This window comes from Glycine max, chromosome 17, assembly GCF_000004515.6.
Source record: "Glycine max cultivar Williams 82 chromosome 17, Glycine_max_v4.0, whole genome shotgun sequence".
NCBI lineage: Eukaryota > Viridiplantae > Streptophyta > Magnoliopsida > Fabales > Fabaceae > Glycine > Glycine max.
In genome coordinates, this window is record NC_038253.2 from 1,010,680 (window position 1) to 1,121,704 (window position 111,025).

At 31.9% G+C, this 111,025-nt stretch overlaps 16 protein-coding genes and 1 pseudogene across 17 annotated transcripts; 8 read left to right on the forward strand and 9 right to left on the reverse strand.

Annotated features, from left to right (window-relative positions):
• Positions 1-3,153: 3,153 nt before the first annotated feature.
• Positions 3,154-5,663, reverse strand: LOC100810697 (uncharacterized). The gene is made up of 2 exons (XM_003550440.5): positions 4,673-5,663; positions 3,154-4,361 (listed from the first exon to the last, which is right to left on the reverse strand). The coding sequence occupies exon 2, from the start codon at positions 4,325-4,327 to the stop codon at positions 3,770-3,772; it is 558 nt and encodes a 185-aa protein (XP_003550488.1). The 5' UTR covers positions 4,328-4,361; positions 4,673-5,663; the 3' UTR covers positions 3,154-3,769.
• Positions 5,664-10,885: 5,222 nt separating this feature from the next.
• Positions 10,886-14,183, reverse strand: LOC100811239 (uncharacterized). Its single transcript, XM_006600247.4, has 3 exons — positions 13,760-14,183; positions 11,422-13,643; positions 10,886-11,293 (listed from the first exon to the last, which is right to left on the reverse strand). Exons 1-3 carry the CDS (start codon positions 13,917-13,919, stop codon positions 11,216-11,218), a joined length of 2,460 nt encoding a protein of 819 aa, XP_006600310.1. The 5' UTR covers positions 13,920-14,183; the 3' UTR covers positions 10,886-11,215.
• A 1,781-nt stretch (positions 14,184-15,964) lies between these two features.
• Positions 15,965-20,987, forward strand: LOC100811761 (tRNA wybutosine-synthesizing protein 2/3/4-like; annotated as a pseudogene).
• A 3,000-nt stretch (positions 20,988-23,987) lies between these two features.
• Positions 23,988-26,226, forward strand: PRX2 (cationic peroxidase 2). The gene is given in 4 exon segments (NM_001250672.2): positions 23,988-24,233; positions 24,331-24,519; positions 24,776-24,941; positions 25,347-26,226. Coding segments are annotated over 4 exon segments (996 nt in total). The 5' UTR covers positions 23,988-24,011; the 3' UTR covers positions 25,766-26,226.
• Positions 26,227-28,637: 2,411 nt separating this feature from the next.
• Positions 28,638-33,269, reverse strand: LOC102665389 (uncharacterized). Its single transcript, XM_006600248.4, has 6 exons — positions 32,389-33,269; positions 30,987-31,766; positions 30,476-30,666; positions 30,102-30,308; positions 29,877-29,937; positions 28,638-29,559 (listed from the first exon to the last, which is right to left on the reverse strand). Exons 1-6 carry the CDS (start codon positions 32,587-32,589, stop codon positions 28,993-28,995), a joined length of 2,007 nt encoding a protein of 668 aa, XP_006600311.2. The 5' UTR covers positions 32,590-33,269; the 3' UTR covers positions 28,638-28,992.
• A 3,631-nt stretch (positions 33,270-36,900) lies between these two features.
• Positions 36,901-41,110, reverse strand: LOC100812843 (calcium-dependent protein kinase 2). Its single transcript, XM_006600249.4, has 8 exons — positions 40,123-41,110; positions 39,418-39,561; positions 39,142-39,294; positions 38,615-38,730; positions 38,084-38,251; positions 37,843-37,970; positions 37,329-37,428; positions 36,901-37,256 (listed from the first exon to the last, which is right to left on the reverse strand). Exons 1-8 carry the CDS (start codon positions 40,853-40,855, stop codon positions 37,182-37,184), a joined length of 1,617 nt encoding a protein of 538 aa, XP_006600312.1. The 5' UTR covers positions 40,856-41,110; the 3' UTR covers positions 36,901-37,181.
• A 7,391-nt stretch (positions 41,111-48,501) lies between these two features.
• On the reverse strand, positions 48,502-49,621 carry LOC100813375 (uncharacterized). Its single transcript, XM_003550443.5, has one exon. The coding sequence runs from the start codon at positions 49,531-49,533 to the stop codon at positions 48,892-48,894; it is 642 nt and encodes a 213-aa protein (XP_003550491.2). The 5' UTR covers positions 49,534-49,621; the 3' UTR covers positions 48,502-48,891.
• Positions 49,622-61,983: 12,362 nt separating this feature from the next.
• LOC100813913 (uncharacterized) lies at positions 61,984-63,545 on the reverse strand. Its single transcript, XM_003550444.5, has 2 exons — positions 63,267-63,545; positions 61,984-63,157 (listed from the first exon to the last, which is right to left on the reverse strand). The coding sequence occupies exons 1-2, from the start codon at positions 63,411-63,413 to the stop codon at positions 62,030-62,032; spliced, it is 1,275 nt and encodes a 424-aa protein (XP_003550492.1). The 5' UTR covers positions 63,414-63,545; the 3' UTR covers positions 61,984-62,029.
• Positions 63,546-67,990: 4,445 nt separating this feature from the next.
• LOC100791751 (uncharacterized) lies at positions 67,991-68,719 on the forward strand. The gene has a single exon (NM_001254405.3). The coding sequence runs from the start codon at positions 68,117-68,119 to the stop codon at positions 68,501-68,503; it is 387 nt and encodes a 128-aa protein (NP_001241334.1). The 5' UTR covers positions 67,991-68,116; the 3' UTR covers positions 68,504-68,719.
• A 2,528-nt stretch (positions 68,720-71,247) lies between these two features.
• Positions 71,248-72,451, forward strand: LOC100814446 (uncharacterized). The gene has a single exon (XM_003550445.3). It carries the CDS (start codon positions 71,338-71,340, stop codon positions 71,719-71,721), a length of 384 nt encoding a protein of 127 aa, XP_003550493.1. The 5' UTR covers positions 71,248-71,337; the 3' UTR covers positions 71,722-72,451.
• Positions 72,452-72,832: 381 nt separating this feature from the next.
• LOC100814979 (agamous-like MADS-box protein AGL62) lies at positions 72,833-73,752 on the reverse strand. Its single transcript, XM_003550446.2, has one exon. The coding sequence runs from the start codon at positions 73,750-73,752 to the stop codon at positions 73,210-73,212; it is 543 nt and encodes a 180-aa protein (XP_003550494.1). The 3' UTR covers positions 72,833-73,209.
• A 3,068-nt stretch (positions 73,753-76,820) lies between these two features.
• On the forward strand, positions 76,821-77,701 carry LOC100815511 (uncharacterized). Its single transcript, XM_003550447.4, has one exon. The coding sequence runs from the start codon at positions 76,938-76,940 to the stop codon at positions 77,307-77,309; it is 372 nt and encodes a 123-aa protein (XP_003550495.1). The 5' UTR covers positions 76,821-76,937; the 3' UTR covers positions 77,310-77,701.
• A 3,756-nt stretch (positions 77,702-81,457) lies between these two features.
• LOC100816043 (uncharacterized) lies at positions 81,458-82,272 on the forward strand. The gene has a single exon (XM_003550448.5). The coding sequence runs from the start codon at positions 81,631-81,633 to the stop codon at positions 82,015-82,017; it is 387 nt and encodes a 128-aa protein (XP_003550496.1). The 5' UTR covers positions 81,458-81,630; the 3' UTR covers positions 82,018-82,272.
• A 2,938-nt stretch (positions 82,273-85,210) lies between these two features.
• On the forward strand, positions 85,211-85,987 carry LOC100816568 (uncharacterized). The gene has a single exon (XM_003550449.4). The coding sequence runs from the start codon at positions 85,357-85,359 to the stop codon at positions 85,753-85,755; it is 399 nt and encodes a 132-aa protein (XP_003550497.1). The 5' UTR covers positions 85,211-85,356; the 3' UTR covers positions 85,756-85,987.
• A 3,971-nt stretch (positions 85,988-89,958) lies between these two features.
• On the forward strand, positions 89,959-91,714 carry LOC100817103 (uncharacterized). Its single transcript, XM_003550450.5, has one exon. The coding sequence runs from the start codon at positions 90,094-90,096 to the stop codon at positions 91,405-91,407; it is 1,314 nt and encodes a 437-aa protein (XP_003550498.2). The 5' UTR covers positions 89,959-90,093; the 3' UTR covers positions 91,408-91,714.
• Positions 91,715-93,437: 1,723 nt separating this feature from the next.
• On the reverse strand, positions 93,438-97,507 carry LOC100796848 (polyadenylate-binding protein RBP45). The gene is made up of 6 exons (XM_003549849.5): positions 97,036-97,507; positions 96,153-96,624; positions 94,359-94,414; positions 94,157-94,287; positions 93,959-94,055; positions 93,438-93,866 (listed from the first exon to the last, which is right to left on the reverse strand). The coding sequence occupies exons 1-6, from the start codon at positions 97,303-97,305 to the stop codon at positions 93,684-93,686; spliced, it is 1,209 nt and encodes a 402-aa protein (XP_003549897.1). The 5' UTR covers positions 97,306-97,507; the 3' UTR covers positions 93,438-93,683.
• Positions 97,508-99,249: 1,742 nt separating this feature from the next.
• LOC100817636 (abnormal spindle-like microcephaly-associated protein homolog) lies at positions 99,250-109,774 on the reverse strand. Of its 2 annotated transcripts, none has more exons than XM_014769959.3 (22): positions 108,975-109,774; positions 108,403-108,871; positions 108,207-108,292; positions 107,888-108,001; positions 107,589-107,777; positions 107,451-107,516; positions 107,063-107,119; positions 106,388-106,510; positions 106,192-106,308; positions 105,134-105,241; positions 104,906-105,041; positions 104,313-104,444; positions 103,678-103,854; positions 102,756-103,591; positions 102,258-102,435; positions 101,919-102,151; positions 101,357-101,420; positions 100,999-101,141; positions 100,504-100,693; positions 99,909-100,134; positions 99,665-99,820; positions 99,250-99,553 (listed from the first exon to the last, which is right to left on the reverse strand). In XM_014769959.3, exons 1-22 carry the CDS (start codon positions 109,620-109,622, stop codon positions 99,463-99,465), a joined length of 4,539 nt encoding a protein of 1,512 aa, XP_014625445.1. In that variant the 5' UTR covers positions 109,623-109,774; the 3' UTR covers positions 99,250-99,462. The 2 variants fall into 2 exon arrangements, with proteins under 2 accessions (XP_014625445.1, XP_014625444.1); XM_014769958.3 differs by having other exon boundaries at positions 100,999-101,237.
• Between the last annotated feature and the right edge of the window lie 1,251 nt (positions 109,775-111,025).

A 111,025-nucleotide genomic window follows, 5' to 3' on the forward strand; every position in this document is an offset into this window, starting at 1 on the left:
AAACTCAATAATTTATTTTATTCAAGTAATACTGAAATACATATTTTAATGTTATAAAGTTTTTTTTTTATTTTTTTTACTGCATAAAGCTTTTGTTGTGATTAACTTAAGTGTATCTTTAGGATTTGGCCAGCTTTATACAAATAGAAAACTTAAGGGCCCATTTAATTTGTTTTTTTTTAAAAAAAAGGAATTGTACAACACAAAATGATTTACTTCTATAAGTCATTTTTAAAATGATTACGAGACATAATAAAAGAAATCATGGAAGATACAATAAAGTTATTAGAACTTATATATCATTAAACTAAGGAATACATTACTAAAAAAAGTATCCTTACAAAAAAAATTTAAACGTCACCAAAAATAAACTAGATAACTTTTTGTTTTGAATAATAATCTTGAAAAGTCAAAATTGTCCATTTTATGCTTCTGACTCTCTTACTTAAAAAAAAATGTTCTCAGAGGCACTTACTCGTACATTTGAGAGGGTACGGTGGAGGTAGGTTTAGAGTCGCTCCATGTAAAAAATTGAATTTCAACGGTTGTCGAAGGGTTTTTGTTGTCGCGTGTGGTTGTTTTGGGTGAAATACGTGTACGCAAGAATGATTACAATAAAAATATAAAAAATCAGAGACATTTTATAGTAGAAAAAGCTGTATAGGAACAACATTATTGTTTTAAAGAATATATTAAATTGGACATATGATCAAATTCCAATTCCTAATTTAACCATTGGTTGAAAATTTGTTAACCTGGAGACTCATTAATTATTTTCAATTGGAGAGGATCAAACTGCAACCCCAACATTGGAATCGTACAAAAATTGCCACAATTTGTATTTTTTTTTCTTTTACAATTTGTGATGCTTCTTTTATAATTTTTAATGGTTTTTAGCCTTCAAAAATTCTTGTGTAGGTTTGGATAAGCTTTGGGTCAAATTTTGATATATTTCAATTTTATAAGTATGGAAACATACTTTTGCAAAGATAAAATTCGAACATTTCAAATTTTATGAGAAAAAAACATATTTTAGACAATAATTAATAATTTTTAATTAGGATAAAAAAAATGTCTTTTAACTTAAATATTTCTCTTATATTGTTATTTTTCTGTTTTGCCTTAATGTGTATAAAGACCCTGTAAATGCATATTTTAATCACATTTACATAACAACATATACCAAAACAAGATGAAAGCAAAATAAAAGTTTTATAAGGGTCAAAATATAAAATTTTCTCATTTCATAAAGACTAAAAATATGTTTTAGTTTTTTATTAAATTAAAATATTCACTTTTAAACTAGATTAAATTCTTAGTCTACTCAGTTAAAAAATGACATGTGATTGATAACTTGGTTCTTTTGCATTTTATATTTCAAGTATATCTTTCAAAATTGAGACTATTAGATTTTACAGTGCTAATGAATGCTTTCACATCAACTTTGATTAACCAAGTTTCTTTATTATATCAGAAGTGATACTTGTAAAGATACTTGGATGAAATAAAAGTTATATATCAATTTCCTTAATTGTGGAAGAGACTTTTTATGTATCAAGATAAAGTTTTACTAAAAATCTATTAATTTCATTTTGATTCTTTTAACTTTTAAATTTGAGCCGTTTGGGCTCTTCAACTTTCAAATTTGAATTATTTTCATCATTTAACTTATTGATGGTTTAAAACCATCATAAAATATAAAATACTAACAATAACAATGTTACTTTCAAGATGATGAAAAGATTGAATTGAACCAAAATTAAAATATAAATGATAAGATTAACTTTTTAAAAAGACTAACAATAACAATGTTACTTTCAAGATGATGAAAAGATTAAATTGAACCAAATTTAAAATATAAATAATAAGATTAGCTTTTTAAAAAGATAAAGGATGAATTTGAATTTAAAAAAAGACTAAAAAGTATAATTTTACCTTAAATAATAATCACAAAAATGAAACAAATGCTTAAAAATCTTCATGTGGTGTTTAGTAACAAACTTCCAAAGGCCTACAGTAATTGTAAGAGAAATCCAATGTCTTGAAGATGGATTTTGAAATATAAAAAAATTGAATTTGTATTAGAGTTTCATTTGTCGGAGAAATAAGATTGTCAGTTCGAAAAGAGAAATGATAATTTTTATAGTGTTATTTTTTAATAACCTTCTACCACTTCATTTATAAAAACACCAATAGTGTTGGGATGCATTTTTTTAACCTTGTTCGGTAACTTTTATTTTGTCAACTCAAGTATATATGTTTTTGGTTTTTACGGATGAAAAATATGTAAAGTCGAAGCCGTGAAGGTATCATGATAAAAAAAAAATGTAAATATTTTGTTGTCGAACGAAAATATGGATTGTTGGATTTTTTTTCTGAATATATATTTTATATATAATAGTTAAAATGATTTTTTTATTTTATTCTTTTAACAAAACTTCCGACTTGTTTGTTTTGCGCTTTTTAGCATTCTTTTTCTCTGAAGGATATTCTAAAAATTTATCGATAATAAGATATTTAAGAGAAACAATTAAAGACAGTTTTCAATTTTTTTACAAAATGGAAAGGATTATAAAGTCACTTTTAAAGTTTAACCAAATCCACTTGATATTTCTATCAGAAAATTTACAAAGAACAAGAAGAATGCAACTTTATTTTATATTGGCGTATACTCTTTGCAACAATCATTTTATAGTAAAAAAACAGGTATCCTTTGGAACAATTCCGTTAGAATCCGAGTAGAATTAATGCATGTTTGGATTGTAGTTTATAAAAGTATTTTAATAATTATTTCTTTCAAACTAAATTTTCAGGCTAAATTTTAACCATAAATATATTTTTGGGGAGAAATCAAACATAATGTAAAACTCATTTTCTTCTCCAAACTAAATTCCGACAAACTAAACATAATCCAGACGCTTGTTAGTTTTTATTCAAAAAAAGAAATTATGATTTTCATTTATTATAACTTGTACCATATAATATATTACTGTTGTTTTTATTTATTTATTTTTTATATGAAGATATAATACATTACTGGTGGTCCCTGCTTCTAATACAAAGGATATCATATTCTTCAATAAAAAAAGTAAAGAAAAACTATTAAGGCTTTATGTGACACAAAAAAAGAAGTTGTGGTCTTGCTTTTCTAGTATCTATACATTGAATTGAGGGCTTAAATTAGGTTCCAAAGTAATCATAACTTAAATATGCAAAACAGCGGCTTGACAATAAGTACCGGAATAAAGGGATTGTGCCTGAATCAGAATGATAATGAGACAGTATAAACAGGTAATGTAATAGAGATCATGCAAGAATGAAAAAAGAAGGAATACTGAAGCTTAATAATAGTTAAGGAATGATCAACCAGCCAGAAGTGAAAACTTGAAGACTATTAAACTCAGTAACAACAGAGGGTGCACTCCATTCGCCTAAGTCTAATACAAATCCAGACAAAGCTTCAGAGGTTGCCACTCCTCCTTTTCCATTTCCCTAAAACTCCATTTTCCCAGAAAATTTAGAACAAAAAAACAAAAAGAACGACAAAACAAAAAGGGCACCTCTGGCTTTCACGTACATGCTCTATAATGAGTTCCTCAGCAGCAGGACCTCACATTCCAATTCCATATGAATGCCAATAATCAAATAAAAAATATTGCATGGGATCCTAATGTGACAATGATGATGACTTCATTGTGGTGATGCCAAACATGAAACTAATAAGGACATGACCATGAGTCATAGTGGTGAATTAATCCACCAACACCAATTACTCTATAAAACCTGTTTTGGTCAAAATGGCATTTCTCACTTTACTAAGATCTCTCCCTTTCAGTGTCCTCCCGATCCCTTCACACACAGAGAAAGATGAAATCTGGCTCCTTGCAAGTTTCCTAGCAATCCATTCATGAGGAGGAATCATATCATCCTCATCCTCATCGTCATCATCACCATAATGATCTCCAAAACCACAATCAGGCTTCTTGTTGTTTACACCCTCCTCAACACCCTTTTTCCCATATATTTTAGACCAACCAGGAATGCTCGTAGGTGCTGAGGACCTTTGAACCACATTTGAATCAGAATCAGATTCCAAGGAGTGTAGTGTGACACTATTAGTCCTTGTAATCTTTCTTGGAGAGGTTGATACGAGCCATGCAGAGGAAGAACCATAGGACTCCTTAGATACCCTCATTTTTGGACTTAAAAAGTCTCTCTCCCTCTCCATGGTCAAACCCCACACATTTTCTTCATCAAAATCTTCGTTCCTCATTGACCCCCCACCAAAACCACTGTTTTGGTCCAGAAAACCACCCCAATCTGCCATTGGTATCTATTAGTTCTGCAATCTTATCTGCTGCCTGCAAATACAGATAAAGGGGGTGCTTGTGAGAAAACAAACCAAGGGAAGTGGATTGAGGTAAGAGAGGGAGTGATACTGTGATAGATAACACAGGTGCTTATTTCAGTATATATATAGACATAGATGACTTGAAACATTTTTTTCACCTGAATGCATCATGGTTACTAACTAATGAGATAATATATATATATATATATATATATATATATATATATATATATATATATATATATATATATATTGTTCCCCTTCATTGGGAATTAAAAAGCAGAAAGGTGTAAGAGAAGAGAATACTATCAGGAAATCTACCTTGCCCTTGTTTCAATACCCTCCAAAAAGGAAAGGCTTTTGAATTATTTTTTTCTCAGATGGGAACCCTGATAAACCCTTTTAAAACCCAAACATGAAAAAGGGAACAAAGGCTTGAAAATTCTTCCCCGGATCTTAATAGCTCCAAGGGAAATCACAGGTTTCAAGAGGGCAGGCTCACTCACAGAATGGTACCTGAAGAAAGACAAAGGGGGCAGAAAAAGACAAGAAAGCAGCAAATGCAAATGTGTACACACACATAAGAAAAAAGGATTGTGTTATTATAGTTTTGGCCCATAAGTAAAAAACCTCATATGGATATAAAGAAGGCGGAAAGAAAATGATGGGTCTTGGAGTGAGTCTGAGTTGATATCTGTCTCCATTGGTTAATTGCAAAAGTCCAAAAGACCACAGATGAAGGACATGGGCATAGCGGCATCGATCAAAACCCAAAGAGATCAAAAGTCCCATCATATCAATAGCAGCAGAAAGAAGAGGGAAGAAATTAACGCACGGCCTGCCTAATTTATCACTCAGTTGCAGATATGCAGTGTGTATGTATATATGCGTATGCTATATACGCAGAAAAGAAAACTGGAATGGTTTTTGTTTTTTCAATACTATCCTTGAAAAGTTCTGAAAGGCTGCATTCTGATCGGGAGGGGCGGTGATCTGATGCACGATTGGCTTGAAGGTACCTTAACGATCTGCAACCTTATCCTTAACTTAACTAATGTTACGTAGTAATAGTAACTCATTCGGCGAAAACAAAAGAAAATGGTCTTTAATTGGTCGAGCTCTTCTAACTCTCTGAAACTTGAAAGTGTGAACCAACGCACCCTTTATTAATTGCCTTGGAGAGGGTGCTTCCTGCTACCAAGTATAGTAGCAGTAATTGTAAGTAAAAGCCATTTGGTTGGGTATTACTATAACAATGAGTTATGTAGCTAGTTTTTGCTGACAAATAACAATGCCATTCAACTATGACTCGCCTTATATTTATCTTCCACCTTTAACTCAATGCTTCCTCGCTTGTGGGATCATTAATGCACCGTGATATCGACAATTAGTTTAACAAGCTTAAATTATAATTACAGGAGATAATATTTAAATCATGATTCCAATTGTATATGGAGGGAATGAATATACTAATATCGTAAGGATAACATAGCCTATTTGTTGTTTTCTTAGTTCATGCGTGAAGGTGAAGCTCTTTTATTGTGCTATGGTGTGCTTCTATTATCGAGTAAACCATTATTTTTTGGTTTCTGAGAGTGTATAATTATCACCTTATCACGAACCTAATTAACAAGAAGTATTTTAATATTTCGTATCAATTATTTTAATTTTTTAAGAACTTGTATTAATTATTTTTTACGTGTCCTGGATAATATATATATATATATATATATATATATGCTTAGTTTAATGTAGACATTTTTTAGTGACAAAGCATTATTTGTTTTTCTTGTGCTCCACTAAGTAATGTTCTTATCCCCCCATTACTACTTTTTAGTGGATGTAATTAATATTCTACTTTCTAGTAATCCGTGGCCTAACCTATTCATTCATTTTCAAAATAAGTATTATTTTAGATTGTTTTACATAAATATAAAAAATAAAAATAATAATAATTTAATAAAATTAACCTTATAATTAATACTTCTTCCTTCTAAAATAAAATATTGCAAGGAAAAAAATCTCAAAATAAGTATTTAACTTGTAAATTTATTACTAATTACTTTTTTCAACTAATATACTCCTAATAATTATAATTTTAGTTTTTCAATATAATATTAATAGTAAAATTAGTTTTATAAAATCACCATTTTCTTTTCTATATATTAGATTTTCTTAGTCTGTGTTACATTAAAAAAATTAAAATGACACTTGTTACATTAAAAAATTAGAATGACACTTATTGTAAGTATTAGTAAAAAAAATCATTAAAATTAACATAATATTTATTATAGGGTAATTATTTTTTAAATAACACATTTATTAAGATATTTATTTTTTTAAATGCGGAACTGAGATATAGCAATTATGCACGTATATCAATTTGCATTTATTACTTAGGATTCTTAACAAGCTGTTTTGGAAACATTGACGGCTATCTTGGCACAAAAACTATAATCGATTTATCTCGCTGTAGGCTATTCTGGCGCAATTTTTTTTTTTTTTTGAGGAAAGCCATTTTATTATTACTTGCATATTAATATTGGAATACTTGATTATATTATACACGATTTATTTTTTCTGAATATTATACACGACTTCTAAAAAGATATATTTTTTTAATAGGTACTAATTAAAAATTAAATCCATTATCACATACTTAAAAAATAATATTATTTATCAACTATATCACGTCAAACTAATTTTAAATTTTTATGTTAATTACTAACATTTCTTTATCCGCGTTAATGACAATTCTAATTTATAATATAAGTTCTGTCGTGTTTCTTCGCTGATTTTAGTTCTAGTTAATTTTTTTTTAAAATCTTAAAGAGCATTGAATTATATTACTCGTACTATGCTATCATAACTATAACTCAACCAATAATATTTGTGTACAGGTCAGGATTCTAGTCATTATAATTTCATTCTTTGTTTTCAATATGATATATAAGCTTGATGTTTATTTTTTTTTGTGTATTGCAAAATTATTTAACAAAATTGACAATTTATATATGTATTGATATATATAAAAAAATGTGGTTAAGTGTCAAGTGCATTAATTTGAAATGTCTAGGATATTATATATTTGATAGGAAAAAAATTTATTACAACGGTAAATAAGTAAACAAAAATTATATTTATGGTCAACTCAATAGACTAACCCCACATATTTTTATTCCCGTTTGTTTCTTTTGACGGTTAATAAGGCAAGTCAAAATAAGCTGGTTTGTGGAAAACTTCAATCTACCCACACAAAAAATAATTAAAAGTAGTATAAAAAAAATTACATTTATTTAATCAATTAAATTAGACATCTTAAAAAAAACGATAAATGTATTAAAACATTTTGCTACCACTATCATATTTCATGACAACTACCAAATATTAATTTTAAATTTGTTTTACACATTATATCATACTAGTAATAGTTAGTTTTGGCACATTATGAATGCAAAGATTTCACATTATTACTTAATTAAAAATATAAGTTTGACTTTTAACTAATTATTATAAGTTAATGATTTTTAATGATGTGACAATCTCTAATTGAATAATAGTGAAAAAAAACTTTTACACTATTACAATTCAATTTATATCATGATTATGCTGTATCTTGCAATTTTTAAAAATGATCATATTTACTGAAAAATTATCATACTTTTATAGTTTTAATTTATCTGTGTTATATTCCATTGTATTTACATTTCTTACGTTGGAATTTGTTTATTTTAACCCCTCTTTTAGAAATTTTTGAAAACCGCTCTTAGCTTTCCATATTTATCTTTTGGTACATAAAATGATGGAAGCAGCGTAATATTTTGCTATTTAATTGAATATTCCTAAAAAGAATCCGAAGCAGTATTGTAGATTAAAAAAACTCCCACTGGTTGTGAATTGTAGCCTCCCCACTTCTTCAATTTAAGAATTCCCGTCTATAATCCGACTCCAAACAAAAGCATCTTCCATAATACATTTTCAATTCCATGCGAATGTGACGCACGGCATCATATGATTTTGGTATGGGCATTTAAATCGCATTATTTTTAAAACTTTTGTAAAAGGAAATGCTAAAAACATTATTCTATTTTGTATATAAGAAGAGCAAGGAGTTATGTAATCTGAAAACGTTAAGGATTTATATCATACGAAAATAGGGTGTGACATCAAAAGAATTCGTATAGAATATGATGAGATAATCAAAATGAAAGAATACCTCCACAAGAGGGAATGTATACTGACCAGCCACAAAACTCCATAATTGTGTTGTAAAATACAATTAAGTGAAATCACTAAGTGGGCCAGTTAACCTCCACTAACGAATTCGCATGGTAGATGACATGAAAAGGTTAAATTCTTACCATCCATACCTATTTTTCACGATTCCAAATATTTGACAATCCAGTACAACTACGACAATTCGATATTCTTTCTCATTTTAACTCAATCAATACTCTTAAACAGAGAAAACTGGTGTCTCAAAAGTAGAAAGCAATAATAAGTAATTGAAAATCCTCCATTGAATTTGCTCTTATACTTTGTCATTTTTTCACGAGTGTTTTGTTGCTTTAACACCCTTCATGAAGAAACCATTGTGATGACAAGTGGTAAGAAAAAGCTAGGTGGGAGTGAGGATTTTCTCAAGCTACCATCTTAATTGCCAGCTTGCCACCTACTATGTGACTAGGGATTTAGGTCATTGACGTGTTTAAAGTAATATGATTCCACATAAAGATGTCACCATCATATTCACGTACTGAACCACTTGCCTCCACCTTTTAGCCTCATATTCTATTCAATGGGGGGAAATTAGAAGTAAAATAAAATAAAAATAAAAAGATCTTTTATAAGTAACATGTAATTGAGAGTTTTTTGAGAAATTAAGAAGAGGAAGAAAAAATTAAATATACTTTACAGAGAAAATAAAAAAGAAAAAAGAAAATTATTTTTTTTTATTTTTATTTAATAAAATATATTATTATGTGCAATGGTGGATCCAAGATCCTTGAGTAGGGGGACAAATTATAAAAAATAAAATTAGTAAGTTCAATTATATAAATATAGATAAAATAAAATATAAAAATATAAAATTTTATTTATAAATTTAGTAAATTTTAGAAAATAAAGGGATGCAAGTGCATCCCTGAAGCCAACGTAGATCTACCACATGTATATTTAAAATGTATTCTTCTTATTTAAGAATATGTTTGGATTGATGGTAAATAATAGAATGTACAAGAATGAAATGGAAGATTATTTCATTTCATTGTTTAACTTTAATTTTCTTTCTCCCAAATTTTTAGTGTACGATGGAACAAAGTTTTTAGATTATAAAATAATTATTTTATCTTTTTAAATACTATCTTAATCATCAATTTCTTTACAATATATTTAAATAAGTTATAACCCTTTTGTTTTATCCTTTTTACAAATGGAATGAATTTTTTTTCCATTTTGTTATGTATGATACATAAAGGACAGAAACACAAAAACGTAATCGACAGAGCTGATGACTCATATTTACTTCGGCCAATAGACTCATTTTTGTTTGGTCCTTTTACAAATGAAATGGAATTTTTGTTTCACTCTATTATAAAATATCTTTTTTTGAAGGGTTCTCTATTATAAAATATCTAAACAATGCAACAACATTTTTATTCCATTTCATTTTAATCCATTATTTCAGTTCATTCCATTCTCTACCATCAATCTATAAACTCCTTAAAATATTATTATTATTATTATTACCCTTCATAATATTATTCAGTTCAGAATAAATACTTGTATAATAAGTTCATATAAAACTACTTCAAATAATTATATCTAAACAATGGAACAACATTTTTATTGCATTTCATTTTAATCCATTATTTCAGTTCATTCCATTCTCTACCATCATCAATCTATAAACTCCTTAAAATATTATTATTATTATTACCCTTCATAATATAATTCAGTTCAGAATAAATACTTGTAATAATAAGTTCATATAAAACATTTTTATTCCATTTCATTTTAATCCATTATTTCAGTTCATTCCATTCTCTACCATCAATCTACAAACTCCTTAAAATATTATCATTTAATACCCTTCATAATATTATTCAGTTCAGAATAAATTACCCTTCATAATATTATTCAGTTCAGAATAAATACTTGTATAATAAGTTCATATAAAACTCCTTCAAATAATTATATGGTGGTGTGTATATGGCTTCAAGCTAAAACACGGGTAAAAAACTATTCATATATGAAGACAAAATTAATTATGAAAATAGAGTAAATCCATCATCTACCAGCTACTAGCAAAAAATTTCACCGAGATAAGAGCAAATTTTTTACAAAAACACGACAGATGTCCAATTTACTTTTGGATCAACAAAGTTAGGAAAAACAGCAACTAGCAAGAAATAAGTCCGAAAATATGTGTCATTTGACAACACTTACAGCATTTGGAACCATGTACTCAAGTTATACAAAAACAACTTATGGTGAGGTTAATAACTTTGAAGGAATGTGAGTGGAATATGCAAATTAATAATAATTATGGTGAGGCCATTGGATTAATACAAATTAATAACCAATCAGATTGACTCAACAATAAATTTCTTCTGCTACAGAAGAATCAAGATTCAGAAGATAGGACACTTCTGCTTACAGTAACCAGTTATGCTGGTCATATTACAACGGATAAATGTAGCCGGCTAGGTTTCTAATCCTACTTGAACACCAAGGTATGAGTTTGATTCCATTCAGAAGATTCAGACAGTTATTCAGTTCAATGAAACTACACCCCATGGATTGGGTTGAAGTTTGAACATGCTTTGGAACACGAATTAAAAACCAAACACAAACAAAACCAGGTTATGAAGGAGAAGTGGCTTGGTTTCTAATTCTACTTGAACGCCTAACAGGAGTGATGATCTCGTCCTCCCAATGTCCCTGAGAAAAACAATAAAATGAAGCACATGAGAAACAGTTCACAAGTGATGCTCTCTCAAGACAAGAATAATAAATGTTTTTCACACAATAATACATTAATACATGTATCTTAAGAAACGAATACTCACCTGCTTGATTGGAATTTTCTCATACAAAGTTAAGCTTCCATAGGATGGGGAACCCATGGAATAGTCTGATGCAGAAGAAGCCAAAGATTCTCTCCTGTAGTTATTCTTGCGCTTCTTCTCAGGGCCTAGTCTGTGACCTTCATTCACTTCTTTTTCACAGTAGAATGAGCTTTGCTGAATGCTGCTCGCTTCTGAAGGGCATGATGAATCTTCAAGCACGTCCATTTCTACGGGCCCAGATGATTTCTCTGGAGAAATCTGTTTGTTCTTAGATGGAAAGGAGTCATTATGTAACTCCAGGGGTTTCTCCACGGAGCTTATGCTTTTGCTACCCTTCTTCCTTGACCAATTGAAAGCTGCACCTGCAATTAAAACAGTACCTGCACCGAGCAGCAAACATAGCACCACATGTGGAGGAATGTCAATTGCTCCTAATCGCCCTTCATTCCCTTTAATCGCAGCATCTATGCTTTCTGATTTTTCCTCTGCTACATCATCTTTCGCTGCAGCAACATCTGAATCTAAACTTATGTCACTTTGTTCGTTGACATTGAGTTCAGCATCATTTTCGTGTGCCTGCTTTGTATCTGATTCATACGCTTCAATAGAGATTTCAGCAACCTCCAAATTCAAACTTGGCTGATTTTCAACATTTAAGTTAGCCTCAGCTTCTTGTGCAACCGTTGCTTCTAAGTTTCCTGCTTCAGCCAGTTGCTCTGATTGTACTTCCTCGGATTCTGGAGCATCCAAAACATTTTCAGCTCCAGTAATTGTTGCAACATCTTGCTGAACTTGCTCTTCATATATTTCATAATGCTCCTCCGAAATATCCCCCTCAATATCCTCATCACCGTCAATATCTGAGGCAGCATCACTCTCATCAGCGTCCCATACTGGTACGTGAGTCTCACCTATTTCATTTTCTCCATGACCAAATATAGGGTACTGATCCACCATGGAGTAATCGTGCTGAATAGTCAAGTTATAATATTGCAACTTGGCCAAATTGTGTCCTCCTCTAACATCTGAAATGAACTCTGAAGTTGAAGACAGCAACTTGGTAAACCAAATTTGCAAATTTCGAGCTATCTCATTGAAATTTGTTTTTGCAAACTGGGTGAATAGATCAAAATTAGCCCTTGCAAACTCAGGAAATTCAGATGATACATAAACCTTGTAGAAACCTTCAAACACAGTTCGATCAATCACAGGTGAATCTGTGACTGAGATTGATACAAAAGCAACTGCAAGAAGCAAGATAAGAGCAACAGCCTTTGCTCTCACTGTGAAGCGTGGTTTTGGAACTTGTTTTGCTTCAACAGATTCCCCTGGCATGAGAGTCCTCCTAGCAGGACTTAGTTCAGAAATTTCACCCTCTTCTTCCTTAACAGTTTCATCTGAAGAAACATCCTCCGATTCCTTCTGTGAGACTTCAGACTGGGAATCCTCAGTGACTTCTGTATCTGAAAAGCTTCCAGATATGAAGCTGTCATCCAATTCCCTTTCCCTGCAGAGTTCCATTCGAGATTTCGGTTTGTAGTGAAGAAACTGTGGTCTAGGGGAGAGGTAGTTGGTTTTAGGGTCATAAGGGGGCATCAAGGGATCCGCATCCAGAGGAGCCACGACGGTAGCTTTCAATGAAATCGGAGGAGTGGCAGTGGGGCTAAGCTTAAAAGTAGGGTCAAGGTTAACACAATCAGGCTCAGTTTCAAATGATGGTTCAGTGTAAATGTCATTTTCTAGAACCAAAGGAACATTCACATTCACATCATTGACAGATTCAAAGCACAAATCTGTATCATTCTTTGAAATCAAGGGAACATCCATATAATGAGTTTCACTAGTTTCACTCTCACCACTCAAATCTTCACTACTCAGGGAAGATCTGAGACCTTCCTCAAAATTGGGGATGATCCCATCAATCATTTTCTCCTCCAAGGGCTCGGCAAAAGTTACCTTGCGAACGTGGCTTTTCTTGTCTGCGGGACTCGGAACTGCCTCATTCTTCTCAATCAGGACTTTCTTTCTGGGAGACTCATTGATCTTGCAGGAAGCAGAAATGGTCGGAGACATGAAATTCTTTGAGCCCTTTGAAGAAACAGCTGGTGATCGAACCTTTGTCGGTTTCAAAATCTGATCTTTCCCGTTTTCTTTGTCATCAAAGGAGTCCCTCAACGACCCTCCGCTTTCCCGAATCCCAACAGAGCCTCTTCTCGAAAAATCTGCAGAACACACCAAACCCTAAACCCATTAAACATCTATTTTCTATTTAATTTTCTCACACTTTCTCAAAATCCAAACAATAATGTATGTAGAAAAAGAGAAAAGAGAGAGATACCTGCAGAAGAGCTGTTGGCGGGAGTTTTTACTCCATGGTTTGGGACAATTGAGGGTTTGGAGAAGGGGTTTCCAGTGAAACTCCTTCTCATAGGGTTACCGACTTCGGAACTTCTTGGATTAGGGTTTGACGGCATTGAAGATTGTTTGTTAGAAGGCATGGAAGTCGTGAAGTTGAATTGAATTGATAAGGGAAAGAAGTGAATAGAAAGAAGGAGAACGATGACGATACGATTTCAGAGTTTTAAAAGATTGGGAACAGAGGAGTGAATATTGTGATAACGGCTATATTTCTAAACAAGAATTCAAACGGTCAACGGATCACAGCCGTTGGATTATTTTCATCGCGAGACTAGCCGTTGGACGGAACGGGTCTGCATTTTGTTACGATTATTACGAATTGTGCATTTCTGTTTTCGGTATTTAATTTCATAATCGTAAATTAACGACGTTTTATTTTCCTATTCCCTGTTCTGAAGTCAAGTTTTTGAAACTCAGATGTCGGATGCTATGCAAATTATTATTGGATGTCTGGATGTAAGTGGAGTTTTTATTTATTTATTTATGGTAACTAACTTGAGTTTGAGTTTAACTTTCATATTTTTTTTTCTAAATTATACGTTTTTGAATTTTTGTAACACTTATATAAAAGATAGGAATTATTTTAAATTTTTTTATTAAGTTAGGGACTAACATACAATAAGGATACAAAGGAACTAAATTATCTATTTATTTATTTTGTTATCATCAGATAACGTGATATCTTTTAAGAGAGACATCTAACACTAAAATTGATGTTATTAGTCGCATTACTTTAAAATTTAATGGAAGGATTATTTCATAATTAAAGATAGAGGCTATTTTGAATTTAACATTAACTTAGAGACTAATATGCAAGATGGGTAAGACTAAATTGTTGATTCACTCTATTTTTTTTTTCTCTAAATTATAAGCTTTATGGTACTAGGAAAATTGCAAAACCCACAAGGAAAGCACCATAGGCACAACCTGAAGCGCATAGATTTGCCGAGGAGGCTCCATCACACTTGACCTTTATCCAACCAGAAGGAGTTAAGTGAATATGTTAGGGTTTAGGGTTCAATTAATCAAAATAAAAAAAAAAAAATAACATGCAAAATTGTCCAATAAAAAGGCGTTCATTAATGTCTATACATTTCCTTAAAAAAAGTTCTACTCTTAATTTTCAATTCTCAAACACGAGCTTGCTTATCTTTTCTGCAATATCACAATTCACATGCTCTTCAATTTTAAAACCCAAATCTCTTAACATAAAATTGTCATAAAATAGCCTACACTATTGCTTGCTGAAAAATTGAACTATTTGAAGCTCGTCTTTTTATGGCTTTTCACCTCTTAGTTGTGTTATCTTTTTGTAGGATTCACCAGATGCAATCTAGTGTGTTCAAACCAAAAGCTTAATACAAAAATGTGTACAGAGAAAGGGGATGAAACTTAATTCATGTCTATTTAAATCTCATGCTGACTCACGTGCAGCATGGTAAAGCTCTAGATACTCAAGTGCAGGCCGATTCCAAGACCAGTCCTGCTCCATCACTGTCTTGCATAAAGTGTTAAACCAATGACGATTTTCATACCATGCTAATATTGCCCTGAAAAAGAGCATTTAAAATTAATATTGCAATCACAAATTTTAGGACTTTGGAAACGCTGATTTCTATGCAAAGTTATTAGGCAAAGTGAACTCTTAGTAAATATAAAAATCTTATACGTCCAACAGTTTAAGGTCACTGTAATGGGGCATGGCATAATTGTGAAATTACTTACTAGCTTAATCCATAAGAGACTTAATCCAACATGGATCTCGATAAAAAATGGTTTTACTTCTAAATTTTTTTTGCCAACTGTTGATTAATTTTGGAGTTCTAATATTGGAACATTTGGTTTTCTTACGTTTAAAAACAAATTTCAGGTCATTGCACAACATATAACTCACCTATTGAGGACATAATCAACACCTAGAGCAGCAGCTCCATCAAAACTGAACCCATTTGGTTCAAGACCTTGAGCTTGTGCTCTATCCCTATCATGCTCAACGTCAAATACAGTATCCCTATACAATTACAACTTAATAAACTGTGTATTGCAACTCTACCATAAGGTGTACTGTAGTGACATTACTTGCTGTTTATTGATTTAGTAATTTTATTTTTGCACTGTAAGTCTAATGTATAGTGTTATTTTCATGTTGGATAGGCATCGTCATGCTGCAGCTGTCATGGGTTCAAACATTTATGTATTTGGGGGGCTTGATAATGATATTATCTTTTCTTCCTTTCGTGTTTTTGACACAAACAATTTACACTGGAAAGAAATACCAGTTTCTGGGGACTGGCCATGTGCACGCCACTCACATGCTATGGTGGCATCTGGTTGTCAGATTTTCATGTTTGGTGGATACAATGGTGGGAAAGCACTTGGGAATTTGTATAGCTTTGATGTTCAGAAAGGTCAATGGATGAAGGAAAGGACAGATGGATGGAATCCACATGCAAGGTTCTCCCACTCAATTTTTGTCTATAAGAATTATCTTGGAGTTCTTGGTGGTTGTCCTGTTAGACAACATTGCCAAGAGCTGGCTTTACTTGATTTGAAGCTTCATTTATGGAAGCATGTTACCCTCAATTCAGTAGGTAAAGATTCGTTTGTGTGCAGTACAGCCAATGTCATGGGTGATGATGTTGTTGTAGTTGGTAGTGGTGCATCATGCTATGCATTTGGAACCAAGTTCAGTGAGCCAGCAAAACTCAGCTTGCTCCATTTAATGCATTCACATGATGAGCCAGTAAAAAATCAAAGAAAGCATATAATTAACCAAAATGAAGGGACAAACAGGAATAACATTGAAAATTCTTTTGGACCCCAACTTGAACATGCACCAAATCTATCTGAAGATGAAAGTTCACATTTTAATGGTAACATACCTTGCTTGAATGATCAAAGCCAGATGATTGTATTGCATTATGTTTTGCAACTAGAAAAGAAATATGCAAAATTGGGAAAAGATATATTGAAAAAATTTGGATGGTTAGACTTGGGGATGAAAGCATACTCTGACAAGGGTGGAATACATATCTGTTTTCCTGTCCATCAAGAATTTTTTGCTGTGTTTCATGAAAGGAATCATCATATGGGAGATGCATTTGATGGGAAAAATGAAGGCCCCTTTTCAAAACCAATTAAACGAGACGAATTCTTATTAAATGAGCTATCCTGTTCTGAAGTATTGATACTTCTCCATGAATATGGTGCCATTGTGCTGGGAGACAAGGTTGTTGAAGAAAGAAAAGCAGCCAAATCTCCTCTGAAAGTGATGACTGAAGCAATAACGTCTTTGATTGAGCATAAGGGCCTACCAGTACAGCTTCTAGAGGAACTGCCAAGAAGGTTGTTTCATTAAAAATGCTTTTATGGCACCTGCTTACCAACTTCTTGCTTATTTTCCATTTACTTGGATTCTCCCCCTTGTATGCAATCCCTTTAGTGTTGTGTTCTTTGTACTAATTCTTTATTCTTCCAGATGGGATCTGCTTGGAGATATTGTTTTACTTCCAAGTACTTCTTTTAAAGATTCCATGTGGGACTCCATTGCAGAAGAGCTTTGGTCCATTGTTGCCAAATCACTCAAGGCTCACCGTCTAGCTCGCCAAGTAATCACATATGCATTAGTAATACATTAATTTGTGTGCTTGCTTGTCCTTCATGGCTTGATCATTCCAATTCATTTTTTTCCTTATATATGATATATTTAAAATTTTCTTATTGGATATACAGCACATATTAAATGTATGTGAAAGATAAGGGAATGCCTGATGTTGACACTTGACAAGTATGTGAAATTACGGAAATTCAATAACAAATGATTTGTAAAGGTTAAAAGATACTATTCTTTGATAATAATATACAATTATACATATAGAAATTCAGTTTAGGATGGAATCCAGTTTTAGCATCTTTTTCCTAGATAGAAGGAATCGGTGTCTAGACAAATTTATGAAGATTAAACTTATAAGAGGATTGAATTGGCAGTTCTTATTAAGATGCAAACCATGAGTGCTTTGCAGTTGTTGATCTTTTGAAGGAAAAATCTTGGCATTACTAGTAATACTTTATCACTGAGACAATTCTTTTATAGCTTTAGTTTATTAATCATAGTGCTGTTTTCAATTCTTCCTGCAATAGCTTTGCAATGAATTCATTTATTTCTGACTTAAGTTGGGGTATTATAGGGCCCAGTTGCTGCAACTGGTACAAGAGATAGCACATTGCAGATTCTTGTTGGAAATAATGGCTGGTTCAATCATCAAGAAAATGGAATACTCTATTCTTTTGATGCTACAAAATGCATGTTCTCATGGGGTAATCTTTCTGAGAAGCTCCGGATGGCCAGGCTAGATTGTAAAAATGAGGTTGTAGTAGACTTGTTTGCGGGCATTGGCTACTTTGTGCTGTCTTTCCTTGTCAGGTATTGTCTGTTTGTACTGGCAGAGCTGTGTATTAAACTTAATCTCTAATTATATTGTAATCTCTTAATGTTTTGGTATTGTGACAAAATTACCCTTTAGCCTCTATTGTGTTATAATTGGAGGAAAGCTAAGTGACAAGATTGTGGTTTGACTTGTCCTTGTAGTACTGTATGGAAGATATTGGTCCACTTGTCCTTGTACACTGTCAACAAAATTTGATAATTTATTATTTGCAAACTTCAAATATATTCTGGATCTGAATATGAACATTTGATAGAATGGGACGTGGCATGCCTTCTGTACTTTAAACCGAATTGAGGTTTTGAAAAAAAAAATTATTGTTGAGATCCCACATTAACTTGAGATATGACGACTGTAGTCCTTACAAAGCTTGGGCAGTCCCTCATTTTATAAGTCAGTTTTGTGAGGTTGAGTTAAGCCCTATGCCCAAAGTCTAAGATTTGTTAATATTTAATGATATTAATCTATATGTGTTCATATTGTTTTGCATGTTCTGGAGCAGTGCCCAGGCAAAGCTTGTATATGCTTGTGAGTGAAATCCCCATGCTGTAGAAGCACTCCAACATAATCTACAAACAAATTTTGTGGCTGATCGTTGTATCATACTTGAAGTAGATAATCGAATTACAGCTCCCAAGGTATAGTGTGTGTATTTAACTATTTATTCACCCAGCAAGGAGGAATTTGATTTACCAAATCAGCCGGCCATCTCCATGTTGAACTCCTACCAGAGAAAGAGTTTAATTCACCGCCTGAGAAGTGAGAATCAGTCTCAGGCATAATCCATCTAAAGACCATGTTTTATGCCATAGATAAACCTTCCCATACTTCGCATTAACTCTAGCAAGTATGCATAAATAATTAAGATGAAATGAGGAATTAAGTGAAGGGGAAGAAATTTTACAGAGGAATCTGAGTTAGGATTGTAATATTTTTCTTCCCTTGTTTGGATGAAAACTGAAAAGAAGATAAAGAGAAAATGGAAGTTTTTTATCCCCTTGTTTGGTAAAAGATAAATAAAATGAAGGAAACATGTGATCGATGAACTATTTACTCTGTTGTTCACTTTTTTGAACGAGTCACTGAACACTGACTATAAAAGTGTGATGTCTTAGGAAAATGGGTCTATCAATTCTTAACACTATTTGATGTATGTAGAATAAAATAATTTAACAGAATCTGTTGATTTTTTCATTTACAGAGCGTGGCTGATAGAGTCTGTCTTGGTCTCATTCCATCTAGTGAGCTTAGCTGGGTCACAGCTGTAAGGGCTTTAAGGTAATTGGAATACCAATGTGTATCATTGCTTTCAACATATTTATCTGTTGTCAGCGTTAAGTCATCTTAGGAATCTATAAAATACCATCGGTAGTTGCATTTTGTTTCCAGACTCATTAAGTTGCCTGCTTATAAATGCCAATGATATTATTTTTTACTGCATTTCTCTTTTAAAAAATTCCTCGTGTTCTCCATAGCTGACTGACTATCTATGATGATTGACATTGAAAGAATTGTGGCACTGAGTTCTTGAACTTATTTTCCTGAAGTTAGTAATGTTTATCTCTAAAAATATAGCCAATGTGAATAAAATTAGAGAGGAACGGTCATATTAGGTGATATAACAGCAGTTTCAATATTTTAGCTGGAAATTAATTGTGAATTTGTGATGCATTATTTTAGTAGAAATCATCTGCAGTTTTGTCTTCACATCCTGGTTCCTGGGTGATTTTCAAATTAGCTTGTTTGACCTATTTGCAAATTCTACCAATTTTAATCAAGATGATCCCGAAGCTATGGCTCAAATTTCATGCATTTTAATTGCCTGGTTGAAACCCCTGCATCTGGAAACGGTATCAGTAACTAGATGCTAAATTTGTTACTCTTTTATTTCTGTTGATGACGAAGAAATCTTACGAAATTGGAATTGATATATGAACCATACATCTTAGGACTATGGAGTAAATTGTGTGGATATGACAATTCTGTTCAGATTCACTTCTAGGCCTCTACTTTCATTACCAATTTCATTCTCATTGAATCAACATTGCAGGAGAGGGTGGAATATTACATGTTCATGGGAATACAAAAGACTCAGACGAGAGTCAGTGGACTGATCATGTATCAAAATCAATACATGACATTGCTAGATCTGAAGGTAGCATCATTTTCTTTTATATTTTTTAATTATTGAACTTCGGCATTGTCCCACTGCAATTCTGAAGATGTAATTTCGGGAATTACCATTGATTAACCCACACTAATATGATACCCACAGGTTATTGTTGGGAGGTTTCTATAGAACATGTTGAGAGGGTAAAATGGTATGCTCCACATATTCGCCACGTTGGTAGCAGATGTAAGATGCAGACAGATCCCAAGATAGTGAACGGTTTGGTATTTGAGATTGAAAACTGGTTAATGCATACAATCAATGTCAGTATCATTAAGAATATTAATATGCCATAATTCGAAATGATTTACTTTTTGTGCCAGTAGCAAATGTAAATGCTGATTCTGGATTTCAGAAGTTCAGAAAATCTTGTTCAACCATTGGTCGGACGGGCAAATATTGTCAATTGGTCAAAGATGATTATTGAATTTGGTAATGATACTTGCGTCTTACTATTTGATGTATAATGTTTGGAACTGATAATTTTAAATAGTGCAAGGAAGGAGAATAAGGGGGGGCTTCAATTTTTATTACATGAAGATATCTAATCATATAGATCATATAGATGGTTGGTATATAAGCAAATTTATGATACAGGTGTTAGTTTGGGCTACATTGAAGCCCAAGTCGACGGTCGTTTGTTTGGATTCTATACAGGTTTTTTGTGTTTTGATTTCTAAGCTTATACTTTTTTTTTATTGTTGTACTATAAGTGATCTAAGCCACATGCATGGTTTCTAGCCCAAAATGTTGTAATCACAATTCTCCTTAATGGAATACAGTTTGAAAGTGGTCCTAAAACGTAGTTAAAGGCTGAACATCAATCAATATCACAAGTTAGGGAAATTTCATTTTGCTCGACAAGCATGTTTTAGTATTGCCCTGCCGTTATGACGTTCTTGAAAACCCATTTAAACGATGATTCCATTTCCATTGCTCACTTATTTGCTTATTGTCTTCAGTGCAACGAATGAGTTATGTCGATTATCTATTTTTCTTCTTGTTGAATAAAAACCTTTCACCGGTGTGATCTGGTGCTAATTCTTTTCCTTAGCGGAAGGAAGCTAATAAATTCAGTCAATAAAGAGCAAAGTTGTAATGATACGAATTTGCTTTTCAAGCATAGGTCTATGTCCTTTGGGAAAGAAGAAATTGATTACATGAAAACGTTATTACTTATTTGCATGAAGGCACTGCCAAAGTGTATGGCATGGATTAATTATAAATTTAAAGTAATTCTTTTGCATGAGAGCATAAAAAAATCATATATATTAAATTTGTAATAATGTTCCTATTCTTTTTTTTTCTTTTCTAAATGCTGCTTTAAATGTTTAGTTAATTGTGACTATAAATAGAAAATAAATGCTAGCAAATTTAAACAAGCAAGTACTTGAAACGGCTTTGCCTGGAGTATTATATATTTATATGTGGATGATGTGTCATGGGATGGGGTTTCCACCTTGGCGTTTATGGAATCCATCCATTACTGATTGTGAGTGTCGGTGGTCACTAAACACAGAGGCTTGCATGGATCCACACGGAGCCAGTTCAGGCTCAGCCATCAAGTTTTCTTCAAGGTGATACTGGCATGAAAAAAAAAAGTAAAATATTTTCGTATCATCTATCACTTTTTTTATTTTAAAACATTTAACATTTTGATAAAAATAAAAACATTTATTATTTTTAAAAAATATTAATTATTTTACTAATATGCTCAACTAATAATATATTATCTAAATATTTAACTAATTCACAACTATATTTAACTATTTTAATAAAAATAATCTTTAACCCACTTTTTATTATTAACTAAAATTTAGCCTTTCAAAAAATTATTAATTAAAATATATTAAAAACTATAAAATTATATAATTCTCACTCCAACGGTCCTACTTAATAAACTCTCTTTATAATTTTTAATAAATATTAACTAATAAAAACATATTGTGTTAAATAATGTTTCACTAACACTCCTCTGCATCGTGTTGCTTCCAACTTTAATACTTTAATTAATTATACAAAACAATTCAAAGGAAAGACGCGACATTGACCATTGAATAGAGTGATGGACGTACACTTTTTTGTTTTATAGCATAGCATTTTTAAATGGTTGATGCCCATACTTTTTTCCATTGGGATTAAAGTTTGGGAGGTGGCGGTAAATTCTTTCCATCTGCACGTCGAAAGCATTTGGGATTGTGCTCATATTGTTTTTAACAAGTGGGGTTGTCCTCATATTATAACTTCTTTTTTTTTAACTATATTTTAAGCGGAAGAAAAAAATATTGTGGGGAGAGCTACCCCAAAACTTCTAATGTAGATCCGTTTCTAAATGTATAATATTGGTTTATGTGACAATATTTTTCTTTTTTTGTGTGTGGTAAGCATGGTGTTGTACTATATCATAATTACACAAATATACTTTAATATTAATTTTTTGTTATATTTCAAAAAGGATAAACGTATAATCTATCTCAAATTATACAAGTAATCATTCAATTATTAAAAATCACACTACATAGTTTCCTAAGAATTTTCAAATTAGTTCGTGACCATTAGTAAAATATATTAATGTGAAAATTAAATCAATAAATATTTAATATTTTAGAGACTATTTATATAATTTTATTACTTTAAAGGTTATTTAGAGAGAGAGTAATACTCTAAAATGGATGATTTTATAGAAGAAGGATTTGGATTATTTTTACAAACTCAAATTAAGTTTACGCATTTTAGTCCAAACGTGTACACCTCTGGTGGGAACTGGGAACTGGGAACTGAGGAAATGAAGGAAGGTTGAAAATGACTTTCACAAGCCGCACTGTGCCAAGCCCCTTGAAATAGCTGACTTTCTCAGCTGGTGTTGCTCGTTTGCTTTGCCAAGTGCAAACAATTTTTGCCATTTCTCAATAAAAAAACATGGAATCTATCCGAAATCCTGAAATCTTTGTGCAAGTTCCGTTACTTACTACTCTTTTTTCTCTTAACATTATACTTACTATTACTTATTTATATTTTTTTAATATGTCAAATAATATGAAGTATTTGTACATTTTTATCCTATTATGTTTATGTTTATAAATAAAATAAAATTTTATTATTAAAAAATATATTAAGAAATTAATAAAATATAATTAATTTAAAATGAATTAACTGGTTGACGCATGAAATTAGTTGGGCGACGTCAGAAACACTTCATATTTTCCGTGGCTTCTACGCACCAGAGTCCAAAATTTAAAGTTTTGTAGCTGAAAATAGGAAAAGAAAAGTTGCAACGAATCCCGTAGCCTAGGCACATCACATGGTCAGTAATTAGTTTAATAAATGCTAGCTCGTAGTGAGTGCTGGATCATGATGAAAGCATCAACATCACCCTTTAACCTAAAGTATTAAAATGTTGGTTTATTATTATTACTCATAGCTCAAAACCCAATTTTACCCTACCAATTAAGGTCTCTCATACAGTAGTATTTTATTTGCACTACGTACTGGCTACTTTATTTATTTAAGCAGAAGCAGGTGAGTGAGTGAGTGAGCAAGAGTGAAGAGCGAAGAGAATGGCTCCCAAGGGTTTAATCTTTTTGGCTGTGTTATGCTTCTCAGCACTGTCACTGAGTCGTTGTCTTGCGGAGGATAATGGACTTGTTATGAACTTCTACAAGGAATCATGCCCTCAGGCTGAAGACATCATCAAAGAACAAGTCAAGCTTCTCTACAAGCGCCACAAGAACACTGCTTTCTCCTGGCTCAGAAACATCTTCCATGACTGTGCTGTTCAGGTAACTAAAACTTTGCTTTTTTGTCAGTTAATTTTTTATATATGAAAGTATTTGTTCTTTACTCTTTTTTTTTGTGTGTGTGTGTGTGTGAGGGTAGAGTTGTGATGCTTCACTGTTGCTGGACTCCACAAGAAGGAGCTTGTCTGAGAAGGAAACAGATAGAAGCTTTGGGTTGAGAAATTTCAGGTACATTGAGACCATCAAAGAAGCTTTGGAAAGGGAATGCCCAGGAGTTGTTTCCTGTGCTGATATCCTCGTTCTCTCTGCCAGAGATGGCATTGTTTCGGTAATTTACTCCTTCTCTTCTGTTTCCCACTTTGCTCAACCTCACTCACTAGATCTGTCATTTGCTAGCACTTCTTTTTCGTATGTTCATCACCAAGTTCACTCTTGAAAGCTAAAGTTTATATACATATACCCTATCCATAATTCTAGCAAGATCGGTCTATTTTTAGTATAAGGAGATTTGTTTTGGCAACTGCTTTAATTCATTATTAAAGTGAGAATTTATTCTTGTAATTAATTTGATGTGTTGAATGCAGCTAGGAGGTCCCCATATCCCTCTTAAAACAGGAAGAAGGGATGGTAGAAGGAGCAGAGCCGATGTGGTAGAGCAGTTCCTCCCAGACCACAATGAATCCATTTCTGCAGTTCTTGACAAGTTTGGTGCCATGGGAATTGACACCCCCGGCGTAGTTGCATTGCTTGGTACTATACACTCTCCCCTAACCCATCCATCATCCATGTACATACATTCGTGAAATGACATCCTCTCATACACCACAAATTATTATATGATATGATCAATCATCTCAGCTGATCTCCACATAACATATAATTAAGTTACAGCATACGTAATAATAATTTGTCTACATATATGTATTCATAAAGCATACATAAACTTTATGCATCACAATTCTTTTAATAAATATATGTGGGCCCCGCATGATTAATCAGAGAGATAAAGCCAGATGCAACTAGACAACATATATGAAAGATGCAACACCCTTATGTATGCATGGGTACATGACATGCTAAAAGAAAGTACACGTGGCATTGTTGCTTGTGATTTTATTTAAGTTTGAATAATGATTGAGATATTTTGTTGAACAGGAGCACACAGTGTTGGTCGAACCCATTGTGTGAAGTTGGTGCACCGTTTGTACCCAGAGATTGATCCAGCTCTGAACCCTGACCACGTCCCTCACATTCTGAAGAAGTGCCCTGATGCCATTCCAGACCCTAAGGCCGTGCAGTACGTGAGAAACGACCGTGGCACCCCCATGATTCTAGACAACAATTACTACAGAAATATATTGGACAACAAGGGCTTGTTGATAGTGGATCACCAACTAGCCAATGACAAGAGGACCAAGCCTTATGTGAAGAAAATGGCCAAGAGCCAGGACTATTTCTTCAAGGAGTTTTCTAGAGCCATTACTTTGCTCTCTGAGAACAACCCTCTCACTGGCACAAAGGGTGAGATCAGAAAGCAGTGCAATGCTGCCAACAAGCACCATGAGGAGCCTTAATTGCTTCCCGCTTAATTTGGGCCTTGAATTTTCTTCCCCTTCTCTATGTGGAAGAAATCTGTAAGATATTATGCAAAAAATAATTAAGGTGTTTTTCTTTAAATGGGTTGGTTGATTGGTTCAATGAACCGATCAAGACCACAGCAGGTTCATGGGGATGCGAGGATTAAGACGCTTTGTTTTTTAATCTTCCGATGTCACTCTTGTTTGTTAGTTTGTTTTTTTATTTTTTATTTCAATAAGTACTGTGCAAGTAGGTTAGAGTTGGGTAGAAGGGCATGTTCATGGTGTTAATTACTATGTTATGTATGCATGTGAGTGCTGCTATCGATGGCAAGATGTCAATGTATGCGTGTAGTGCTGTTATCGATGAGAGTGAAAATGTTTATGATATCCACACTAATAAAGCTAGCTTGTTCTTGCTACATAATAAATAAATCATGGCCCACGGTCATTATACACTGTTAACACTCGTATTCACTTTTGCTGATAAAGAAAAAACACTCGTATTCACAAAAGAGGTCATTTGATGTGGGCCAAACCAATAGGTAAGAGAACTTTTGTAGACGCGGAACTTTACACTGGATTAGGTGCAGTGCAGGACTAACTGTTTTCATCGAAAATGACCATTAGCAATAACCTGCAAATGCCAAAATGAAATCACGTTCGATCAGCTGGTGCTGGCCTAGCTACTATTCCTATGTTTCTGCACGGAAAACTACACTTTGCATCCGATCCGAATGAGCAATGAGAAATGACAAAGACCCATCTCTAGATTCTTTTCTTGTTGGTGATTCTAGCTTGGTAAGTTTTTTTTGTAAATAGCGCTGCAAGAGTATGAAGCCTAGCTAAATAGGATCATATATATTGTCAATATTATGTTTCTCAAATAGTATTGATGGCTATTCATTTTGTTCAAATCACAATTTTGGGTTGCCAGTCAAAATCTAAACACGTTATTAAAATTATTATTCATTTATAAATTGTAAAACTGTATATTAAAGTAATGAGTACACTATTATTAATTATTTATGCGTGTTCAGTTGTTCACCCTCATAGTAGTTTATAAGTTTTTAATATTATTAATCCGTGTCAATTACACTTCAAAAAAAATTATGGACTAATGTTATTAGATAATAATTTGAAAAATATATGCATAGCGGAATATATATATATATATATATATATATATATATATATATATATATATTTGGCATATAGCAGTGTTAAATAAATTTTAAAATTATTTACTTTTACCAATAATATATAAAAAGATAAGGTCTTGTTTCAGAAAAGTGTTGTCTGGGATTGAGAAGCAGAGGACCCACGGGTACATGTGTAGGATACAAATATAACACAACATTAATATTTGAAAAAGGTAAATCTTAAAAATGAAAGCAAACAATATGACTATATGAGCAATATATAACTGTGTTAATTCTTTTTTCCCGATATCCCACAAGAAATTAAGACAGTAGTAAGCAACCCCATAATATGGTCCTTGAGGGGCATTTAGCAAAGTCATCAGCATAGAAGCCTTTAACGAAGGACCCATCAATATAATCCCCGCATAAAGGGCCACCACAGGTTGCACTTCCCGTAACAGATCTATCAACATTCAATTTAGCATATCCACTATCTAGGGGAGAGGGAAATTACGAAACACCATAGCGATGCACACAAGCACCTAAGAAGATCATTTGAGATGAGATAGATCATAATAGTTGTAACTTGTAAATATGATTACAAGGATAAAGTTTTGAAGAAACAAGCAACTAATAAAATTTTAAATTAACCTTATTTCATTTGATTTGAAGATTGGCAAAAAAAATTAAGTAATCAATTTGTAGAATTGCGGACAAAATTAATTAGATAGATAGGTAGTCGACTAGTCTTAGTCCAGAAAAATGCGATTAAGTATACAAAAGTGATCCATTGAACAAGATTCAAGAATAAGAGTATGTGGCCAAACCAATTTCATAATAATTTCTCCTTGGGTAGGCCCAGTGGTACTGTTTTAAGGGCGAAATGACTATTAGCAATAACGTTGTACAGAAATGCCAAAAATGAAATCATCTTCATTCAGATTGCCTATTCATATGTTTCTGTACAGAAAACACAATTGTATGCGAATAAGCAATGAGAAATGACAAAATATAATACTGGATTGAATTAACCGGTAGAATATCAACAAGAAAAAGTCCAGATTTCTTGTTGGTAATTCTTGGTAAGTTATTTGGTAAATCGCACTGTAAGAATGAGATTGGCTAGTCAAATATTTTGCTTCCCAGAGAGAGGCTAAAATTGAAATTGGCTGAGCCGACAAAACAATAAAATTGATGAAAATGGGCCTTTCCCTACAAAAGGAGAAGACATTTAGATAAGGCAACCTTTACACGTAAAGGGTATGTGAACCAAAAAAGAAAAACTAGTGAAGAGTATATGTTTTCGTTTTGAATTTAAGTATGCATTATGAGTCGTGGAATCTTTTAATATCTTTACTGAATCATAAATTGTCAAGCAAGAAAAGTATGACACTTACAATCTTAATATTAATTTGAATTTTGTGCAATTTTTTCTTTAATTTTTTGTTGAGTTGATTAAGTCCCTTTATTCTTAAAACTAAACAAATTTGACCCTTTTGTTGATTTTATCCTAACAAGTACGACATCACTTAGAAACAAGGTACTTGATTTCATCACGTACAGCTAGCCACGCCCATCAATGCTCTTGCAGACGCTATAGGAAGAAATGGAGCGCAATTATTTTTCTGTGTGCCATTGCTCTATACAGTGTCAATTATGTCATTATGTTCACATTTGAGGGTGCTTTGCTTCGGTTACATTTTTTCCCAACCCCCACCAAACAAAAAAAGACGCTAATCACCTAGTCATTCTACAACAATAACTATCTACAGTGGCCTTTCTTAGCATATTCGTTGCTAAATGAAAAATCGAACATCGATGTTTGATTTGTCAGGAGTTCAATAGAATTTTCTTTTACAATCCATAACAAATTGGAACAAGTCTTGGACTGTATGTCCACGAAGAAATAATTCATCAATTATATATCAATCAAAGATTCAGAATCATATTAAGACACATTAAGTTTGGGTTACAAGCTGCACAGAAAAGCTATGCATCGTGCCACTTGAAGCATCTAAAAAATGATTACATTCCAAGTGCATCATTTGTTTATGGCGTGTCATTGTAGCGATGAGGAGCCCATTATTTGTGGAACGCAGGTCTCTGCTTGTGCTCACTACAGCCAGAACTGCTGCTATCAGTGTCACTTTCAGTTTCATCGGAGGCTAAATCTTTCTTTCCACTGCCTTCTAGCAACTTTGGGTTATTGTAATAAGGTTGTGTTTGGAATGACATGTAATTTGCAGCAGAAGGAAAAGAATGGTATCCATATGTGGAAGGATAGGGTCCGGGAAGAAATGCATTTGGTGGAGGCCAATACATCACTGGCACAAATGTACTTGCTGGCTGTGGTGGTGGCGGCAGCATACGATGATTTGCGTTGGAAGGGGAAAAAGCAGGATTTGGCATGTGAGGAGTGTCTTGGGAGGAAATCTGAGATGGCATTGAATGAAATGCTGCCATTGCATATGTGTAAGCTGAGGAATAGCCACTTAAACCAAATTGAGTAGCTGCTGAACTTGTTGGTGTTGCATGTTGAGATGGTGTCTTTTGTGAATTATGTGACTTGATGACGGCATTTGTGTGCTTTCTTCCCTTGGATTTTGCAGGAGGTGTCTTTTTAGTTAAATTGTGGGGCTCATGAGTACCCTGCTAGAACAACCCAAGCTTAAAAGAGCAATCTAATACGTGACACCAAAAAAGAAGAGCTATTTTGAGGCAGCTAAAATCAATAGTGTGATAAAACTGCAGCTATTATATGAATATGTTACATGCATTGTATGAGAACTATTTGATTGCCACTATTAGCTGAGTTTACTCTCGAATCTTGATTAGTCAAATTAATTTTGGAATACCCTTATGGCAGTACAAGCTTGAGAAATTATTGCAGCAGAGTTTGAAAGCAAAAGAACATGCAGGTGGATGATACAAGGGACTCACGCATTATATGGGATTTATAATCTTACATTGTCACATGAGATTGGATGCGGAAGAAACAACTCCTCCCCTTCAGCATCCTCATCAGTTCTGTAACGGGAAAATTATGTGTTAGATGAAGAAAACAAGTGTATTAGGAATCTCTCTTGCAACAAAATAGTGAAAATATTCAAATTTTATTTATATTGAAGTAGAGCTTCATATATTGGTGGTATATATATATATATATATATATATTCCTAGGAATATTCTACCTGTAATATTTCTGAAGCAAGTCTAAGTTGCGGTATTTGGTTTCTTTCTGAACTTGATCACCAGGAAATCCTGCCATAAACAGGAGGGTGATACCCAATGCCTTGAAGAAAAAGCTTCCACTGCGATTATGAACCAACGTTGCCATTCGGCACATAAGTGGCCCAAAAGACTTCAGTTTGTTTCTTCCCATCGGCTGCCTCACATATCTGCATTATGTTATTCAATCCAAAAATTAATTACTCTATATTAGACTGAATGTAAATATTTTCAAGTGCAATATTCGTTAGACCCATCACCATTTATAATGAAGAAAACTACTGTTAAAAAAAGAAGCAGAAATGGAACATAAGAACATTATCATTCCAAAACTTACTCATTTTGAGGAAGATTTCTTGTCCTTCCACCATATTTGATGCACAAGAATAAGCATGATGGACAACTAGCATCAGATGGACGCATGGCTCTTTCTTCTTCTAGCATCTGAACAGGACATAATACTGGGTTTTGTCGATTTGGATAAAATATTTTCCTCCGAACACCAGGATTCTCATATAAAACATGCTCCTACATGGATTGAAAAATCAATCATTGCATTTTTTGAATAGACATATTTGAGCCAAAAAAAGTTATTGGTCTAAATTCAAGTTTGAATGCAAACTAGTGACTTGGTTCCAGATAGATTAAAAACTAATGGTTGTATTCTCCTTTTTGGCACGCAACTAGTGATTACATTAAAAACATGATGATCCCAATTCTTCACACAGAGACTATAAATTTTAAGCAAAATATTTAATTGCTGAAATTGTAAAGAGATTAATTAATTTATTTACATCTTTTAGCAGTCACTTAATATTCTTATAGTAAGGAGTAGCCCTAAGTCTTACCCCAGGGTTCCTTGGAGACACATATGGTTCTCCTTTCTTCAAAATGCTAAAATGATTGAATTCCAGCTCGTACATATCCTCACATCCGTGCCTTATGCCAAGTGATGCAAAAACTATGATTTTTCTTATAGTGTGGGACTGAGCATTTTTTTGCAAAAGGGCTTCAGACTCAATTATCCTTTGAACTTCTTTTGGGCAGAAAGCTACCTTCAGAGGCTTTCTATTCTGTGATATACGTACAGATCCTGAGGAAGGGACATTAAGTGGTGCTGTAAATGCTGCAGTCTCCTTAATTTCTTTCCCTTGGTCTTGGTGTGTTTTCACTTCACTGTTTTCGGATAGTGGAGCAATTAATATGCAACTTGTCTTTTGATTTCCCATGCATGTTGTATTTGATTCCTCATCAATATGATCAGCATGGTAACCTTTTTGTGCACTAACCGTTTCATTTGTGTCATCAATTTCCTCATGTCTTTGATTATTATCCATATCATCATCAAAATTATCATCACAAGCATCATCACTATCTGTTTCATTGAAATCTGCAACAGAGTTGCAGTTTTTAAATTTTTCAGCATACAAATTTTGGCCATCGTCCATGCTCATCCAATTAACTAAGCGCTTTGCTGGATCAATCTCCTTAGGCACAATGCCTTCAGTATCAGGCTTGTACTCGGGGGCCGTTTCACTTTTCACAGTATTTTTCTCATCATCTACCATTTGTATCTTCTGTCTTTTGAAATTCTTCATGCTTCCCACAACTGCATGTTGATGATTTTCCTGATATCAAGGGAGACACTTTTACCTTGTTAATAAGCAGATGAAAACTTCAACAATCAGGGAACACAAATTATAATTAAATGGACCTCTTGGTGATAAAGTTTAAAGTTTCATTAAATTTTGGTCATCATCTTATACAGACACAGTTGATTTTAGTCTCAACTCTTAAATGTTCAAAGGATACGCATAATATTGATATCATTCCTCCACACTCCGACCATGAGATAATTGATCATAGTGTCTGAATCCATATTAATTATAATATTAACTTGAAGACTTTAATTTTTGTTAATAAACAAGGGAAATTAGAAGTTACAAGTATCGAGCAATAAAATTCAGCATAATAAATTATCCTATTCTTTATGTAGCTAGCAAGATACTCCCTCTTCATAAAAACCATGAAGGGAGTTGAGCCAATTATAGTTAGATTTCATCATGCAGTGTGCAGAGATGTGTAAGCGTATATGCTGGATGATATAATATAAGAATGCTTTGCAGCTGGTTCATCAAGTTAGGGAATGAATTATCATACATAACACTAAATTAATTTAAACAAGAAAGCATTTATTTAAGCTAAGTACAATTACAAACAAGAAAAACTAAATTAATCAACTAACCGTACTTGAGATTCCTTGTTTCTTTCTCTTGACTGAGCTTCAAGCATTGATATTCTCTCCATGAGCTCCACATTCTTCTTCCTTTCCCTTTCTAACTCGGCTGAAATCTCAGCAACAACATTGACACTATCTCCCCTCACTTCTTGTTCTATAGCACACAATGCCGAGGCATTGACCAAGGAAGCACACGATTGAAGTTGTACCATTCTGAATTATGTTAAATGGCTACGTAAAGTGACAGATACCCTCTAACCTCCTAATTAATAATAAAAAAACTTGAAAAAAAACAATTCAACAGCCAACAATCTTCTGAAAAGAAAAATGCACTTTCAGAGCAGAGCTAATTAATAACACCAATGAAACGTAAAACAATACGTGGTTGCTTATGGTTGGAAAAGCATAACGTTAAGGTCTTACGCCGAAGCATGTATAATCCTAACAGTTCACTGTTGGCATGAAAAATGGATTCTGAAATGGACCATTTGAGTGGTAAACGTGTATTGGAAGACACAAAAGTGCATATATAGAGTGTAAGCCGAAGGCAAAAGGGATATTGAGAAGAAGTTTCAGTAGTCTCAGTGGAGGCCAAGAAGAGAAGTTAAATACATTAGCCAATGTTAATGGACTGAGGCAAATGACAGTGATCTCAATGCAAGTTTTGTTTCGGGCCGCTTTTGATGAATATCATTCTCAGTTTCTTAAAAGAAAAAGAAAAAAGAGAACAGCGAGAGAGGTAAGACATGCATTAGCATTATCACGTGCGCTTCACTCTCTATATATCATTGTATTCCGAGCCACACTTTTGCTATTAACTTCAGATTGTAGAAAAGCGAAATCTTTAACGGGTTTGTCTCACGAATATAATCGACTATCCCAGAAGCTTAAGTCACACACCAGCCTCGCTCTTAGGCTCAAAGGGTGTATATATCTTAAATTAAAGTGAAATATTTTTTATTAGAACAATGGTTTTATATTTCTTATATGTGATGTTTCTGTTTTACCAACTCTTCCAAAAAATTTAATCGTATTTTTCATTTTAAGGTTTTATTTGTTAATCCAAGCGCACTAGCTACACGTTCTACTATATATTAAAATAAATGCAAGTGAGAAGCATTTAAGAGAATGTGCACCTTTGGTAAGGTTTAATTAAGCAACAGCCATGGCTTGCTCTGGCTTCAATTTTCTTTTGGCAAAGTATTAATCTGCTCTGCCACTGGTAATGACAACTCACCGTCATGTTTTAATTACTGTTGCATTGTCTTGTTATGAAAGCAGGGCTGTTACCATGTTAACAGCATCGTTGGAGCATCCGAGGCACCATTCACATATATTATTCTATATATAACACAACTCTGTCCACTTCGTTGCTGTTTGAAGCTTAGAATGTCAAATGTTACATTTCCACTTCACACTTAGGTCATAAAAAGGTGCACAACCCTTTAAAAAGCTCTATGCATTTAGAGATGAATTTAACTATTAAGAGGCCTTTTTCTCTTAATTCATATTTCTCTCTTTGATGTAAAATAGATTGTATAAACTTTATTATATAATTTCTCTTTCCCAGACATATATAGATATAAAGAAAGGGCGTGCACACGTGCATATAATATTATACTTAGTGGGATGCATAATACCTAGTATAGGAAAACAACCTCACGTGGATGAGTAACTTAAATGGTTGCCTCTTAATACAATTTTTGTCAGGGGAATATGAAGCTAAAACCTTGGATACCCTCTTATTAATATTAAACTAACTTGATTAGCGTCAGGCATTTCTCCTTTTACAACAATTGGAGCGCCCTTTGATTATTCTTAGGAACTGTAGCTGTAGCCAGTTTACTTTGAGGTTACCCCAAGAAATAAAATATATGAAACTTCGGACCCACGATTCTCCTGACTTCTCTGGGTTATTTAAAAAAAAAAAAAGGAAACAAACAAACAAAAAATGTTATGATCACTGCATTTCTAGTTTATTTTGCCTTATTCGGTCTATAATTTACTAACAATGCTTTTGCTCAACCACGTATCATAAAATGCAGCTGTTCTGTGTAGGCTAGTGCATTTTATTGTCATCAAGTGTTCTATCTGAAATATGAGCTAATTTGATAGTTAATTTTGGTTAATAAATGAGTATAATTTTTTATTTTATTATTATTTTTAATAAAATAATGAAGAAATTAACAACTTTGTTATTTTTTATGAGCAAAAGTAAGAAAAATTCAAGTGCTTTGAAGGAAAATTAGGTAAAAAATGAAAAAAAAAGCCTTGAAAAAAAAATTAAAAAAGTGGACAGCTCGCTTAGTGCGTACCCGCGCTTAGCACAGCTCAGGCTTAGCACGTAGAAAAGCCCACAACGAAGCTCAAAGGCGCGCTTAACTCGAAAGCTCGCACCGTGCTAAGCAACGCAAAGTTAGCGTGAAAATTAAACTACCTAGTGCCTATATAAGAAGAAGAAGTAGAAGGGAAAAATATACCCGTCTTAGAACTATCAAAAGTCCGGGTCTATCCCTTAGGGGAAACCCTCCTTCTTAGTCATTTCCTCTTTTTTTATTAATAGTCATCAAGCCATTTCTTTTATTAGCCTCTGAAGTGTAAAATCTCTGATGATTATGAGAGGCTAAACTCCCTACCTAGTAGCCAAAGTTCCTTGTAATGTAACTGTTTTTCTTATCTATTAATGTAATTTCAATTTCTATTGTTCTTTTATGTTTTTTATTGTTATTGTGTGCTTTGGTCATCCATGCATATATTTTTATGGATTATTCATTGAAAAATAGTAATGTCTAAAGAACTGGGAAAAGACATCTCAACATTACATTGTTAGGGATAGGGTGACTTTGTTATGCCTATCTTTATACTTAATGTTGTTTATGATTTCATCTTTGCAAAAAAATTTAGAAAAGAGAATACATAAACTAAACTTTTCATCTTGAGGAATAAGGATTGAGCATAAAGGAATCACAGTTAACAATAACACACCATAAACAAGGTAAATTTTAAAAATTACAAGAAATTGACATGACTATAAGATGATATATGAAATTTAGTATAAAATCTAGATCTTAAACTAAAAGAAAAAAATTAAAGTTTTAAAAATGAATATGAATCATAATAAACATAATAAAATACTCATTTAATTGTTGTAGCATTAATATTCCTATTTATATTTGTACACAAAGGCTCTGTAGTCAAATTGTTGGTTTATAGTGAATAAGCTTTTTTGACTTAAGCAGAGGTGTTTGGTAATGAATTTTATCTCATTAGTGGATAGCATTTTTTTTCATTGACTTATGGTCTTTTTTATACACTACTTAAAGTAATGTTTGAGTTATGAAGGAAAATCTATTATTATTTTTTTATTTAACATGAGTAAAATTGTCTTCCCTAAAAAATATATTTATGATCCATAACAAAAAGTATTATACATGTTTTATATTCAAAATTAAAAGTTGGCACTAATAAATCTTTTTTTTTTACCAAAACACTAATAAATCTTGTGACAGGCCCCAATTACTTATTATATCGATAGAAGATAAGGACTCAGTGGAGTACCAATACGTATAGAGGACCACTTGTAAAGAAAACTTGGATACACATGGCATAAGAATACAAGCAAGTGAAGGAATACATTTATCCAAAAAAATAATTCAAGGACACATCATTTCAATTTTATGATCTCATTTTATTTAATAGAAACATTTAAATAAAAATAATAATTTTATAATTTTTTTAATGAAATTAAAGTTTATAAATTAAAGATTACTTTAAAAAAATAATATATATAAAAATAAATATAACATATCCTTTTACATAATTTCATATTTATTAATTAATTTAACTGTCAATTTTATCGAATACCAAATCCTTAAAATGTAATCATCGAGTTATTAGTTAAAATTTCATCTATCCATTCGAAAAAAGTCTAACTCAATTGATCAAATATAGTGAATTATAATTTATAAAATTCTTAATATTTATCTTCGATTCTTATGAATAAAAAAAAAAATCTATGCATATTGCTATTAGGTATAGGCTATCTGCTGTAAGCTATCTAATCCACTATTTATTAATTTTTGTCAAACAACCAAATGTTAAAAATAAAATTGAAAAGTACACGGTAAAATACAATCAAGATTATTCAGACCATTTAAGTAATTGACATAAACTCCCTCAAAAAAAAAAAAGTAATTGACAGAAACATGTCCAATACGTACAGGAGTTGTGAAGTTCGAGCATCAAATTCTTTAGTGGTTCGTTTCGGGGCATGCCGTAAGATAAGCCATAGCAACTAGCACGTCGAAGCAAGGGCATGATTTACCTCCGAAGATAGCCCAAGTCCAACCAATAGGAAGATGAAGAAAAGGAAAAAAGAAAATATCGCATTTGCACAAAAGATTAGATTATCAAAACATTATGTGAACTAGGCACTCAAGCTTGCATTTCCATATACAGCTTAAGGAAACTAGTTCCCTTCCCTGATTACTCATTACTCAGGCATAATAAAAATGACAACTCTATACGATATCAAAGTACCTTAATATAAAATTCAGGCTTCGAAAAGACACTAGCAAAATGTGACAGCCGAAAACTAAAAGTATACAAAAGTACAGAACAAGAAATCCACTTTTAGCACAACAGGCACAACAGCGACCTTGTACGAAAATTGGGAGGATTGCAAAGAAATCACCAATGCATGAAGTGGCCTGTCACCCATTCCTGGAGATAGATAATGCTTTTTATAAGTCACTACTCAACCGATCGGCTTTCATTATGAATTATTAAAGATAATTCAGTGAACTTAAAGAAGCTGTCCCTGGTGTGGCATTCCACTTCTCATCATTGCACAGAATTCCTCATAGTTTATTCTCCCATCCTGTTAGTTTAAGAATTATTAGTACAGCATAAACATTTTGTACCCTGATTAAACAAACTAGAACCAACTTACATTATCTGCATCCACCTCAGAGATTATTTCCTTTATTGTTGCTTCATCACCCATTCCATTTTGAGTCATAGCAATCTCCAATTCATCTCTTGTAATATACCTGTCCATCAATTTAAAGACACTGTTATTCTCCATTCAGTTTTATCTCTTGTAATTCAATATTCAAATCAATCAATCATAGGTGCTCCTCAAGTCAGGTCATCAGGTTATTGATGTAGCCTTAAAGTAAACTAATGCAGTTTAACATAAAAATGTTAGTATTTTACAGATAAAAGCTCCATGCCAGTACCAAATGTGCTATCGAACATCAGGTTATCAGGCCAAAAACAAATTCAAAGGACAACTTCTGATTGCAAATTTGTCATTAAAATTGAAGAACTCAACTACGAAGCAGAGAATAAAACAGTTCAAAACTATAAAGATGAGTGTGTGACTTTAAACAGAAAACATTATCTCGTTGTCCAAACACAAATGATTAGAAAAAACACTAAAATACCAGTCTTGTAAAACTCACCCACTGTTATCCTTATCAAAATACTGGAATGCTTTGTAAAGATGTTCATCACGTTCAAGTCTGTGCCTATGCATTGTAGCCGAAATGAATTCAAGATAGTCAATCGACCCATTTCCGTCAACATCAGCCTGAGAAAAAATATACGTGAGAACAACAATCCTGCTGAGTTTAAGATGCAATGAATGCACATATGTTCAACTAGTTATGCTCTTGTAGGGATCCGTGACTTCTAACTACTTACCGCATCCATGAGTTGCTTCACTTCAGCCTCAGACAGTTTTGATCCGATTCGAGCCAAGCCAGTCTTTAATTCTTCATAGGTGATAGTGCCACTATTGTCAGTGTCCATGTTGGCAAACATTGCTTTGAGACCTTTAATCTCCTCTTCTGATAGATTTTCAGCGATAACCTAGAGAAATATTTTGAGACCTTTTAAATATGCCAGTTTTACAACATAAGTCCCTCATTTGTGGTAACATTGTTGTAATATTAAGTATGATGAAAAAGAAATTGCAAAGGGTCAGTTGAAAAGACATTATTATCTTGTTTCAAGTGAAAGCAACAGAGGCATATATACCAGACAGAACCCACAAAAGTACTTTCATAATATTATATCCATGGTCATCTTCCAGAATTGGTGAGTGTATATACATATGTGTAAAGTTTAAAAACTTCAATTAAAAGAGAAATCAACCTTCCTCAACAATATCAAGGACCTGCCAGAAAAAGGACATTGACTTTAGTTGCTTTTAATCTAAGTTTGATGCCATACCTTCAATGCTAGCTTCTTGAGCTTATTCATTGCCCTGAATTGTTTCATTCTGGATAGAACTGCACTATCGATTGGTTTATCAGATGCATCTCCACCTTCTCTCATCCATGGGTGTTCTTACCAAACAAATCATCAATCTTAGTCAGGTTAAGTTTGACAAAGAAATAGACAAAACAGTGCCAATGCAAATGATTGATGAGAATTTACTTAGTTGATGAGATTCTGATAGCAACTTATTGTTGGTATGCTATTAACATTTCCCTGGACAGGATTTTGTTTGTTGTTTCTTATTTTTACGGTTTAACACTCAAGTCAAATATTAACATCTCATATATGTTACACAACATGGAAAGCAGAAGCAGCAAATACAAGTAGTCGCAAAATTTGTATAAAAAACTGAAAGGAGGACAATTAAACTTCTGAAGTGGTACTAACAAAAAAAATAACACTTTTTAATTTAATTAGATTAAATAAATACTGTGTTGATAAAAGTTACTTTAGTCAAAACAGAAAGAGTAATCTAGTACCAAGGACTTGAGAAGAAGTAATCCGCTTGTTTGGATCCTGTGTCAGCATCTTCCTGACTAGGTCTTTAGCACTGTCTGATATGGATGGCCATGGTTCACTTACAAAATCAATTTCACCTTCCAATATGGCATTAAATATTCCCTTTTCAGTTTCTGCAAAAGATATTAACAACATATTCTTACCCCAGTTGCACATTGAAGAGTTAATTTTTTTAAAAAGAAACTCAACCATAAACTGTAAATATGCAAAATTTTCAAACTATGATTTGATCTTACCAGCCCAAAAAGGTGGTACACCACTCAGAAGAATATACAATATGATGCCTGCACTCCAAATATCTATTTCCTTTCCATAACTACGACGCAATACCTCAGGAGCAACATAGTAAGCACTGCCAACCATATCATGGTAAACCTTCCCTGAAATAATAAAGGTCAGAAAATACAATGAATTATCAACTGTGAAAGTAATGGTCACATCACTACATCGGGTAACAATATGCAAGCCCTTTAGAAATACCATAGCAGTCAAATGCAATTAGAATTCAGTACAAGCTGTAGCAAAAATGAACAAAAGCATTTGGATACACTGAAAAGGAATTAGAAACCAATGTAGTATCTGATCCAAAATTTGCTTAAAAGCAAACAAAACGTCACCTTCATTAGAAAATCAAATATAACATTTCACATGGAACTAATCAGATACCTAGATAAAAAAAAAAAACTCAATCTCATAGCATTAAGTTACAATTACTGAATTGTTTGTTCGGGCAGCTATCAAGGTAATATGATAGCGAGTGGAGTGCATTGGCATTTGAAGTTCTGAAGTCTCACAGGCAATGTTATGTTAGACATAAACTTGGGCTATCAGTGTACTTATGAGTTTATGACTCAAGATGAATGGAAATAAAGAAGAAGCAAATATACAATAGATAGAATCCTAAGAAAGAAATCAAGATCCAAAGTAAAAGCAATGTGAACCTTGTTCAATGAAGACAGAGAGACCAAAATCAGTGGCCTTGAGAGTGGCGTGGTCGTCCTTGCTAGAGAGCAAGAAATTTTCAGGCTTGAGATCGCGGTGCATGACACCCATGAAGTGGCAAATGTGGACAACATTGACAATGGAGCGGCAGAGAGAGGAAGCGGCTCTCTCGGAGTAATGACCCTGGGCGATGATACGATCGAAGAGCTCCCCGCCGGCGCAGAGTTCCATGACAAGGTGGACGGAAAACCTGTCCTCGTAGGCGCCCTTAAACTCGACAATGTTGGGTTGCCCCGACAAATGCTGCATGATCTGAATCTCCCTCTTCATGTCCTCCCTGTCCGCCTTCGACACCAGCTTCCTCTTCAGTATCGACTTGCACGCGTACGTCCCACCGCTCGCATTATCCGTGCACAGATACGTTATCCCGAATTGCCCCCTTCCCAATTCCTTCCCTAAACTGTAGTATTTTTTTATGTCGTCAAAGGGTTTCCCCAGAATCCTCGTGTCTGCTTTCTGCTGCACTGTAGGAGAAGCTTTTGATTGTGGTTTGGGTGCTGCTGATGTTTGAACCTGATTAGTAGTAGTAGCAGTAGTAGTAGGTGGTGGTGGCGGCGGCGGAGGCTGAACAGTGTTGTAACTAGTACCACCACCACTACCAGTGGCTGCTGATCCATAGGAAGTAGTAAATTCTGTCTTTGATTTTTTCTCCTTGCTACCTTGACAACCCATTCTGTTCTGTCTGGTGAATGAGATCGAGGAACGGAGGTAGCTGGAGACAAGGGAAAAAGCAGCAGCTACTGTCCAAGTCCAACAACACTCACTGTAAAATACGCTGAATATTTCAGAATCCAATAAAATTATCTTTTCTGTGGGAGTTTATATTATAAACAAACAAAAGGAAAGGAAAGGGTAGTGCAAATAATTTCGTTTTAGTTGATTACAGATCATTGTCGAAACTCGAAACAAAATCTGACTGTGTGTGAACTCTCAGAATTGCCTCGTGGCTTCTTTGGTTATAAATACATGGGTTTGGGCATACAATAAAATCTTGTAATAAATTATGTTTAAATGTTAGTATTTCATACTTCTAAATGTTAGTATTATTTATATTTATATAATATAACTTATTACTTATTCAGTGAGAAAAAAATTATAACTTGTTATTCTTTCAGGAGATACAATTAATTTTTTTATGCGTAAAAATTAAATATAATATTAAAAAATTTATAATATTTACATATTCTATTTAAATTAATTGAGTTAGACTCCTATGATTGATTACTTGTTACCTATATAGATTATTCAAATTGAACTAGTGATACTAAAATTAAATTAATTTACATAAAATAAATAAATAATTTATGTGAGAAATAAAAATAAAATTTATACAAAATTTCATTTTTCTTATAACAAAATAGTTTAATTATTATTTTATTGAAATTAAATATTTTCTCAAGATTAAGTTATTTGTCATAATTATTTTGGATTTATTATTTATTTAGTTATCGTGAAAACTTTATGTTTTTAGAAATATTTGTCATGACAATCCGATCATCTCTGATTTCTCTAAAATATTAAAAAAAAATATTAATGATAGAACTAAAGTTAAAATATTTCATAAATAAAGGGACAAACAAAATAACTATGAAACTAAAAGAAAAAAAAGGGAAACTAAAATTGAATTTAACAAATTTTAAAGTGCCAAAAATTTATTTATCTCTATTCAAATATATGTTTTATGAGTAATGGTAAACCCTCCTACTACATTATTGAATAAAAAATAAAAATATTTATTGTCTTAAAAGTATAAAACATTCAAAAATTATCATATAAAATATGAGGATATAATAAGAGAATTAAGAATTATTCATGTTATATATATTATTGATTATCATCCAGCAGAGACTATTGCTTTGTTGCTCCTTGAGGTTGGCAAAGAAAAAACGATGTGTGACCATGTGGATTTCACTGAATCCGGGCCGCTATCTTTTATTTGTTGGGTGTTGCTAGATGCACCCAGCACTATTGCTGGTGCACCCAGCATTTCACTTGAATGGGCAAAAATGCCCTTAGTTTAATTTAAAAATCAAAATGCGCACCCAGCACCAGTTCAGCTTCCTCTTTTGCGTTTTGCGTTTTTCTTCTCTGCTGTCGTCTTCTCTCCTCCGCGCATCTTCGTCCTCCCCTGTTCGTGGTCATTCGTTAATGGCCTAAAGTTGTAACATTAATACGGAAGAAGTTCTTCCATAAGCTTCTTATAGAAGAAGTTCTTCCGTGTTTAGTAATTTACAATTACGGAAGAAGTTGTTCCGTAAGAACCTTATAGAAAATTCTTCCATAAGTTCTTACGGAAGAAGTTCTTCGGTAAGAAGAGTAAGAGTTTTTTTATAAAAAAAATTGAAAAATATTTGTGACATGCTCTAACCAACTAAGCTAATGAGCCAATTATATTATAAAATAAATAATGTTGTTATACATAACACTAAAATTTCTCATGTATATTTAATATGCATGTAAATTTAAATAATAAATCTTGTGACAAATAATTTTGATATAAATCATACGAATTATTTAATCTGTATATTTTTTTAAAAATAAAAAATATTTACTATTACAAAATTTAATATATATTAAATTTTGTAGTAGTAAAAAAAACTTAATGCACAAATGAGTAATTTAACATATTAATGATTAAAAAAATAAAACTTTAAGGAATTAAAAAAACCACAAAACCAATATATATTATAATTCGTATGATTTATATCAAAATTAATTATCACAAAATTAATTATTTAAATTTACATGCCCATTAAATATGCATTAGAAATTTTAGTGTTATGTATAACAACATTATTTATTTTATTATTTAAATTTACATGCGCATTAAATATACATTAGAACTTCTTCCGTAAGGTTCTTACGAAACAACTTCTTCCGTAACTGTAAATTACTAAATACGGAATAACTTTTTCCGTAAGAAGCTTACGGAAGAACTTCTTCCGTATTAATGTTACAACTTCAGAGGCCATTAACGGAAGAACTTCTCCTAACCTAAGTTCTCTAAGGTAAGTCCTCTACCCTAATGTTATAGAAAAACGCAGAAGAGGAAGCTGAACTGGTGCTAGGTTCGCATTTTAATTTTTAAATTAAATAAAGGACATTTTTGCCCATTCAAGTGAAATGCTGGGTGCACCAGCAATAGTGATGAGTGCACCTAGCAACACCCTTATTTGTTGCAGTTCATATTGGGCTTAAAATTTCATTTCCACTAAACTGGGCTCATTATTCTTTTATTTTGGTAACAACCGAGCTCTAACTTTTGTCTAAGTGTTCAAAATTACAAACAATTAGTTCATACTCTCTCGGATTCTAAAGTTTTCTTCTTCTTCAATTCATCTGTGTGTGTATTTTTTTAATACTTTTTTACTTAGTACCTAACATTGATTTACTATGTCTTTAAAAGTAATCTTAAAAACATGCAACATTCTAAAAATTGAAAATCATGGATTGCTAATTTTTAATGCTATTTTCAAAGAGTAAAACGTACTGTACATTGTATCGTAAAAAGTATAAGTTATTTGATTTTTTGGTAATTTTCTCCTCTTTTTTTTACTTTGTATTGGGCAAGATTTTTAAAGAGATGGATAAATAAAAATGGTACAAATATCAATAGTGAGCTAATGGTGAGACAGTTTATTTAAATTTTTTAAAAAAAAATTATGGAATAAATGTTTTTTAAAATAAACATTTTTAAAGAAACAGATAAAATATAAATCATTTTCCACTGCTAAGTTATTGATTGATAACAACACATGTCGACGTAACCAGTGTACTATTGCCACGATTTAGTCATCCATAAATCTATAATAACATGATGTCGTCAGACAAACGAAATGTCTTTTTTAAATGGCTTGATATTATCGGTAAATTACGCATCATGGCTTAGTGTAAAATGGCGTCACTGTCACTTACGTTATTCAAGTTACCAATACTCCTGACATATTGATTGGCTGTTGTAAATTTCATTTACTGACGATTTTTTGTCATTGAAAATGCATGATATATTGAAATAGATTTTTAGCAATTACATGGTTGTCAGAAACCCTCCCTTAGTATTAGTAACTATAATACTTTTCTTGTTTTCTTGTAGTAGAATGTTCTTCCACCAGCAGAAAGACTGAGGCCATGAATGCGAATTAGGTGATGAGTTCATGACATCATAAACGAGAACGACTCAACGAGTAGAATAATAGAGTAATCAAATGAAGTCATAAAAAACACTAATTTGATAGATGTTTAGAAATTACAATAAAATAAAAATATGTACTAAAAGATCAAACCAAACAAAAAATAAATAAAATAGGAAAATGCTAGTTTTGTTTTTAAAACAATACAACTATTTATAGTTGAGCTGTATTTCTTTTAAATGATAAAATCATTATGCAACAAATATTAATCCAAATTTTAGATATAAAAAAAATAATTACCATTATAAACTCGCGCTCAGGTTAAACTAATAATTTTATACAATAAATAATATGGCAAGGAATTGAGAGGGAGGGGGCGGGGTGAGAAAGATTACACTAGCATATGATATATTGTGCGTTAATATTTGTAAAATCGTCGTACTGTTGTGAACATGAAAATTTTGGTTCGAGTACAAATTAAAGAAGTACAACTATAAGTAGAAAAAGTACGTAAATTTAATGAACGTGGGCATCAAACTTTGAGTTTACATGGGGATTCCTCATACTAAAGCACTGGCTTCCCTTTTATGATTATCTAATCGAAGCACTTTGTAAAGGCAAGTTAAATTAATGTAACATTTGGATGTATAATGAAGGTATTTTTGAAAATATGGCTCCAGCTTATATAAAGAAAGGGGCCATCAGCGCTAAATAATCTTTTATTCCATTGGTAAAGCCTTCAGTGCTTATCTGAATATGATGACCGATGATTGTGGTATAGATTTTCAAGTGTATATCTACCAAAATCTCTATCAAACTTTGGCACCAAGAGTGCAAAACCAGTGGTCATAAAGCCACATGAGTTGTGAGCCCAACATGTATGAGTTGCGTCATTTTCATGCGAAAGAAGGTGCAACCATTAACTTGTCTTTCAGTCTCTTTATTTAGTCCTAATGTTGCTCACTCCCACTCTTGGACCCTAGTTAACCTGTACCAATCCCGTGGCACCATCCATCACTTTTCCATTAAAAGCATTTGGTGTCCCTCTCTCACCAGGGTCGCCCTATGTTTTTGTTCACAAATTTTTTATAATGGAATATATAGCAATTTGGATTTAATGCCTATGGGTAGGTTCCTCTATTTGACAAGCTATTAAAGTTTTTTTTTAAGATTATTATAGAAAGAGGTTTAAGATTTTATGCGGAGAATATGAGTTTAAAATAAAGAGGAGTTAATGTGCAATGTACAGTCCATATCACGTTTTCATCTAATTGTATGTCTTAAGCCTAAACTTTTCTTTATATATAATACTCCATTTTGTAACAACAAAAATGATAATATATATATATATATATATATATATATATATATATATATATATATTATATTTCGCTAGAAGACTTATCACATGGACGCACTATAGTTTTAATGGAACAAACTAAATTTAAATTTTTTTACATATCTAAAAAATATTTTTTTCATTTCACTGAAAATTTTGTGGAACTCTCCGTACCTAAGTGAATGTGAAATTCAAACTAAAAACAAAAAAATGCCATGTTCTTTTTCTAAAAGGAATTTTTTCTCGCACTGAATGGTTATTTGTTTTAAAATTATGTAAAAGTAATTTTAAGCCATTAATGGTATTTGAAATACGTTTTTAATTAATCTCAATCATAATTTTATATTAGAATATGTATCACTATTCCTTAAGTGTGATCTCTAATACTGTAGAAAGGTATGTTCTCCAATAAAAAAAGGTATGTTCTCCAATCAAAATTATTGCTAAAGGTTTATCCTAGTAAACTGTACTTAGGGATGTACTCATAGATTAGATAAGATTAAAAAAATTTCAAATTGAGTTAAGTTGGATTTGAGAATTTTTCTACCAAACCTAATTCAAAATAATCCGATCACGATGGATTAAGTTGGGTCAATTGGATGATAATATTTTAAAAAAATATTTTGCAAAATTTAAAACAAATTAAATAATAAGTGTGTACTAGTCTCAGATGATTTTTTTAAAATTTTAAAATTTGAATTGTTTTGTAGTTTATAATTAATATCTTTTATGTCCATGGTTAATTTATTCAAGACATAATATATATCACCATTTTAAAAGTATTTCTCATGTGAAGTACTTCACGGCACATCCGGCAATAGTGATATAAAATAAAACTCAAAGCAATATATAATAGTATAATATAAAGTAAAACTAAAAACAGTGCAATTTATTGGACTTGGAGAGCCATAAGATCCGATGCTAGACAATTGCTCAAACACTGCAATGCCGGACAACCATAACATCACGCCACACTCCTTGCAAGTTTTTATCAAAAACAAAATGCAAATAAATAAGGCACACATTTTACATGTTTGTTAAATATCCAATAGTTCCTCTCTTAGACAACCATTATATTTAAAGCAGTAAAAATATTACCTCAAGAACTACTAGTCCTAATTCTCAATACTAGATGTCTGAATAGTAATCCTAATACTATATTAGTCTTATTTAAAGTCAAATTATACAATTTTAAAATTAAAACAAAATATCATTAGAACAAACTATTGTAAATAAATGAAAAAATATATATATTTGTCTATAGATATATTAAATATTATATATTTGTCTATAAATAAATTTTTTAAAAAGATTAATTATAGTATTTATCGCAGGAAAAAAAGTATTTATCTTTAATTTATATATATATATAATTATAGTTTTAAGTTATAGATATAAAAAATTTATTATTATTAAACTATAATCCAAGAAAGGCATATCAGTACTAAAAATTTGCCTTCGGATGAATGTTTAAAAAAATGAATCAAACTGGTTGGAATTTGGATCGATCAATCTGTTAATTGTAAAAAAAATCATCTCATTTCGAAATCAATTGATTTTGTGTATATTATTATTATTAAAATAATATATATGTCTGGAGTGGATTGGATTACAGGTCTAAAATACAAACTCAAGCTATTTAATATTGAGTTTAATTAAATCGGATTGGATTTAATCCAAATACTTAAAAAATCAAATTTAATTTATCTAGATCGGATTAGGTTTACATGTCATCCGGATTTGTGAACATTCCTAACTATGTTACCTTTTTATCAATATTTTCAATCTCTCAGTGGAATTTACATGGTAAAACTCTGTTTTTAATTATAGAACATCACTATTTTCTTTAATGTAACTGAGTGTAAAAAATATGCATATAAAAAAATTAGAGTCGTTTCCCAATTACAAGCAATGGTCTTAAAATAAACCAGTCTTGGGACTTTTCAGCCCTTTGTGTGCGTGTATAATTAAAAATTAAATAAATAAAAATTAAGCTCTTGTTTCAAAAAGGTGGTAATTTTGAGAATATATGTTATTCTGAGTATTTGCATAAGAACCAAGTTCCGTTGGGCACTTTCTTAAGTTAGACGATATTTCATGCATCATGCTTCAAGTTTGTCTGGTTCTCATCCAACTTTCAAATGCTACAGTACTACTACTATTTAACAGTGGAACATTAATTAGACGTCACACAATCAAATATTTACTAATTATCAAAGAAAATTTTATCAAATAAATTTTAAATACTTGTATAATTTATATTTTTATTGACAAATATTTTAGTTGACAAAATTAAGTACAATATCTTATATTTTTTATATTGTTCTTTAATTAAAATTTTACTTAAATAACCAGTGTGAACCTTTTTCAATTTATTGCATGAATTTTTACATTAGGAGTCAAACTCAATATCATGAAATTTATACAGTCTCAATTTTGACTTCTATGAGATTCTAAAATATTTTCATAAATTTTAAACTCTTTGGACCAAATAATTTTCTGTTTGAAACTTAATATATTTAAAATGATTCTTCATCTATTTTCAAATATATGTAGTGGGAGAATCTTCTTAAACCTAAATTCTTCACCACAAGCTTAGGTTATTAATTTTTTTTATACCCACAAGAATTGAATACAGTATTAGATAATTTATAATATTTATACATCCAAATCAACCAATCCAGCTAAATCCTCTTAATTATTACAATTTACACCTCAATTTTATCTGATTTAAGAACACAAACAAAGGTGTGGCTGGATTACATGCTAGTTAAATGAATGATACCTTTCTAATTCCATGTGTTTGCTGTGGATTTACGTACTGCTAACAAGCAGAACCGGAATACAAATTTATCCCAAAACAGAATAGTGATTTTTCCTTTTCAGATTTTATCACATCATATCCTTCCACATGTGGTACCTGGAAATGGAATACAGATTTATCCAAAAACAAAACTAGAGTGATTTTGATCAAATTCCATTTTTCCCCACCAATATATATGCTTAGGCTCACTGGCCACAGACTCGGACTCTCTTAACCCGAATCCACCGAACCCAATCATTGCCCACCCATCACCCATCCAATTTTAATAACAACCCCAAAAAACTAAATCCTATTTGTTTCACTTTTTGAAATTTCCCCAAAATTTTTAATTAACCACCACCACCACCCATTACCATAATAGTAATTATAAAGGATTTATCGATTGAATTACAAGTAGCGAACCGGAGCGAGGAACTCAGCCGTCGAACCCGGTCTGGCTCCAAACGGCGTCGCGAACTCTTCTCATGTCGCGGCCCTTTAACGTGCGACCAACCCCTTCGAAAACCGAGTTCGCGGCCATCTTGCGGCTGCGCGCCAAGTACTCGTGCGGCGGAACCATCTCCGACTCGTTGTTGTTGTCGTCGAAGACGTCGTCCATCTCGTGCAGCGAGTCGACCCGGAGGATCTTGCTCCAGTCGGGAACGTTCACGGGTGCTGACGTAGCCATTTGGTGTTGGTGCGAAACGGCGTCGTGCTGCGCGCGGTACTGGTGGTGCACGATCCTCGTACCAGCACCACCGGACCCATCCTCGAACGCAAGGGACAAACCCCCCACGTGGCGGTGCCCCTGCAGCTCCCTGCTGCTCCGACGACGCGGCGGCGCGAGTGCCTCCCACTCGCCGGGGTAGGCATTCACATCTCTGTCACGGTCTTCCGACGTGGACCACACGTCCTCTTCCCGGAACTCCGACAGGTCTGTGGCGGCGGAGGCTTGGGAGGAGTAGGTTCCCATTCCCAAGAAGCGGTCGGTTCGGGTCGTGGTGGGGAATTTGCGACCCTTGGCCATTGGCGCTTCTTCTTTTTCTTCTGGTTTTGCTTTGGCATAAGCTGTGAGCATAGCGGTCGACGTGTATTTATAGCCTTTTTTTTTTCTTTCTCTCTCTAACTAATTTCATTTCAATTTGAGTTTCACCTTCATTTCATTTTGTCTGCATTTCCTCCTATCTTCTCCGGTTAAAATTGAAGCTGTCACGTTATCACCGTCAAAATAACTAATGTAACCATTATTCAAAATAGATACTACTCAAACAACAACCTCGTCACCCCATTACACTTCTTTGCCAACAATTGAATATGACTTCTTTGTCCAAAATACCACTAACTAATATCACATTTTATACATAAAAATTTTACTCATTTATTGTTGAAAACAATAACAAAGGAGTTTGGTTTGGTACAATAGTTAAGTAGGATATGTGGTCGAGGATCTCAAAGATATATTAGCTACTATAAAATTAGTAATTGATTTTTTAGAATTATTGATCGAATTGCATGAAACAGAGTTAGGAAACAGTATGCCACCTTGGTTTTGGACAAATTATCAATAATTAATAACATATTTTCGTTAAAGCTTGGTACATCAATAATGCATACCAATTAAAACTATACTAATAATATTATTAAATACTCTCTCCCTCTCTTTTTATAATAATATTTCAACTAATTTATAATTTTAATTAAATTGGTTGATTTAGTTAATGATACTAAATTTGTAGGAAAAGTTTTGTCACTCATATTTATTCTACCTGATTCAAACAATATTATATTTAGGTGAAGAATATTTGTGATCTAAAAAAATAACATTAAATTTGTCAATAATTTTGTATGATTTTTCTAAAATTATCCTTAGAGAATGTTTGGTAAGAGAAAAAAAATCATATTTAAGAATCATGTTTTCTTGGAAATTTGTTTAGTTGATTATTGGAATCTTAAGATAAAATTTATAGGAATAAAAAAGTTGCACAACATTTTGACTACATTAAAAAATTTAATAAATATTAAAATGATGCTTTGAGTGTAGTAAAAGAAAAATTACTCAAAAAAGTAAAATTCTTACCTTTCATTATGAATTTTTTTCGTGAGAAACTGATTAAATATTTTCTTAAATGATATTTAAAAAAAAAAATTAATACCAAATATGATGGTTTTTTAGAAACAAAAAATTTATTCTCCTATCGAACGCTTCTTTAATCTTTTTGAAATTAATCATCTTTCTTTTTACTTATTTCCTTCTTACCTAATTAATTGATGTTAATAGAAAGAATAGTAATTAAATAATCTATGGTTATTCATCTTCTCCCATTCTAATTCTAATGCGAGAGAGAAGTTTATCTCATTATTTTTTGAATAAAAATTTATTAATTAATAAAGAGTGGTTTAGGGAAAAAATTAATACAATAAATATTTTTAAAAAATATTATAACAAGTAATAAATATTTTTTTAAAAAAACGTCTTATAAAAAGAAACAGAAAATATTATACACTTAGTGATAAAAAAATGTTTATTTGTATACTTTTAATTAGTATTCTATAATAAGTACTATTAATTTGATATAATAAATCTAATCTTTTCAAATTAGTAGACACCAGTAATTAGTAAATATTCAAATTATAATCTCTTAAGAGTACGAGTTTGGATCTTGCTTGTACCATAAAGATGTTATATTTATCCTCTTTAAATAAATAGTCATTATAGTATTGATAAAAAAATGAGATAAATTCATCTACATGTTAATTTTTTGTCAATTACAAGAGAGTTTACGTGAGACATTCAGGAATGAATTTGTTCACGTCTAAATAAAAATAACTATTTATCCAAAATATAATTTAATTTTCATATTCTCACCTTTTTAATCTTTGCAAGTATAACATTATAATAAACATTTAAAAAAATAAAAAAACAAGCATAATTTAAAATAAACATAATATTAATTAATAAATATAATTTTTCAGTTACTATGAAATTTATATTGTGATAATATTAGTTAGTGACAAAATCAAGTTAGATTTTTTTAAGAATTAATTTCATTTTTTTGATTGAGTCTTGTATTTTGGATAAGGTACTTTCATATTATAATTTTTTTACCAATAAACAAATTATACTTATTATTATGTTTGTTTTAATTTATATTTGTTTTCCTATTTTTTAAAATACTTATTATAATGTTATGCATGCAATAATTAAAAAAAATAAAGATTAAATTATATTTTTCTTTAAAACAAATTTATCAACGCGGTATACAATCATAAACTAAAATAACTATTTAGCCATATCTTTATAATTTTTCTTTCGTATCTGCTCTAATTCTGAAGAATCTCTTGGACCTAACAGGCCTGATTAATTTTATTTTACATAAAAATATGAAATATTAAACGTTGAGTTATTGGAAATAACACATTTATGATGGCCATGGCCTGTGGGACCATTTAGCCAAATTAATTAGAGAAATTAGCGAAAACACATACACTCTATGTGTATGTATTTTTATTACGTTAAATTTAATATTTTGTGTAATTTTTATTGTGCTAAAATTAATATATTCCACATTTTAATGGATATGAATATTAGTTTGAGTTAAATTATTTTTTTCTAATTTAATACATTTTTATTACACTATCGTATTTTGTTGTGTTAAATTTAATATATTATAACGATTTCTTTTATTATACATTGTTACTAAATAATATTATAACTACTTAATAAAATAATTATTAAAAATTAATTACTAAATTGTAATGTTAACTTGGTGTTATAAATAAATAATGGTAAATAGTAGAAGCATAAAAGTATACTTCTTTTCTGTTTATTTTTCTTTTAAAAAATCAAAATAATAATTATTACAGATAAAATTGGGTATTCAAATCAGCTATAATTTAAAAACTGTCATTTTTTAATTTTAAAATTTAAAATTAACTTATTACTCTTTTCTTATTTAAAAATAAACAAATCACTATTATTTGAAAATTAGTTGTTTTATTTTATTTTTAAAATGAAAAAATGTTATTATATAAAAACTGTCAATTTTTTAATTTAGATAAGGAGACTGAGATCGTATTTCCTGGGTACAACAGGAGCGTCGGTGATGATAGCTGAGAACTTGAAAACACTATGAACCTACCCTCCAATTCTTCTCTGCAACCATCTGCATCTTAGGAAGTAGTCACATAAACATGTACCCACTAATTTATTTAATATTTAACTGGGAACACTAAAAAATTATATTTAACTGGGAAGGAGACTGCTACAAACAGACGGAGCCCACCTTCAAGTGATCACCTCTTCTCGTAACTTCCACGGAAAAAATTACAGTTATTTGAAAACCACTATCATTTGAGAATTGACTGTTTTATTTTATTTTCAAAATTCAAAAAATATTATTATTTAAAAACTGTCAATTCTTTAATTTTAAATTTCAATTCATTATTCTTTTATTATTAATTTTTTTAAAATAAAATTTGATGTCTCCACTACATTCTTTTTGGCTATTTTTGTTATAACTGTCCAATTTTCTTGTTTTTAGATCATTATTTTTAACTTAGCTTTTTCGTGAGATCCAAAGCTCCGTTTACGGGCTTCCTCTTACATCACCGTTAGTTTCCACCGTAAGTAAAACCTGTTAAAACCCTTATTCTGTTATTCATTTTCTTTCGTGTTCCTCTTTTTTATTTCCCCAATTTTCAAAATATTTTTTTTCAAAAATGTTTTAGCCACAGGGTTTGAGTGATCTGAAACTATCATCAATCCCTGGGTTGCGATTATTGATACTAAGTTTTTGTTTTTTGTTTTTCTTAATTTTTGTGTTTGTGATTTTACCATATTGCTAACTTATTGAAAAACTGGTTAAGTAGTTATGAGGTGTGGGCTCTGTTTTGCACCACGGAGGCGCAGCATTGATGCGGGGACACGACATGAGTGTGGCGAGCCACCACGGGAACAATCGTGGAAGGATTCTTAGGTAACATTTCTTTGTTTCATATTATATTATATGATGTGTTGAATGAAACTATGAATGAATGAAGTTGGAGGATCACAACTATACAATATGTCTAAGATACATTTATACTTATTGGATTATTATTAAAATAAAAATTATTTTTGAATGTAAAGGATAAAATGGCCTAATAAAAGTAAAGATAAAAAATAGTTATCCAATTGAGTATGTCTTTCTCTATTGGTATAGATATAGAGAAAAAGAAAGAGAAGAGAATCAATGCAATAATCCAATTCCGCTAACTGACGTTCGCTTCTTCTATCAATTTCCCATTTTCGTTGTTGGTCGCTATAATTGGCATAAAGAGATTTATATCTTTTCTACATATGGTCACTGCTATTGACATTTGAGGCTTCACATATTTCTTCCACTAAGCTGAAATTTAAAAAGGAAAAAAAAAATAACAAGTTGGTTTGGAATATGAATGAATGAACGGGTTTTTATGTGCCATCCAATGCTATATTGCTTATTTTAAAACGAAAAGGCAAATTAATTAAAATGTTCAAGTATCTTTGAAGGCATCATTCTAGTCAACCAGACCATCCTTCATGAGGTTATTATAATTTATGATAGTATCATTTTTCCAAAAAATGTTAAATATTAACTTCTTTGTTATTATTTAAAAACTAAAATACATTAATATACTCGAAACAATAATCTAAATATTTTATTTAGTTTCTCTAATAATCATTTTTTTGTTGAATCTACTAATCATTCTAACTATTTAGTAGAAAATATTAAATGTTAAATTATGTTTTTTAAATATAAAATTGCATATATTTTATTTAAAATTTTCAATTAAGACTATTAAAAATATATAACCTTAGAGGAAAGGAAATGCTTGCATAAATTGACTCGCGAACTATGGTACATCTCATGATGAAAGACTCAAGAACTGGACTGCTTGCCCGAGTCAGTTGGATCTCCTCTTGCTAGCTGATAAAATAGGTGTTACCCTCATAAGAGTTTAATTTATTCCTTTATGTTCCTTGTCCTTTTATGTTTCTCATTCATAAAAAAATATATCGAAAACACTTTTGAAACTTTAATTTACCTTTTTCTATATTTTTTATGTTAATTTTCACATTATTTAATTTCTTTTCAAAGACGATGTTGTCTAAAGTTAGATTAGGCATTAAATATGAGTACTTTTTCTCGTTCTAGGAAACTAGTCTATTCTACAAGCCCCAACTCGTTACTATACTACATTAAAATAAATGTGTATTTTTGTTTTAAAAAAACAATACAATTGTTGATGAGCATCAGAAATTGATAGCATATAATTGTTTACACTAAACAGTGAAATGAATTGCTAGGAGGAGTTGAAAAAATAACTATATAAAGCGTGTTTATATATTCAATGGTTTGCAATTTGCATGCAATTTATAATCTATTTGTAGTGAAATAAGGTACATTTATAGATAATTTACGCAGTTATAATAAGGATAGTGACCAGTTGTGCATATACTAGTATTTATATAATAAAATCATAGGGGAAATAGAAATGTAAAGGATTAACGAATAGAAGAGTAGAGACAAGGGATAAATGCATGTCCACGTCTGTTTTTCGTACTGTATTACTATAACAATACAATTTGACTACGCCAAATGCATCCAATAAAGATCCCACCCTCCACGTGGGTACTGCAAGTTAACTATCTTCTTCTGTAACCTCTTACTACCCACCACGTGTAAGATTCTCGAAGAACATGGCCCATGGATATGCTGTCTCTATTCCCTCCACGTGGGAACACCATGACAAGTTGTAATTATTTGCGAAAATAAGGTTGCAGATAATGAATTAATGATGATAATGACACCAAATTGAATGAACCAACACAACACAACACTCTGCGTAGGTACTAATTGATGGTTTGGGAAGGTTGCGGTGATGATTAGAAAGATATTTTAAGCTAATCCCACTTCATTGTGACGTGCATGTGAATGACAATGGATTTAGAAAAAGCATCTTAAAAAATCAATCAAAATCGAGAGAAAGAGCAAGCAGAGCGAGGAGAGCCACATTGAGCGGTCCACAATTAGGTTTGGGGTCCGTGTAGGACCCGCATGGGGGTGGAGCTGTCGTATTCTAGACTGAAAACCAAGGAAATTAAAATCAAAAATAGTGAAGTATTTTCATAATGAAGAATCACGGGCCTCGGGCCCAGGCCCCGTACGACTCTCAAAGCTTTACCCAAATGGCCAACTATACTTAGGTCCCGATGTGGTGCTTTAGGTGATGACGGTAGCTGTGACGTACTGTGCCTGAAAACTGCTATCTTTTAACGTACTATTCATTATTGAGGTATCACAAGTTCTTTATGGGCCCTAGATTGTGGAGTGGGCCCAAGCAGACTGAAGAACGCGCAAGAAATGGTTGGATTTGGCAGGAGTGGGCCCTGGGCCCTACGTCCAACTCTGCTAGACTTAGACCCGTCCGTCAGTGCAACCAAGCATCCTATGTTGTACTTTTATTCTCAGCCTCCCATCTTTGTACTTGGCATTTGTTTGTGTGAGTGATGCCTTAAGTTAAAAAAAAAGAAGAAAGAATGAGAGTGAGTAAAGTGGGTAAATTGGTGGATGAGCAAAAAAAAGTAAAGACGTGGCATTGGCGGCTTCATAAGGGGATGGCCCATTGTCACAAAATAATCCCAAATCTTAGGACATGTTGCATAGCCAACCGACATACAATAAACTTTGCAAGTAGAATGATTCGCTATTATTATGTTGTTAACTTTATGAACAAAGACAGCCCAGAAACTGCCACAATTCTGTGTCTAGTTCTGTCAATCGTTTTGATGATACTTCCATCTATGTTGTAAAATCATAATACTCTTGCTATTAGTTCACATTATTATTATGCAACAATGCATATATAGCTAGCTAAGTGGATCTTTTAATTTTGCACGATCCAAATTCTGAGAATCCACCCTGGTGCTTCCCATGTGATGCATATCATGATTTCCAGATATGATGATGTATATTTGTTCTTGGCAGATTTAGATTAGATGTACCATGCTATTTATTTTGGTACTAAACTAGTTTTATGATGGCTGTATTTTTTGGAACAATTGGATCACCGGCGTGACCAATGATTGTACAAAGCTGAATTCTTTGAATTTTTTCATTATTATTCTTTTGAGTGATGAAAGGGAAATATGTTCATTGAAATACCCGATGAATCAAATAGAAAGAGAGATTAAAAGACTGTATAAATATGAGATTGTATAATTGATGACTTAAAAGAATTAATTGATATTACCTGTAAAAATAAAATGTATTTATTTTTTGATGGTTTATCACATAAAAATTATATAGTTATATGTATTTGACTTGAAATGGTTATGAAATAATTAATCTCTTTCTAAGAAGTTTCTAAAAAAAATATATGAGTGAAAATAAAATATATTATAAAATTTCATATTTTTTTATAGGATTAATCGTTGATCCTAAAAACCGATAGAATTGATTATCAAAATTTCAAAAAATACTACTATAAATAAAAATATTAAATGAAATATGACTATGTAAATATGTGAAATATCGTAATAATGCTATCATGAAATCCACAATTAAAAATATTAGACACATTGAATGATTGTAGTAATAAAAAAGGTTAACAGTGTTGTAGCATTGGGGTGTGCAGTCTATTCACTATTCACTATGCAGTTTAGATACTAGATACCATAGCATGGCACTATAGCAGGGTGAAGGGACAGGATCTTCAGGAAGGCTTTTGTCTGCTAGTTGGAAATTTTTAATAGCCATATTCCTTTCTTTTGTTTGATTTACTCAAACCTAAATAAAGATTCATAATAATAATCTTACATGAATCGAACAAAATTATCAGCTTATGGCTTCATTAAAAGAAAACTAAATTTAAATATATAATTAACCTACGGTTAATACTCAATTTGAATGAATTCAATAAAAAAAATAATATATAAAGTAAAACGAAGTAAGAAAAAAAAGATAATCTTTTTAAATTATTTGGATTAAGATAAATAAATAAATTATTTGTTAACTTTTTTAGTTAAATAAAAATATAATTATATTACGTAACATTTAAATGATTATAATATAGTAATAAAATGAAGAACTCTCCTCTTCCAGAATTTTTTCCCCCTAATCAGATAGAAGATTTCTAGTGCAGGCCCCAACCAATGGAAACAACTTTTTCTCTGTTTTTTTTTTTTTTGGTATTGCAAACAAGATTATGAATAGAAACTACAATAGAATATGGAAACCGACCATCATGTTTTCTTTCTTTGCTAATTGGATCGAACCAAACTAAATGAATTGTAAAAGTGTTCTGCTCTAGCTATCCAGATCGCATGTGTTTGTGTATGAACTGTAGGGAGAGATAAACGTGTGGCTCTGGTGACTGGTGCATTGCTCATAGTACTAGCAAGTGAGAAGTGAGTTTCTTGATCAAGTGGGGTTCTGATATAAATATAATATATGAAGATTATGAAGTACAGTTCTGCTTCTGTGCAATGATAGTTAGTATGAATTATTTGTTTGGCATCTCATTATAAATCAAAGTATCACTAAAAGGTCCCAGGGGTATTTCTAGCAGGCAGAAGAATTTTGTTAGTTAGGCGTGTAGGTCAAGGGCATTTTCGTATAAAATAATAATGTTATTAATATATTTATATAATATCTTTACATTTTCTTTTTATTTTTATTTCTCTCTTTATTATATCAAAAATATTTATAACATTTTTTTTATTCTTTTCTGATCTCACTAAATGTAAAAAAAAAAAATATGAATATCATTTTTCTATGTAATCACCATACGATATTTATGAATGAGTACATGCATGTAGCTGTGCTTAAATCTAATGTACATTAGATATTAAAACATGTATTTATTTAGCACATATATAAAAATTCGAGATTAATGTCATGGATTTGGGGAGCAAAACAGTTTTATACCATCATTCAATCACAAGTCATTATTTGAATTACTTTAAGATAATTATTTTAAAAGTCAATAAATTTATTATGCATTTATGTTATAATTGGATAATTCTGTAAAAACTTTGTACACTATCAGTGTATAATTCTTTTTTTCTAAAAATTATTGATTCTTTATGCATGTTATAACATAAAATTTATAATTCAAATTAATTTTAATACAGAGCAAATGATGTTTTTAATCTTAATTGACATGTGTAATGTGAATGACACATGATAATTATGTAATAGTTATGTACAAGAATTGCATGTGTCATTTTAATTTTTTAATAGAGGTTATTATGATGTTTTAATCTTTGGATTGGATGTTTTAAATAACCTATGATATTACATTTATCTTTTATTAATTTTTTTTTGTCTTAGGTCAAAGATCACGAGTGTCTTCCAATCTATTGGATCTCACAATATGTGATTGTCGTTAATCCAAGGAAATTTTTCACGAGGTAAGAATCGAACATGGATTCTTCTATTAAATAGGTCTTTTTCACTCATGTAAACGCAGCGGGACTTTATATCATTGCGCTGATCCTTTTGGATTTTTTTTCTTAATTGTTAAGTAAATTGGTTTTAATTTGTATTTTCATATACATTAGGGTGAATCTAGTTGTAAAGGTTTAGGATAATTTATATAAGTTTGAACTTTAATGCAACCATTGTACATCAAACAAAAAAAAAGATAGATGTTCATAAAATTAAAAAAAAAATTTAAAATAAACATAAATATTATTCAATATTTAATTTTTAAAATAGTTAAAATACTTACCAGAGTATATTTAATGTTTCTTAATATACGTCAATGGGAATATATCGGAAAAAATCAGAAGCAAAAATAGATAATACTTTATTTTAAAAATGCTAAGTTCAAACAGAAAATATATAATTGTTTTGGTTAAAATACCTTACTGGATCACCTCTTCTCAGATACTCTTTGCCTTTGGTAGAGGTCGTTGCTTCTTGCATCTTCAAGTTGTTTTCTGTATCTTTTTTTCGGTTGGATTATTTTGGAAGGAAAAATCTGTAATTAATTCGAAATGTAATTTTACATTTAGAATAGTCATTCCAAAATTAAAAAAAAGAGGTGCAGAAAGCAACTTAGAGGAGTAGGAATTAGGAAACAATATCGTTGAACTTGATAGAGTTATTAAAGGTTCTGTTTGGTGTTAGGCCGAGGCAATGACAAATAAAAAAAGAAAAAGAAAATGGGCCTATGCTTCTGTTGCTTCATTGATCTGAACCCTGTTTGGCTACCGCTGTACTGCAATCAGGTTCGATATTCAGATTCCAAAGCAATATGAACTCATCATTTTAATTTTCAGAATTACCAAGAATGTGTCGTGGTATTGAATTGAGCTATAACAAGTCATAAAAAGTAAAGAGGATAAAATAAGTTGATTAGATATATAAATACTTGAGAAATTACTTTATTTTTAAGAAGAAGAATACAATAAAATGTCAGAAAAATAAGAATAAGAAAATATCATAAAATAAAATAATTACGTGCTATTTTTTTTTCTATTCCTCTTGCCCTTATAATCTACTTGTATATATGCAATTTGAGAGTGAGATTCTTACTTTTTTTCTTTCTTTTTTTCAGTTATACATTTTCTTTTGTTACATACTTTCAGTTATACATTGAATATCGTTCCTTTTCAAAAAATACATTGAATATTCTTGCATATTGTTAATACTTAGACATAAGTACTTGACTAGGCTTAAGAGAAAGAAATTAAACTAACAGGGTGTATCCGCTTACACCCTTCCTTAATCTGCCACACTTCCCAGATTCCATTCCAGAATGTAAGTGCTAACACACTGACCACTCTTTATTCCAGGTGTTTCCTTATTTGCGCGTCTTTTGCCCTTTAATTTCTTCGGACCCTGAGACTTATCCTTTCTTTCGGGTCCTTTAGCTAGCCATGACAAATGTGTCATTTTCACCTAGTTAGAACATATATAGGTCCACCAAGTTCGATTGCAGCTATCAATCATATTACACATTTATTCAAATATTAAGACATTCATGTATATTACAACTTTTCATATCTATGCGTAATCATTATTATGTTTCTATGCAGATAATGGTCCTTTATTTTTTATTTGGGCATAAATTTAAGTGGTAAAAGAGATGCAGAGAAAAAAAATATATGTTGGTAAAATTCATTAAGTCGATACGAGGGATCGAATAACAATCATTGTTTGACACCATCGTAGATTTCCTCGGCCGCCACCACCTTGATTTCTTTACTGAAAAATGATTCATCAACACTTTGTGTTAATTAATAAGATATAAAAGATGAAATAGGTAACTAACAGAAATGTGAAAACTAAAATTCCAGTTACGATATAAAAAGAATGAGATCAATTATAATGCGCAGTTGAAAGATAAAGCCGTAAAAAGCAATGGAGACTAAGAAAACCGATAAGAATAAATAACTTGAAGAAAACGTAAAAAGAATGTGCATATATATAAAGATATGTAATGATATCCAGATGGATGGAAACGGAATAACTATCAAATCACCGATAAGAATGAAGGAAAGTAATCTGTTGTAGGGCTCACACGGCATGGTAGTAATGGCGTGACACCTGCTAGTTTAAGTTGAACGACCGACGTGGCTACAAATGAATAAAAATACTTCACAAGGATGAGTCCCTACCAGGACCAAGGAATGTAGTTGATCAATTTTCCCTTCACACATATATTTTTTATGAACAAAAATACATGTAGGGTCTGCATATATATATATATATATATATATATATATATATATTATGTAACTAAAGCTCGCATGGATTAACCGGGTCCATCTTAAAAGCTAGATAACCACATCTGACAGCAAAAATTATAGGCGCATCATCAGGCGCGCCGGATTCTTCTCCACCAACATTCTTATTTCTTAGGCAATATCAAACATTTATGACTTTATTAAGTCAGACTTAATCATTCAATCTGTGCTGCACAAGGCTTTCAGCCAGCACTAGGAAAGTAAATCATGGCAAATGATGATTTCTTTGTTTTTCTATGTTTTTACTGAAATGGGTTATATTTGCCACTTCACACAATAAATTTCCTGTGATTCATAACCATTTTAATGATCGAGAGGCAACGAATTTTTCATTCATTAATTCTTCAACTTGGGCCCGAAAGCCTTCTTTTCTTTCTTTGTCATCGGAAGAAATCGAACCAGGATCTTTCTTCTCTTTCCTTCTCCCTTAACTATCCAATCAACCTTATATCTCTGCACTTGATAATTTTAGACACAGCAAAGAAAGGGTAAGAGCAATAGAGCAACAATAGCCTCAGTACACAATGATCACGAAATTGAACAAATTACAATCTATCATGAGATCACAAAAAAAAAGTGTGCATAACATTATTTGAAGGTAATATGGATAATGTAACCCGTCAATGAATAATCAATCGTTTGCTATCAAAATGGTTTGGTTTTCCAAACCACAACGTTATTTTCGAGAAATAAGCTAAAAATCTGGTCCACGAAGTACGAACAACCGAATACAAAACTAAATAAATGGAATTTGATCGAAATCTGTTTCTATATTTGTTCTGCTTGAAACAAGGCCTTAATGCGGCTTAAGTATATGTTGTAACTGAGATTTCTGTTTTCGCACTCTTTCTTCCAAAGGGATGACCTTGGAATTGATTTTGGAAATGCCTCGTGGCCATTCTATGCATCCTTTCATCCCACGAGTTATGTGCGGATTCACAGACTCTGCAGATTTTGGTTGTCCCAATAATTCCCATTGTCTGAAACCACTTTCACCCGAACCTTTACTCATAAAAGTAGTCTTAACTAAGTTTCTTGCGAATCTCCCTTTACAGTTAACAATTTTTGAATCTTGTGATTTTTGTAGTGCCAGGGAATCAGAGTGATTGTAACAAGCATTTTCACAACATTCTGCCTCAGTTCCTAATCCATGAATGTTTTGGTTAGCATTATTGTTGAGGGAATGATCTTCATCAAGACTTACGATGTGGACGGTGGAAGAGGGGCCAATGAGACTGGAAGGATAGTACGGTTCAACTTGAATCAGTCTCTCATGAAAAACATCATTTGACTTGGTGAAGTCACATGAAATTTCAACATTGAGTGATTGAGCTGCCTGTTGATCACCTCTTGAGCTCAAGAAACTTTGCAGATGCGCAATCAATTGGATCATCTGATTATACTTATCTTCCAGGGAAAGTTTGGCGTCGAGTAGCTTCATTTGGATGCTCTCTTCACGCAGCAGCCCTGCTATGTGAAGCATGTTCCTCTCTTCCTCCATTCCCTCCAGCTTAGCCTTGCCTTCTCCTATTTGCATCGCCAATTCGTTGCACACTTGCTCTATTATTTCTCTTTTCCTCTTTTCCTCCTTGTAGTAAACCATAAATTGCTTGGCATATAGTTTTGCTTGGGCAAGCTCAAGAACTAATTTGGCATTCATTGATTCCATTCTCTCCCTACTTGTCCTTTCCCTGGCTAACTTATCCTTTAAGTCCTCTAGCATTGATTGATTCTTCTTGAGTTCTCGACGCTTCCAGAGAAGCTTTTCAGCATTGAGCCTGTTAATGCAGGTTTGAGCACGAAGGAGTTCTGAGAGGAGAAGAGACTCACCACCTATTAATTTGGTTTCTCCGAGAAGCTTCCTGCTATCGCGTCTGGTAACCTCTTGCGCTGAACGCTTGACACGTGGCGGAGAAGATTCAAGCTGCACAGATTAATCGGAAGATTAGGAACTAGTATAGATAAGGCTTATGTGTTAGTGAATAATAATCTTTGGAGATTGTAAAGAAAGTGAAGAGAAGAATAGAATATACATTGAAAAAGCGCAAGTGCCATAAACGCGCTGCGAGCTTCCTGGCGGAAAGGTGAGTCTTCGGGGAGCTGCGGCGGAAATTGACGGGAGAGGTGTTGGCGGAAGGGAAGTTGCGCGGTGAAGGAATTGAGTGTTTGCGAGTGTTCATTTCGTAACTCAGGAGAATGTGTGACGGTGTTGCCCATCAACATTCAACAATTAACAACAAACAAAGCAGCTCGCATTTTCGGAATTTGCTCACCGCCCACTTCTTTGCATGCGCTATTTTTTAATCTTTATTTATACATAAAAGATAGGTTATAAACAAGATTAATTGCATATTTTTAACATTTTTTTTTATTTCTAGTTAAATAAGAATGTGGACAATTGCACCGAGTTCATGTTTTCACCATATATGATATAACACTACAAATGACTCCGTTTCTTCCAGCTAAGACCATAAAATTGAAGATGATGATAGAATTTCTCTCTCTCTCTCTTTTTTTTTTTTTGGTTTTAGCTATTTAAAACAATTGTTTTAGGATAAATTTTCAAAAACTTAGTTGATTTTACATTAAAAATTTGATTAATGAGTAATATTTTTTAAATTAAAAACAAGTGTGAAAAAAAAAAATAGACCCTTGTACTTTGTATGGAACGAAAGAAATTAACAAAAGTGGAAAAATTCTTGATAGAAAGAAAACAGTAGAAAATTAAATCATTTTCTTTAGGAAAAATAAATCATTTCTTCATATGATTTTATTGTTTTTTTTTACTCCCATTTGGTTTTATTGTTTGAAAGGAAAGAAATATGAAAAACTAAGCGGGGCTCAACATTATTATAATTCCTTCTGTTATGAAAGACCTTAATTTATATAGTATAAATATTTTTAATTTAACATTAAACAAAAATAGTCTTATTATCATATTTTTTTTAACGAATAGAATGATGTGATAAAATAATCTAATTTTATTGATTATATTTAAAAAATTTATGATAATAAATATATAAATGAAACCGAAAACAAAATACACCGTGCTCCAATAATTCAGCCTACAAAGTTTTTTAATCATGACATGACCCTAATAATTTGACTTGTTTGCTCACTTCTGTTAAAATTAAATTAAATTTCTGCCTTCTTTATTTCTTTTCCATATTTGTTTAATTAAAAAGAAAACATTTCATAAAGAATAAAAGTGGATAGTAAAAAGCATCTGTTTAATTTTGGAGTATATTTTCAAAACCCGTGCATATAAAAAAAGATAAGAATAAAAATAAAAATACTAATATACTTCTTTTTAGAAGATAAAAATACTTTACGGGGAATTTTGATTAGATCACTGTGTTATAAGTGCATAATTTTTTTTTCTCTATATATAAAATAGATGTAAATTTTCAAAGCATTATCTCTAAAATTGTTAGTTGGAGATTAGAATCACTTTCTGGACCAATCTTATATTAAATGATTATCATTGTCAAAAAGAAATTTGAATAATGTAAATCTCTCTCCCTCTTTCAATGAAAAGGCACATGCGACAGAGATATCTCTCACTCCCACTCCCACTCCCACGCCAACCACTGGTTTCGTTATTGCAGCAGGTTTCCAAATGTGGCTTTATTGACTTTTTTGTTCGATTGGAATATGTCTTATGAGGAAATTTATACTCAGCCACGAAGGACCATGCAAGCATATAATTCCATTCCTTTTTTGTTCATTGGAATATGTCTTATTTCATTGATGTATATCGAATGGAGTAAAATATTATGTGTACTTTTCTCTGATTCTTCCTTCCCATCATCTGTGTAATTCAAGGCAGAGTGAACAAGCCTAATCAAATTTGGTATTAATTCTTTGATACTATGCTTTTTGTGTATGTACTTGAGATCTCACATAGTCATTATTTAGTAGACAGTGGTAAAGTGGGTAGAAAATTAAATAGAAGAGGTTGTTATCTGACGCAGAAACAACTGCTAGATTGTCAGTCGTTAAAATTAACTCCAGAAGATTGAGATTGACACATGACCGACTATAATAGAGAGCTAACTAAATCTGCACATGGAGATAAAAGCCACATGATATGACTTGAATGTAGTGTAGTTGAAGTATTCAGTACTGTTTTCTCATTTGGGTTGAAAGGGTTGGTCAATGCCGAGTGTTGAAGGGTCTTTATATATGAAGCTATCCTTTGGGGATATTTCCATACCTGGCATTAATGAAAAATAAAGTTCAGGTTATTTGTTATAGTGAAAAGGATGAAATTAAAGCGCGCACAAATCATTTTGGTTACTGCCATCCCAAAATATTGCTAAACAGATCAGTCTCTTATTTTCTGCTGTTTCCAAATCTATGGACTTGTTGGTTCTGATAGTCACCAAATAAATGCAGGACAACCTGATTATTAGATTCTACCATGTGCCCATATATTTGCTTATAAATGCGAGAAACAATCATATATATTGTATTACGAGACTTTATAGACAGTTTCCCATACCTGTGGATCGAGAGTATTAAAATGTGTGTTAGAAGAGTATTAAAAGTAACTACATACAATTCGTTAATTCAGCCATAAATTTATGCTCAGTCTATGTTATGCTTAGTACAAATTTCGTTTTGTTTACTTGGGTCATTTCAATAAACGAATCCCAGATTAAAAAACATGTGGAAAACCTGTAGACGTTTTGACTGACCATTTTATATATGTGGTCCAGGTGTCTAACTTAGACTCTTTCGTTTTCGTTTTCTTTATAAACTATTCATAAGTTCATATACTATATTGATCCGACAAATTCTTTTTATGGCGCGCGCTCATCATTGATGACCACTACAGAAAAGGAAGAGTTTGGAAAATATTAAAGTTTACTACATTAAGACAAATGACTATCGTTTGTACATGCATATAACTATAAAAAACAAAACTCATAAGTTTAGACTGCTTTATATATATACTTGAGTTTGAAGTGGTAATACCTGATCTGTTTGGAAAGAAAGACGACAGAGGCAAATTGTGAATGGTGTTTGAATTGAGATAATAATAAGAATAATAAAGGATAATTTATATATATATATATATATATATATATATATATATATATATATATATATATATATATATATATATATCTATATATATATATGGAGCTCTTTGAAAAGTCTCCTAATATTAAGAATTAAAATTAATGGCGAAATAATTTATATTTTTAAAAATAGTGAAAAAATATTTGTTTATAAAATTTAATCACTAATTCTTTAATCTTTTGTAGTGTATAATTATTGAAGTTCAGACACGAATATGTCTAGCTAATACCCCTTTATCGGGCGACAAAGACAAGAAAACCGGGAAGGGCAGTAGAAATTCATATGAAGTTAAATAAATTTCAAACAATGTAACAACACTTCGCATGCATTATGAGAAATTAATTGATGGAAATCATAACATTATTTTTCATATTAATATATAATCTTTTAATGTATATCTAAAATTAATACTGTAAATTCAAAACGAAAACTATATCCAGAAACCTCTTCGTATGATTTCTTTTTTTTTTGACAGAAGAAACCTTCGTATGATAAGTAATGGAAAGTAGAACTTATCAATCCACGCGTTGCACACTTCACATTCCTGCACAGAGAACTCGTGTAATGTCTGCAAGGATAAAATATTTTAATTATTAAAGATCCAAAAAGCGTATAAAAAAAAAAGAAGTACGTGAAAATATTCGCGTACTAACATAATTACACACTTCTTTCTTAAGTTTTTAATTGTTATTTTTCTTTATTTGCAATTGGATGTACATATATGCGAGGACTTGAAATTTGCCGATGGAAAACGTGGCTCGTATATACGTAGTTTCTTTTTCTTGGAATCGGTGATTCATACGATTTTCACAAATCATGGATGAAGTAAAGAATTATTTTGTAGTTCTTGATAGTTTGTTAAAGATGCCACTCTTTTATCGGTCAAAATAAAACAAAAAGGAAAAGAAAAAGTCACACAATCACAGTCACACGTGGAGAGGCAATTAAAGACAAACGACAAGCTAAACATCCCAATTCCAAAAGACACCGAGGTTATAGGGGTGGGAGTTATTGTATTTTTTTAATTGATCTTCATATAATAAAAAAAATTTTCCCATAAAAAAATAAATATTACCTCCATAAGATAGGATGAATTATTTTAAAATAAATGTAAAAAATATAAAAAATAAAAAAGAAAAAAATAAATTGATATTAATCTTATTTTTTTATCTCTTTAAATAATTTTAATAGTATTAACAATAAAAAAGTTATAAAATATTTTTAAAATGTAAAAATACGTAAAAGATAATTATAATTTGTAAGAACATAGATATTTAAGATTTTTTTTATCAACGTATTTTATGATAATTGATAATATTTTTTTAATAATAATATTATAAACTATTTTGTATTCCTCTTAACAAAAAGTTCTGGATCCCAGTGTTGCCAGCTTTCATTAGCATATATACGTTGACATTCACTTGATTAGTGAATCCTAAATAAAGATGGTACATTATATTCATCCCTTAATTTCACGGTGGTAACTTAGTCGTACACGACATACACGTGTTATTTAAAATCATACTATTTGGTCAAGGAAGCCACCTTTGGGCTGCCATGAGCAGGATTCATTTTAGATGCCGTCGTAAGCGAGAATTAAATAATACTACTGTATAGTTAACCTTACATCACCCCCTATATATGAGTATAGGACTATCAAGTTATAAACCTCCCACCTCAGAAACTTCATTATTTTGAGACTTAAATAACACATACATCACTGGAGATATTGATCTTCATTTAATTAATTACATACACCATACTCAAAGAATTTCATTCATTCATCTCTGAAAATATGGGAAACTGTTGTGAGCCGGCATCATCAATGGAGTGGGACGGCGAAGATTGGAGTGATTTGACGACGTCCAAGAAGACAAGATCAAGCAAGGTGTTTGACGAAACTCATGCTAATGCTGATCATGGTCATGAGTTGAGTTTAGGGAAAGTGCAGAAGGAGAAGCTTATGGGAGCGCTAAGAGCTTCTCTTAAGATAAAGATTTCAAAGAAAGAGTTGGAAGAATTATTGGAGAAGCAACAAGAACAAGAGGTTAATAAGAAGCAAGTAGGGCGAGCTTCTGCAGAACAAGTTCTGGTTCGCTTAATAAAGGCTAGACATCAATATAATGATTCCCGTCAAGGATTGTGGATGCCCATGCTAGAAAGTATTCCTGAGGTTAGTTGATTCAAGATATGGGATCGACTGATGGTGCTGGCTCAAGGATATTGCATACATGCGTCTATAGATTCAGAAGGCCTTTTGCACCACTAATTGTATAGAACACCTCAGAAATCCAACATTCTTTTCCCAACCTTTTCATGTAAAATATATAATAGCTCAGAAGTTACGGGATTTGTAATTAATTCTTATAATTCAAAAATTAGATTCCATTTAGATTTACTTATCTATAGTCTAGCTGATATATATATGATAAATTTTGAAGTTTATAAAATTATTTTTTTCATTTTTTTATAACTTGTAATTGAAAAATTACAATCTCCCCTCAATAAGAGAGTAATATTATATATATTATAATAAATTAACTAATAAAGAGTTATTCCAATTTAATCATTAACTTCAAGTTTAACTTTTGAATATACAGATGAATTAAATAATTAAATGAAACTTTATTATCTTTAATGATCTTATGTAAGCGGAATTACATAAGTGGGCGGGTGTTAATATCTGAAAAAAAAAGTCTATTTAAATGAGAATAAGCTTTTCACTTAGGCCATTTTTTCCCCTAAGTAACTTTTATAAACGGATTCTAAACTAATTGAAAGCCCACAGTTTTTCCCAAACAGCATTACAAGGACCAAGATTAGTGTAAAACCCTTTTATAAATCTGCCATTTGATATCTAATTAATTTTTAATCCTTAATATTGACTTTTGCGATTTCAAAAATAAAATGAATATTACCAGCGACGTTCAAAAAGTCGATAGTATAAGTATATATACAAATTATTTCATCTATTCCTTAAAAAAAGTTATTTCATCTATTAAAGTCTGAAAATTAATGACATATATAATATTCAAAAAATACCTTGTAGTGACTTTAGAAGTTAAAGGAAAAATAAGAATATAAGTTATTTTATTTTATTGAGGTATGAACATAAAATCTTTGGTAAAAAAACATAAAAACTATGTAAAGTACTCAAATGCGTACAAGTACAAATTAGATTTCGTAAAATATACACGAAGGTGTATTCCACCGAATCACTCTTCTTTTTAACCCGCACTCATCATTGATGACCACTAATTTATACTGTTGTATGTGTTGAAGAAGTATCACCTCATCTATTTGGATAGAAATGTCGAAAGAGGCAAATAGGGAATTATGATGTTTTGATTGAGATAAGAATAGTCATAATAGAGACAATTCAATGACCAATGATGCTTATCTATATAGAAAGGGATATGGTCTGGTTAGCGTCTAAATTTATTGGCTTTCATGGTGTCATTATCATTTTATCATACCCAGGTAGTCGTTCCAATTAACCGCTCAGATTAGATCTCATTTAAAATCAATCGCGTGCCTTTCTTTACATCCTGATCTTCCTCACACCTATACGCTTGCCTGAGCAGTTCTTCGATCACTAGTACAATTTCGCAGCATAAACCCGAATTGAAGAATCGTGCATGTGATATTAAACAGAGGATCGTGTTTGCAGACGCATTTAGCAAAACGAATAAAAGGTTCTATTTATTAGAATCGAGTTTTTTTCTTTTCTGAATAACAACAGGTTTTAATCTGAGCGATGGAGAAACAAAAAGCATGTACATGATCTTGAAAGAGATGGAGAAAAAAGAAGCTGGACCGGTTTTATGTGTGTTTTAATCTTAGTCATCAATTGTTTTTTTAATTGCAATCCAAGTGCAAGGACTATTAATAAATGTTTAATTTTTGGTAGGTGGTAAAAAAGAAAAAAAATATTAGAGATTTCATTTTTCCACTAAAAAAATATAATAATTAACAACTAATTAATATTGATAGATAAAAAATATTATTCAATTTTCTTATATAAGAAATATTCTCATCTAAAACAAACACATATTTTTTCTTTTTATCTGATCAGCCCTCTACTTTCACTCTTTGATCGAGTGTTTATCACGTCATTGGTTTTTTGGGGTTGTAAAGTTTAAAACAGCACTATTAATAAATGTGATAAAAAGAAAGAAAAATGATAAGTGTTAATGAATGTTTAAAATAAAGAGTAATTTATGTATTATTATTGTTTTTTTTATGATACATGAAGGTAATGAGAACATAAATTTTTTATTTATTAGCCAAATGAAATTTTATTAGATATGGGATTGAAAGTACTCTAACCTTTTTACATGAGACATATCAACATCCAAACAATTTCTTAATTAATACCTTAAACATCTACTCAGCCAGCTAAAATGCCAAAAAATGAGTTGCTGCATACAAAAGATCACCCGAGAGTCGAGAGAATTAGGTGCGTATATAAAAAAATAAAATATAATTCATCAGTTAGAAAAATGCAAAAGCAAAATAGGAATTTCATTAGGTAATCCCAAGAGCATTTCTCTTTGCCCAATATTTGATTAGCATATATATATATATGTATGTTGACATTCACTTGGTTAGTCAGTCATTCCTAGCTAACTCCTAAGGAATAAGGATGCTAGTTTCCCCTCATGATCATTTCACACGTTCACGAATATGTTGGTTACCGAAGCCACCTTTTCGGCTAGCTCCCTTGCGCACAAGAATTATGAGACCAGACCAGATCAAGCTTTCCGTGTTGTGAGAATTATATTTATATTTACTCCATTAAATAAACTAATCATTCTATTGCGAATAACAAAAGTCACTATTCCCATTTTCCATTTCCCTTACATCACCCCCTTATATATATACATATACTATCAAGTTAAATTACATTAAAACCTCCCACACAAAGTACTTCATTTCTTCATTTGCTTAATTACATACATCATACTCACAGAATTTTAAACAATCATCTGATCATAGATATCCGTGAAAATATATATGGGAAACTGCTGTAAGCCGGCATCATCAACGGAGTGGGACGGTGAAGACTGGAGTGATTTGACGTCCAAAAAGACCAGATCAAGCAAGGTATTTGACGAAGCTCATGGCCATGGTCATGGGTTGAGTTTAGGGAAAGTGCAGAAGGAGAAGCTTATGGAAGCGCTAAGAGTTGTTTCTCCTGATGCCAACGGGAAGGTGAGGATAAAGATTTCAAGGAAAGAGTTTGCAGAATTGTTGGAGAAGCAACAACAGGTTAATAAAAAGCAAGTAGGGAGAGCTTCTGCAGAACAAGTTCTGCTTCGCTTAATAAACGCCAGAGATGATGATGCTCGTCACAGATTCTGGAGGCCCGAGCTAGAGAGTATTCCTGAGCTAGGTTAGTTGATTGATGAGATCGACTAGTTGTGCTCAAGGGTCTTGCATATAAGTATAATAAGAGATTGACGTCAGTATTTGTATGTCAGCTACCTAAGAAATATCCAGCATTTCTCTTCCAACCTTCTCATGTAAAATAATAAGATTGAGGTTGGAGGATTTTGTAATTCAGTTCATTATTTCTGCCAGTGAATAACTGCTCTTGTCTGTCTTGTGTGTGAAACCAGTTCAAAAATATATAAAAGTTTCCTCTTCATGAATATATTAACTTATCCCAAGCCAGACTCCTGAGCGAAATGAGATCATATCAAAGATGTTTCGTGCACTATACGGTTATTCGGCATATAGGGAGGCAAAGAACAAGAGTTGGAGATAAAAGTGACCCCTGCTGACTGGTGCGGCAACAAAAGACACTTCCAAACCGATGTGATGAAGCCTCAGTTCATATCAAAGTGCTGGAACGGTTGCAATCCATTCATAAGCATTCAGGCATGACTTTGAAAATACCAGCCAGCAACAGCCAGCAAATTGCAATGTTTCCCCCACTGAACTGGAACACCAATTTGAAAACGATCCTTAGTTACGCATGGCTTCTGGCTAAGTACTGCCTTAAACACCCTTCTCATGCATGCCAACTTCAATAAACTCCAAGACCAATTGGGAGGATTTTTTTTTTTTTTTTGAAAAGCAAATACATGTGTATATTAATTTCAATTCAGTAGTTACAACTGGCTGCACAAACTGTACAGTAAACTACTTACATCAAAAAATAGCAGAAACCTTTTCCATGGGAGGGGGGATTGGTCTCACTGTATTATCTTTTGAATACTATTTAGAGGTAGATTATCCCTTTTGTATACATAAAATGATATGACATAAGTCAACAAATCTTTTAGTTGGAGTATCATGGTTTTAGTCGTTCTTTTTACCGTGAATGATTTAAATAAACATCACAAAGGGTTCATTTGTAATATAATATTTTAGATAATAAGATGAGAGAAGTATATAGTACATATGATTCCTTCATCCTGGCCCAAAAAAAGTTAGACAAGCATATTTTGTCTCTTCACAACAAAACCACGGGTTCATGTGGAAGTCGATGAATTTAATTGTCTACACCAACGATGCGACTTACAGTACACTACCAAATACCAATAGTACGTAGTCGAGCATACCTCACAAACTTTCGCGATGATCCTTACTCCTTATATGGAGTCATATTTATCAAATATATTTAGTTCGATTTCTAATAGAGACGTTCTTAGTTCCTAGCAATATTTTTTTTCCCTGAGAAATGAATTCAAACATGTTGATATATAGCTTAGAGATCGATTCAAAATGAGAAAAGTACGGCTATCGAACAGAAACTAGTGCACCACGTGCAGTTTGAAAAACTACTGCACCATGAAACTTATTTCTCTAGTTAATATATAGAACAAAAAAAAAAAAGAAAAAACCAAAAAGAAAAAATCTTTTCATCAAAATCAAAACATTCTACGTCATGGTCCCAAGCATCATCAATTCACCTGTTCTTTCTGTCAGTTTTTTCCTTAACTCGTAAATGGACATCATAAACTGCTCCAACTGTTGCTCACTCATCTGATCAATGGGATCGTTCCACCACCTTCTGTTCCAACCCTTAGCCAAAATCTCAGTTTGTGCCAAGTTCTTCTTTTCCAACTCCAACTTCTTTGTGGCCGCTTCGTACTGTCTGTTACACTCCTCATATGACACTGATTTTTCTTTTGATGACTTTGCTGCTGGTTCAAACTCTGCGTTGTTGTCTCCTTTGAGATAGCGACCAATTATGGAGTCGATGTCTGGATGGCCAAAGCAGAACAATTTGTCAGCAGGAGAAAACACAATTATGGCTACATAAGCATTGCATAAAATGCAGAGTTCACTGGCTTTTTTGAATAGTCCTGTTCTTCTTTTTGAGAACGTCACTTGCTTGTTGCTAGCCTTTTCAAGCTTCTTGATCTCAATCTTTTTCCGGCCAGTGTTTTTCTTCTTCTGATTCTGCTTAAACATATCCATGGCTAAGGAGAATCGAGGGTTACGGACTCTGCAGTATTGTATTGTATAAATTGGTGGTGGATGGCCAAGGAAGATTTTAGTTCAAATGATTTATTTATATTTATAAAGGAAGATCCACGGTTGATTTATCTTTCCTAGTAATAAAATCCTATAATTACTCCCTGTCATAGATTATAAATCAATTAAGTATTATTTTTTACATTCCAATTAGACATGACACTGGGGGCAGGTAAGGGTAGTGTCTCCCCAATCTTTTATCTCGATTTCTCAACATATCTTCATACTTATACCCGATATCTACGGTTTAAGTTTATTATCCCATCCCGATCGGGTATCCGTTAGGTATTAGGTATCCCCGACCCCATCTCATACCCGATTCAAATTAGAAAAATATTTTTTTTTATAAAAAAAATATTAAAAATTTGATTAAAAAAAAAGATTGTTAAACATTTATTTTTAACTACTTATATATCAATAAATTTATTATAACGCATGCATTTATAAAAATCGTTAAGAAAATAATATTAAATTATGTAAAAATTTTAAAGATTTTAAGTGGCAGAACTGGTTTGAGTTTGGGGTCGGAACAGATATAATAGTCCCATATCCATACCCGACTTTTGATTATTGAAAAAATCTGCATACCCGGTCAACTCGGATATTACCCGTTAAAGTCGTCAAATGAATCCAGACAGATACCCATGAATACGGATTTTCTTGCCGTGTCCACTTCCAATTCCAAATTTCAACACGGTTTCTATTAATGAAAGGTAAATAAAGAAATTGATTTGAGGTTTTATTTGGTAAGAAATATATTTGTCGTAATGGAGAACAAGTTCTGCTTCCGTTTATCTCTCCTTTCTTTAGGGCGGATATATAGTTATGTTATGGATTTCAAATAGTTTGTTTCTCTACATAAAGGTATCTCAAAAATAAATCGTGGACACCGAGACGTTTTTGGAAGAAATGACGATGATGTATTGATTATTGACTAGGGAAGATTTGAATTCAAACATTTTGGTCGTGCATATCCTTATTTGAAATTATTGAAGTTGAGTTCATCAGTGTGCAAAATAAAAAATATATATTAAACTCATATGGAAAACTAAAATAAAAAATAGTTTGAATAATAATTACTACTAATAGTTATAATAGTGTATAATTAGTTTTTATTAAAAACATCAGCAAAAAAAATTCTTCATTTATTAAAAATAAAGCAAGATCTTCAATATTATAATACTCACTAAAAGTTAAAATCTTTTCAATATTTTTATACAATAATTTCAATTCATCTTCATATAAAATTTTCAACTTGACCTTAAAAAAAGATTTCAATTATTAATATTCCGAGCTCAAATTTGCAAGTATTATTAGGATTCCTATATTTAAGGTATTGTCTATTTAGATATTCAATAAACATCATGGTCTTGTTTTTATAAAAGACATGTCGCTAGGTGGAGAGGAGGTGATGTTAATACATCACCCATAATTTTGACTTCCAAGTGATATTAGATTTTATGATTATCGAAACAAACCCTCTCATCGAGACTAAGGGGTAAGAATGACTTAGGCTTTCCTTCTAGCACCAATATTTCAATCTCAAATTCACAAACATTGTTAGGATCCTCATATTCTATGTATTATCTACTTAGGTGCTCGATGATGATCACACGTTTATACTTGTAAAAGACGTCTTGATAGTTTGAGAAAAGATGATGTTTATAAGTAAAATTTGTAACCTCAACTCCTAAGCAATTGAAACTTTATGACTATCGATAATCATTCTGATAAAAAATGTGATTTCATATTCTAAAAATTAGTCAAATTGATGTCTAATATAATAATAATAATAATAATAATAATAATTAGTATTTTTTTTTGTTAAATGTATGATCTTATTACTAATATTCTCGTCAAACACATTTTTTTAATAAACATACATGTATTCATCAAATTAAAGGTCTATACTAATTTTAATATTTTTGTTTGTTTGAATGAGAGAGGTAGGATACAAAATAGATGTAAAATATTTTAATTATGATATTCAAATAAATAAATAATAAGATTACACTAAAAAATTACAATAAATGGTATTGTATATATATCTTAAGACTACACGGGTCTTATTAATAAAAAACAAATAATGTATCATACTAGCTAGATAATTCAAATTAATAATATTTTTTAAAAGTAATGAAAATGTTATAGGCTTATATAGATTCGAGACCTAAGGCTCCGATTCATCGGCCTTGTAGTTGCCGTCTTGCCGATAGCCATGACCGTGAGAGAATAGAACTTGCTCCTCTAAAATATTGGACTTAATTAATTCTTTCTTTCTTCACTCTATTAGATGTTGTCAAGATTTATTGATATTGTTTTTTTTTACTAGAAATTTTTATGATGTTGTTATTGATAAGTAGATTTGAATCGATAAATCTTGCAAGATTTATTATATTTTCATTATATATATTTAAAAAGTAATGTTCATTTTTCTTTTAATTTTACTCTTTTAATTTTCCGAATTAGATATTGTGAATATCTTATTTTATATATATTAACTTTAAACCAATCAATGAAATGATATGATTTGATTGATTTAAATATTGAGTCAATGATTTTATGAAAGTTAGATAATAAATTATTGAATTAGAAAAGTATAAAAATGAACTACCAATATTATATAATAATCTGGAGCATTCCTCTTTCCGAACAGATCAGCCGCGCGCGTGATTAAATTGAGTCACCGCAAAACGTACATTCCAATTAAGTCTAAGATTTCATTAGCAAATAGCAATATGTACGTACATTCACATTCATTAGAGATGCATGCTACACGACATACACATGCTGTTTAAAATCATACTAGTATTTCGTCTTCGTCAATGAAGCCACCTTTCGGCCGCCATGACCAACAATGAGACCTGCCATACAACGTCAGAATTTAATAAACAAATCATCCGATTGCGAATAACTAATAGTCAGTACTCGATCCCATCATCCATCACCCCCTACATATTAAATATATATAACCTCCAACCTCACAAACTTCATTATTCTTAAGACTTTTAAACTAATAACACATACACATCTTCATTTTATTAATTACATTAACATACATACATCATACTTAGAATTTTAAGCAACCATCGATCTGATCATAGATTTCTTCATTCATCTGTGAAAGTATGGGAAACTGTTGCAAGGCGGCATCACCAATGGCGTGGGACGGGGAGGACTGGAGCGATTTGACGTCGTCCAAGAAGACGACCTCAAGTCATGGTCATGGGTTGAGTTTAGGGAAAGTGCAGAAGGAGAAGCTTATGGGAGCGCTAAGAGCTTCTCCTGATGCCAATGGGAAGGTGAAGATAAAGATTTCAAAGAAAGAGTTGGCAGAATTGTTAGAGAAGCAACAACAGAAACAGGTTAATAAGAAGCAAGTAGGGCGAGCTTCTGCGGAACAAGTTTTGCTTTGCTTAATAAAAGCCAGAGATGATGATGCTCGTCACAGATTATGGAGGCCCGAGCTAGAGAGTATTCCTGAGCTAGGTTATAGTTGATTGATGATGATGAGATCCACTAATATTGGTGCTCAATGATTGCATATTAGTGTATAAAGAAATTGAGCTGGTTTGTTGCATTAGTATTTGTATAGAACATCTGAGAAATCCACTAATTTTCTTTCAACTTTCATGTACAATAATAGGATAGATAATTCAGTTTATTTCTGAAAGTGAACAACTGATATGCTCAAATAAGGGTCTTCACATACTTCATTTTTAACAGACTTCAACTTATTATTATAATAATGTACAAATTTTATGACAGGGGTAACTAAGGGAGGAGTTGTGACGGATTTATTTATATTCCTACTCAATTTATTTGAACCGCTTTTTCGGACGAAAAAAAAATTATTTGGACCGGAATTTGACACCAATTTATATGGAACAAGAGCAGGTAAACTCGATTTTGTAGCGTAATATGCCAATACCATTATGTTCAGTGCACACTAGATAGCATTGTTGTGTTATCTAATCTTGTGTTTAGATAATGATCAATTTGTAAGGGGCGCAGATGGCTTTGTCTGTCATACATTTTGGTGACAGGTTTGTACTTCTTATGAGCACATCTTGTGCATTCAATGATTATTGTTGCTAACAAAAAAACCTAATAGATAATCATAGATACTGATGATGACAATGATAATAACAATCTGAGAAAGAATAATTAATATTATGTGAAAAAGGTGATAATAACATTAATTAATGGCACAGTAACAATATTATAGTATGATGGGTTATAACAATGATAATGACAGAAAAAGATAACAAGTGGTGTTACTAACCACAATAACAATAACAAGGATGATAGTGATATAGTGGTGATGGTTGCGATAATGACATGATAGTTATAACAATAATAATGATGATAGTGATAGCGATAAAGATAACAATAATAAAAATATATAATAGTGACGATAATAATATTAGTGACAATAATAATGACAACAATATATAATAGTATTAATGACAACAATGATAATAACAATATAAAACAAAGATAACAATAAAAGATGTAAAGATGAAAGGGAAGAAGGAAAGAAAGAGAGACTATCATCATATCTTATTCTTGTCTAAGTTAACTATTCTATCAAGATAAAAAAAATATAATAAGAGTTGTCATATTCATATTTCATCATATTTTGAACACCAAACAAACACTGTTGTACAAAATTGCTGAAATGATTTTTGAAAAGTTTGATTCATTCGTGAGTAATTGGATTCAAAAGATTTGGGATTCTTAAAAGGGTTTGTAAAAACAACGTTGAAATTATCTTAAATAAACAAATCATGCTAAATTTTAATATGTTATTCTTGAAATGATAGGGAACAAAAGTCTTCAAATAATTTTAGTTTATATGTAAAAAGAAGAAAAGAGAAAAATAACATGGATAATTTAATAATGAGAAAGAATTAGATTTTGTATGAAATACATAACCTTAACAGTTTTTTTTATCAAATCAAGGTGATGGGATAATAGGTAATCCTGATAATTTTTGTTTGCCTAGCTAAAGATGACGACCGTTTGATTAAACGTAACTCAAACGCAGTCAAAACGCACGTGGAGGTAATTAAAGGCAAACGATAAGCCAAACATTCCAATATTAATTAGCTTAGCATATGTATGTACGTTCACATTCACTTGGTTAGTCACTCCCCCCAAAATGCTACATTCCCCCCTTCATTTCATATATAATTCACAAATAAAATATTAATACAATAGTATAAGATTTTATTTTATTTATATGAACTCGTATTCGATTCTTACCGCAAAATTTCAGCAAATACTACAAGTTAGATTAAAAATCTAACCCAATAAATTAAGAAACACCTGCCATCTTTGACTAAAAACAAAAATTTAATTCTACACTAGACATACTTGGTCCACCAATTACCTTAATGTTGGGCTGCCATACAAAATAATGAGACCAGATCTAGCTCTCCGTGTGCTCATAATTAGTATATTATAATCCCAAGCATGCATTTGTCTTTAATTGCCCAAAGATCACCCGTGTGATTATACTGATTCCTCACAGAGTCACTGTGACTCGGTTATCCTAATTAAAGATGCTACAATTCCCCCCTTCATTTCACACAGTATTCGTAACAGAAGCATACGTAGTGGTACACCACATATACATCCATGCTGTTAAAAATCTTACAATCCCCCCCACGGAAAAGCCACCTTTCGGCTGCCCATGATCAAGAATTAATGAGACCAGATCTAGCTCTCCGTGTCCTCATAATTATACATATAATAAATTATAATAATCCAATTACGAATAACTTTTTCTTATTTCTCACTTTTTTTTTTAAATACCGATATTTCATCTTCTAAGTATATATATGTTTGAATTAAACTAAGTTGGAAGAGCTAAAAAAAATTAAACAAGAAGCAACACTTTTTTCTTGTTTTATTTGGTACATTATTAAAATTGGTTATTGTTCATAAGAATTTTCAAAATGCTATCCAAATTTTAATCTAAACATAGCCTAAAAAGCTTCAAAAATAATTTGGACAGATGGTTGGCTATGATTAATTTGCATGGGCTTCAACCTGTATGAGAGATATTGATAACGCCATTCTCTTCATAGTTGATATAAACACTTTTTTTTGGGTGCATGGCCACAAGTAATTTGCACGCGGAACGCAATATTTACTAAAAAAAAGTAATTTATTGAAGGATAAAAAATTGACAAATATTAAAATCTTTTTATTAGAATAGTCTTTTATCCAATGAAATTTAAATTGTTAATATAACACATCATATTAACATTTAATGTATTAAAAAATATATTTATTATGAACTTATATTCTCAATATAACAAATCATATTAATTAAAATTTAATGTACTAAAAACAATATTTTATATTAACAAAAAATGTTGTTAATATCATGCATCATCCTCTTAATTATTATAAACTTGTAACATTTACACTAATAATTTAAATTTTTTGTTTTTACAAATACTGTGCTAATAATAATTTAATTTCATAGCAAGTTATTAATATATATATATATATATATATATATATATATATATATATATATATTGATCATGATTAAGAATGAGACTGAATCTCTTAAAAAAACATTAGATTTTCAGTTTTATAGTTGCTAATGGGCCTAAATTTTTATGCCATCGTGTTTATAACATTTTTTTTGGTTTCGAACAATAATTAGTTCTTATATTTTTTCATTCACTAATTTATATTTTCTATAAAAACCTATTTATTTCTATAAAATCATAGGTTAATATATTTGTGCATTCATTTATAAAAATATAATGTTGCTAAATTACTTGATCATTGTTTTATTTTGGATTATAAATTCTTTCTCTGTTGAACAATGAGTTTGACTAGACATTTTGTCAATACCAAAATATTTACTTTGCCCAAAAGTATTAATTATTTGAATGTGTATAGCATATAGGAGCAATATATTTTTGCTCAAAACAATTATCCAATTAGAAAAGTACAAAAACTAACTGCAAATTTTATTAGATAATAATCTAGAGCATATGTTTAGGATTAGTTTATTTAAGTGTATTTTTTAAAAAATAAGTGTTTTTTAAAATAAAATAATTCTTTTTGTTTTTAGGAAGTAAATCTTAATTGATTCTTATAAAAATATTTATATGAAAACTATTTTTTTAAAATTTAAATAAATTGACTCTTGTTTTGATTTCCAACTAGTATTTTCTTTTAAAGACAATTCTAATCACCACAATCTCTTTGAGTCTTAACAGAGATTCAAATCTTAATTTGAAATACTGATAAACTAATCCCTAACATTTTGCTAGACCGAGTGTTGATTAATAAGAGCATATCACTTTACGAAAAGATTTCATTAGCATATGTAGGTTAAAATTTACTCGGTTAGTCCTTGATTTAATTATACACACTCGCAACGAAACAGAAGATAAGGCGTAGTCGTACGTTTACAATACATGTTTAAAATCATGCATATCTAGTCTGGTCTGGTCAAGCCACCTTTTCGATCGCACGAAAATGAGACCCCGTCGTGAGAATTAAATAATAATCTAGCTAGTTATCCAATTGCGAATAACCAAATTAAAAGTCAGTATTCCCACTTACATCAACCCCTATATATAGGTACCAGATTAAGACCTCCCACCTTGCAAATCTCTCACAAACTTCATTTTTCTAAGACTTAAATAACGCATACGTACGTAACCCGAGATATATATTGATCTTCATTTTATAAATTAATTACATACAATCATACATCATACTCAAAGAATTTTAATTAGGCAATCCTCGATCTGATCATAGATTTCTTCATTCATCTGTGAAAATATGGGAAACTGTTGTGAGGCGGCATCATCAATGGAGTGGGACGGCGAGGACTGGAGTGATTTGACGTCCAAGAAGACAAGATCAAGAAAGGTGTTTGACGAAGCTCATGGTCATGGTCATGGGTTGAGACTAGGGAAAGTGCAAAAGGAGAAACTAATGGGATCGCTAAGAGCTTCTCCTGATGCCAATGGGAAGGTGAAGATAAAGATTTCAAAGAAAGAGTTTGAAGAATTGTTGTTGAAGCAAGAAAAACATGTTAATAACAAGAAGCAACTAGGGAGAGCTTCTGCAGAACAAGTTCTGCTGCGCTTAATAAACGCCAGAGATAATGATGCTCGTCACAGATTCTGGACGCCCGTGCTAGAGAGTATTCCTGAGCTAGGTTAGTTGATTCAAGATGGTGCTCAAGGATTAATTAATTGCATATAAGTGTAGATAGATCCAGAAGATTTTTTGCATTGGTAATTGTACAGACCACCGTGTTAAATAAGAAATCCACCATTTTTTCCCCAAGCTTTTCATGTAAAATAATAGGATAGAGGTTTGGGGGAATATTTGTAATTCAGTTCATTATTTTTCCAAGTGAATAAGTGATATTAATTGTCTTGTGTGCAACCAGATGAAAAATAAAAGTTTGCTTTCTCGTGATTCAGTTATAAACTAAAATATATGAACTTAATTATCCCGAACCGGAAATAATATCGATCCAGAATCCTTAGAAAGAAGAGACCATATCAAAGATGCGTTTTGTGTAATATACAGGTATTCATGAATCACGTGACACGATAATTAACTTACTTTCCAGAAGCTATAGAAGTATATATGCAGATTAATTATTTAATAATAATTTACTGGTTTAATTTGTAACTGAAAGGAGTAGGATATTTTAATACTTCAAATAAGGTAAAAAGAGCTGACTTGTACAAGTCCAAGTTTTAGCCAAAGTATCTGATGATCTGGATTGAATATATAGTGATGCCACATATATGTGGAACGAGGGGGGTCCTTCAAGCAATAAGCTGAGGAATAAGGTGAAAAATAATGAAGATCAATTCTAATTAAATATCAATCTATAACGCTTTTAGGTCAACCGTTTTAAAGTCTCTCATGTCAATGTTAACATAGAAGCTAAGTCAACTTATATGGAAGAGTTTCCAAATCTAGCATCTTGTTCTTATAGGATTTGACATAATCTTCTCACTGTGGACGTTCTTTTATGAGCTGAACGGTGATGAGATATATTTGTAATAAAACTCTAACGCCTAAATTAGAGGTATAAAGGTTGGTAGATATCAAAATATAAATTAGATTTCAATTTATTTACTTGAACCGTGATTATCTACTTATAGAGGTGATATTAGATTATGAGATCTTAATCTTCCTTCTAAGACTGATAGTTTTAAATATATCATTTTATCTTTTTTTTTTCCTAATAATTGATAGTTTTTAATATTAGAAATGCATCTTTATCTTTATGTTAGAAGATAAATTTTTTTTCTTATTTAAATTTATCAGATTCTCTGAATTAGAGTAAACTACTCAGCTGCCACTAAGTATGGAGACTTGTGGAGTCCCAGTAGTTCAAATTTCAATAATTTTGTAATACATTAATGAATACAAAACATTGTATTTAGGAAGCAATAATTGATTTTATGTTATCAATTAATATTTGTTAGACTTTTGGCAATAAGATCTAATTAATTAGCATATGCATTGACTTTTTTGCACAAATGTTGTCAATAGAGCATCCACAAAATAATGTTTGCCTTAAAGCTACTATCAAGCAATGAGATTAGTGTCTAAGTTAGGGAAAATCAATCAAGAAGATTGATTATTAGGTGATTGATTGCATCCTATATTACACCTAGTGAGAGAAAAAATATATAAAAAAAAAGATTAATTATTATGTAAACCATTGCATGTTATATTACACCTAATGAGAAAAAAAAAGATTGATTATTGTGTGAATGATTATATGTTATATTGGTATTATAAGAAATATGATATGATAAGAAATATTAAGTATTTATTTGATGTTTAAAAAAAGCAGGTGTACAAATATAATTGTCTTAGAAGGAAAGTAACAACTTGTTTATTTAAGTGAAAGTTTTGTCAAACTGTGTGAGATATATTTTCCGAAGGCATGGGATGGAAAAACAATTAACAAAGATGTGCTAGTGGAGAGAAGGCTATATTTCTCAATCATTAAGAGATTACATAAATGTATGCATCAATAGAAATCACTATCCAAATGAGATGTCATCATTATAACCCAAATGATGACCTATGAAACTCAAGAGAGGGTGAATTGAATTTTTTTTTACAAAATTGTTTTCACAATCCCATTCTCAATTGTGAAGGATGAATAAGTGAAGGGAGAAGAAGAGAAACTGTTCAAACCCTAAATTGAATAACAATTTCAAAAAAAAAATGCCTGCAAAAAATAATTAAAATAGTTTAAGGATAGATTTAGAGAGTGCACCGATATTTATATTATCAGTTTAGTCACAAATCTCTCAAGCCATACTTTAGATTTCCACTAGATCAAATATTATAGACCAACAACCCTTTTACACTTAATGAAACTTATCTTGACAACCTCACTTGGGATACTCCACTCTAAACACTCTTAAACCTCAAAGGGACAACTACCCTTGAATACAAATGGAAAACTCAAAGCATTGATTCACTCTAAATAGTGAGAATAACACAAATTAAAGCTTTAGACGATACTCTTTTAATCAAGAATAGCCACACGTGATCCAACTCTAATATATTTATCTCTTGGTACTTGTTTAATGAAAAACCTTCTATATATATATATATATATAGGAATTATAATTAATATATAAGAAAAAATCAGATTAATTTCATATCATTGCAGGTGATAGGATTTGATAAAATAAAAGATATAAAATTTCTTTAATAATATTAATTCTTTAGATCATGTTTATGCTTATGAGACTCGAATCTTTCTTGTACGTAGGTCTCGAGTCTTTGGCAAAAGACTCAAATTATTCAGGTATAAACTCGATTTTTCATTAAATACTTGGAGCCTAGAGAGACTTAAGTCTCACAAAGGAGACTCAATTCTCCAACCTTTTTTTTAAAAAATTATCTACTTAATTTTAATGCCGAGTTTTGCAACACAAATTTATCAGTGAATTGAATCTCCTAGTGTGATATCACTGACTCAAGAATCTGAAACTCTTTCGCTAAATAGTGACGCATCTGAGAGAGGCCCGCTCGAATTCCTTGGTTAGCATGCATATGTAGGTTCAAATTCACTTGGTTAGTGGCCACTCCACTCCTAAAGATGCTATATTTCACACGCTCGCAACAGAAGATAAAGCGTGGTCGTACACGACATAAACATGAATCATGATGGTTCAAATCATATATCTATATATATATATTTGGTCAACAAAACCACCTTTTCGACTGCCATGCACAAAAATGAGACCAGTTCTAGCTACCGCCGAGAGGATTAAATAATAAATAACCAATTAATAGTCAGTACTATTCCTATCATCCATGCCCCTATATATATAATTACTATCAAATTAAATCTCTCATGACAAACTTCACTTTTCGATCTAAGACGACTTAAATAACGCATATGTAACCAGGGATATCGATCTTGGATCATTTTATTAATTACATACAACAAACAATTTTAAGCAATCATCGATCTAATCATAGATTTCTTCATTCATCTGTGAAAATATGGGAAACTGTTGCAAGGCAGCATCATCAATGGAGTGGGATGGCGAGGACTGGAGTGATTTGGCGACGTCCAAGAAGACCAGCTTGAGGAAGGTGTTTGACGAAGCTCATGCTCATGTTCATCATGGTCATGGGTTGAGTTTAGGAAATGTGCAGAAGGAGAAGCTCATGAGATCGCTAAGAGCTTTTCCTGATGCTAATGGGAAGGCGAATATAAAGATTTCAAAGAAAGAGTTGGTGGAATTGTTGGAGAAGCAACAACAAACTAATAAGAAGCAAGTAGGGAGAGTATCTGCAGAACAAGTTCTGCTTCGCTTAACAAGGGCTAGAGATCATGATGCAGCTCGTCACGGATTATGGAAGCCCGTGCTAGAGAGTATTCCGGAGTTAATTAGTTGATTGATGGTTAATTATGAGATCTACTACTTATGGTGCTGATCATGGAGTGTAGATAGATTGAGAAGGTTTTTTGCATCAGTAATTGTATAGAACACTGAACACCTAAGAAATTAATCCACCATTTATGTAATTGTATAGAGCTAGGTTGGGGGGTTTGTAATTGATCCGTTCATTATTTCTGCCAGCGAATAATTAAGTGATATCAAAGATACACTATACGGTTATTTGTGAATCATGTGACACCAGCAAAAACATTTCCAGAAGCTAGTATATGTATTTGCGGAGTACTTATCATTTATTAATTTGCTGGTTTAATTTCTAGCTGATAGAAGGGTATTTTCTTTATAAGTACTCTCATTATCTTGTTTTAATGAAACGCGATTCAATGTTCCAGCTAGGTCTTTTGAATCAATTCTGTAAAAAACTGCAATCAATCTCTAGTTTAAAAATGAGAGAATTATGTTTATATGATCAGACAGAGAAATTTCACGAGAATTTCTTACTAATGATGTATGATGCACCCATTCCACCTACTTCTTCGCTGTTTTCAGATAAAATAAAAAAATCTCAAGTCATTGTACTGTAATTCAATTGGAGCGAAACAGAGAAACATGACCTAGTCCAGCTGTTCAGGAGACTTGGCATACTGATGTATATTTACTGTTAGTCAAACATAATTCAATTTTTTTCTTTTTTTTTGTATTCTAATTATTTAAGTATCTAATCTCAAATGAATAAATATTTAATAAATAATGATTTTATAAATTTATTTATTAATATTATTTTAATTTTTGGAAAACTTTTTAGTTTTATTAGCTCAATAACAATTAAACAGAACACACAATGATAATTTTACAATAAAAAAAGATAAACAAAATTATTAAATATAATAATAATTAAAAATCATCAAATTTTATAATAACTATATATAATAAATAAATATGTCTATAATATGATATTATTAATAATTAATGTTACTGATTATATATATATGACACTTATAATAATACATAAAATATAGTTAGTCTAAGTAATAAAAATTGATAAAAAGTTATAGAGTTATTATTTTTTATCATATCAATTAATTACTATCGTATATATTTCTTTGGATTAGAATATAATTAGTTACAAGATATATTATTAAAAAAATTAGTGTATAATTAATGATAAATAATAACATATATTATCAAATTTATTAATTAGTATATATTTCTTTTTTATTGAAACTAATATATATTAATCATTAATTAGTATATTATTTTATTTAAAATATCTTTTAATAAAAAACATTTGTTATTAATATAACATTAAAGGAGTTTGAGAGAGGGGGATAAAGCCCCTGGGTGTCCCGTCCCTGCATACTTATATATATATATATATAAGACAAAATTTTCAAACTCTTGACACGTAGTGGCTTCGTCTTTGTGTAGGGTAGGGAGTAGGAACTACCACTTGCTCATTATTAATTAATTGTTCACAAATTATAAATAAACCCTGTACCAGCAGTAAAAGAAAAATAAACTATACTAATTGATTACTACAAAAGTTTCAATCTTACCGTACGTCCTGCTAAAGTTTCAATCACATATTATAATATCAGGTTACTTTTAACTAGCGGTATTTTTAAAAAAATATATATTAAAAATTAACTTTAAAATAAAGATAAAAGAATGATAGATGGACACATATAGAAAGTTAAGAAAATTTTCTGAAATTTCTCTAAAAAAATATTTAAAATGTTATTGTTAAATTAAATAGTAGCTCCTAAAACGCTCTAATTTAATATAATATTGTTTTAATTATATATGGGAGGTTTTTTTTTGTTCAATTTGTGCTTGTTTGTTTCATTTTCATTGTACTAAAAAAATCATTTTTATATCCAACTATAGAATAGAAGCATAACAATGAGTCAGTGACATCATAGAATAAAATTTACTTTTGTTTTTATGTAATAGTTTTTAAGTACTATTTAATTTTAAGTGTTTTTTTTAAATGTTATATAATTTTGATTTTAATTTAAAATTAAATTATTTTAGTAGTTTATTTTTTATTTAAATATTATTGGGCCTTTTTTATTATGAACTTTTTTTCTACGAACTTGAATATTTTTATCCATAATATGCTGGGTCTTTCTTAACATAAACTATATCCATAATAAATCAATATTCACAATAAATAAATATTAATTACGATATAAAATATATTTTTATGTTTAAATAAACATTTTATATTGTAAGAAAATGTTATCTTACTATTGATAATTATTTTTAAAAATATTAAAATTTAATAAAAAAAATAAACATAAAAATGATAGATTAAAAGATATATAAAAGACTAAATTTTTAAAAGAAAATATTATTAGAAGAAGAAAAAAAGTCTAAAAAATACATTAAAAATAACTCTTAAAAATATTATTTTGTATAACAATAATTATTTATTATTCAGCCACGTGTAGAATGTTATTATTCCCAATAATATATGGTGGAACTGGGAAGGAAGAGAGATTATGAGGGTGGATCTGATTGTGATTCTGATGTAATCGTAAATCCTAATCAATCCAACAAAACAATACCATTTATATTCAACACAATTAAGTTTCATATTTTTCATTCACTTTTTCTGTGTGAGATGGATAATATTTCCATTTCAAGGCAATGAGATTGATTCTTTCGCCATAAGTTTTAGTTTTTGCTGTTCATTATTTCGCCCCCAACTTCTTCTATCCATCTGTGAGTTTTTCTTGCTTTCATTTACGTTTATATATGTACCAAAAGAAACAAACCTACATTTTACTATTTTCCTTTTCCGTATTCTTCAAGTAGCAAGGAATTTCATCTTATGATCTTGCCACTCATCTATGATTTTTACTCTGCATTGACACTAGCTCACATGTTATCAAACATGCATTGTAAATTCCTTGAATACAAAAGCTTACGGTATACAATAAAGTTTCCTTTCAGGAATGATAAATTAATTTGTAAATTGTGAAAAGTAATAATTCTTCGGTATGAATCACTGCCGCATATTGATCTCATTTAAATGATAACATTGTGATATTGCTTGTGCCCTTGATTCTTGAAGCCTCGTTTTGTTTTATCTGCTGAATTGTACTCAAGTATCTCATTCTCATTCCAAATCATTGTCAATTCAGCTCACTCTGACTCTGGCATTCATCTTTCCTGAGGTTATGCCCTAAATCTAATTCTTGCCATCAAGAAATTTTTTTGTTCGTGCAGGTGCTTAAATACTCTCAATTTCTTGTCTTTTTTTTTTTTTGTAAATGAAGGAGTTAATGTTTCAGGGCCTTTTTCATATGCTTTTCTTTTCTCGCTCCTTAACCAGCAGTTTTACCAAAGTTCATAGACGCTAGATAGGATATTTTCGTTGGCCAACTCTTTATGATGTGTTTTTTGTCATTCCATGATAGATATAGCAAAAAACTTAGAATCAAGTGATGGCCATCAACTAAAGAGCAATCAATGTTAAAGATGTTTAACAATGGCCTTTCAAAAAAAAATGTTAAAGATGTTTAGGGGAGTGGAGGTTACCTCATTTCAAGGCCATGCATGTCACAATCTTTGGTTAAGGCTTTAAGTGGTACTGACAAATTACATACTAAGGGAGATTACTAATAACTTGATACTGGTTTAATAAATTTAAAGATCATATTTTTACCACATTATACTACAATTAGTTTCTTTACATGTAGCCTGTGGGCCATACTTTTTATATCAAGCCTATTGTTGGACTTTTTAGAAATATGGCAGAGCTCTCTGACATGTGAAGCATTTTAATCATTTTGAAAGAGTGGTGATATTAGACAACATACTGTATCCATCGTCTGGATAAAGATACACACAACAATGGACACAGGCACACATAAAGGGTAATGGATACTAAATGTGTTAGAAAAATAATCCTATATTTTTTACCCTAATAATTTTGTATTCATGTGGATTATATTGATTTGCATAGAACTTTCTTTTATCTACGTAATGGATACTAAATATGGTAGCTATAGAGGATTAAAATGTCAAAGTCTCTAATAATGGTTATGTTATTTGTTCATAATCAAAACACAGAAAGAAATACATTTTTGAATGAATAGGAAAATGTTAATAATTCTCAAATAAAATTTTTTAATTGGATTTCTCTTTTTATTATTCTCTCTCAGACACACACCATCATACATTTCTTCTAAAATCACTTATTTATCTTTATCCAGCGTCAAGATTACAGAATATTTGATAGTCAGACATACTTATTTGGTCAATTAATAATATTGCTCTTTTTCAGGGATATTTTCTAAAGACATCTCTGTGTTTGGCTTTCTGGAAGATGAACCAGCAGAATCAAGGATCAGGCCCTCCATTGAATGTTCCAATGAAACGAAAACGTGGCCGACCACGAAAAGAAGAAAGTGTAGTTCAAGGGGCGAATGTGCCTGTAATGCCTGGTTCTAACAATGTGTTGAACTCCAACCAAACAGCAGGTACAACAACTGTTTGTGATGATGAAATGGTGGGGAAGGTAGTCACTGGTGTCATTGATGGCACTTTTAATGCTGGATATCTTCTTAGTGTTAAGGTGGCAGACACTGATGCTTTCTTAAGAGGCCTTGTGTTTGTAGAAGACCAAGTTTCTCCAGTTAATGTAGAAAATGATGTGGCTCCACATGTCAAAATGATTGAAAGGAAAGAAATTCCAATTCCAGTTGTTAACCCACAGGCAGAGATACATGGTTCTGTTCCCTCATCAGTGCAATGCAACAAGCAATCTTTTGAGCCAGAATTACAGCAGGTGCCTATGTCTGAAGAGCAAGTGCTACCAACTGAGATCCATTCTGGCATCTCGGGTTTACTTGAGAATCAATCTTCCTCTACTTTGATACCCAATTCCATTTCCAGTGAAGGAATTCCACAGGGGATACAAGAGCCCGGGCATGTGAATCAGTCTACCTCTATCTTGTCAGAGTTGGATCATGACAAAACTGTTAAACAAGGGGAAACATTGCATGAACTTGATGCTTCCACACAGGTAAAAGAATCTAGTGCTGATGGAGGAGAAACAAAAGTCTCGGAAGCAGTATCTGAACTCATCAACCTAGTTCCACCAATTGAAAACACCAATATGGAGCTCGGAACAGGACAGCAGACTCTGCCTTATGTGCAGCAGCTGAATGAACCAAATATATCAAATATTGAATTCAACCTGATCCCTGTATCTGCTGAACCTGAAGCCTTGTCATGTGAGCAGACTACTAAAACTGTTAATTACTTTGTGGAGAAGCAGGAGTTGCCAAAAACTGATGTGCTAGAAGATACAAAGACAAAGCTTGCTATTGAGACTTCAAGCAATGTTGACACCTCAAACTCAAACGGAAAACCAAGTACTGATGTTGTTAGCATTCCTGTTGTGGGATCAAACCATAGACTTGACACCAGCCAGCCTGAATCCATGCCATCTGAACAGGTTGGTAAATCTGTTCCTTCTGAGTCCAAGTTCTCATCTGAAGGACATGATTTGTGGGGGAAGAGAGATCCCCAGAACTGTAGCTCTTTTGGTGACATCAATAAGGTGGATTTCAATCAACCTACTGAATCTTTAGCCAAGTCAATAGAATCTGAGAAACAGATTGGATCAGACACTTGAAATTTTTGGTTTGAAAATATGGAGAAGGTTGTCTTCCATAGTTGGAGATCAGGCTGGAAAATAAATCAGTATGGTAGACATTTAGATATATAGTTTCAATTCTCAATGTTTTATTTTTTTCTTTCGAGTATCTCGCTTTGCTCTTTTTTCGGCAATGGAGGAAAAGGAACTAAAACAGCTAAGGAGTCCTAAGGAAGGCTACACTAGCAGCATCCGCAGATAACTGCATATTCAGCTGAGGGGGAAACTCGTGCAAATAACTTTTGTTTTGCTGTCCCTTTTTTAAATAAAGAAGTTTTCTTTTCAACTGTCTATACATCTTAATCATCTTAACTGTGGTGTCTGAACACATGCAGCTGGATTGTTGACGGAGATAAATAATATATGAGCAGGTTGCTTGTTTCCAATTTAATCTTGTTACTGAGCTCTTGATATATGAAGAAAATATAAACAATTTAAATTTGGTCAGTGTTTGGTTGAAAGTAACATTTTTTATTAAGAATTACTCGTAAGAACGAAAATGTGTGCGCGTGATAGAATATGAACAAATAATACAATAACTTCGGGTTCTGATATTTACTAAAATAAAACAGGTGAAAAGTGGGAAACTATGTAATACGATATCCTGCTAGATATATCCCTTATTTCAAGGGCTCATTGTCAGTGATAAGATAGAATAAGATATGACTAAAATAAGAGGATACGAAGAGTACGATAATCTTTAATTTAATTTCATATTGATGTACGACAGATAGTAAACCAAATAACATTAGGGACATTAGTTTCATCAACTCAAAAAAAAAAAAAAAAGGACGTTAGTTTCATGCTGTAATTTTTGCATTATCAGGAATCTCATTTCCAAGAATATTACACTTATGAATGCTATTCTCATACATTTTTATTAGTATTTAGTAATTTTAGAAAAAAAATAGAAAAAAAGTGAAAAAAAGGTAGAAGAATTTAGTGAGAATAATTAGTTATCATAAACAATGACTTTCATTCTCATGGGACTATAAGATATCTTATTTCTCTTGTTGGAAATAAAAACCTTAAAATGTGAGTGTAACATTCGTGGAAATAAAACATACTCAAGAATATATTTTTATAATCATCTAGTAAACATGAGAATATTTATTCTCACCCTAATATTCTCAAGAATAAAAGATGACATAAAGCAAACCCCTAAATACTACACAAAATTATTTTTATTTATTTGGTTACTTTTCTTGAAATTGTTATAAAAAATTATAATTATAATTATTCATTTAAGAATTTAAATAACTATTCATTGTTTTAATATTTTAATAATATACTTTAAACTTACATGTCAAAATTGTTATAAATATATGCAGATTATAATATTTGACATACGTAGAAAAAGACATCATGTGTTGTCTAATGAACCAATAAAATAAGAGATAACATATATTTTTATTAGTGCAATAAACAAGTGATTACAAGATATAATTTTATCATATATTATGGCTGCCAAACAAGTTTGAAAAGAGCAAAGAATGCATAATTACATTAACTATTTCGCGAAGAACTAAGTACATGTCAAATTCCTTAAACTTTGTTCAAATTTTTGTCAATCATTTTTTTCATAAACGAACTCAAAGTTAGGTATTTGTTTACAAGTAGCAACACATGTGAAACACTGGTTGGATCATTGGGCAATACATTCATATGAGGATTCTGAGGAAAAATAAACTACCAATTTTTTAAAAATAGTCCCTACAATAATATTACTTAAGTAACTCTTGAAATATTAAATATCCATCAATTTAGTTAAAATAATCAAAGACTAGTAGTAATTGATATATAAGAACTAAGATTGGATATTTTTGTTGTAGTTTAACGACTGAAGTAATACTTCTATCAAATTGAAGGGTTCACTCCCGGATTTTTACTGTCAAGACTTACACGGATGACTTGTAATAGTTTATACATTATTTAAAAGCTCGATTACAGTCTCTCTGCATCTCGTCACAATATTGCATGCATAACGCATTATACACTAGACAACACTATGACACCCCCTCAAGGTCGAGGGCACTGCAAATTATACATAACAATCAAATGTGATAACGTTCACCAAATAGTATTCAGCAAACAAATAAAATTCGCATAAAATGTAAATGCTATTAGTAATCATAAGAAACTAGAAAAGATGAGGCAAGTTTGTTCTCCACGAGACAATAAAAGAGAAGCAACCAAAACGAGCATAGCATAGCATAGGATTACAGAAGAAATCGGAAAAATTGGGGCCCAACTTCTTAGCTATATCCTATTTGCTGCGGTTGCTGGGGTGGTTGGTAATTTGCATAGCCAGGATAACTGCCATACATATTGGGATCCTGTCCAGCAGGGGCATAACCGTAATTTTCATAGCCCCCCTGCGCATATCCATAGTATCCACCACCACCACTACCATTCCACTGGTTTGCATCTGGTTGAGCCTGAAAATCATCCGACAAATCCAAATTGGTTTATTAAAATCAGTTAACACATTGCCAGATCAGAATTACGACAATTCAGCAAATTTAGTAACCTGTTTGTTTGAAGGACTTCGGCCCCATGAAAGCCGAACATTTTGTCCGCCTAAAAGTGTGCCATTCAAAACCCGCAGTGCCTCTTCTGCACAGCTCCTGTCGCATGAACATGACATGTCGTGATACAATCAGAGGACATACATATAGACAGTAATTTAACACAAGATAAACACCAAATATCTGAATGAATAAATTACCTGTCCGCAAATTGGACAAATCCACATCTCTTGCCAGCTGGAATCTTCACATGAACTAACTCCCCATACTGCCCAAAAACTTGTCTCAGATGATCATCCGTGACGTTAGGATCCAAATTCCCAACAAAAATCTGCATTAAGAAATTCAGGTCATGAACAAGCACAAAGAAGAGTAGTTTCTATATTGCAAAGAAGTACGCACAGTGGTATTATTTGGATCATGCTCGTTCTGTGCCCCTTGAGGATTCTGATATGATGCTGCATGTTCAAAGGAGAAGTAAAAAGATGGATGACATTAAACAAGGAATTTCTGGAAGCAGTCCTTGAAAAAACATGCCAAACAAAGAAAACGAGCAAAGTACATCAAGCTTCAAAGATACATGGCACAACTTTTCAGCATAATGTTACTACATTCAGTAGGAAACTTTAAATATCCCAAATTCAACTCCAGATTATTCATTCTAGAAGCATGCAAACAGATAGAGAAATTCCACAAGCAACAAATATAGGTGCCTTACACATGCACTACAAGCTTTCACCACCCTTCACTATTAGAAATGAAATCATAAGCACAAAACTAACCTCTCTTTTAGTAAAGAAGTACATGTATAGAGAAACAGCACAAGCAATAACATGGTCAGTGCCATGCACAATAAATATTCAAATATGAGAACACTATTTACTAATATAAATGAAATCATTAAAATTAAACCATGGATTCAGTTAATTTCACGAGAAAATTCAACAGAAATAGTTGTAGCACAATGCAAGGGCAGGATTTTTGGCATTTCACAATGCAGATGATATATATACAATGCAACAAACAAAATGGATGTGGAAAATGAGTGAGTCTTGATCTCTTTGAGAAAGTCACTATCTATCTATATATGCATATCTTGTTTCTTATTTCTTATAAAAATTATAGTTTTTAAGAAAGATAACATATCAGGGTTGGCCATAGAGACTGAAATGAGTGAACCAGGAAGCTGTCAAATGCTAGTTACTGCAGACTATAGAAAAACTTTACGTCATTTTAACATCTTGACACTTCGATAGATTGGTATGCCCAAAGGATTAAGCAATATAAAGGAAATTACAACTTTAATTGCAAAGTATTGTGCTGAGAAATTTAGGAAAAATGGTGACAGAATTTTGCCTTGTGACAATAAAAAATGACATGATAACAAAACCATCTGGCAGAGTGCAGTTTCTACAAAATCAAAGCACTTACCACTGGCATCCCAAATTTAATTCATCATGGACTAGAGATTGGATACTTGAATTAATAGCAACAGATAGATGAACAAAAGAAAGTAGAAAGTAAACAAGATTTGTTTTAGAACAAGGGAAAGCTAAAAAAGAAACTCAAAAATGTAGTTCTTCCAGTAATCTCAAAGGAGTAAAACTAAAGGAGCAAGGAGCAAGAATGGAGGACTGAAATGAAAGTAATTTGAATAGTTGCGCCATGTAATTTGGCTAAAAAGCCAAGCAACAAAAATATAAGTAATTAGAGGCGGAAAAGAAAATGCCACAAGAAATAATGGGCAATACATAAACAGATAACTGACCTACACAAGGCCATGCACTAAAATGGTAACCATTTCAGCTGAAATCAGTTCCAGGCTCCGAGATGACAGAGCCTCTTGACACCCTGCTTTGAGACAATGGGAGTTTTATAAGATTTTATTATTTAATATCATTTACTTGGCCCAAATTTTTAAAGGAAATTACAGGAAGAAATGAGTTTCGACTGTACATCTTCAAGAGTGTAACTGAAAAGAATTGTAAATTAAACAATAACTTCCGGGATACGCACGCAAAAGATAACTAGAGAACTGAAGAACTATATCCAACCAGTATCAATGTATCATTAACACAACAGACAGAAAGTAGGCATCTAAAGGAAAACAGATAAAAAAAAATATCTTTAAGCCGCATATCAAGCAGATATTTGCATGGAAATGGCAAGCACGTAACAAATATTAAGGAAACAAACCTTTTGGCTGAGACTGAGTGCTAGGGTTTTTATTAGAGGCTGGTCCAATTCGCATGGGCCTTGTTGAACAAAGAACCCCTTGCATTTCACTCATAGCCCTAACCTGTTCACTCTCATCTCCAAACCTAACAAAACCATAGCCCTTTGTCCGTCCAGTTAACCTATCAATTACAACTTTGGCCCCCTTAGCTGAAGGATATCGTGCCCGAAATGTCTCTTGCAGAAGATAATCCGTAACATCTGCAGCCAGGTCTCCAACAAATATGGTGTGATCCGGGCTGTCATCATGACGCCTCTCACCTGCACTAAAAGTTGCCCAGTTCAATCTGAAGTTCTGCCCGCCATTCGGCATAATGGTGCCATTGTATGTTTGAAGGACTCTCTCGGCACCAGCTCGACTAGTAAACTCAATAAACCCATATCCCTCCGATTGACTAGTTTGTTTGTTCCTAATGACTTTAACTGAAGCCAGCTGCAGGAAATCAACATTCATCAGTAACTAATATTCAGAATGACCTTGAATCACCAGCACACTTTTAAATATTAGCAATATTTTGACAATTTATCATATAAATAACAATCCACCTAAATCAATCAAATTCTCCCAGATTATGCAATTAGCAAAATCTCATAATCATAAAACAAGAGTTTGACAACAGAGAACACAAATCTGCATAAAAAAAATCTCAAATTTACATCTTCAAAAGAAAAAGAAAACAGTATGAATCTCCTTTCTCGTCCACATAAGTTTCTTGATTGGACAAATACCCTCGCAAAAATTGAAGAGTAATTCGATTTCGATCTATTTTAATAATTCTAAAATCATGCGATAGTAGTCTATGAAAGATTAAATGGAAAGAATGAATCTTTAAAAAGAGAATACCTCGCCGGTGTGTGCGAAACAGGTATAGAGATAATTTTCGTCCATCCAGTACTGCAAATCGCCGATCCAGAGGGTACGGACCTCATCGGCGCTGGTGGGTTGCGGAGGAGCTACCGATTGGGACGGAGGCTGGGCCGATGGGGCCCACATCTGAGGGGGCTGAGGCTGCGGCGGCATCATCATGTAGGCTTGTTGTTGTTGTTGTTGCTGTTGCTGTGCGTATTGCTGGTTCGCTTGTTGGGCCATGCCGCCGGGTCCAGCCTGCATCATCTTCTTCAATCTCAAATTCACCAATCCACGCACACACACAGAGAAAAGAGAGAGAGAGAGAGAGAGAGAACAAAGCAAAGGCAATGAGGTATGTGAGACTGTGCTTTAAAGAAAGAGTGGTTGAGACTCAAACCCTAACCTCGAACCGTGTCCTTCTTTCTGTCTCTTGCCACGGATACCTATTTACTTTTTCTTATGGAACAATATCTTTTCTTTTCTACACCTAAATATTGAAAATTAAAATTATCTATCTTTTATATTTTTATCAATTTTCAAATTGTATATAACTTTTTTCTGGAAAAATATATAATATTAAAAGCTATTTATTTTTTTTATAATCGTTTCCTTCGCGTAAGGAAAATGTTTTTGGTATAACCAAATAAATAAATATATATATATATATATATATAATGAAATTATACCTATATAATTTAAATAATTATTACACTCATTTAATAACTTAATACAAAATATTATTTTTATCAATCTAACTGTATTATATTATATATTATGAAGATGTTAAATATTATCATAATTAAATATTGATATATAGATAATTAAATGGCCTTATTTTAGTATATTTTAAAATATTTATATTACTTCGATTTTAATATATACAAATGAGTTATTAAATAATTTTTTATTAATATAAAATTTTATATATATGATTTATGTAAAAATAATTTTAAAAAAATATTATTCAATTAAAAATTATTTAACGATGTAATTATTATTTAAGTTACATTAGCGTAATTTAATTTTATATATATATATATATATATATATATATATATATATATATATATTCTTAACTTCATATCTATTTACTTTCGACAAAGCAAGTTATTGATGAGAAAAAAATCAATAATTAGTATTCTGAGATATATCTATAGGATTATTGAGTTTGTTTCTTTCAACAGCTGAATTTCTTGTTTTAAAGAAGAACCAGATCCATATATAAATGTATTTAGATTTTGTAGAGTTGGTTAATAAACTCCATGCCGGTTATAATTCAACTTTCGAAAATTTATAAAGAATTATGTTTATATGTGTTAAATTTGAATCGTAAAGGATTGTGATCCTTGAACAATTTTACACAAGTCATTATCTAGAGTTGGAAAATAAACTACATGCCACTTTTGAACATTCCAAATCTAAAAAAGAAAAACTATGTGTATATTTGTTAAATTTTAATTTAATTGTAAAGGACTGTGATCTTTGAACAATTCTACAAAAGTAAGCCAACAATTAGTTATGCATTATTTCGTTCATTTTTTTTTATTGAATCTCTCGATTCATCTATACTTTTTTTTCCTACTAGAAACAAGCATTATTATTTATACTTTATTATCAAAGACTTTTTACCAAATGAACCTTCTAATTATTTAAAGGGTTAAAGTTTTGAAAAAACAAAAGAAAATAATTTTAAAAAGGTTTAATTTCTATAAAGTTAATATAAAAATAAATAGACTGTCAATTAGTTAAATTTTTATTAAATAACTTTTAAAATAATTATTATAAAAATTAACTAACTTATCATATAACAATTTATTGTTAGGTGATGGAATAAAAATTCTTTAAGCAGGTAGTTTGTGGAATATTTTTCCTATTTTAAGATATAAATTTTTAATAAATGTAGTCTTAATTAATAAGAAAATATTAGTTAATGGTGAAACATTTTAAAAAAGAAAATGTTTTTGCATAATTAAAGTGAGAGAACTTTTACTCTGTTATTTAATTTTAGACGAATATTTTTTAAATACACATGAAAAAATAAATAAACGATTATATTATCAAGACATTTGAAAAGTTTTCTTTTTTTACAATTTATGGCTTGATTTCTTCTTATTTTCGTTGGTTTTTTATTCTTAAGACTTGTCAATGTACGGTGTTAGGCTTGTTTTGGTTTCAAGAGCAATATCCTTCGGATTTTTGGAACGTTGATGATCACAAAGCTCTCCTTCAAGCTAAATGATAAAATGTGTATCAAGTTACAAGAGATTAATCATAAAACATATATAAAAAAAAAAAAAAAAAAACTCATTCCAAATCCACGAGATGAGGAAAGAATGTAAATTAGAAGCGCACAAACTTTGACCTCCTTGCATATATATTCTACAATCGCACATCAGAACTTGATGGGGGGAAAAAAAAGTTTCAAGCGCTTGTTATCAGCTTCAGAATCTCAGCAGCCTCCTTCAATCTTCTCTCTCTGTTTTCTTTGATATGCCTAGGAGCCCTAGGATTTCTGCATTGCCTCAAAACAAATAATAGAAAAACACAAGCTCCCCGTTAGATTTTCATCAACAAAATTGGCATTTCGAAAACTAATCCTCTAATCAAGCAAGCAAAGACTGACCTTTTCTCGTAAATTCCCTTCCGTGTAAGGTCCTCAACAAGACTGTGCAATCGTTTTAGCAGGGCAGGGGACTTGAATATTGTCTCAAGGCCTACCCGAGTTGAACATATCTTCTTCAAAAGTTCAGAAGCAACGAAATAGCCCTCATTTTTATTCCTGGAAGAAGTTTTGAAAAGAGTTATAAGAACACAGAATCCTATACATCAATTTCCAACTGCTAATTACAACTGAATACTGAAACAACCTCAATAACTCCAAGACAATTATCTGAACAGAACTACGACTCTGGATCAACACTTGTAGTAGATGAGGATAGCGAGCGAGATTTCGGAGAGTTGACAAAGCATGCTTTAGAACCTCCTGGTCAGGTATACTCCGGCTGACTGTTTGAATTAGCTGCAACAAGGTGTTGATAGCCCCTGCAGCCACAAGTTCTTCACAACATTTCTTAGAATGTCCTGTAGCCATATCTGTGAAAACACAGACAAACAAATGACAAGAAAGAATGAACACCATCACTTGTGAGGACTTTTTCAATGAACTGCTGCTATATAACAAAGTGAAATAAGAATGAATAAAAGTGAAATGGCATCATCACTATCTTGCCAGGAAGAGAAGGGATACCCTAAATCACATGAAATGCAACTACTATCGGCTACTTTAAAGTCTTCGGCCACCTTAATAAATGCTAAAAACACCAACGTTTACTCATTTGTGTCATGCAAATTATAGTTAGAGCACATATTTAAAGAAATTAAACTGCATGTTTGTGAAGCCATCTTAAAAAATAACAATGGTAGCAACAAGATCTAAATAAAACATTGTAAATGAACTCTCACCCAATGTTGAACAAGTATGAAGGATGTTACTAAGACTCTTCATATTAAGTAGCTCTGAAAGCGCTGCCAAGAGTCTGTTTATGAGACGCTTGCTGTCATCCACATTTCTAGCAGACTTCTGCATCCTCAAACGCAAATCCAATAACTGTTCTTTTGACTCTTTACGTACAAGGTAACCTTTCCAGTGGGACTACAAAAGTTCAGATAAAAAGAAGGAAGATTAAGAAGAAAAAGAAAACCTAGTAAAAAGACAGTAAACATAGATGAAAATTTGGCAAAAAAATAATTACAATCATCATCAGTAACTTCATAAAGGATTTCATTGATCCATCTAGTAGTGAAATATATGTATCATAAAAGTAAATATTAAGGGAAAGCGGAAAGTAATGTTATTTTCACCTTCTCCCCTCCCCCCAAACTACCACATCTTTGTATGTGAACAACCAGAAAAAACAAAAATACAAAAGAACTACAGTGTAGTATAAAACACTATACTTGGATGACAATAATACGATGTTTCTGAATAGTAGCCTTTCGCCTGGCTATCCACCCACGAGCACAAGACTGAATAACAATGGCAGACTTTGTCATCAATTTCTGTAACAAGAGACCCTTCCACCATCGTTGCAATTTCACAACTGAAAGCAAAAATAGTTCCAGTTGAAAACTACGACAGCCAAATGGTCTTGAAATGTAGCCAGCAGGAATGACTTCACTTAGGTTAGAAGTACCACCTACATCAGGATAACAAGAGATAATAGTATATGCAGTAAATGTATAACCACTAGTAAATCATGTATTTACAAGCCTAATGAGATTATGCATAAAACACTCGTAAAATATGAATATTTACCTAAATTCCAATTTTGAGTTAAATGCCCCCTAATATAGCATTGAATCACCAATGCGGCATCTTCCTGGCAAATGGCAGTTTAGAGGCTTTAGTAACACATAAGAACAAAAAAAAAAACTGAAAACAAATGAAAATTGGGCAGTAGTTACAAGCAGTAGCAGCATCATAAATTCATAATGGTTTAATAATTAAAAAAAAAATTTAGTGCGTATTTGGTCGTGTTTGTAAAACCAAACTATAGTTCAGACAAAAGCATGTACCTCATAACTAGTCCAAAAACTAATTTTGGAGTTCTCAACAAGAAACCAAACATGCTATTAGACCGACTTAGTTCAACCCCAAAACACAATTTGCTCCCATTCATTGTTTCAGGGGCCAACGATAGTATATATTCTATAAAATATCATATATGCTTCTGCTCAAATTTCCCCAGAAATTACAATATCTTTAATTCAATAATATTATTTGACTCCAAATACCCTGAGCATGTGAACTGCAACAACAATCAAAATACACAGGCACTACAGCATAGCATATCATGATAACAACTAGAATATCATACTTGGATGACATGTTGTCTGAAAACAGTGGCCTTTCGCCTGGCTATCCACCCACGGGTACATGACTGAATAATGATGGCTGATTTATTCTTTAGTTTAAGCAACAAGAGACCCTTCCACCACCGTTGCAATTTCACAACCGAAAACAAGAATAGTTCCAGTTGAAAACAACAAAAGCCAAATGGTCTTGAAATGCAACTAATAGGAATAGCTGTGTATGACTTGGAAGCACTACCTACATCACCAAAACATGATATAAAAGTATTAATGAGAAAATGTGAAACCACAACTAAAGCAAGAAAATGTTAGCTACAGTAAACATTAAATAATTAAATAATAACCTAATAGCTGATTCCGAGTTAAATGCCCCCTTATAAAGCATTGAATCTCCAAAGCAGCATCTTTCAGGCAATTGAGAGCCTTCTGACACTTCAAGCTTCGAATAGCACACTGGATCTTTACTGCAGCATCTCTTTGGAACAAGAAGTCCCGCTTCACTAGCCAACCACGACAATGCCTCTGAAATCATTAAAGCAAAGTAGCAAGTTGCATAATATTCTATACCTAAAGTTCCAAATAAATGTAAGGCAATTTTGAAAATTCAAAAAAATAGCCCTAAAATACAAATTAGTAATTTCTACAGAAGAAACATAACATTGAGGACAATTCAACAAAAGGTAGAAGATGCACTCAGCCTTGTATAAGTAGCATCTGTACACAATAATGTTATGGAAAGAAGTAACACCTCATCCACTCATTAATTTCTTCATGCCAAACTGGAAAGTCATGCAAAATAAATGAAGATAAATATGATTATGAAAAGCAAGCCACTGTCTTACTTGAATTTCAACAATGTGATTTCTACGCGCACAAGTATCCTTTCGTGCAAACCAGCCCCGTAAGAAAGATTGAATAACAATAGTTGCCTTAAACTCGATTTTGAAGTGCTTAAAAGCCATCGCACATCTCCACATTCGAAAGTACGATTGAATTTTTATGACAGCTTGAATCTGATTCAAAAAACTTTTTCTCAACAACCACATACGGAAATTTCGTTGAATTTTAGTAGCAAAGAGGTGATTACTATGCGCACAAGCATTCTTTCGTGCAAACCATCCCCGTAAGAAAGATTGAATGACAACAGCTGCCTTATACTCAATTTTGAAGTGCTGAAAAGCATTTACACATCTCCACCTTCGAAAATAAGATTGAATTTTGATGACAGCTTGAATTTGATTTGAAAAACTTTTTCTCAACAACCACCTACGGAAATTTCGTTGAATTTTAGTTGCAAGCAGGTGTTGCTTCTGAGTAGATTTGCAGCATATGAACCTTTTCCATGCAAGCTGAATGATAATTGCTGCATTTGTTTGAAGATCAAAAGTGACTTTCTGTTGGGAACAATTTAAAGATTTCTCTTTCTGATCTAGCTGATGAATATATCTAGATCGTGCCAGCCAACCACGGACAAATTTCTGAACAGTAATAGTAGCTGCCACCATATCTGAAATCATGAGATCAGGACTTGTACTACATTCTTGCTGATGCCTCCGATAGAGCCAACTCCTAACTGCTTGCTGGATAAGCTGTGCTGACCTCTTCAACCTCAAAAATGAATGTCTATGAATGAAAAGCATGGCATATCTCTTATATGTTTCTGATTGCTTCAATATTTCTGGTTGATTGAATAAGCAAGACATGCCAATAAGTAATGAAACATAACACCAACAAATGTTTGAGACAAAGTGATAAACTGCATACCACATGAAGAGTCACAGACTTGAACAGTTGATAACATCATGCAGACTGACCCTTGCCTCACTTGTAGCCAAGCTCTGAAACCAGTTTGCAAAAAGGTAACAGCATTTATCATCTTCAGAAACTTGCGCCGTGCAACCAATCCTCTGAAATGCAGTTGTATTGTTCTTGCAGCATTTTCTGAAAATGTGAAGTACCAATTGTTAACAAGAAAACAAATACCATCGACAACACAAATTTTGCATGCAATTACAGCAGATTAATAAGCAGTAATAAGAGTAAAAAACAATCATACCACTCTCTTTAACTAAGCAATGCCCGGAATAAAGAAAAAAGTTCAAAGACTGTATTTTCCATGTTAAAAGCACAGAAGTCTAAAAGCCTGTTTGAATTCTATTGCAAATATGCTCATTATCATTGCAAATCCCACCCAATTCCATTGTAAATAAATAAAATTAGGATTGATGGGAGTTGAACTAAGCAATGCTTCTTATTTTCACTTTTGAGTGTTTCAGGGATAATAATCAAGAAAGTAACAATCAATTAGATCTAATAATTTTTTCACTGTTTTTGTAAATGTATTTATGCCTGTTATGGTGAATCGTAGCGAATAGGATTATGCAAGTCTGATTAGTTACCTCTTCTAATGTTGGTGCTGCATTCAGTGGTACTGGATCTCTGCAAATTAGAGACAGCAGGTTTGTTGATACAGTTTCTTTCAGCCATATCTTGCCACCAAGCTTGGATAGCCTTGAATTTTCTCGCACCATCTATGCTAATCATAAAAAGATTTTGATCAGATTTTCATGAAATGAAGAAAGAAAACTAATTATTTCGTGAATAAGAGCAAGCCATTGTTATAATTAATTGTTTTGGGACACTAATATAATCACATCGAAAATATATTGCCACAGAACATGTGGCAGATTGTTGTCTACTCAGCCAACTATCAAGCAATGAAATAACTGAAAATGGGCTAGCATTAATTCCTGGACAAAATCTATATAAAGGAGATCATATATTTTAAAGATAAAGCCCAACTGATCTACTACTGTTTTAAATCAAGATGAATCATTTTCACTTTTATTCATGATACTAGACTTTATAAAAGTAAAATTTATTCCATATATCAAAACCAAATTAATTAATATATACATAGAAGTAGAACAATAAGCACAAAACAAATGGCATGCATAAATAATTAAAGTTCACATCACTAGAGGCAACAAACCTTCATTTCCATGCACATCAGAAGCATCAGGCTTTTGTATTGATTCAGAATTTGAAAGGCATCGCAGCAACCTCAAATGTCTATGGTTTGGACTTTGGCAGTCATAACCCAAGAGCTTATGGAAATTTAAGTGATCCTGAAAAGGAAGAAAAGAAAGGAGATACAAATCAACACAAATTCCAGGTTACAATAGCAGCAGGATGTGACCATAATCTTTATTCTGTTTACCAAATTTTTCTTAACAAATAATTGGTTTGCTAGGAAAACCAACAAAATCACCACACTTCGATCACTGCAAGCACCATTATGTTGAAGTAGCTCACTAATTTGAAGCACCTGAAGAAAAATATACCAAAATTCTATTATACTGCCAATAGTATCAAGTGAGATAAACCATATGTATAATTTTATTTTATTTTTTGCTTTGAGTTACACACAAGTCCAACTATATTAATTGTGCTTTGTGACACAAAATTGAATGTTCTACAATTAACTTCACTATTGATAGAGTGCTGGACCATAATGTGGGCCCAAATTCTGAAAGGCCCAGAATTTGGAGAATGTATGTTTGTAAGATGAAGAAAACAAGTGAGGGTGAGAATTAGGAGAATGCTGAGTTGGCCTGTTGGATAGGGGTGCAGGATAAGAATATAGAGGGGGAAAAGGCAATTGTAGAAGTTGGTTATGCATTTTAGCTTTGATTTAGAAACACTTTTCTCTAAGGAGTTGATGCTCTGGTTCAAGTAATAAAGAGTCCAGGCTCCTTTTTTGGTTCTTAATAAAAATCACATACCAGTATGTCTTCCTTGTATTCTATCAATTACAAATATACTATAGGAGTTCATATTGAAAAGTTGAGATGAATTCACTATTGACTATAGGCATATTAAGCATATTTCACATGCATGCATAACTAGGAAAATGACCATTATTAATTTATTATCCTTAATTAGCCCAAAGTTTGATACTTCCCAAACCCATATTTATAATCAAATTTTAGCGCATATTTTTGTGCAGCTTGTGCTTTGTCCAGGTTTAATCCTAATAGGCTTCAACTGTTCAACATGAGTGTTAGATATACAAAAAAAAATGTTCTTCACAAAAGGAATTATTCGAAAATTTAATTAGTCTGAATCACTAACAGGTATTAGAGTACATCAATGACCAGTTATAAAATAAAGTAAACGTTTTGTATCACTGTTTTCAATTTAAAGAGATGTGACCATGTCTCGAAAACAATTTCAGCATGCATGCAAGTACATATTTACACAAATTTGGGTATTTACCTCTGGGAAGTTCCCCAGTAATGTAGTCAACTTTTGGGATAATATAAAATTATATAGTGCATCTGAATATTCATTCACCGACATAATTGATGCCTTGCCACTTTTCTTATTAACTTCCTGTAAATTAATGAAAAATAAAGCTTATGAACAAGATGTTATCATCAGCAGTCATCAGGAATCTAAAGAAGTTAAAAACCTTCAATGAACAGGAATTATGAAGTTCTTTCTGGAAGTAATAATCAAGTAGGCACCAGATAGCTTTGCCATCAACAAGGGAATGAAAATTGTCAATTGCACAATCATAATTGTCACAAACTGCCTGCAAAATAGGAAGAGCAAGGTTAAATATTTTCTAATTGTCACGAATTGCACAATCATAATTGCCACAAATTGCCAACAAGGATAATTGTCACAATCAAAAGGAATATTTTTCTTAATTAAATACCAAGATCATGCAAATTACAGATGCACCATCTGAAGCTCAAGCAAGAAAGTAAAACTAAAATCCTGAAACAAAGTGTAGCAGACCAACCACTGTCAAAGAACAACTAGTTATGGAACTGTATGCAACTAAACAAAACAAATTTCCATTTATCTAACTACCCACCAACACAGCATCATTTAGACACACGTTACAGTTAATTAGTCTGAATCTAATAATGAGTAATAAGGACTAAATCCCTAATTGCCATCTAATAATAAATAAGAGAATAAAACATAACCTAACAACAAATGACTAAATCAATACAAGCATTGAGATGAATTTGGAAGAAATATTATGTTCAACAATACTGATTAACCTCATCCAAAACCAAAAAGTAAAACATCCAGGAAAATTACTGTGCTTTTATGAAAGTACTCTAAGATGTACCTGAATCCAATTCAAAAGCAATTCCATAGAACTAGAATTTGCATTGTTTATGAGATCCTGTAAGATGGAAGAAAAATCACAGCTCAAGTATATTAGGAGTTGTGAGCTTAAAGAAGAAAAGAAAGTGTAGATATTTTTTATGGATCTATCTACTCTAAAGTGAACAACTCACTTTATTGGGTAAAGTGGATGATCTCAATCGTATACGAGAAGATGAATGGTCAATACTACATGCACATGCACATCAAATCATGGATATGCTATAATATCAACAATTGATTTTCTCATCAACGATTCAGATTACTTACTTTACCTTAGAGGAGCCAATTATTTCTTTTATAATTTATAACTAAATCAAACTACAAAGCTCATCTAACATGGAGCATACCGTGTCAAATCCTCGAATTTTTGAAATTTCCCCAACTAGACTTGTTTTATCAACCAAAAGAGGTAGCTGCAGGTTAAATGGCAACAAAACTTTCATTGCTGTCTAGGTTATAAGTTAATAGTAAAACAGAAATGCCACCTGCAAATGAACAAACATATTCCACAGCAAGGAAAGTGTAAGTTCTTTGTCTCCATTAACAATATCCTCTGCCACAATCATGATGCCATCTTCATCAAGTAGTGACCCACCAGAATGCCTAATATATTGTAGGACAAGACCACAGTTTGCCAATTTTTTCTTTGGAGTATCAGAGGGAACTACGATTTTCTGTCCACACAATGATGATGCATCACAATTCTTAACTAATTGGATTATCTAGACAAAAGTGTCAAATATGCTAGAATCATCTCCAGCATATGAAAATATATACAACCTACCATGAGGATTGAAGAATCATGCTGCAAGAGCTGAATTGCTCTACACAATTTCAATCCATCTTGGAGATCTACAAATAAATCTCTGACCCTAAAATCATACTCAACAATAGGTTCCTACAAAATCACAAATCAGTCAAATAAAACATATCTTGAACTTAATACAGTGAGCTGCCCAAGACACTTCTACTGTTGTTATATAATGTGCAAGACATCCAAAAGAGAGTTGCCCACATCCATGTGCAAGCTTGCGCTTACTCGCATATCTTGCTGAAAACCTCACTCAAATAAACTAGCATAGCATATGGAAGGAATAACTGACCTGTTGATGAGATAATTTGTAACCTAAAATCACCAAATGTGTTAGAAGATTGCCTTCTCCATGCATTACATCAGACGATAGAAATTCTAATTTCCAACCAAAAAAAAAAAGAAGAGAAAAGTCAAACTACAATGTCGAAGCTGCTGTTACAAAAATATTAACACAAAATAGGACTAAAGCATGAAAGAAGACCCACCATGAATCAGCTGACTACTTGATTTAATCCAGGATTCTGGTTTTAATAACAAAGGGGAACCCCCATCCAACCCATCAATACCGTACTCCAGTGGGAGGTAACTCTGGCATTTAGCTTTATCCAGGACAAGCACAAGTAACAAAATTCTCTTCAAAATCACATTCCCCAAATTCTCATAGTAACCCGACCTATATACACTTTCAACCATCTTATTATAAGCATACTCTTTAGCTAAACCCTCATGTGAAAAAAATAGCTTGTCAATGACCATTTTCAAGAACACAACATCCTGATCAGAATCAACATCACCATTCAACACCAAGGAGTCACCACCAAAAATTATATACAATCCAATCCGCAGCCAAATAGGATTATAACACATGAGAATTCTCGTGGCCTTAGTCTTCAAGCCTACATCAGTTACTATAGGGCAATGCGCCTTCATATTGAGCCTTCCTTCGTCAATAGTCTAAGAAAGGAAATAGACAGATAGTTGAATAACTAAACTAAGGACCGAAATGGACACAAATTTGATGCGAAGTCTATGGCAATAAATGGAAGAGAAAACAAACCTTGGTGACGCGATTCATTTGATGGAAGATCTCTTTACATGCTGCGAGGCTGAGATAAACCCTCATTCGCTGCTTCAAATCGTCGAAACTGCACACGTCCTTGAGAGAATCACTGAGTTGCGAAAACGAGGAATCAGGAACCTCCGCTGCAGTGGCGGCACTTTTCTTAGTGGACCAGGTCTTCCTCTGGCGCTTGGGAGTTCGCCAAGTGGAATCGACGCCGACAACAGAGGTTCCCGGAGCGCCGTGTCGCTTGCCGTTGGTGGCGGGAGCGGGGGCGGCATTGGAGGCTGAGAGGTGGCAGCCGCAGGAGGTAGGGTTTTGGAGGAGGAAGTTGAGCCAGACGGAGAGGGACTTGGAGAGGGATTTGAGGGAGTGTTCCTTCTTGATTTGAGCCTTGCGGGAGGACTGGAACTGCTCCAATTGGAAGGCCTTGAGTTTCTTGGAGGCGGCGGTGGATGATTTGTTGGGGCGGCGGTGGAAGGAGGAGGTGCCGTGTTTGGAGGCGGTGAAGAATTGGGTGGCGGGAGATTTGGCGGCGGTGAGAGAGAAAGGGGGGCGTCTGGGGGTTGTGAAGTTGGAAATGTCCTTCAGAAGCGACGAAGAATGGAGAGAGGGAGAAGGAGAGGGAGCCTCGTTGCAATCCATGGCTGTCTAGCGTTGGTCGGAAACAAAGGGAAAGACAAGTCCACGATTCTCTTCAAACTGTGTTTTGAATTTCGAATTTCAAATCTTATGACCATTTGCTTTCGCACCTAAAGCACTGCCTACTGTATTTTTGTAATTTACACTTTTATACTATACTCTAATATTATCAGCCTACGCGGTACACATTACTCAAGTTAGCCATAAACTTATGTGGGAAAAAACGCAATATTTAATAGTCATTTTTTAAATTGCTAATAAATTCGTTTTTAAAAGATTAAAATTTAAAATTTAATCTTTAAAAATGTAAGAAGTCGAAAAATTTATTAGATCGTTAAATTTTGTTTATTGTTATTAATAAAATAGTCTATGTGATACATAAGAATAAATTTGTCACAAAATTAATTATCAACTTAATCATACTAAATAGATTAGACAAAATGTCAGTAAGTTATCATTATTAAACCTAAATATCGGTAATTTTTTGTTAGACAAAAATGTTAGTAATTTTTTTTGAATCAAAATATCACTAATTTTTATTTTGGACCATAATGTCACAATATTTTCATTGGACAAAAATGTCAATAAATTATCATTATTGGACAAAAATATCATTCATTAGTAATTTTCTATTGTATTAAAATTTTTGGTAATTTTTTTATTGAACGTAAGTGTCAATATTTTTTTGTTAGACCTAAATATCAATATGTTTCTATTAGACTAATTTGTTAAACCTCACATGTTTATTAGTAAACCAAATATACTAATATGATTATATAAAACGTTAAAAAAATTACTGATATTTTGATACAATGAAAAATTATTGATATTTTGGTTCAATAATGATAATTTACTAACATTTTTGTTCAATGAAAACATACTGACATTATAGTAAAAAAAAATTATTGACTTTTTTGTCCAAAAAAATATTTACATTTAGGTCAAATAATGATATTTTCGTCCAATTTATTTTAACATCATCACATTGACACTCAATTTTGTGACAATTTTATTCATGTGTATCATGTAAGTTATTTTACTAATGGTAATAAATAAAAATTAACGGCCGGATAAATTTGTTGTACTTTTTACACTTTCGTAAACTAAATTTTAAATTTTAATCTTTGAGGAATGAATTTATCAACAATTTACATATTTTAAAATAAGAATGACTATTTACCCATTTTAAAATTAACTAATTGAGTTGTTTTTTTAAAGAACTAATTGAGTTTATAAATCAGCTCTTGTATATTTTTCTAAAGTTAATCATTTTTTTAAAGGTTCTAAAATTAATCATTTATCATCTCTTGTTCTTATATATAAAATCTAATTATTCACTTCATCAAATTCTAAAAATAGTTAATTTAATTAATAATAATAATTTTTTTTTAAATTTATAATTTTTT

Bases quoted from the DNA above. Each gene is read 5' to 3' on its own strand.
- LOC100810697 (XM_003550440.5), bottom strand. From the start codon at position 4,327: ATGGCAGATTGGGGTGGTTTTCTGGACCAAAACAGTGGTTTTGGTGGG.
- LOC100811239 (XM_006600247.4), bottom strand. From the start codon at position 13,919: ATGCCTTCTAACAAACAATCTTCAATGCCGTCAAACCCTAATCCAAGA. The intron at 13,644-13,759 runs GTATCTCTCTCT...TGTGTTCTGCAG, and splicing joins CGCCAACAGCTCTTCTGCAG to ATTTTTCGAGAAGAGGCTCT. The intron at 11,294-11,421 runs GTGAGTATTCGT...TGTTTTTCTCAG, and splicing joins AGAAAATTCCAATCAAGCAG to GGACATTGGGAGGACGAGAT.
- LOC102665389 (XM_006600248.4), bottom strand. From the start codon at position 32,589: ATGGTACAACTTCAATCGTGTGCTTCCTTGGTCAATGCCTCGGCATTG. The intron at 30,667-30,986 runs GTAAGACTTAGG...CAATCCATGTAG, and splicing joins TGTCTCCAAGGAACCCTGGG to GAGCATGTTTTATATGAGAA. The intron at 29,938-30,101 runs GTAGAATATTCC...TTCCCGTTACAG, and splicing joins TTGCTTCAGAAATATTACAG to AACTGATGAGGATGCTGAAG.
- LOC100812843 (XM_006600249.4), bottom strand. From the start codon at position 40,855: ATGGGTTGTCAAGGTAGCAAGGAGAAAAAATCAAAGACAGAATTTACT. The intron at 39,562-40,122 runs GTTCACATTGCT...TTATTATTTCAG, and splicing joins CTCTGTCTTCATTGAACAAG to GGAAGGTTTACCATGATATG. The intron at 39,295-39,417 runs GTAAGATCAAAT...TATCTTTTGCAG, and splicing joins TGTACCACCTTTTTGGGCTG to AAACTGAAAAGGGAATATTT.
- LOC100813375 (XM_003550443.5), bottom strand. From the start codon at position 49,533: ATGCTCACAGCTTATGCCAAAGCAAAACCAGAAGAAAAAGAAGAAGCG.
- LOC100813913 (XM_003550444.5), bottom strand. From the start codon at position 63,413: ATGAACACTCGCAAACACTCAATTCCTTCACCGCGCAACTTCCCTTCC. The intron at 63,158-63,266 runs GTATATTCTATT...TAATCTGTGCAG, and splicing joins GGCACTTGCGCTTTTTCAAT to CTTGAATCTTCTCCGCCACG.
- LOC100791751 (NM_001254405.3), top strand. From the start codon at position 68,117: ATGGGAAACTGTTGTGAGCCGGCATCATCAATGGAGTGGGACGGCGAA.
- LOC100814446 (XM_003550445.3), top strand. From the start codon at position 71,338: ATGGGAAACTGCTGTAAGCCGGCATCATCAACGGAGTGGGACGGTGAA.
- LOC100814979 (XM_003550446.2), bottom strand. From the start codon at position 73,752: ATGGATATGTTTAAGCAGAATCAGAAGAAGAAAAACACTGGCCGGAAA.
- LOC100815511 (XM_003550447.4), top strand. From the start codon at position 76,938: ATGGGAAACTGTTGCAAGGCGGCATCACCAATGGCGTGGGACGGGGAG.
- LOC100816043 (XM_003550448.5), top strand. From the start codon at position 81,631: ATGGGAAACTGTTGTGAGGCGGCATCATCAATGGAGTGGGACGGCGAG.
- LOC100816568 (XM_003550449.4), top strand. From the start codon at position 85,357: ATGGGAAACTGTTGCAAGGCAGCATCATCAATGGAGTGGGATGGCGAG.
- LOC100817103 (XM_003550450.5), top strand. From the start codon at position 90,094: ATGAACCAGCAGAATCAAGGATCAGGCCCTCCATTGAATGTTCCAATG.
- LOC100796848 (XM_003549849.5), bottom strand. From the start codon at position 97,305: ATGATGCAGGCTGGACCCGGCGGCATGGCCCAACAAGCGAACCAGCAA. The intron at 94,415-96,152 runs GTTTGTTTCCTT...TTGAACATGCAG, and splicing joins CACTCAGTCTCAGCCAAAAG to CATCATATCAGAATCCTCAA. The intron at 94,056-94,156 runs GTAATTTATTCA...TTCATGCGACAG, and splicing joins TTTGTCCAATTTGCGGACAG to GAGCTGTGCAGAAGAGGCAC.
- LOC100817636 (XM_014769958.3), bottom strand. From the start codon at position 109,622: ATGGATTGCAACGAGGCTCCCTCTCCTTCTCCCTCTCTCCATTCTTCG. The intron at 107,517-107,588 runs GTGGCATTTCTG...TTTAACCTGCAG, and splicing joins ATATGTTTGTTCATTTGCAG to CTACCTCTTTTGGTTGATAA. The intron at 105,242-106,191 runs GTAAATACCCAA...ATTTTTCTTCAG, and splicing joins TACTGGGGAACTTCCCAGAG to GTGCTTCAAATTAGTGAGCT.